The 118,443-nt window shown below is 40.5% G+C and overlaps 5 protein-coding genes across 9 annotated transcripts; 3 read left to right on the top strand and 2 right to left on the bottom strand.

Moving 5' to 3' along the window:
* Positions 1–9,408: 9,408 nt before the first annotated feature.
* Positions 9,409–13,646, bottom strand: LOC115052409 (ADP-ribosylation factor-like protein 3). 2 transcript variants are annotated; one of them, XM_029516490.1, is made up of 6 exons: positions 12,390–13,581; positions 10,879–11,022; positions 10,600–10,716; positions 10,432–10,482; positions 10,068–10,253; positions 9,409–9,640 (listed from the first exon to the last, which is right to left on the bottom strand). In XM_029516490.1, exons 1-6 carry the CDS (start codon positions 12,390–12,392, stop codon positions 9,593–9,595), a joined length of 549 nt encoding a protein of 182 aa, XP_029372350.1. In that variant the 5' UTR covers positions 12,393–13,581; the 3' UTR covers positions 9,409–9,592. The 2 variants fall into 2 exon arrangements, with proteins under 2 accessions (XP_029372350.1, XP_029372349.1); XM_029516489.1 differs by lacking the exon at positions 9,409–9,640 and having other exon boundaries at positions 9,702–10,253; positions 12,390–13,405; positions 13,565–13,646.
* Positions 13,041–22,706, top strand: wbp1 (WW domain binding protein 1). Its single transcript, XM_029516488.1, has 4 exons — positions 13,041–13,307; positions 14,104–14,206; positions 14,553–14,720; positions 16,843–22,706. Exons 1-4 carry the CDS (start codon positions 13,245–13,247, stop codon positions 17,364–17,366), a joined length of 858 nt encoding a protein of 285 aa, XP_029372348.1. The 5' UTR covers positions 13,041–13,244; the 3' UTR covers positions 17,367–22,706.
* lman2la (lectin, mannose-binding 2-like a) lies at positions 22,707–28,157 on the bottom strand. Of its 3 annotated transcripts, none has more exons than XM_029516486.1 (9): positions 27,967–28,157; positions 27,521–27,639; positions 26,900–27,017; positions 26,729–26,811; positions 26,574–26,606; positions 25,980–26,141; positions 25,309–25,423; positions 24,811–24,953; positions 22,707–24,651 (listed from the first exon to the last, which is right to left on the bottom strand). In XM_029516486.1, the coding sequence occupies exons 1-9, from the start codon at positions 28,091–28,093 to the stop codon at positions 24,526–24,528; spliced, it is 1,026 nt and encodes a 341-aa protein (XP_029372346.1). In that variant the 5' UTR covers positions 28,094–28,157; the 3' UTR covers positions 22,707–24,525. The 3 variants fall into 3 exon arrangements, with proteins under 3 accessions (XP_029372346.1, XP_029372345.1, XP_029372347.1); XM_029516485.1 differs by having other exon boundaries at positions 22,707–24,668; positions 24,828–24,953; XM_029516487.1 differs by lacking the exon at positions 26,574–26,606.
* A 525-nt stretch (positions 28,158–28,682) lies between these two features.
* mtfp1 (mitochondrial fission process 1) lies at positions 28,683–33,750 on the top strand. Its single transcript, XM_029516109.1, has 4 exons — positions 28,683–28,812; positions 31,140–31,267; positions 31,890–32,122; positions 32,515–33,750. Exons 1-4 carry the CDS (start codon positions 28,743–28,745, stop codon positions 32,576–32,578), a joined length of 495 nt encoding a protein of 164 aa, XP_029371969.1. The 5' UTR covers positions 28,683–28,742; the 3' UTR covers positions 32,579–33,750.
* A 13,457-nt stretch (positions 33,751–47,207) lies between these two features.
* LOC115051809 (mediator of RNA polymerase II transcription subunit 13-like) lies at positions 47,208–114,504 on the top strand. 2 transcript variants are annotated; one of them, XM_029515481.1, is made up of 31 exons: positions 47,208–48,198; positions 62,001–62,238; positions 88,679–88,763; positions 90,970–91,053; positions 100,232–100,377; positions 101,145–101,351; positions 102,163–102,327; positions 102,733–102,889; positions 102,992–103,096; positions 103,435–104,082; positions 104,350–104,563; positions 104,991–105,069; positions 105,205–105,326; positions 105,581–105,677; positions 105,868–106,082; positions 107,035–107,213; positions 107,441–108,360; positions 108,627–108,806; positions 108,949–109,178; positions 109,292–109,490; positions 109,578–109,866; positions 109,956–110,208; positions 110,309–110,497; positions 110,598–110,821; positions 110,949–111,091; positions 111,411–111,569; positions 111,713–111,877; positions 112,172–112,341; positions 113,224–113,388; positions 113,502–113,611; positions 114,372–114,504. In XM_029515481.1, exons 1-31 carry the CDS (start codon positions 48,127–48,129, stop codon positions 114,502–114,504), a joined length of 6,342 nt encoding a protein of 2,113 aa, XP_029371341.1. In that variant the 5' UTR covers positions 47,208–48,126. The 2 variants fall into 2 exon arrangements, with proteins under 2 accessions (XP_029371341.1, XP_029371340.1); XM_029515480.1 differs by having other exon boundaries at positions 105,865–106,082.
* The last annotated feature ends 3,939 nt before the right edge of the window (positions 114,505–118,443 follow it).

The raw sequence follows: 118,443 nt of genomic DNA, 5'->3' as shown, positions 1-118,443 counted from the left end.
GTGTGTGTGTGGGCGAGTGTATGTGCTCATCTCTTGTGTGTCAGTTGCAGATCTGCTGGTGCGGAAGCAGATCTTTTCCCTCAGTGACTCTATTAATTTACCTCATTTATCTTAACCACCCCCCCCTCGCAATAAATACTGGAGACCTCAGTTCATGTGTGTGTGAGCGTGTGCATGTGTACAACCATACATCTGTATGTGTGTGTCTGTGCGTGTGTTTGTGTGTGTGTGTGTCTGTGTTGGTGTGTGTGAGGGAATAAAAACACAGCAGCTCCCCTTTCTATTCCCAGAGGACAAATCCGTGGCGGAAAAACTCATTTTCCTGCAAATAGTTTGTCAGCCAAGCTAGGAGGAGTGATAAATTATCACAGACGTTAGGTGAAGGAGGGTGACTGGGAGAAGAGGAAAGCCCTCTCTCTCTCTCTCTCTCTCTCTCTCTCTCTCTCTCTCTTGCTCTCTCTCGCTCTCTCTCTCTCTCTCTCTCTCACACACATGCATACACTTTCATCCTCACTCTTGAAACCACCGCCTTCCTTCCTCAATAATTTCGATTCACCTCTTATTTCTCTCATCCTGTGTCCTGATCACAACAGGATACATGCATTTCACAGCCATGACCTCTCACAGACACACACTTAGCTTCTGTATGTACACACACACACACACATACACACACACGCAGTACCTAGTGCGAGTTGGAATTGGGAAAATGTGGTCGCCCCTACAACTCAAGTGTGACTCCCCCGTTCCAAATGATAAATTGATGGCCAGAAAAATGGATTTGTTTTCAACTAGTAACACATCAAAGAAATAATAATTCTGTGTGGGGAAGAGTGGCGGGATGATGAATGGGGTGGACAGCTGGATCACAATGGAGTGAGTGAGTGGGAAAGAGAGAGAAAGATGAAGGAGTGGGGTGTGAGAGCGCAACTGCAAAATCAACACACAAACAAAACACTGTCAAACAGCTGAAATGGTGTTGTACTGCATGTTTCTTAACAGGACAGCTCTGGGTTGATTTGCCTGTAATCCCTGGCTGTGTTGGCCAAATCATCCATATGTGTTTTTGGACATCACTCTGCAAAAGCTTGGGCATTAATATGCTGCTATAACAAAACTATAAATAAGAGTATTTCGAGGTCAATACCTCCTGAGATATTGGACGGGCTTAGCTCACAACTCTGTCCATGCCACTCAAGTTCCTCCACCGCTGGTGGCGCATCATTTTATTGTAACCACGGTGATATCCACAAACTATTCATCACATTGAGCTTAAATTATTAAAGTTCTGTTACTTTCAAATGACATATTTTAGAACTGCATAATCTTTTGTTTGGTTTTGCTGAAATTTCTTATTTCATAGAAATATGTTTTAATATCTAATTCTGTATCTTGTGAATTTAAAATAAATAGAACAGAAAAGCCATGCAAAGTTAGGGAGACTGTCCAGAGTATAATTTGTGAGCGGCAGTCCAGCAGGTGTACCTAAAGGTAAAGATACTTTATGTAACAAAGAAAAAAGGATTTGCTTATCTTATCCTTATCCACACAGTTTTGGTGATTCTGCCATGATGAAAGACGACATAAAAACACATGACTGAAGTGACTCTTTGGCAGCCAAGTGATAGAAATATATACTAGATATGCACAAATATCAGAACATACATAGAGCCTTAAAAGGACTAATTGGCTTCACTTTGAGCTAAAATTATCAAAATGTTGCTTCTCCACAAGCCACTTTTCTTTATATTCATGAAAATGAATATCTATCTAATATACTTAATGCAGCACCACTGTGACATGCACTACAGATAAAATTGATTTTAAGAATGCCTGAGTATTATTTAGAGTATAGCTAACACCAAAGGATGACTAAATTATATTGCTTTTAGTTTGTAGAAAGTTTGGAAAATTAGTGAGTTTGTGAGTGGTTCAGTTACAAACTGTACACTCTTACCACTACAAGAGAAAGTATGTGAAGTGTTACATATGAAATAGAATGATTTTGTTGTAGATATTAGCCTACTTGTATCACAAAAAAGTATTTAAAAGTTAATAGCCTTAGTAATAGAATCCCTAAAGAACTATTGGAAACACAAACTGAAAATCGAGTTTTACTAGAATGAATTTGAACTCACATCGATTTAAAACAATGAAGGATGAACTACAAACCTAAATATTATCCTTATAGATGCAAATTAAAGTGGCTATATTTCCCTTTCCTGCTGGCTGAATTTGAACCACATGAAAACCATCTGCCTCTTGATGTTACAGGTGAACGTCCTGTTTTCCAGGTGTTTGTTTCAATAACAGCTTTAAATGTTACAGATTGGAACAGGATTATCACACACAAGATTTAACATCCACATTTATTGCAGATGTTCGTTTGCTAATCCTTGTTAACCAACTGCTGCTACTTATGAATCAAAAAGCTATTTCCAAGGTAGAAATATCAATATTGCAACATTTCTCATGCATGCATATCAGTGATATTAAACAATACACTGTAATGATTAGCAGAAGCTAAAGCACAGGTAAGAATCAACGTCTCTTTGTGGGTGGATTAAGGGACGTGTTTCCCTTCTAACCTAAAAATTATCTCTATTTCTTCATCTGTCACCACATCCACGGTTGCAATCCTCCCACTCAGCCCTTTTCCCACTCAAGTAGTCATCTCACTTTGGTAATAACCATTAAGATAAGCACTAAAATCACATCATCATAATCATTGTCATTATCATCACTGTCTCTGGCCTCAGCACAGTTGCAATCAGAGATACAGCCCAGAAATAACACAATTGCATCGATAGATTCACACAGTATTCAGGCAGTTATTTGGACTGGCACAGAGCAGAGCGGATCATTAAATGTAAGAGGTGTTCTTCCCACTCGTTTGCTCTCTTCCCTCTAGGTTTCTAAAACGGATCCTATGCAATGTCTCTGTCCCATGTGTATGTTTTCATCCCGCTCTTTTTTTCCCAGCCATATCTTACTTTTATTCTTTATGTCGCCACCCAGCCCTCCGCCTCCACACACTCACTTCTCTCCCTTCGTAGTGATTGATGGCGTTAGGCAGTGGAGCACAGAGCAACGTGTGGCCAACAGTCCAAGACAGCCTGCATCAGAGAGAAAAAAAAAAAGGAGAGGCTGGTGTGGAGAGGTGGAGGAGGGTGGGGATTAAACGAAGAGAGGTAAAAGGAAGGGAAGGAAAGAGGAAGGGAGCAGGGAGCTGGAGATGGAGATGGAGAGCGAGGGTGTGTGTGCGAAAGGGAGAAGGGGAGGGAGGAAGAGTGTATGAGAGAGAGGGAGAGAGTGAGAGAGGGGAGCTCAGCTGAAAGCCACAGACTTAATTCTATGCATCATTAAGCAGTCTCACTCAATGCAACATCCCCTATACATCATCCACGCTCAGTAAACACAACGATGACATTACATTAGCAACTGCAAATGAATTTTCTTTTTAGAAGGAAATTGAGAATACTCTCTTTCTCTCCCTCTCTTTTACACTCTCTGGCACTCACGAAGCTCAAGCACAGGCCATAAAAGGCAGGGAGATATCAACAAAATAAAAACACAAACAATATTTCCCTTTCCCTGTCTGGCATGCTCAGTTTTTCAACAGAACAGTGCAGATTTGTACAGACACACACTCTCGTATGCATTCGCCTGAAATTCATTTACAATGTGAAGCCAACATCATAACCATAAACATTTAGTTTACTGCTGCGGGAATCATAGGTCATTTTATTTAAAGATAAGGTATATCTGGTACTTGGAAAGCTGGTTTTATTGTTTACTGTGATAACACCAAATTTGTTCTCAGGTTGTTAAATTTCATGTAAATTGCACCAGCTGTTCACAAGTTAGCCTTGTTCTAATGTTGTTTACAAAGTGAATATCTACACATCATTATATTAAAAAAAAAAAAAAAAAAAGCCACCACACAAAGCTAGTTCTTAGAAGAGACTAGTAGTTATCAAATAGTGAGTCTTGGCCCATTAGCTGCTATGTGGAACTGTTGGATACCTGACTGCACTAACTGATAAGCCGATAAACTGTAGCCAGCGAATTATTATCTGCTCAGACTATTGAGTAAATTAAGTGATACCTTCGACCTGACGCCTGAGCTAAATGCTGTTTAATAATCTACACAACTTAAACGGTTTGATTAATTTTATAGTAACCATTAATACAGTATGATTCATTTACTGGCAACAACGTGGCAAAATGCTTGCAGCTTCCTACCTTCGAGATTTCGTGAGTTTGCGGCCCACAAATTGTAATCGTCCCTAAATTGTCCTGTTGAGTTTTCATCTAGAAGGGTCACATTGACTACACCGAGTCGAAAAATCAAATTCCATAAAATATTTGGCAAAAAATTGGAGACAGAAGACAATGATAAAAAGCAAAGCCAGTAATAATAGTTGCCTAATTATTACTGACAGATTATGTTTATGCATAAAAACACATGATACAATAAGACTAACACACAGTATTTCATCATTAATGAATTACATCTTTTTGTTGTTTGTTTGATTTGATACAGCTCATGGCAGCACAAACACTAACTAAATTATAGATTACCCCACTAGGAAATGATTCACACATTATTAAAGCCTTAACTTGCAATCGACGTTCGACAAACTCTGTCTAAATTATGTCCTGAGTCAGGTGCTAAAGCACTTTGTGAACTTTGTTTTGAAAGTTTTTGTATAAATTAAATTATCATTTTAATTTGGTAAATTCAGTGAATTACCCGTTTAGAACTAGCTAGTAGTTTCTATGGATGTAGAAAGGAAATAGTCATGGATTGGATTAATGTATCAAGGTTTTACAAAAAAGCTAGCCGTCATTACACACACACACACACAGTACCTATAATACCTAAGAACACGTAAGTAACATAAATTATCAAGCAAGTCAAATGAATAATTATGTTTTTATTGCACAAATTATGCCCTTTCCCCTAAACTAGCCAGGCTCTGAGGCCTGGGAAATCTATTAAGGCGATGCTATAGATCATCCCATCCACTGCGGCGTGTGTAGAGATCTGTCGGCTCATTTGAGGAATATTGAATCGGTTACAGTAAAGTAAGCCCCCGGATTGAGTCAAATGTAAAAATCCATGCATGTGTGAGGAGCTGTCAACGTGTGTTGTAATGACGGATGGTGCTGGGTCTCTCTTTCAGCAAGAGGTGATAAAAAGTCAAATTATGAGTGCTGGGGAGGGACAGGAGGATGTGGGGGGAGCAGAGACAGAGGAAAGAGAATTGGACCAGATCCGTCAAATGATAAGGGTAATCATTCAATCTGGGAACGTTTTGCACGATGGAAAGTGTTATTTCCTCTCAGTGCAGTTTGGAGTCAAGGGTCAGCGATGGGTCAAGAGTATAACCTCTGACCTCCTGCTGGTGAAGAGTGAGACAACAGTCAGTCAGTTATTGATTCATGGTCTTCACAGTTTACCCATGTTATTATCTATTGGACGTGATTGTTTTCCAATTGTAATGATCTTCAGTGAGCCTGGTTTAACCATATGGATTGATTCATTTGAGTCATTTGAATTAATCATCTTTTGTACTGACAAATGCCCAAGATGTTTTCTTTCCAGGACATGTTCCTGTCAAATTTTGTTTCTTACCAACAAGAAGCGATTGAGTAGTATTATATCTTTTTTCTTTCTTCAAACTGAAATTATTGCAAAAATGCAAAACAATAGCAGAAATGTGGAATAATGTGTTTTTTTTTTATACTTTTAGTACTTATAAGATACCTAAATGCCAAATGTGAAATTCTTGAGTATGCTTGTTTGTCAAGCGTCAATGTGCTCTTAATTCAAGTCAAGAGAAACTCTAATCTGTTTTGAAGAATTGAACATTCATATACAGGGATGGGCATGCAATATGTTGACTTTAAAGGTCATTTTAATGAGCTGCTGTTCAGAAGGTTCTGCAAATTCACACATACTGTAAGACCATTGTGGCAAAATTGGATCATATGGGGGTCATAGTCCCTCCTCACATAGCGTATTTTGACTTTCTTCAGAATTTGCTAAAATGCCAAATCCCCTTCTGTAAAGTCAGTCTAATAGTCTGTAGCATCCCACTATATTACCACACCGTCTCTTAGCTCATTCCGACACCACCTCTCCCTCTCTGCTTTCTGTCTCAGGAACATCAAACGGTGCCTCGGACCCCCTACCAGGCTGACCCTCATGTCGACCTCCTCCATGCTTTGAGACTGGCCCGCTCCAAGGTGCGAACTTCTTTCCCCCAGCTGATAGAGCCTCCTGATCATTTTTATAGTCCCTGTCCCTCCCTGTTTATGACTCTGTAGTTTGATTATAGCAAAGGGTGCTTGGAGAGGTAAGATCCCCAGAGAGGCAAACACACACACACGCACACACACACATGCATCAAAGGAGCTATGAGAGGAATGTGGACATTTGTTGTTTGTTTTATCATCGAGTACCAGCACTTATCTGCTTAATCATAAAGGATTGGCCTGGGAATGAGGCAGGAGGGACGCTGTGCTGGCCAAACAAACTAGGCCCAACACTGTAATAGAGGAAAGTGCCAGATTCAGTGTGCTCACAGCCCTTTACAAGGTACATGGGAGTTTTATGTGAAGAGATAGCAGAAGAACACAACAGAGACAAGCCAATGTTTACTTTTACATTAAGTCCTGGCAAAAGACGGACTGCTGCTGGTACTGTAAAGGCACATCTGACTGAGTACTATTTATGCTCCTCAGTATCACAGTATCACAGTTTAGGCTCCAATTTTGCTCTAATACTGGGAAACAGAGGGGTCTGTATAATCAATTTTATATGGGAAGACATTATTGAGACACAGTTAGCAGTATTATAACACATCATTGTTTCACTGGCACAAATTATCATTGTCTCCATTAAACTGGCTGAGATCAGGACTGCAACAACAGATGTTTTTTCATATTTCATCAATCAATAATTGTCTTGATTATTGATTCATTGTGTAGTTTTGGATTTTAAAAACTATGTAGAGATAAGGTTGTCACACTTTGAGACTGAGGTGATGTCCTCAAATTGCATGTGTGGTCTAAGAAATGGAATAAATAAGTAATTGTTCAATTTAAACGAATCAAACAAGTGTAAAAAGAAAAATCCTACATTTGATGAGCTGGGAGCTGATCTTTTCCCTCTTTTACCAGATTGTCATTTCTGATACTCTTTTGTTTCCTGGAAACTTTTTAACCCCCTCTCCCTCTTTTTTTTTTTTTTTTTGGGTTTTATATTGGAGTACTTGATATAATGGTTTCTTAACTCAAAGTTGTTGTTGTTGCAGTGATTTCAGCTTTTGAACCATTTAGTGGTAAATTTTTGTTTCTTCCTCAGTTACTCAGATATATTAATTCTTGTAGATTTTTGCCTTGCGATATGTCATGTCCCATAAATGTCTTTTTTCTTGAGGAATGTTTGAGGTTGTAATAATTCCTTTAAGTCAGTCACCGTCTGAGCTGAGACACTGATGCATCCTTCACCACTGCTCTAGCACTAAAGTGACTGGAGTGTAGTTACAGTGTGCAAGATACACAACACTTTAATTAAGTCAAAGGATCTCTCTCCACCCTTTTTTTTCTCTCTGACTGCGAGTCAATCAGACTCTGTCCTTCGTTTCCCCTGTGTAGGAGGCCAGTGTGCCGGCTTCAGTTGCTGGGAAAGTCCCATGATTTATGGCCTTTTGCAGGCCTGACTGCTTTTCACCTCACCGATGATAGAGCCAGAGGTAACGAGGAGTGGTTGCTCCAACCCTCTCTTCTATTTGGCAAATCCAATTTTATTCATTTGGGACTGAAAAGCACTTCACAGCCTCAGCCATCTGATTCACATGCTGTTGGTAGACACAATTGGAAAGATTTATCAGACTACTTCTATGTGTAATTGGATATATATATTTTTTTACGGGTTTGGTGATTATCACGTGGATTAGATGTTAATGATTAAGCAATCCAGAGGGAGAGAGGAGGCCTTTTATTGTCTGTCTCACATGGTAGACTTTCATTTCTTCATTCATTACGTTTTTTCTCTTTTGATGTATGCTCCACAGAGCCTTGTAAAAGCATTTGCATGAGCAAATTGAAAGTAGCTTTGATGGGGAAAATGTAAGTCTCCTTTTCCACTTAGTTTAAGGAGCTCTGTTGTGGCTTATTATTTACCTTGTGACTCTTTGCCCTGGTCAAGCGGCCCGTACTGCTGTATCAACAATATTCAAATGTGGTGTAGAGACCAAAACCCATACTGACAGTTAAATCATTATGAAGTCCATTTTGAAACTTTCTACAATGGTTTCAGCCTCTATCGGAAGATCAAGCAAGTCTGACATATTAAAATCAGCCAACCTTACATACGGAGAGGGACGCACACACCAGCAGGGCAGTAACTCAAGGCTAAAGCAGGAGGTTTATTTTTATCATGGGCAAAGGCTCCAAATCATGCTAGTATGAAGGGGGCTATATAAATGCAAATCGTATTGGAGAGCTATTAGTCCTGGAAAAGGTTTGTATGTAAATGCCCTGTAGGAGCACTGCGGAGCATTCGGCCAGTTCAGATTAGTGGGTTTTGTGGCAAATGTGCTGCAAAAGACAAAATAGAAAAACAGACAGAAAATGTAATTACCTTGTGGTAAATCATGGTGAACAAGGTGAGAAGTTGAGTAATTGAATGACCAAGATGTTTCTGTATGGTTTGTTGTGTATGTAGCCAAGGTGTGTTTTCTGCTTGCATGTGCATGCTCATGTTTTATGGTCACAGTGAATAATACCATTTTTCTCTGTGCCTGAGTTGAGCAGAGTGTGGCTAGAAGCCGCGCTGTCCTTTTCTTTTTTATTCTTTTGTTTCTTTAAATGTTTTTTTCGTCATTGTTTGGCACTTACAGATATTAAAATATCAAGATATCTATCAATAATAAATGTGCTGAATGTTGAGGCATCACAAAAATACTGTTAATTGATATCTGCTCTGCATGTAGTTTTGTGTCATGTTATCACTTAGATAATTGAAAATAGCTTTGATGGGGAAAATTTATGTCTCCTTTTCCACTTATCATGTTATCTGTTAGATAACATGACACAAAAAGGAGGTGGATATATTATGAGTGACCAAATCAAGTATGGCACAGGATGCCACATCACTGATGGAAAGCAGAGAATTAAAAATGCATTAGCCTGTAAGAGACAATACTAGTGCAAGGCTGCCCTCTAGCTCTGACTAAGGAGACCTACAGACATCTTATGCCTACCAGCCACAAGTCCTTCACACCAAATACAGAGTATTTATCTGAGTATACCTTGACATTAAAAGTGCTGTATTACAAAAAAAAATGTGTAGAAACAGCAGTTTGAATAAAACAGTCTTTATAAATTATTTACATCTCAAGATATGCATCAATAGTTTCTACTTTTTCACAGTGCAAAGTGAAGACGAAATGGTCAAGGTGAGATTAAACAAGCATTAAACATTAAACAAATCTGCCATCTTCCTGTCCTGGACATGAAATGACCAAATGGCTCAAAAGTGCAACTGCAATTTTTCAAGGATCTTTTGCTTCCTGAATTATTTCTTCCGAAAGGTTATGTTTCTGCAAACCCAGGTCATGCCATCCTGAAAACAAACAAAAGATAAATAAATAAATAAAAATCCCACAATGGGGTTTTGCTGGAATAATTCATAAGGTCTGTGTGATACTTCATTGCCGATTGAATGTCCTCTTCTGCATCATAAGCTGTCTGCACTCACTGTCAACACATTTTAATTTTGTGTGCATAACAAATTTCCCTCATACCCAAAGTCAGCAAACCACTACAATAAATATTTGTTAAGTGATAGTTAGTAAGTGAGCCTTAATGTAGCATGTACAGCTTATGACGATATTATCATTTGGTATTGATTTCATATTTATTTATAACTGATCATTTGCTCCATTAATCATGATTTATCAAACTGTCCGCAAAATTAGGGCCACCCTGTGACTGGAACTTTTTCTTTCTGCTTGTGAATGTGAGTTGTCTGTTTGCAGACTGTGAGCCACCTGAACGCCCTCAGCAGTGAGTGCTGAACAGGCCTGGACCTGCCACATGCGATCCCGGATAGTGTGCAGATGGAGACTTTCTGCCAGCTCAGAGGCCGGGGTGGCTGTCATCAGGTCCTGCTTGTTGGCAAAGATTAGCAGGGGCACAGCAGCAAGCTTCTCCTCCTCCAGCAACTCAGCCAGCTCCTGGAAGTACACACACACACACATCAGCAGCATAATCAATAGTCTGTGTCTGGAAATTGAATAATCCTTGTAACCTTTGGTTTTGTTAAAAGTAGAATTTGTGGGGTTTACATATCAGTGATTTCAAGAGAAATGACTAATATCACACCCTTTGAGGAAAATGGGAATCAAATCTCACCAGACTGGTCTCTTCAAATCTTTTCCTGTCTGAGCTGTCAATCACATATATCTGAAAACAATACAGTCACATATGTTAAACTGATAATTACATATTAGATAATGCAATATGAGACTAGTTAATCTATTTAATTCTGGTGATTGTAACAATCTAACAAACAGCTCCTACCAACACATCAGTGTTCTCAAAATAGTTCCTCCAGTAGGGGCGGATCTTGCGCTGACCTCCAATGTCCCAAACATTCAACTTGAAGCCCGAAGACTGAACACTCTTTATATTGAAACCCTGTTCAAAGGTTACATGGATGCTTAATGCTTTGTTTAATACTTACAGATGGATTAATCCATGGTTTGACCAAGAAACTAAAATGAAGAAAAATGTCTATCTAAAGATTTATTTCTATCCGAAGATCTGTATCTGTTTATATTAAAGACATTAAATGTGTACTTGAGTAGGGGTGATGTGGTTGATATCTTCAGCTGACATCTGCTTCAGCAGAGTGGTCTTGCCAGCATTGTCTAGCCCTAACAACAGTAAGCGCACTTCTTGTTCTGGAGCTTGCTTCAGCCTCCGAAGAATGGACAACAGGCCCTGCAGATGGATCAGAGGACAAGTTAAAAGGGTGATGAGCTCCAGCAACAGCTTTCAAGATGATATAGTATACACACACAACTTCACTGCTTGAGTAAAAGTACTATAAAAATACTCCTTGTGAAATATTACTCCAATACAAGTAAAAACTGCTTTGTCAAAATATTGCGTACGTATAAATTACAAAAGTGTTTGCTTAAAAAAATGTCTTCAGTTAAAGGCCCTAAAAGAACAGATCTCTGAAGGGGTCTAATCTAGTCTCCAGGGGGTTGGGGGGTGGTGGTTTACTGTGCTTTACTTCAAATCGTTCATGAAGTACACATCTCTAGCTAGCTCTACTTTACATCCCATGATGTAACGAGAGCATCAATAGAAATGTAGTGGAGTAAAAAGTAAAACTTAAAACTCAAAACTCAACTTAAGTATTAAGTTAAGTATTGTACTGAAGTAAATTTGCTATGTTACTGTCTACCCCTGAGTATACATGGGAACCTGTGAGCCTCGCCACAAAGGAATCATCTTAGCTGTATCAAGTAAAGGTTTAGATTTAAGCAGTTGGACAGGAGCCACTGGAATCCAGTCTTCAAACGCCAGCATGTATGTGCAGGAGGTTTAACAGTCAAGAATCTACTTGAGCATGAGGATTTAGCGGTTAGCTGCTTGTGGTGACCTACACAAGCAGCAGGCCAAAAGTGCTCATTGTCAAGCCAAGATTAGACATGGCCACAAAGACTGGCTTGTGTTCAGGAAGACTTTGGCTCAACAATATAGAAATGCTGTCACTGTGCTGTGCAAGCCATAACATACGTACTGAGCTCAAATGGGAATTAAAATTACACAATTCCTTATCAATGAGAAAATTTATACACATAATAATAGTTGAATCATATTTCAGTACCCACCTTTAAAAACAGTCTCATAACTGTGTTATTTTCCTTGGCTTTCTTTTGATATAATAACTTATATCACTTGTGGATCATGAACTTGTCACTTCTTGTCTTATTCATTCCTTTTCTTCTTTCGTGTCTCTCGTGTGATGCATGTTGCAACTTCTATTTTGAAATGGGCTACATGAATAAGATTTAATTGCTTGCCAACATGAGATCTAACTCCCAGTTTCTATTTTCTGATCACTACAACTTGCCTGATCTTTGACATTTTCAGTGATCTTATCAGCAATTCCTTCAGTGCCAACCTGTTGTTGACGTCATCTGACATAAAAAAAACAACAACCTTTTAAAGCCTAAAGCAGTACATAACCTACCTAACCCACCTAACTTTCCCTGACATCCACTGTTATCTGACAATGTCCACATTTACACACAGCTCTACAGAGTGAAGCTGCTACGATAAGTGTGATGACTCACCATGTCTCCTCAGGTGTTGGTATTGCGGCCCTTGGTCAGGCTGAGCGGATTAACATCCCCTGACCAAGTTTCCCGGCTGAACTGCTGTCAAGTTCCGTCTCCAAGGAGACCGTGACGTCATCGTAAACAACCTTGACACACGAGGGACCGGAAAAAAAAAACGGAGGTCCTTAAATGTACCACACAAATTACTTGTAGTCTTTCTACACAAATTCATGTACAGTAAATAAATAAATCACTCTAATGCTTGGTATTGTTATATGAGATAAAATAACTTTTACAATATTGCGTTTTACGAATTCATAAAATGGAGGCAACAAGTTATTAAAAAAAGTGCAATTAAGTTAATAGTTTGTAGTGCGTTACATTTCATAAATTTGATAGCTACTCCGCTGTTCCAAATTTAGCTGCCATAGAGTGTTAATCGCAACAAAGAACGATATTTATAACTTTTAAAGAACAATTAATTGAGATCGTGACTGTTTGAGTGTTAAAAGTCAATTAAAGCAATAACCAATGCTTCGCGCTATGTAAGAAACAAAACAAAAACAAAAAACACAAAAAAATCTAACAGGGGCTTTAAATCATAATTTTTCCTCTTTGAACTTGAACCCCTCTTATGTGAAATCGCGTGTCTTTCCCAGCAGCCCTGCAGCGCCTCCACCAGTCGGCTGCAGCCGCCGTTTGGAGCTGCTAACGCGGCCGTAGCTGAGTCCAGAGCTGCCAAAACCCCGACGAGTCGGACGGGGCCGGACTGATAACCCGCAATAACCACTTGTAGCCACCTCGACTAGTCGTCTGTTCGACCAACTGCTATATGATTCCCGCCGTGTTATCGGCAGTCAACCCAGAAAGATGCCGCAGAAAGCACTGGGATCCATTGTAGCACTTCTTTGTACCGGGACCTGTCTGGTGCAGGTAAGCCCACGCTCACGCTCCTCGGACCGGTGGTCCGCTGTAGCCGACGCCGCGGCTCCTGGGCAGGGTGAAGGCCTTCGGCCGATCCCTTTTGTCTCCTCCACAAAGGAAGCACAGAGGATGACGTCAGTTTGCCAAAGTTTTTATTCATATTTCGACGGCTAATTGGTTAAAAAACAGAAGGCTGCATGTTTAAAAACAACCAGAGTTAGTTTGTCTACCAACATTTCACAATTTCTCAAAGCTTTCGAGATTACCGTTAGCCGCTGCTAACTGATACCCGGCAAACTGTTTATCCACAGTTGTTGATATTAGCTAGCCAGGCTGGGCTGCCATCCGGAGCCTGCTCTTCAGATAAAGTCACAGGTTTCCCGTTAAAAACAGCAATATGGAAATATATAACAAACAAAACACTTTTTTTTCACATTTTCACTTTAACCTTAGGGGAGGAGGGAGCTGTAGTGACTTTATTTCAATATACGATGTCGCTTGAAGTAATTGAAATCTAAATAAATTTCCTCGATTAAAAGCCCAAGTTTGTGTTCTGATCACTTTCACCATCCTCTGCCTCGTTTGGTTTACATTTATCATTGTGAATGTGCCGCGTTTCGGTGTGTGTTTATCACATTAACGCATACACATCTTAACTAACCGAGTGAAGTGAAAGTATTAAGTTCATCACAGTGACACCGAGGGGACAATTAACAAAAGCTAAAGAGGTCAGTTTATCAAGAGCTCGCTATTTATTTCTTTATTTACTTGTTTTATTGACCATCGGCTCTTGTGTTTATTTAAGGCGAAGGAGTTCTGTTTTGGAGTAAACAATGAACAGTACCGCTGTGAGATGGGGTATTGCTGTGGAGAGACAGAGTGTTGCACCTACTACTATGAGCTGTGGTGTAAGTACAACTGTTTCTCTTTTATCCCTAAGCTCTTATTTAAGTCACATACTAAAATTTTATTTGTAATCTCCACTGAATTTTCACTTTTCAGTGCAGTTAACCACTGAGTAGTTGCACAATTAAAATAGATGGAGTGTTTTATTTACTTTAATTGAGCATTAAACTAAAGACATCCTTTTAAGTACAAATAGGTACTGCTTTTTATTGTAATGAAAATGAGATACGCTTGAAGACCAAGATCCTCCTCACCACCTTTTCTTGGTTTTAAGACAGGAAACGTGTTGGCCAGTTAATTTGGTCATGATGATAACATTATTATGTCAAATCTGTTTCCCCTTCATAGGGTTCTGGTTGGTATGGACCTTGATCATAATGCTGAGTTGCTGCTGTGCCTACCGACACCGGAGGGTTAAGATGCGCCTGCAGCAGGAGCAACGTCAACGTGAAATCAGCCTCATGGCTTACCAAGGAGCTTCTAGTTCCTTCATCTCCCCTCCACCTCTTAATCTGAGTGAGTCATCTTTTTGTTTACTGTGGGGACATTAAAGATGCTTTCCAGAATGACATTAGTGACATTAGTTTTAATTTCATTTTCCTGTTATTGTGTAGTCAGTGTTATGTCAACATAGAGCTTTATGTTTGGCCTATGAATGCCGTGATAGTTGCTTTTTATACAATCCATGAGATGAGGAGGGCATTCTCAGATGGATATCTGTAAAAAATGCAGATTGGGATCTACAAACAGGATTGTTGTGCTGTTAGCAAAGATAAGCTTTTTATCACAGAAACTTCATTTAGCTTTTCCTATGGGCTTCTCTTTTGACCTTTATTCAGCACAGGGCTTCGATTTCATAGCAAGGTCATCTTGGATCACTTTATTCCTCTATTGGGCAAATTGAGGCTAGCTGTCATTAATTTTGACTGCCCTTATGCACGTTATTACGTTTGAACCCTGCTTACACCCTATGTCCAGAGGTAAGGGCCTGGACTTTGAACTTTGATCCCTGCCAATGAGGGGTCTACATATCTGTACTCTGACCCACAAGCTCCGTCCCCATTATTGGGGAGAGACTCAGCTGCAAATTGCCTGAAAGCATATTAAGTATCACGACAATGATGTTTGTGGATGGACAGCAAATGGTCAAGATGCCACCCTAATGTCACTGGTCTCTGTGGAGCTTCTCTGAAACATGATATTACGCCCACTAATATCACAAACAGAAGTAAAACAAGATGCACACAGACTCTCAGGCCCACAGCAAACATGCTTGACATAATGTCAAGAATGTTAACACAACTCTGGCTGAGAGTATACACAGACAGTGACTCACACAGATACCCTGGCAACATATACTCTTGTAACTCTCCCTGCTTGATACCATGGGAAACATAGTGATAAGACCTTTCCACATATTACATTTTTGTGGGTATGCCCTCTAAAATTATAGCTTTAAACCTGCAACGCTAATGGGCACATGTCTCATAGATGGTATTCATTTCAGTGCAGAAACACCATATTTTCCTGCTTTCTTCTTGTTTCTGTTGCTACATTGGTATGAAGAACTCTTTTGTGAAATGGACAAACCCTAACCCATAGAAAAATACTCTATTGGGGAATTCGTCATAAACAAAGTGTAATTGTGTGAGACCTGCATTTACCCTAGGTTTTGCTTTGACTCCCAGTGAGTACTCTCCATGGTGGTTATATAGATTTTTGGCATATAAGAAAGGTGATCCTTTCATACTAACACAAAATATTATAGAGGCCATCAATGAAGTCAATGCACAACCTCCATTCCTCTCTATTGTAAATTATTAGAGGTCCCCAGCAAAGATAGCCATACCTTTTTTGTATCATAACTTTTAGATACTTGAATCTGAAATGTGTCTAAAACGATAGATCTTGAATGAAGATTATTAAATGAGGAGTATAAAGGAATTTTTTAAATGCAAATCAGCAACTGAACTCTGTATGGATGTAGGTAGTGTTGTGCGATATTACGGTATATATTGTAGTGTGACATAAAATGTCTACCGTACGATATAATCCTCTTTTGTTTATATCGTAATTTTGAACCTGTGGGCTACTGGGTTAGCTCAGCTAATGTAACTGCACCTGCAAGGATTCATTTACGGCACTGCTAGGGGAGCATGGATGTAGACAAGATGGCAGTGGTGGAGAGCACAGTGGAAACAGAACCAACAGAACACAAAGAGGAAGTGGTGCCGAAAAGGAGGAACTGAAACTCAATTATGTTATCAATACTGTAGTTATCTTATTTGTTTGCACTTTATTGCATTACATAAAACAGGTTGCACCAGATATTTTGAATTATTTGTCCATTTGATATTTGCATTTTATTTTTTTTTTTTATTATGCTTTAATTGTGTTCTCATTTTATTTATAAAATGTGTATTACAAATAAAGGACGAAAAGATAAGAGAAATTGGCATTAATTTCATGTATGTATGTATATATATATATATATATATATATATCTAAAAATGTAAGAAAAAATAATATATTGTGATGTATATCATTATTGAAATATACATTGTCCATATTGCACAGCACTAGACGTAGGTATGGAAGATAGTTGAAAGCTAAAGCTTGTATATTTGCTGACTCTTAGGGTTTTGGAATGACTGCAAGCTTCCTGACTATGAAGAGGTGGTAGGCCATCCACCAACGCCACCCCCCCCTTATTCTGAAAACCCTCCAGAACCTGCTCCAGCACTCCCTCCACAACCACGCCAGCCAGACATTGTCTCAGTGCCACAGCCCCTTGCTGAGGCAGACCACGGGGCAGACAGTCAGGCTTCAGGCTCACCATCACAACAGGAAGCAGTGTCAATGCAGGTCCAAGCACAGTGTCTGGAAGGGGAAATCGCAATACCACCAGAAGAGGATGAGGAGCTCATCACTCGGCGTCGGCATGTGACTGGCGACTCAGGGATTGAGGTGTGTGTTTGCCAGCTCGATGTAGACGAGGGCTCTGGGCTTGAGGAAGAAAGTGATGAGGACCACAGGATGTGCAAGGTCACTGATGGGGAGTGCTGCTCTGGGCATCAGCAGCAAACCTTCAGAGCAAAGGAGCGTACCTCCAAACCACCCAACCAGACTGCCAGCACCAGCACGGGAGACCACATGGTGTGATTTCCACGCGTTAAATAGGCATGACATTGAGACGGTTATGATAACTAATCTTTAATGGCCTCCGATTAAGAAAGATGAATAACACATTATGTGGGCAAACTCCTGGCTTCATTTTTGCTTTGTTTCTCCTTAACGGGAAACCAGCAAACACATGTTGATGCTCCATTTGGTATCTTTTTCCTTTGTGATGAGTCAAAGAATGTGAGCAGGTAGTGAGAAGGCAGCAATTGTTTGTGACTGAAATCAGAGTTGACTCTCACTCCAGGCCTGTCCTTGAGCACTGCCAGCATGTTTCTGTATCTGTCCCGGCACTCTCGCTGGTCAGAGCATTTCTGACCATCTTTCCATCTGACATTTTACCACTGGTGGGATGTTCAGCTTGGAGCATACCAATGTGGTCAACAGAATTTCTCCTCTGTCCCTGCAGTGATCACAAAAAGGAGTTAAAAACAAACCTCTTGAAAACTAAAGATGATACTGACTTAATAAGAGCACACATTTTGTCATCCCCAAAGCTGTATGTATATGAGAGTTTGTTTGTGTGCTATGACATCTAGGGCACAGCTGCATGGTGATGTCAGCTCTGAGGCCTACAGAGCTGACATCGTTCTACAGAGACCTCTGGTCTCTGTAGAACGTTTTGCATCTAGATGTGGGGAGCGAATAAAACCCCACAGCATGGACAGAGACAGGAAAGAGTCCAAGTTTTTTTTTGTATTGTCTCTTGATTATTTCCAACATACATCCTCCCTCCAGCACCTTTTCCTTTTTGATATCCATATAATGCTCTCTACGGCTCTCTGGTCACCAGTGGGCATGACTGTAAGAAAGGAGTGAATGGCTTTCTATGATTTATTGATTGTATGCACGTGATCTCACCACTCTGTTTTCTGACTGCATTTAATTGATCGAAAACTCCAAGAGGGCTATGCCACAATTTTTGTATTGAATCAAAAGCCTTGTGAACTGAGCATATTCCTCAGTATATAGTTTGGATGTGAATAATGAAGGATGTACTTTTTTTTTTCATTTCATAACCAGCTGTGCTTCAGTAAATGCCACAGGTGTCAGCATTAATTGCAACAAAGCTCCTGACAGGGGCTGCTAAAGTTTGTATTAATGAAAATGGTTCTTTTTGTGCAGTAGGGATGATTTTTGTGTGTATATCTTGCTGTAGTACTGTTCTGTAGTACCCCGTAGAAATATTTTCCCAGCACTGAGGTGGATTAACAATTAAAGCACTGTTTTTGCATGAGGCATGAATTTCTGTGTTTGTATTTGAGTTAATTAGCATTTTTTATTTTTTTTAGCAGTTGTGCTCCTTGCTTAGCTCAGCTGTTTGACAACATCACAGTGGGCTACAATGGCTACAGCTCCATACATAGATGTTAAAGATATAGAAATTGACTGAGGCTTAAGCTCAGATGTGCCTGATCTTGCCTCATTGTGTTATTATGACCATGCTAGCCATGCTGTTTTATGGTGCTGAAAGATAGTTAGCTGTCTTGGCTCTCTGTGACTCTTGTAGCTCTTGGCAGTGTGAGGGATTTGCAGTGGTATTTTCCATTGGCATTAGAGGGTGGGTGTAAGTTGAGGTGAATCCAGGCGTTGCTCTGCAAGCTAGTCAGTGATGGCACAGCTGCAGAATCTATTGTGATTAACTGCTCAGTGTACAGTATGAATTTAAGGCATAGCAGTCCAGCAGTGTGTTATCAGACAGGAAAACAACCATAAATGTTATTTCTCCCAAGATAAAAGTCTGTGCAAGGCAAGAAGTAAATGATAGGTCAGTGAATGTTTAGTTTTCAAAAACAGCTTTTTATTTGTCTGCTATGATGCTGTGTAAATACTCAGGTCTGTCCTTCTGCCTCATATAAGCACACATGCTCACACAGTACTGCTGCTGATTGGCCCTTTTCACTTTCACAATGTCAAACTTGATTGTTAGGGTGTCACTGTAAGAGCCCATTAAATGTCCAAATAACAGTTCAAACATCAAATTGTCACTTTACAAACTCCAACTAAGTACTGTGGCTTTTCAAAATATCCACATATATTAAACATGGATCTCCAGCTGCCAAATTAGGCGAGTAAATGCTAACAATTCATCTTTATTGGATGTATTTATTCAGATGGTAAAAATGCTTGGCTTGTCTTTATTTTCAGCACCAATGGAATACATTGGCTTAACAAGATTGGTGCTGGGCTCTGCACATAAATGGTCTGAGGCAGCTCAGAGGCCCATGAAAGTGTTTCCTCTTTCCTACGACTACCAGCTGACAGATATGTTCTAGTTGTGGTTGTGTTATTTTGTGTCTGTTCGAGCTAGAGTGCTTACTATGTTGGGAAACAAGTACAAGAGGCCTGGGGCAGCAAATGGGTACAGAGTGAAACAAAATAAATGCACAGTTGCAAAAGGCTTAAATGGACAAATGAGAGATCTTGTTTCATGTTCATTAAATAGGCCTAATCAATCATACCTGTTTTACTTAACTAGTGTACGGTTTGCAGTCTTTGTGTTGGCTTGTGTACATATGAAGCCATACTAACATGACAATGACCTTTTCAGAAGTGCTGTTACACTGTGAGTTTGACTGCACACCATTAGAGGAAATAATAGAAGACATTTATTTTGACCAACACACCTCAAGCTGCCTTGCTGTATCTCTAGGGAGCAAATGTCTTGATCATGTAATTGCACAGTAAAATATAGCCTCTGTGTATGGGAACAGATGTGCTATTGCCTTACTAGAGTAGTCGTAGTGAAGTGGGTTTCTTTTGAATGGTAATAATTCTCATGCTGTTGCCAGAACGATTGCTTCAGATCAGGGTAGTGACTGTAGCAACAGAAAACAGTATCTGAGCTTCTTCCGAGAAAGTGTGCACGCTTTGTGAGGAAAAGGATGTGGTTTCTAAACATTTTAAAGCCACAAGATTGAGACAGTCAGATGTTCTGTAGTTGAATTTAGATTCAGTATGTAAGAGGTGGTTGTGTTGAATTTCCAAAATAGTATGTACCTAGTTAGTTGTGGCACTGATAGAATTTGTGAAGATCAGATTGAATTTGAGCTCGCCCTGTTCTTGTTCTGTGGGTCTGGTTGCAATTAGTTAGTTAGATAAACTACTCAAAGGCATGATATAAAAATGGAAAAAAAAGTATCATTTTAGTTTTTGATGGTCTGGTTCTGTTTCATCCAATTTTGTTTTTGTGTAGGAGAACAAAAATAAAATCCCAACAAGAGATTGCTTCATAACCTTTTTGTTGAGGTGCTGTCTTGTTTTTTTTTTTTTTTGGTTTTTTTTTGCATATGTCTACTTATGTTGACAAAATAACAGTAGAGGGTGGTAAATGAATGACAGATTGAACTAAAGGTTCATACATTTTCCATTGCCAAACAACTATTATGCCTCCCTGGTTTTTCACATGTTTACTGAGATGAAGGGCTATATCAGTCATCAACTGTGGACAAACTGTCCATCCTTGCATTTCAATAACTTATTGGTCAGCTCTGCGCTGTTCATTGAAAGCTACAGTTGCCAAGATCCACCTTCTGAACAAGGTGAGTGCTTGGATGTGAATGTTCTTTCATTTTGAGGCAAAATATTAAAACAATAACTGATTGTAAATATTATATAGGCGCTAACTTTGCCTTTTTGTTTTGTCAACCTCAACAGAGGTGTGTGATGCGACTTCCCTCCATGCCCCCACTGCCCTCCCTATCCAGTGACAACTGTTCTTTCTTATGTGACACATTTGCATGTTAGGCTGACAGGGGTTTTTGCATTGCTCTGTTGGTTATATGTGGTCTATAATTCAACCTTCCACCCCAGGCTCTGTCATGGTAACTGAAATGGTAGCCAACGCTGTAGCTATTTGTTTTTGTTTTCTTCTTTGCTTTGCATGTGTGCCCTTGGAAACAGGAGGGCACATTCACCCATGCAAAGGTGTCAGCAGATTAACCTACCAAAGTTGCTGATATTTTCATGCTTCACAGATCATCTGTTCTCACCACTACGTCTGTGTGTGTGTGTGTGTGTGTGTGTGTGTGTGTGTGAGCGCGTGTGCTTGTGTGCGTGGCTGTTGGCATGATAATAGCCTATTTGGTTTCCCACTCTCAGGGTTTACTTATACAAGCAGCGCTTGAGTTTGAAATTAACACGTTTCAGATCCACCAATCTCATAAAGCCAAAGCAGTTGTGTCATGCTTTACTGTCTGTTGTAATTAACGCATCAAACATCTCTGTAGTGTCAAGTAGTGAACTAGTCAACTAGGCTATGCAACAACATAAACCTACTATTAGATGCTGCAGCCCCTCTCTAACCTTTTTCCATCACTCATCTGTGGGCACCAGTACAAGCAATATAACTCAGTAATTGTGCACTGCACTGTACTGTACTGTACTGTAATTTACATCAATTGGTTTGTACATGCTTGAAAAATGCTAAAAAACTAAAACAAACCATATATAGCTGTAATGCTCCTAAAGTGATGTGATGAATGTGTGCTTCAGTGTCAGCTGAGGGGCTTTGATTTGAAAAGCCATTCTACTTTGTATATCATTTTTTTCCCTTGTGCAGGCTTGTTCTTGTTTGCTCCTTCAACCACTTACACTTTTTACCATTGATGTATGAATAAACCGCATTATTAGGTTGTATAAGCTGATGGAAAAGCTGAATATATCTTTTTGTTGGATGAACTTTTACTTGATATGTTATGGTCTCTTTGAAAATTTTCCATCCCGCATATTTGTTGCAATAATTTGATGTGTTGGGTTTTGCAGTTTAAACAACAGCTTTCTTCTTCTTCCATCTTCCTGAGTTTTAACTGATTGAATATTAAACTGTCGCCTTTCCATCCATGGTTACTATACATTTTTTTTTTTTTTTTTTTAATATATATTACGCATATGAAAGACCTTAACATGGAACAGTCAGCTTGCATTAGACCAGCACACATTAGGTTAATACAGAAATGACTTGTGGACCCCTCAACTCTAAACTTGTTAAAAAAAAGATTGTTTTGTCCAGTAAACGAGAAACTACTTTCTCCTCAACCATAGATAATACGTTGGTTGAGCTGTGGTTTTGTATGCCACAACGAGAAACACCGAGAAGGAAGCGAGTATCCTGAAACACACCACTCTGTTTCTACGTTGTTTTCCTAGCAATTTCAAACAAGCCAACGTGAGTAAAGTCGAAAAAGAGAGAGAGGGGGGAAAAAAAAGTAAAGCACTGAATTACAAATAAGAATGCTTTGGTTTAAGTAAAAAGTCTGCTGTGTACTGTTTGGGTCATCATTTGTACTTTATTTTTTTAATAAAACAAAAATTGGCACTGAACTGACTGACTCTTTTATTTAAAATCCCCTGAATCCATCTATTGAACTACAAGTAACAATTTGCAGAACCTAGTTCTTTTGTACTAAACATAAGGAAAACGTGGTGAAGGAATAGCTTCCTTGTGAGCTAAAAGAATGATTGATCTTGAGCAATTTGGAATAAAAATGATGCCCCCAACTCAGCATGAGAACTGTCAGACAACTGTGTGAGAAGCACATCCTAGTCTAAATAACTTGTCCTGAAAGTTCAAAAAAGGCTAATCATGGAGGTTTCCGTTTTTATGAATATATTTGAAAAAAACAAACAAACAAAAAAAAAATACTTTTTTACTCCAGCTATGAAAGATTGCTAAACTACATGAAGAGCTATTATTGTGTTATCATCGCACCCAGAGGTCATAAACAATATCAGTGTAGGTCTTTAATGAGGCAATCCAAACAGGTCCGGAGAAATACACAAGATAAAAAGGTAATGAAATGTCACTGGTGAGCCACTAAATGATCAACGAGGCACAGTTTTCATACAAAACAACAAATTATAGAATAATAAATAAGGCAGCAGGATGGCTGTTAAAGTGGTTCCAGGAAACGAGGAAGTTCCTCACAAATTGCACAATCAAAAACAAAGCCCACATATGTTGTTGACATGAGGCGTGGAATCATTTCAAGGAGATGGGAGTGAGTCAATAACAGCTGGCCAGCAGCCTGAGGCCGAACCAGAATGCTCAAAAACACGAGCTGGATGATTCAAGAAAACATAAAAAAAAAAAACAAAAAAAAAAAAACAGTGATTAATGAGTAGTAGTCATAAAAATTCTATTCATCTATCCTTAATCCTCCCTCGAGTGCAAAGGTTCATATCTGAAATTTCAATGTACTCTACTTAAAATATCTTTCAAGGAATTTGTAAACTGATCAGGAAATTTGATCCACTTTCTCAAATGCACAATAAATCCTGGGACTCACTGCTAAAATATAAGCAACGGTTTTGCTTAAATAAAAACTCAAAAATTAAAATCCATTTGGTTTTAAATTAAATATCTCCCTGAATCACCCAAATCTATCAGCACATGCACCAATGAGGCAGAGGTCAGTTTTTCATATTCAGCACACAAACACATCAAACTTCAAGCATATTGTAAACTACAAAAGTGGGTAGCTTGGAGAATTCATAAAAAATGACCTTGATGAATGTCATGCATACTACATCAACTACAGGATAAGAATAGACAGCATATTATATTGTGTACACACTCAAAATGCAACACTTTTCTAATGCAAAGAAGAGCAGAGGTGCATCTTTGTTCACTCAAGATGTCATTAGTGGTTTTTAGTGTTATTTGGAGTTTTGAATAAGAAAATTAGATTTTTAAATATTTATATATATTTCTCTAGTTTCTCAAAGCCTTAAAATCAGCAACAGCGAAATAAATGTTTCCTTTTTTTTATATTTGTCAAATGAGGCGAAAGGTAACAAAATATAAAATGCAGCTGCTCACAACAAGTTATGTAATATATTGTACTGCAGGCTCACTGTGTAAGGGGTACCAAGGTGGAGATGGTAAGGCCGGGTTGGTTTATGTCAGGCGAGGGCCGAGGACAAAGTTTAAAATAAAGTCTTCCTACCACTTCATGACTACCAATGGCAAAGTTGGGAGAATGGCTTTGTGTAGTAGATGACACATCACCTCCACCTCCTGTCAGGATAAAAGAGGATGCTGCGCTCTGCTGGCCAACAGCAGTCTCACTTCTCTTTTGTGCAGCTGGGTCCACAGACCTCAGTAGTTTGCCACAGTCACCATTTCCCATCTTTCTCTTCCTCAGTAGAAGCGTTTGCGTCGGCTCTCATTCCAGTGGCTGTACACCACCAGGCCAATGACAATGAGGAAGATGCAACCCAGCATGGAAAAGAGCACAGTGAAGAAAATAGCTATTCCACTCATCCCCTCTTCGGTGTCACCCACTGGAAGAGAAACGGAGGGAGAAGGCAGAGTGAATTAAGTGAGATAATAAAAGATGGTGGATGGGGGTATGACAGTCGGGGTGAGAAAATATGGAGAAAAGTGATATGTAGCATTGAAACAGAGAATTCAATGTAGTATAACAATAACATATGCCTTACTCCTGAGCAGGTCCATGTTATCAACACTTGGTATGGTTATTTCATCTTCACTCTCCTCTTGCTCCTCCTTTGGGCTCCTCAACACAGTCAGTTGATAGAGTTTCAACGAAATTATATCATGGTTATCTGTAATACAGGAATCAGGAAAGGTACTTTGACTGAGAGAAGAAAAAACTGAAATGGTATTAATTATTAAATGGAATTAAAGTGTCTCACATTGTCGGTGCAAATTCACAGAAAAAATACTTTCAAGATGGAAAGATAATAGTCTAAAGGGGGAGAAAAAATGAGTTTCTACAGAAAAGCAGAATCATCGAATTCACACATCATACTAATCAAAACAGATGACAATGAAAACTCCACAGTTTAGTAAGTGTTAGTGCTGTGAGTAAATATATCGGATTGTGAGTTCAGGGAGACAGGGTTGAAATAGTCAGAGTGGTGTTTGAAGTGCAGCAGTCAGATGGCGACAACTGTTTACCTGAGAGATCTCCAGTGATGGCTGAAGCTCCAAAATAATAGCCCTGGGGCAGTCGCACCCCAGGTATGTCCAGGCAGTCCCTCCACTCATGCTGCCCGTCTATATCTATCATCACCTGAGGAACAGATGCAATCAGGAAGCTACAGTGACTTTTAGAAGGTTGCAGAATAAAAATGATCTATTCCCAAAAGCAGGTCTACTAGATAAGGAAAACCTTAAAGATGATTCAAGGATAAACAATTCTTACAATCGTTTTTGTTTTCATTCAAGGTTATATAGATAATTCAGTGATCCTTGAACAATAGAGATGCAGTTTAGAATATTAAGATGCTACTGTCCACACTCTTGAATCCTAAATTTACATTTTACTAAGATCATCTATTCACCAATAGGAAATACTACATAATTAATTGATGAATTTGATATAATAGCAATGACTTCTGGTATTTTCATATACAGATTTTATCTTTACTTCTCTGGAGAGACATAGGAGGGACTGTTTCATTGTTGAACCATCTTGTTAAACAATGTGTAAGGCCTATAAATCCAAACGTTCACAGCCCTTTGAGTAACTCCAAGACTATTCTCAATAAACACCCACTTTATAGCAATTGAGGATAAGAAGTAGTTTCAACAAGCACCATGTAGTGTTATTGTGTTATGTCTCTCACCGTAAGCCTGCGGCGGATGTATCGGATGAAGAGGAAGGTGTCATGTTTGAGGTTGCGCACCATGGCGTTACAGCCACCCAGCTCTGTGGGTCGGCCATCCCGCTCGTGGTCATAGCTGATGGTACCGTTTCCCACCATGGCCAGTACAAAGGGGAAGATCCTCTTGTGGTCACAGTGGGAAACAAAAAAGATAATAAAAGTGGAATAGTCTATCACATGCTGTTAAAGCACTGAGAGGCAAACCTGGAAATGTGCAGAAATAGTTTTAACAGGAATTGCATTTACATCTTTACAGTGCTAAGCAAACTGAGAGGTTTCTATTTAGAAGTATCCCAATAACTAATATTCTATTTTCAATTCACTGCTTGATTTGATGAAGAAAATCTGTGATTTGGGCAGAGATTTAATTAATTGGACCTGGCCCAACTATTTTTTGGAAAGTAGAGGACAATAATTCTTTGCAGTTAGTGACAGATATATACATGGCACAGACAAAGCACATTATAAATATAAACATAAGGTTAGTTTTAATTCAGAGAAGCATGTCTGGGCGAAGAAGTTAGACATGGATTGATATGATCTAAAGATGTTTACCTGTGTGCGAGGAGTATATCTCTTCTTCTGTGCCTATCCCCAAATGGACACAGAAAAGAACACAAATGAAGGCCCTTTACACCAACCTGCTAGAGCACATTAACCCTTTACTTCCACAGAACAGATGAGATCTTGGCAGTACCACAGTAGCATACCTCTATGTGTTTCTCCTCATTGGGATACGTGTCAACAAACACACCCAATCCAGTGAAATTGTCCATATTTCCAAATACAGGGCCTGTAAAATAAGATGATGGGAGGTTAACAATGTATAACATTAAATGTTCTCGTGAGATAAAAAGTATCTTTTAATCAATAAAACTTACCTTTCTGCATACGCTCCTTGGTGTACCAAATTGCCAGCCCGTCCCCATTTAGGTTCTTCTTTCCCTGCCCATGAATTTTAAAGTGTACCTGCATCTCCCAATCTTTTAAGTGGCAAGGCTAGAAACACAAGGAAGTTGAAAAAGCTGTGAAATTTACTGTGTACTCAGAGAAGACTTGTGGAATAAATGAGAAGAGAACCCTAAATTTTGGATTTAGCATGGTAGAGGTCTTCAGGCAATTCCATTCCTGCGAAGAAGCCGAAGAACTGACAAAACCTGAATGTGGTTCAATACAGCCACCAAATTAAACGTACGCATCTGATCCAGGATACTGAATATTAATTCGGCAAATGTTTGATATGTATTTTGGAGATTTCCAAAATGCCAAATAGTCCGTTTATAATAATAGAAGGATTTATTGTTTTCAAACTGACTATCTTTCGGTCCAAACTCTTCACTGCTGGCTGTGGGGAGTTATAGAAAGGCAGTTCTTTTTTTTTTTTTTTTACATTTTACATGTTTACATTTTATAGACACGTAACCGATGGATGGTGTAAATAAGAACAGGACCGTAAATGTTAGCTGCGGGGATCAACCTGCACGTGCACGGTGTGTACTCACCATGCGGCTCCATACCGCTCCCTGTCTGCTCTGCATGTCAGGTGTGAGCCTCACCTGCTCCGTGGTTACCATGGCATCCCCCATCAGCTCCCAGTGGGAGGAGCCTGAGGATCCCACACCTGAGCGCGCGCGCGCGCACACACACACACGCGCACACACACACACACAAAACCACCACCACCATCATCATCATGGCAACAGCTGACACAGCACAATACAACCCTTTGTTTGACGACAAAACGTCTGTTTGAATGAAAAGAGACTGAATAGAGATCTTCAATACTGCCAGTATTAAATGCACAACATACACCTGAGGCACGTAAACGCTGTAAACAAACAATACTTCAAAGAAACAGAGCTCGGGCACATTTCTGTAGGTATGGTTCCGGAAACATCCGTCCCCTCAGCCTGTCCCTGTGAACCGGCTGCCGTGACGGGAGAGATACCTTGATATGGCTTGGAGAGGGAATACTCCCGCTTCAGAAACTCCTCCATTTCGTGATCGCTGTCGGCAAAGCACCGGCACACGGCGAGGATAAGAAAAGCGAATGTCCAGTGTGGTTTGAACGGCATTATCTTCGGCCAGGGTGTTGGACTGAATGAAGACTTGGAGTCCCTGCAATGCTCGCTGCTGCTGGCGGCCGCCATCGTTAGAGCGATACACACCTCACTGGGCCGTCCGCTGCCTTCTCATTGGCCCGCTGTCTGACACGGCTCATCCCCATTGGTCACTTTGACTGTCAATCAGAATGTGAGCTTTCCATTGGTTGTTTTGCTGAAAGGCTTTAATAAAAATAATTCGTGTGGAGTGTAGAGGACTGTAGGCTGTATTTTTTTTTACCTTTTGATAATCCCCACAGTGTTTTTTAAAACATTGTGAGGGTTGTGATTTTTAGAATATTTAATCTTGCAGCAGGATTATTATCTTCTGCACGAACAGAAGCTGACTGACAACTTATAGAAAAAAAGAAGGGATGAATTGTATTTCCTGAAGTGTGAGTAGTGAATAAAAACACGTTATATGTGACTTGTTACTCCCGATTCATTGAAAAAAATTAGTTCAAAATGAACGAAGCGTCCACGAACTACACATCACGACCGGTTGGATGCTGCCGTGGAACTCACGCCCCCTTCACGGCTCCTCCTGTGTGTCGGCTTTTCTGAAATCGGCCAAGGTGCGTGCAGTAGTGTGGCACCGGAGCAAGTTGTAAAGGTGGGAAACATGGACACCACCGAAGAACAGCCGGGCAAAACGGTCGACATTTATCGCGATACGTGGGTCCGCTTCCTTGGTACGTATTGTTGCATTTTGCTCTTTGCGGTAGTTCATTCTGACCGGAGTGTAAACCGACCGGAGAAACACCGTGAAGCCATCACGACCCTGGAGCTGTGCGTTAGCTAGTAGCGGCTAATGCTAACTACTGTTTTTAAACATCTATTTATAGCAAACTTTGCTGCTGAAGGTCGTTTTGCCATCACGGTATATCGAAGCCCTAAAACTGGACTATAAAACCATCGTCCACGCTATTTCCAACGCGTTTGGTCAGTTAGGGTTTCCCCTGTAGCTCAGTTAGTCTTGTTTGAATAAAGATAGTTGTTAAACAAGTCGAGGCAGTGACTCACAAATCACTAAGAAACGCCCGAAGGCGAGATCAGACAGAAACACAATGACACAACAGGAAACATCTGAGTGTCGCCCTCCGCTCAGTCAAACAGCGGGGTCAGTGCTGATCTGAAGGGCACTCCGGTCCACACGTCCATTCAAAGTCAGTCTCATCATCATCATCATCTGTTTGCTCCTTTAATCCTGCTCCTTAAAAAATAATAATAATAATAATAATTCTGTGAATATGAACCCTTTTGATAATGACTGGCAGCTCAGAATAGATTATGAAGCATCGTAGAAGTGCTGTTCATAGATATAAACATTCAATAGGAATAATGTATGGGCTTATTTTGGATACAGTTGATTGTTTTGATAATTTTTTTTTAACGACTGTAGATAAACTACATTATTACAGATTTAACCAGAAACATAGCAGCTTTTGCTTTCTGTAAAAATTTTGCCATCATCCAGAGCAGTTTACAAAGTCATTCATTGGCATAGGTATTTTCAGCTATGTAAATTAATACATGGGAGGGATTACTAGCACAACGAGTCTCAACTTTTATAGATTCACATGTTTACACTTCATGGTTAACAATAGAAACTGATGTCCTTGTAGATGACTACACTTAAGACACCCGCTTATCTGATATGATATGATCATTTACACATTTCTTCTTTTCTAGCTGTCAGTCATTATTATTGGAGCGCTCCCAAATTGTCTTTTATTCCGAGGACAGTTTCTTAAGACACTTTGATGCCTTTCTGGGCACAGGGTAAATAGTGAATTGGCTCACAGTGCGTTATTAACTAAATCCCCTTCTAGAATATAATCTTTTCTAGACTCCCTTTGCTATCATACTTTATAATACAAATGGAGCTCTTATCACCTTATAAATTCTTCAGTAGCTCCAAAACCAATATTTAGCTCCGGTGTTTTGAATCCTTTGCCTTTGCTTTTCAGTAAATTTCAGCATTTAAGTATATGACTAATGGTAATAATATTTTCCTTTAAATTGTCTTTTCACTTAAAAGGTTTATTCTGTGATAATTTTTTTTTCATAAATCAAGGTGTATGACATATGTTCAAAAATGTCCATAGTATTGCATAGTTTATTCCTGAAATGTAAGTTGCCTGAATATTATGTCACTGGAATGGACTTCATGATCATCGGGCTGAGTTGGGCATGATGCTCTGCCATAAAAATTGATGTTTACTACATGTTTTTATTTTTGAAGTACTTAATATATTTGCACTGGGAAAGAATGGTTCACTCATTAATTTAAATTAAATTCTTGAAACAGTCAGACATTTGAATTTGTGCATCTCAGTGTGAATGGTTATTCCACAATAGTGCATTTATGTTTTTTCGACAGTGTTAAAACATATGTTCATATGAATTTTACATCATGTTGGGATGTACTGATCTAGCTTATTGTCTCTCAAAACAAAAATGAATGAACTACAATGACTTCTTATGATTGTGTCTTACCTATTTAATGGTAAATGGTAAATTATTATTCAAAGTTCTGTGTCATTGACCGCAACGTTTTCACCTTCATCACTTCCTACAAAGTGTCGTGTTTGCATAGTAGGCTCAGTTTTGCCAGCAGTGCTGGTAAGACAGGCGTACAGCAGCAGCAGAATTTAACTCCGCTACACTCGAATGGTTCCATTGTCATTGAACCAAAGATAATGCTCCCTGTGTGACTGGAGTTAATTTTACAAGTGATTTACATGCAGTGCAGCACAGGTAACTTCAAAAACATTTGAGCCATCCCACGAGGATGGTTATGAATATTGCGTTGTTATTAAAAATGGCTCCCTGCATTTTTTTCCAGGGCAATGCCAGTGAAGTGCTTTTAAGGTTTATGATATATGTGGTGGAAACCAGAGAATGTAAAGTTAAAATTACCAAAACTACAATTTTAGTGCAGTGAAAAAAATCAATATATGGCAAATGACCCAGACCTGCTCCACAGTTTGATAGGTCGTTCCTACTATCCCTATAGGCTATGCCAATGAAGTTGGGGAGGCCTTCCGCGCTCTGGTGCCAGTGAGTTTGGTTTGGGGCAGCTATGCAGTGGCCACTGCATATGTTACAGCTGATGCTGTGGACAAAGGGAAGAAGGCAGCTGTGGTAAGACATGGTTTATGTTTCATTTATTATGAATCACATGTTCAAATTTTAATTTGACTACACAGGAAATACGTCTTTTATTCCTTAATTATTCCTAAAAGGGAAGGAAGTTTATATTAATTTATTTATAGGATGCATTTTCAGACTTTGAGGCTTTAGAACAAGGAATTGTTAAAACAAGAAAATCCACTCTTTGGTTGGACTGGTCTCAATGTAGTTATAAGAAGGGACCACAAACTAAAAACAATGGGAACCTTAGCTGATCACAGAAACTCTGTATATCCCCAAATAATCAAAGCAGAACAAAGAAAGGTTTGAAATTATTCAATTGTGATATTATTAGATGGTATTGTTTGAATTGACATGTTTTTAATTTTGTAAGCATAGCTATGGTACCCATGAGTCTCTGTGATAGTTAGGATGAAGTGCTTTCTCATTGTCTAAAAGACCAATTTAACATTTGTAACAAATGCATGAAGTTTCAAATCTCAAACTTTCAGTAGTGCCACCTCTAGAGTCTAAGGTTGTTAGTTAATGATATCTTTTATTTGAGTATTATCACAAAAGACCTCATTGTGAAAGCTGTTATTGTTTCTTTCTGATCCTCCGTTTGTTCCTGAAGGCTCACGGGGACAACCCAGGGAAGAGGACACGGGTAGCTGTAGCTGTGGTAGACACATTTGTGTGGCAGGCTCTTGCTTCTGTCATCATCCCGGGCTTCACCATTAACCGTGTGTGTGCTGGTTCCCTCTATCTACTGAAGAGAACTACAAAGTGGCCTCTGCCCGTACGCAAATGGACCACGACTGCTATTGGCCTCTCCACCATCCCTTTCATCATTACTCCCATAGACAGGTTGGCACAAGTTGTTTTTGTCTCTTTACATGCATTATGTCAATTGCTCATTGTGTAAGCTCAAGCCTGGGTGGGTTGGGTTAGGGTTGCACTTGTCTAGTCTAGTTTATATCTGCCATATAAAATAATAATAATAATACAATTATTAATAATTATTATTAAGTCCAATTAATTCACACCTGTATGCAGCCAAAGCTGTTTTGGCCACCTCATCTAAAGAAATTAGATCTTTTAATACGCAACTTTTCTTTTAAACTGGTCTATGTCAGATGATGAATTTACTTTTAATTAACTGTATTTTGTTTTGATGAAAAAAAAAAAAAAATGAAGTTTCTGTGCTTCTGTGCCTACATCTTATGCGCAATCACGTGTCTGCTCTCTGTCCCGTATAGGTCAGTGGATTTTCTGCTGGACTCCAGCCTTCGAAAAGTCTACAATGAGGGAGAGGACAAATAAGGGACCATGCTGGACAGGCTCTCCCCCTCCTGAGCAGAAGTCAGTCTGGTCCACTTTGAGCAGTCAAATCGGCTGTGAAGCACTAAAGATGTGAACAGAAGGATTTCATGCAGTAAGATAACACAGTTAGTCGAAGACACATTTAGTCTTTGTTCTTTTTCTTCTGAATTGTAAAATACATAAAACCAGGTTAAGATGTTGAAAGTGAAATCCTGCTTTGTGAAATATCCCCCTTGGTATCTGTAATTTTAATCCCTCAGGGGAATCTGGGAGGCAACACCAACAACATTTTTTAAATAGGAATGTAATAGTACCAAAGCTGTATTTCTCTTCAGGGATACAGTGTACTGTTAGATTCTTGTGAGTGTGAGTACAGACATGATATCCTGCACTTCCCTCATGGGCTACAGTTTTGTGCTATTTCTCTGCCCTGCAAGCCGTCATCTCATGTCCAGATCGTAAGATATTAAATTCACTTCAGTGGTACTGTGATAACCAGTTTACCTTAACGTAGTCCAAATTACTTTAAGTACATTTTAGCTTTTTGCTTCTTTTTTAAAACAAAGAGTCTGTTAATTCAAAAAGCTGTTTTAAGAGCATCTTCTAATGCACTTTACCGTTGTTTTATTCTACCTTACAGTACACGGTTTAAACAAACTAAGAATACTTGAACGTTTTTGAACATTTTCTCACCATTACCTAATGCTGTTGGTCACCAATTTTGTAGTCAGACATCTTTGTAGAGTAGAACTGTAACATCTTTTCATCGGGAAAATTTTTACATTTAAAACATCTTGGCAGCAAAGATGATGCTTTGTGGCCCACCTGATTATTGATTATTTTGAAACGGTGTGTTATGGACATTATAACTGTCGATAAAATTTTACCCACCATACTTGATGCAGACATACATTACATGTAGTGTTGCACTTCTCAAATACCTGTGAAGATCAGTGTAGTTACATTTAGAAATGCATTTATTACCTGCATATTGTTGCTGAGGCATTTCTAATTATTATACAGAATTCATGCCAAACTATGCAAGGGAAATAAGGCACTGTGTGCATATATGAGCTTTGCAAATTAAGGTGTATGTGGTTACATAATGTTTTTAATATTCTGGAAAAAAAAAAAAAAAAGTGAAACCTGAGACAAAATGTAGCTTGGGCTATGCATGAGCTGTTACTTTAAGACAAAAGGGAACATACTATATCAGAATTAGTTGTTGTTGCATTTGTTTGTCACATGTCCATCACTTTAACAATAAGTGTAGTTCAATGGGTCACACCATGTTCTCTCTCGCTGTGAAGGACATGGTCCACTTTGTCACGGAGAGACATATGCTGAAAGGGAGGTTGTGAAAACTTTGGCTGCATCAGTGACCATTTTTTTATTACATGCTGGCACCGAAAACTGATGGGATCTTTTCAGTAGATCTGATAATCAAGTTTCCTTGATCACCACATGTGCTCAGGGCTCAAGTGTGTGTAGTTTTGGATATTTTTTTATCCACTTAAGCACAGATTTTTAGGTGAAGTCAGAGTAGGCTACAGTATTGAAGCCTGAATAGATTACTAATTACACTCTTACTTTTGCCACAATAAAACCAACAAACCTTGCTACACCTACGTTGCATATAGGATATGTATGTGTGCGCACGTCTGACATTTAATATTTCACTTACACAAAACTTCACTGTGTTTTAATGATCCCATGTTGAAAAGGAATGATTGTTGAACGTTTTTTTTTTTTTTTTTCTTATGTGTTCGAAAATGAGTTCTGTGAGTCACATTTTCAGCCTTACCTTTGGGGGGGGGGGGGTCCTCGAGCTCAGTTCTTTCTGAAGTTCAAGTTGGAGAATATTTTTCATGTGACAGTAACTGTTCAGTTCATTACAATGCAATAACTTCTGAAACACTGGAGAATGAGGAAAAATGGCAAATCTTCAGTGAAATAAATTATAGAATAATAGAAACGTACTTTTGTCTGTTTCATTAAGTACCATCATATAATTGTCAAATCCTTGTCAAGTTTCTTTTTTTCCCTGCTGTTTTCATCTTAAACTGTAAAAACACTGACACCATCGATTAAGTCAGAAAGGCACTTTTGGAAACGATGACGGACGGCTCCGCTTCACCATACACGGGGATTTCAAACACCAGCATAAGGACTTGCTCTTTATGCAGGTTTCCACCTCCTTAGCAACCTCCTGCTGCTTTAAAACGAAAGGGGTGTAATTCAAGAGATGGTTTAGCCAATGAAGTGGAACCACTCAAAAGCACAGCAGACCAGGTGATCTGAGAGCCTGCTTGTGGTCATTTATTTTGATTGATTGTAGAGCTACACACAGCTGATGCCAATTCCACAGATAAGGTGCCCACATAAGAGGCAAAGGCTAGCCAACCATTAGTAGGTACAGCCATGTTTGTGTTTAAGCTTGTGCTTTTGGCTGTTTTAGCTGCATCAACTGGTCAAGCTGGTAAGATAAGATGAGTGTTGTTTCTGAGCTGAAGAATACTCCACCTGTTCCCCTACACCGTCCTGTGTGTCATCCTCTTGAAAATTTACAGGCATTCCTCGATACATCCAGGGCAAATGGATCATCCCTGATGACGAGCTACTGTATGAAGAGATTGATAGACAGTCTCAGGGAGTAGAGGAGAGCCTGTGGCCAAGCACTCCCTCAAAAGTGCTAATGGCAGAGGAGCAGAATGTGCCGACTACTCCAGATCCACATGTTTTTAAGGAACAAGGTGGGTAACAGTAATGTGTTTATGTTCATGACATCAATAGTGCTCGTTTGCTTTTCTTTGTTAGAGCTAGATTCCTTATTCCAGACTCCAGGCATTAGTTGAGCTCTACTTTTTGTTTCAGACAAAGAGCTAGAAGAATCAGTGGTGTGGAAAATTGTCTTGGTGGCAGCTGTCCTGCTTGTGTCTGTGGTGGGCTGTCTGAGCATGGCCTATTACCTGTGTGTCTGGAGAGGAGGCAGGATTCACTATCAGCCTCAGAAGCAGGAGTATTCTTAATTACAAATAAACTGAAATCTGGAGAAGCTGAATTCATGTATGGGTTTTTTTTTTTTTTTTTTTTTTTTCCTTTTCCCCCCTCTTCCTCCAGAGTGTCTCATTGCAATAGGTTTGTTAGCCTCATGCAACAAATGCAAGTCTTTTTCTGTCGTCTCTGCACTTAAATTGCACGACCCAGCCTGCAGTAACATGTCCTAAAATTATATTACTACAAAAAAAAACAACAATGTGGAGTTACTGACTGTTTGACAGACCTGGGAACAGTCTTTAATCAGTTTTTAAACTATTCAATATAAATGAGTGGGGTTTTTTTTTTTTTTTTTTTTTTTTTTTTTTTTTTTTAAACAAATTTTGAAGTCTATGCCTTTTGGCTGCATGTAGCTTCCTTCCACTGCTTTGCATCCTAGCTCATTTTCACAGATCAAGCTGCTCTGAATTTTTATTTATTTTTTTTTCCCAGAATGAGAAACTCTAGGGAAGATTTACTTTAAATGTGATCATAGCTTTTCTTTAAGATAGGAAAAAGCTGTTACTGTAATGGCCACTAGAGGTCATAACTAGCATTTTGTTTGTGGAATGTGCTGTCCAGTTTAACAGGACAACAAATATGGATCACTGTGGGACTTGAACTCTACTGGGTACCAGCATAGACATTTGTCATCAGCAGACTGAGCTTCTGACTTTGTTCACTTCATGTGGCAACCATCATGTGCAATGACTTGCATGTCAAGCTCCAGGTCCCTCATATTTTTATCTTTGCTGTCCAGATCATAACTTTGAAATGAGATTGGTATAATCAGTGGATATCTTACCAACTACCACGGCAGAGATATCACTCCTACATATGTGGAGATGTTTTTATTTTTAATTTTTTTCTCTTCTCCTTCTTCCATGCCATGGGTTGCGATGGGTTGTCCTAACTTGTTCAATGTAGCAAACTGCTCTTGTGTAAATACTGACAATATCATGCTGACATGGCTGAAGATGATCTTACATGCCTTGATAGAGAAACAGTACTTTTAGTGATGCTTTAACTTTTTCGATGTAAGATTTACAGAACCCCCCCCCCCCCCCCCACACACACACACACACACACCCCGAAACCACCAGCGGACCCTCCCAAAAAAGCTCTCCTCACTTCATGCGTTCGTGTGTATTCTTGTTTGCAGCCTTCGGCAAAAATTTTCCTTTTCATAAGATTTCATCTTGATCAGAATTATGGCAGAATATACTGTCAGGCTGTTGACAAAACCAGTGTACTGTTAAGAGTAGAGTAATGTTTTAATTCAGAGTCAAGCGAGCAGGCTCAGATCAAATCCACAAACACTTATAAGTCCCCTTTGAGCAATATCAGGTGGCATTAGGGGGCCCAAGGAGACAAAAAGCTGATGAATTGAATTAATCTCCCCTTCTGTGATGGATGGGCCTGTTCACAGGGGGTTGGAAAATAGGAGCATTGTTCATCTGTCACTCCGATTGCCATGTCCCTCTATGATTTGTGCCTGGGTTGTGAAGGCCACAAGTGGCCAAAAGACCTCCCTCTCTCCTTCTCACTGCTTTTTCTTAAGAATTCCTAGCCTTTCAATTGCATCCACCCCCACAACCCACACTGATATTCATACAGCTCGATGCAGGAAAAACAAGTCTTCAGCCAGGGCAAGAATACATACTCATATTTCTCAATGTTTCCTTGTTTCTATTTAGTTCTTGTGCTGCATTTTAACTTACAATGTTTGGATTTCAAAGAGAATTTAGACACAAAATACTGCATTAAGTCTGTGATTGCAAGCAAACTTGCAAGCATTTCCCTAAATTAATGTGCACGCAGAGCAACGCTATTTGCAAAGGGCGTGTGATTATATTTCAAAACATAATGTAATTAAAATAATTAAAGATGTGGGATATATTTTTCATAGTATAGTTATTTCTTTCCATAATGCAACAAAAAATATTGTCTTACTGATTCTAAATGTAATACAGTGAGTCCAATAGAAACCTCTGAAAAGTTCATATTTCCTGTTAGCTGTGATGTCATTGAATTTATTTGAGCTTCTAAGTGCTACTCTATTACTATATATATAAATAACCAAATGACTCAGAAGACAAAGAAAGTGCCATCCTTTAATATACTTTCATAATACTGCCTTTTGTCTCACTTCAGCTGTGAAGCCATATAAGTACAAAGTGGAGGAGCTTTTTAATAAACCTCTCATTTGAGCTGCCTTGTTTGGGCTTCATTTGGACAAATATATCACCTTCATCTGTGTGTTAATCCATAAATTCACTCATAAAACAAAACAATATTGGCAATGAGGGCTTTTCCACTTCACACCTTTTCTGTGTCCTGGGTAAATGTTGAAAGTGGAAGGATGGAGCAGTTCTTTGTTTAGTCTTTGGTCTCACTAGTTTTTCTCAAGCACCTGCCCCTTCAAAGAGCCCCAAACCACTAAAAATGCTGTTCAATGAAGAAGTTTGATTTCAAATTTCTTCACTGCTTTTGTGCTGTGTGTCGATGATAAAATGAAGTATACTTTGGAGCTAAATAGTACCTGCCAGCTGAGAGCATACAAGACTGGAGATGACTTTATGAAAAGTTAAGTAGGTTTACATGAGAAAAAAGGAGTTGGCCTGCAGAATGAATACTATGGGCAAGATGTGCGTGCTGGACTGAGGTCCTTGGCCTTTGGTGTACCACAGGGTTCGATTTAAGGCCCAAATAATTTTTTATATCTGCGTGTTTCAACACAGCCAAATATGAAAACTATAATCTCTCTTTACATTACTACACAGATGACAAATAAATATACCCCGGTCACCTTTAAAGCCTAGAACGATTGTTTTAGATTGCCTGAAAGACAATTATATTAACTCTTGGATGGCAGAAAACATTTTACAACCCAAGAAGTCACAAAATCCCATCTTTCTCATTCAGCATGATGTCTATTCCGTCTTTACAAATGTGAAGTCTGAGTATTGTTGGATTCAAAACTAGGTTTTGAACAACATACCACAGCAGTTGTCCAACTTTGCTTCTTCCAAATAATAACCATCCCCAGAATCAAACTAATAAGATCACACCCAGATCTGGAAAAAGTTATTTACTCATTTTCTCAATACTTGACTGCTATGACTACGCTGTTTATATACCCAAAGTCACGGTCCTGAATTCAACTAGATTATGGACAATGGAGCAGCTAGATCGTCTAACTGGTTTGAACTGATGGCAGCACATCACCCTGATCCTCAATGGCTCCTTGTCCCTCCCTCTGTGCATGTCTAATCCTGAGCTATAACAGAAATGTTGAACCCCCCCCCCCCCCCCCAAATGGTTGCAGAATTTACCAAGTGCTGTCTCTTTTCTTTTACTTTTCTTAATTCAGTCCTACTTATGATTAATTTCTGATTATAATGATCATTGTTTTTATTTTTATTACCCACCAACCACAAATATCAAAGGGTTAAGCCTAACCCTCAGTAACACAATGTCAATTGACTTGAGAAAAAACAGAGGTTGCATGTGGGAACTCCGGCTAAAAATCTGGATTTGACTTATGAGTAAAAAATGCAAACTGAGTATGAGCCCTCCCCTATGAATTGTATAATTTGAAGTGATCAGACACAATCAATTGTAATAGGGTTTGATATTGTTACACTACAATAGGGGTTACTATGCTTCTCTCTTTCTGTCTCTCTCAGAGCTCTCATTCCCTCCTCTTTAGTGAAGGACTATGTTTTTTGGAAAGGCCACTTTAAGGGCACTAACTGAAATGTTTAATGCTCAGCGGTCGATTTATTGAGGTCAGCAGAAGGCTACGTTTTGAGAAACAGACGAGTGGGCTGTGTTTGGATTGATTTTCATGAATGATTTTATGCTGTGAGCAGAGGAGAAACAAAAAACAATGATGGCACATCAAATCACGGCACAAAAGAAATAAAGGAAGGAGAAAAAAAAAGAAAGAAGGGCAAGACCAGAGCTGTGCCACTGAGCAATAAACAAATATCAGTTTCTGTCTCTGAAATGTGTGCACCAAGAGTGTGGAGAATTCTGATGGATCACGCAATGTGTTGATGTTGATTTAATCTAGATCCATACTCTTGAAGGGGGTCAAATTATAGGTACATTGCACATTACTACCATTGTCCATTCAGTGATTTATTCTAAAAATGTGCACACAGTTATTCTAAAATTAAATCATTAGAAAATTAAGGCAGATATTCTAATTTTACAATATATTAAAACTGATCAAAACAAAAGCAGGACAAATACATCATTTGTGGCAAAAACTGACGTGACCAAATCAGAGAATACATACAGTTCAATTGAATCATTTTATATAATAAAGCTAATATACAAGTTACAAAACCAATACTTGCCACCAAAGTTATATATTGGAAAATAACATCCTTTACATAGAAAAAATAATGGAAGGACTATGATCGATAAATATGTATTGGTGAAATATTCCTCCCCAAAAGCAAACAAAAATGAACAACAAATAAAGTGTCAATGGTGAAATGGTGAGTCTTGATTTGATAGTGTACACTCATACACGCTGTGCGCTCTGAATTCTGCCAGAGCTCTCTCTCTCTCGCTTCGTGAAATGAATTAGGAGAACATGAAAACTGAGCAGACCATCAGAAATACATTATGCATGAGGAGCTTGAAGGCTCCTACTGAATTCTGTTCAGGTAGCATCAGAGGGTGCAGCCAAGTGGAAATGCTGGCTGGTCACTTAAAGCACACTATCTGTGGTAATCTTTCTACATGAAGGCGCTGCACACGGCTTGGGCTATATTCTCCTACTTGCAGGGTTGAAATATGCGATACTACCAGGTTTCCATAGTGTCTGCAGAGGAGGGTTACTGGGGCAACATGGGATTAAAGGCCTTGCTCTAACCTTCAGGCTGTCTCCTGCATAACTTGAATCTACTATTTGCAATTTAAATTAAAATCTATATTTTGTTTACCGTCTTGCACTTCATGCACTTGTCTCAGTATATCTGCGGTGATCATCCCTGTCTGCAGCATTAGAGGATGCTTGCAGGACACGTCATTTGCGTATCAGTGAGTTTGACATCTTGACATAATTCCAAATCAGATAACAAACCAAATTATTCCTCATCTTCTGTTGTTAAGAGATAACATCTAATTTCCCATGTCTCAAGCCATCTTACAAAGACATCGTCTGCTCATCGTGAAATCAATATTCTGTGGAAACACCATTACTACAGTCCTCACAGTGCTTGATTGAATCACTCCAAATCACAGACATAGTGCATGCACACATATGCAAAGAGGTATGCAAAGTCTAAAATAAAAAATCCACATGAACACTTGAAAAATTTTAATTATGCTTCTGTGCCTAGAGACAAACCTTTGGCAAACAAGAGATGTGCATAAAGTCACAAAAGAACTAAACCAGCATCAAGATAAATTATACTGGATGTAATAGGCTCCCAGGGGGAGAGAAGATCATGAGCAGCACAGAAAGCGTCATTACAGAATGTATGAAACTTCACTAAACCATCCAGTAACTGCAGAGATGTCATGAGGGCACTAGAGGAAAGGCAAGGGCTCACCAAAGACAGTAGGATTCATCCTCTGGGGATCATGACAGACTAATATTTGCTTTGATAAAAAAAGATGTGGTCCAACCGAATGATGATATGGACATTGTTAAAAACAATCTAAATCATCTGGTCCCAAATTTTTAAGCATCAGGATTTGTTCTTTGGTCATGCGTAAATTGAGTACCTTTAGGTGTCTGGTGATAACAGCAGCTTAAAGATGTCAGCTTAGGCTCTGAAAGGGAGGACTTTTTCCACAATCTCCAGCCATTAAACAGACTGACTGACTAACTGTAAACATAATCAACAGATTATTCAATAATGTAAATAACTGTAAGTCACGGTGTCAACTTCAGGGAAACAAAAGGAGACAGTCTGGCTGACAAGTAGGCAGGCACAAAAAGACCATGTGATTTGAGACCAATAAAGGCATATTCAAGGTGACTTATACAAAGAGAGTTACAGCACAGATACAGTAAACTGGCAGGTAGACAAACACTCAGACGCTGGCTCTCTGAGAGCAAAACCAGAAGTGGACTGGGCAGATAAAAAAAAATAACAATGAGCTGACGACAGTCTAAGAGGAGTTAGACCTGTAGACTTTCTATGATTTAAAGTCTCTCTTTCTCGCCCTCTCTCTTTGGCACTGCTATAATTTTCCCGGGTGGAATGATGGATGAGGCAGTGTCAGCCCATGTTCATTACAATGCACACCATCTATTCTTCTCAGCCAGAATCTGTGCGCTCCAGGAAATGCCAGAGAGGTATTGGAGCCGCAAAGAAAGGAGAAACTCTCATCTGATTTTATGGAGAGAATTCGCTGCTAGGTGTGTGTTAACTTAGTGGACGGTGATCCATCAATCACTAATGAAGATATTGTGAGGCCACTGTTTGTTCTCAAAACATATTCTTCTCATGAAGAATCAACGCCCTTTGTTATCTGTGCAAGCATAATACCTAGCGATATGCTCTTGCTAAATTAATAATGAGCACTCTAACATTTGGCTGAATGCAAAACATTTAGAAAAACAATGCACGCCATCATGGCCATTTGTAATGCTTTAAAGGCTCTGAAATCAAATTCCAACTATGAGCAATGGGACCTAATAAACCCAATTTCCTGCAAAATGTGTAACAATTTAGCTTGTTTTAAATGTTATAGTTTTTTTCCTCTACTCTTTCCTTTTGTCACGCTCCTTTAGATGCTCATTCTGAAAAAAAGGTTCCTTCACATACGCTTTCAAATGTTTTGCAGCATCTGAGACAAAACAATGACTGAGGTGCGGTTTATTGTTAGTATTGGCAGACCCTATATACCCCTAAATAGTTCCAGCTGATCCAGGTGATTATTTTTACTATTTGTATCTATCAGTCCTTCCTAAAGTAGCGACCAGCAAGTTGATTATTACTAAAAATAATTTCCAGAAGAGGGGTAAAACATCGAATGATGCAATAGTTATTGGCGTAATGTTTCTATCTTATGTATATTGTGTGACTTGTATTGCTGCCTTAGTCATATATATTTAATTCAAGAGGAAATATTTAAGCTTGTGATTAAGTTTTAGGAAGCTTAAATAAACCTGGAGGAAAAAACCAAGCGACATTTTAACAGGATGAAAAATTTTCCATTGAAACTATAAAAACTGCAAATAACTCATTAAACAGACAAATGCTGATCCACTCGACTCTGAACAAGTCTAAATACGTTGTCTAGACAAACATATTATCTTCAATCAGAGCAGTAATGCATCTTTTCTTCTCACACACAGATCAAGTCAGTGGGGGCCTGATGAGAGGAAATGTGTGGCATATTGAAATAGATTTGTTCAAACTGATAGCATCTCATCCCATCGCCTCTACACCAAGTGGGCCAAACTATGTGTGAGAGTCTTTTCAAAGCAGTTAAGGATGTATTGAACAAAAAAGAGGGTGGGGGTCTTCGAATGAGGCCTGGATCACTCTTGGAGCAAAGGGATCAATAACTGCCAGGCTAAGCTTTCGCTCAGCCATTTGATTCATATCCTCCCCTCCTGCTTTTCAGATGTAAGAGGAATCACCGGACTCATAGCTCCCTCTCTGTGGCAATGTGTACCAGCTGTAAACTGTTTCCTCACGTACATAAAGCTGTATGGAGTGATTAATGTGAGAGCCGGGCTTATTTCATAATGGACTGGATCTGTCAGTGTTTGATGATCTTTTCTTGGGATATATAGCTGCTGAAGAAAAATACAATTGTCTGTAAATAGCTCACTTTTAGATTTACAATTCAAGGTAGCATGTCATATATGTAAGAATGATCTTGCATTCAACCTAGAACAACCTATAAATTATAAAATAGAAATCCAACAACTGCCACGGTGAATCTAGTTACATGGTTCATGCGGTGGTGGGGGAAACTCCCATATCTTGCAACATAAATTTTGCCATGTGTCATGTACTTCAATGATTATCTCAAAAAAATATCAATCAGACAAACAATAATAGGGTCATATAATATTTATCTGTATTGTCCATGATTATCAACTGTTTGTCGACAAATACTTTAAAATGGAACATTATTTCTTTCCTCCACCGCTAACAGACGCAGACATCTCACTTGAAGGGAGCGGTGTTATTATTTGTACAGGCTGACTCCACTCCATGGAAAACCCAGCAGGAAGAAGAAACTTCATTTGTCATTGTCTGTTAGCAATTAAGTTTTAAACAAAGTCTCGGCTGAATCTTCATGCCGATACACTGACTGGCAAAATAAATCTTTGAAAAGAGCCCGATAATACTTAGGTATTTTTCCACAATGTGTGGGAATTTCAAAGTCCTTGGGGCTTTATGACTTCAAATGAAAAGACTTATTCAATTCAATGTGACACGTAAAAAAATTTCTGTGAAGGACAATGTGATGGAGAGATTAAAAAAAAAAAAAGGCCTGTTGACTGATAAATATAAACTGAAAAGACTGAGTAAACTACCCATTGGATCTGTTTAAAGAACTCTTGGAAAATCTGTACACAAAAGCCTGGAGTTGTTGACTTTTTTTGTTAATGTTTATAAATGACTAAAATTATGATTACGTTTGAGCAAATTGAGCTATAGCATCATGCTTACTGTAGGATGGTTCATTCATTCATTCACTCATCTTCAACCATTTATCTGTTTCCAGGTCACGGGGGTTGCTGGAGCCAATCCTAGCTCACACTGGACAGGTCACCAGTCCATCTTGTAGGTTGGTTGGAAAAAAATCTCTCTTATTGACTGAAATATAATCAAGCTAACAAATTTAAGGGAATGTAGAGTAAACTTTGGCTCACGAAGAACGGAAAGAGCAAACTCTAAATGCTATATATCATTTAGAGTCTGATAAATGTTTAATAATACCACAAGAATTTGATGTGCCGATTCCTGCCTTGTCTGTTCTGTGGATGCTGCGGTTATATTATTAATCTCTTGCTTCTCAGAGTCAATTATTTTCCCCTGCAATCGAGGAGATCGGAGAAAACAACAGAAATTTAATTAGTGTAAGCGAACATACAACAGTGCATTCTGATTACAATTCAAATTCAAATATAACAAAGCAAAATGACTGGAAAGTAGCGATACAATATATCTCAGTGTGTGATTGCATATTGGAATCAAATACAGTTATAGTTTAACCAGGCTTGTGGCTGCTGAACAGTTCACTGAGGTCACACCTCCAGTATTTGTTTCTGACACGGCGTCGAACTCGTGGGAAGTTTTTACACTGTAGTTAAATCTCATGCATAATTCTTTTTAAAGGCTAATTCCAGTGCTTTTAAACTTCACTCACTACAGGCCAACAGCATAATTCATTATATCTTCCCCAGAATTTTAAAATGACATGAAATGGTGTGTTTTACAGCCTGTAATTTCCTAATAACATCCCGGAAAGAGCTCAGTCATCTGGTAATAATTACAGGGGAACTCAGAACAGGGTATGGGACAGGTGAATTAAACTTGTTGAGTTTGTGAGGAATTTCCTTGAAAGAACTGCCCCCATCCAAGCTTGCATTGTTTTATTTTTCTGGCCACTTGGGGGCAAAAATCTCACAACACAACTGACATAAAGTCATTTACAATGAATTGTAATGTAAATCCATCATTCACCCCCTTGCTTTGCTCACTATAGTGAGTCCTGGGGGGAAATGTCTGGCTCTTCAGCTGCTTTAATGCGACAACATGCTCAACAGGCCAGTCTCGAGCATTGTCTTTCTGTAGTTTGGTGCTGTGCGGGTATAGTGAGGACACAGTGGGTTAACAAAAACAGCTGAACCGATACAATGACGCTTTGGGGCCACAAAAAAACAAAAACAAAACGGAGCTGAAAATGATTATAAAATGTTGCACAGAGCTGCAGAATGGGTGATAATTCTTTGTCACGAACAAGCCCTTTCATCGAAAACATATTTTCTTTTTTAATGAGATTTATATATTAAAATATTGATTTCAATATTGATTTGCAGAAAATATAATTGGCCAGGAAACAGTGACTAAGGAAACATATTGAAAAAAAAAAAAAAGCTTGGAGTGGTGGGGATTCATCAGAGGGACTTCAGTATCTTTAATAACCCAACTAACAGCTCTGCGTAGACTCACTTTGTTTAACTGCAAACAATGCTTCTAAAAAAATATTCACAGTGATAATGTCACACAGTAAAGATCAGAGTCTTATAATGTCACACATCTGCTGAGAGCAAAAGCAAACTAGTTTACATAGACGTGTCTTCTGAAACAGTATGAACACAGTAAGTCACTCTGACCTCTAGTCTGTCACATCCTCTGTTGTGAGAACACAGTTACATTATGTAACCAATGCATCAGATTGAGACGCTGCAGTGACGAAAAAAAACAAAAACAACCCCCCCCCCCCCCCCACACACACACATCACATAAACATAATCTTTCTTTGAAACACTTTAACACACAGATGAGCAGAAAACAGCGAGGACAGGCTTGATGTAAGAATAACAAAGAAACTCTCCAGGACCGCTGGCTACCGGGGCGCACGACTGGCACGACGTCTCCGCCGTCGCATCCAGTCTCATATCAAAGACACTAAACAGTACTGTAATCCCAGACTTCGGTCACGTGAGAGCAAACTTGGCCAAATGGGAAGGCGAGTCTCGGTAGTACGCTTCCGACCGCCATTACATTACAATACGAGGTGGGCTGGACGATGGTGCGCGAAAAAAAAAAAAAAAAAAAAAAAAAAAAAAAGAGAGAGAGAGCTTCAGCGGCGTAAAAGCAAACAGACACAAGAGGGTGAGAATGACACCGGCAGCCAGCGACCCGCACACTTCTGCTCATCTAGCGACCATAAGAATAAGAAATAACGCGCTCCGAGGGATAAACTAACGATGAGGGAAGGAGCCGCCGCTCAGGACGTCGGGTACATATTGAGGATCTAATTCAATAATCAGAGCATTTCTCGAGAAAGAAGGAGGAGGAGGAGGAGGAGGAGGAGGACACGCGTTTTAAATGTCGAGCTGCTTTATAAAGAGCGATTCTGCGGCATGCAACACAGTCTTTCTGTCAAACATCGGCTCCAGATAAGGACTGCCACTTTTGCTTGAACTGTGCATTTACTAACACACACACACGCATATGTATATATGTGATATGTGTGTGTGTGTGTGTATATCTACACGTATATTCACATGAGAGCTGTTGTCTGTTTTTTGTGCAAGATTGAGGCTGTTGCGGCCGCGAGAGGACGTTTCGTAATGCTTTAAAACTGAAAGGAAGGAAGGATTTTTTCAGAGCTCCGTCTACAGAAGCCTGTTTGTCGCTTTCCTGCTGGTGGAGTGGAAGAATAGTTTTTTTTTTCCTGCTCTGGACGCTTTGACTCATGATCCAGGCTTTTTTACAGGGAACCCGCTCGACTTCGCCCGCCTTGCCACGGAGCAGGAGCACTTGAGGAGGAGGGTGGTGGTGGTGGTGGTGGTGGTGTCGGTGGTGGTGGGGTAGTTTCTTTTTCTGTTTTTTTTTCTTTCTCTCTTTCTTTTGGAAATAAGTGATCCCCCCCCCCCCTTTCTCCTCTGTGGTCCGTTTTAATTCAAGAGCAACAGAGGGATTAAGAGACATTCCTGCTCGCAGCGCCTGTTTGTGTGGAGGCAGCACCGGACTACATTGTGAGAGAAACGGTTGTGGTAAGAAAGAAAGGCTATAAATAGCTCATGCAATTCTCGAAAACTATCACAAGTGGTGCATCGGCTGGTGGAGCAGACGGAATCAGATATCCTGCGTGTAATGTCTCGGCTCTAACTTGATTGTTTTCACAGAACCGGCTATATATATATCTTCTTTCAGATATATATATATATATATATATATATATATATATATATATCTGAAAGAAGTTTTTTGACTCTGATTCCACATTTTCTTCTTTTCCTTCTCCCTTCGGGGCTGCGCGGAACACAGGAGTCATTTTTCTCATGGATTATGCTCATTTAGTGAGGAAAGTATCGGCGGAAAGACTGATATGGAAGCAGGCTGATCCTCCTCTGTGTGTGGATTGAAATGGATACAGTGGCTGCATTGCTGCGCTCTTCGCCTTTGACAATGCCCAGATTTGGAGCCGCCTGACCCGGATTGTAACAATGTTTTGATCCCCGCACACGCTTGGATTTACAACATCACAACATTAGCGATCTGCCAAGTGTGTGGGGGGGTTTATGGATGCATCCTGCACTTCTATTTGAAATACGCCCATTCCTCTGTCAACCCCCCCCCCCTTCCAAACCCTCACCCCTCTCCCCCCTCACCCCCCATCCCCCCACCCCCCCACACACACCTCCACCTTTCCAAATCTATTATCTGGAGCTGAGTGTTTTGGCAGACTATGAAGGGAACCGATTTGTCAGCCCCTGCTCGGTGTTGGATACCGATGTAGGATTTCGACATGCCCAGCACTGACGACCCCAACGGCGGACGATTATGACTACAACAGCGAATTGGGTGGCTAACGGGGCAAGCCTTGAGGACTGCCACTCCAACATCTTCTCTCTGGTACAGTATCCATAAATCACGCTCCGAAGTCATAAGGCTGTGGGAGGCACGCTTAAATGTGTCTGCTGTACAAAGGTGAACCCAATTGCTGGGCTTGTTATTATTGGGCAATCATTAACACGGGTTAGTGTGTGTGTATGGGGGGGGGGGTCATATTTCCACCACCGAGCCTGTTACAGTGAAAAATCTGAGCCTGGACGCTTTAATCCACAGGGTTTCAAATGAATAACAACACTTTCGATTTTCATTTTCATTTCACTGCAAAACATGATGATACCCATAGTGATCAAGATCCAATCTTTCTAAGCTGCAAGCTGACCGGTTATTTTGGCATGCTACATATTAGCTGGTATAGAGCAGTAAACAATTATTTTTTCACATTAAAACCAGTATGCAATGGCCATCGCGAAGCAACCCCCCCCCCCCCAACCATCCACTCCTCCTCCTCCTCCTCCTCCTTCCTTTCAAATAATCATTTCACTGGAAATCTAGCTGGAACTCTGTTGCATTGCCAAGCAACAAACTTGGAAAGAAGGCGTACTGCTGCCTCTGTCAAATATTTCTACAGCCAGAGAAAAGAAAAAGAGATTTTTGGATCTTCTGCAAACAGTAGTCTGATGTGTTGAGCTAATTGCCCAGGAGGTTAGAAATTGAATAAGTGCAGAAATTTTGTGCGAATGTGAAGGATTCTGTTTTTCCCCCCAGCAATAAAAATAATAATGTTGTCATGTCACACAGAGAAAAGCAGGTTAATAAGATTCTGCCAGACAGCAACATACATCACGCACACAGCGGAAATGGCACTTTCACACTCAGTTTGTCTGAAATTTTTTTTTTTTTTTTTTTGACTCCACAGGCAGTATCATTTTTGCAGAAGTCACTGATTTTAAGGGGGGGGGGGGGGGGGGGGGGGTGAGGGGAGGGCAGGGTTGAGCAGCACGTTTTCACAATTTTTATCCTGCAATCAGCTAGTTAACTGTCCTACTACAACAAGCAGTCAAGTGGAAAGGCATGTGGTAGACTCAAGTCAGGCATAGGCTGCTGAACCATAACAACGTAAGAATCCTTTAGGGCTTTTTAGGTGATCATGCAGGTTGTCCATAAGCAAGCAACAGTCAAGCCCTGTTGCACTGTGCAAACAACACCAAGGCTAAATAAGCTAATGTCGCATGGTTTGGATTTATAATATAAATGTACAGTTTCTTAAATGTCAAACAAAGCACTTGGAAGTTTTTCCTTCTCAAGAACCTCAGTCTTTTTCTGACTGAAAATAGTATTAGGAAATGAAATAAGTATCTTATATGGGGGGACCAAAATAAACAGTGCTCCACCGTCAGATGATTTAAATTCTTTGTGTGTCACCTTACCTCTAAAAACAGAGATTATGTCTCTGTTAGTGTCTCAGGTGAGGCTCTTCCCTCATGGGAAAAAAAAAAAAGAAGCTTTCATTCACTTGCCGTGGCGTTGTTGGCTGACGTGCCGGCCCTGTGAACATCCCTTTCAAACTGAGAGAGAAAGAGACCATCCATCAGCTGGCTTGTTGAGAATATTTATGACTGGCTGGTGCCACGGCAGTTACTCACTGGCAGGGGCTCCAACTGAGAAATCCAAGATCGAGCGAAACACTAATGACACGCCGAGTGTCCTGGTTAGAGGGTACGACTGAGACAAAGAGACAGAGGAGACAGACACCGGGATGGAAATTACATCATGATGTTTGGAGGCCGATGCACTTTTGTTGTTTCTGGGAATTAACAAATCAAGTCAAATGAATATTGATCTTGAAAAAAGTAGTGTCTTGCATTTTTACCAATTTGTACTTAATATTATTTCTTGAGCATCTAGTTGATTAGTTGATTGGATAATTTTAACAACGAAAAATGCATCTCTGTCATTCATTATAAATGAATTATCTTTTGTGGCTTTGATTGTTGTTACAAAAAGATCTTAACTTAATAGGAAATTGTGATAGGCATTTTATAGATTAAAACATATGCTGATGATAAGACCCATTACCCTTATTTTGTCTTTTAGAGCCCTGAAAATGAGGGGAAACGGCTTCTATGGTTGGATATTTCTTAACCTTTTCCTTCAGGTCATGTAAGCTTTGTGTTCACATAAAGGTCTTGTCGGTAAACTAGTGAACGCACTGGTGTGACAGACTGTTAAACAGCATTCCTACATGCACTAACCTTCTCCCTCACACTGATTTACTGGCTGTTATTGCAACCTGCATTAATAGAAAGTACCTTAGAAAGCATAGGGGCCCATAAGGTGGGTCTTTATGGGGGCGCACTAGAGTACTGTCACGCCTTCTGTGAGGCCTGGTGTACGATACTTGAGATCGCTGCCGTCATGCAACCCACAAAACAACTGTCTCGTGTGCTGATGATCATCCATCTGTGACAGACAGCAAACAAGACCCTTCTAAGTGGGAGACAAGACCCGAGCGGGGTGAGTGAAGTTGAAAAAGCGATGGAGGAGTTAGGGGTGGGGGATGAGGAGAAAGGCAGGAATGTTTTCAGCTGAAGGACTGCATTTGAGAGAGAGAGAGAGAGAGAGAGAGAGAGAGAGAGAGAGAGTGGCTGAAGGACTGCAGTGGAATCTGTTTTCATTTTAGGAAAGTATTATGACTGATGTGCATTTCCTGACTGCTAGCCTCAGCCTGTTCAAGAGACCAAGAGTGAAAAAGGGAGGCACAGCAAGAGAGAAAATTAAAGAGGGGGTAATACAATGAGAAAGAGAGAGAGAGAGAGAAAACTGTCATCTTTTTGTGGACTGGGCAGGTTCTTATAACAATGAGTCCCTGCCTGATTATGAAATGCAAGGAGGAGACAGTTAAGAGCCTCATGACACAGGACGCCTTGAGGTATGGGTGTGTGCGTTGTGTGTGGATGTGGATGTGCATGTGCGTGCATGTGTCCTGTGCACACTGTAGACCACACAGACTCAGGAGATAAACTTCAAACATCCATCACATTACACAGACAGACGCAGACATACAGGCAAACACACACAGGTGCATTCACAAACACAAGCATTGACGTGGAGACAGGAAAAAAAAAAACACCCACATGCCCACACAAACGAATGTATCGCAAATGCAATTCCCATGCACACTCTAAATCTTCCACCCACCCACACTCACTCACATGCATGTGCACTCATGCACATGCTTTATCGCCTTTACATGGGCTGCAAAGACATCCTATATCCCAAGGATGCAGACTTGTACAAACACAGGTACATTGCAGAGGCCTTAATTAAAGGACTTCTCCTGTCCCTCCACAGAGGCGTGTGGCGTGCAACACTGGTAATTAAGTGTCCTCAAGTGAAGGTCTAATGTGATCAACTAAGAGGTGCTCATTAGCCAAACTGTATTCCAATAGAGATCTTGCATGTATAATAATGATGCCACTGTCTGGCACAGAAATAAAGTGCTAAGAGACGTGGCTGAGGGAATACCATTAACAGCAGTGTCTTGATTTATGGCAGGTGAGTGGCCGAGGCTTGTACGAAGAAGCAGGTAATCAGGAATGGTGCCTTTTTAATATAGGCTGTTTGCATTTCCCCGTTATTAATGGTAGTGGATATTGCAAGGGTGCTTAGGGATGAAAAAGAGGCAGTGGTTGGATGAAGAGTGTGTCAGGAAGGGCTGTGCTGAGGAATTGGTTGAGCTGGAGTTTAATAGGACTATGTAACACTTGATACTTGATACAAAGCAAATGTTGATATGAGATCTGAGTGTTGATTGTGATGCTGATAACAGAGCAATTCTATTTTTCTCATCGGACTTTGAGAAATAAAAATTTCTTGTTCACAATGCCACTTCCCAAATCTATACTATAACTTAATGGTAATTTAATGTCTTTTATATATATATATATATATATATATATGTGTGTGTGTGTGTATATAATTGTAAAACTATCTATTAAAAAACGGGCTCAGTAATTTACAAGGAAGCAGGATGCCGTATGTTTTAGCAAATGCTATGCAAACACTGCTAAATAAAGAATTTATTGTGTGTGTGGATTTAGATGCCATAAATACCCAGAGTGGTGCACGCACATGGTGTCGACTGAAATTAATGATAGTGCCTGTATTCACTGTAGTGAAAGAACATGTCACCTGATGCAGTAGTTTACAGTGTTGCTCTAAGGCACAGAGCGATTTCAGGCTTTGGTTACAAATTTAATTCCTAGTAGTTGGATCAATTTAACTTGGGATTTTGTATTTTCATGTGACTTGTAAACAAAAATAGCAACGGACTGATCCTTTAAATCAGAAACTATCTAATGAAATTAAGACTAGGCAAGGTCATAAATGCAGGAATTCAATGTCAGCTATTTATATTTTCACAGTTTTTTTTTTATTTTTTTTTTACTCTTTGTAAAACTATGAAAGTGTACTATATATTGAAATGCGTAATGATGAAATTGAAGCCATGACAGTGTCCTTTTACACAAGGAGAGGCTCAGTCCAGGTTTCGTAGGCAGGAGCCTCAGTCTTCTGCTGCGTGCCCTATGCAGCAGCTCCATCTGGTTACTTCTCACTAAACAGTCCACCCCCTACGCCCAACCTGTGCTTTTGGCTCGGCTTGCTTGGAGTTTTGACAGCGAGCACTGGCTTCACCTTGAGTCTGTGTGCGGTGCCCCCCACTAATCTGCCCCTGTCACTGCTGTGGGAATCCCTTGTCATCGCAATATGACTCGACCAGGTATTGGCCCACCTGTGTGAACACGGCATCCTGCATGTAAGTGACAGACGTACGGATTTATCAGATTGTTTTTTGCTATAAGAAAACGAGCACAGGTTTGCTGCTGGTGGAAATACAGGGGGTGCAAATGGCTTGGGAACAGGAAGATGGGGTTCTTCTCAAGCATGCCTCTGTTTTTTATGACACGTCTCCTCTCTGGTAAACTCTCCTGAGTGTAGTCATGTGTCTTATCTGAGCAGTCGGCTTGTCAGGGTCCTGGCTCAGAGGTGAAGAACAGTTCAAAGACAGACAGGGAGGGAGAGAAGGAGGGAGGGATCCAGCGCTGGTCCCGATCCTGGAAATGGGGTGGGATGGGCAGGAGTATTTTGGAGCACGGTGACTTGAGTGTGAAATATGTAAGCCCTGTAGTGCCAGCTGTGTTCTATTCTTAGCGCCCGCTGGTGTTCCTGCATATGTGCAGAACAACAGAAGGCTGAGTGGAATCGGAGGATTGGCAGGAATGGGCCGAGGCTAGTACCATCAATTGCTTGTGATAGCTGGAATGTGAGCTAGTTAGCTGGCATATGGACCATCAGCTATAGATGAAACTATACATATAGATATGGATAGATAGGTACATAGGTACATTCATTTTGCAGAATGACTTCTTTAAATGTGTTTCAATGATATACATGCAATATTTGGGTGTGATAATGCCCCTAAACCTTTAATTTTATTATTATTATTTTTTTTGGATATTCTTGTTATCCTAACCCTAACCCTCCTCCTGGCTCATACACATCCCCCTCAAACTCCGGGGGTTTTCCTTAAAGATTAACACCCACTCCTACAAGCTGTTAGATTTTAGATGTTTGTTGCTCCAGATTTTGTAATTTAAACTGAATACACCAAGGCCTGTCGTCTGATTGGTAGATAAAGCTCAGGTAAACGTCATGCCCCGGGTCTCTGTGCCATCACACTGGAGTCCTGGACTTTGTCTGTTTGCGATCGCTTCACCTGACTGCATGTTCGTTGACAAAGAGAATTTCTTTAAAGGGAGATATTGCCCTGCTAGTAACTGGGCAAATATTTTCTGCAAGCCAGACAGCTTTGCCAATATCATGGTTGGCTGGGATTCAATTGCAGTTAGAGCACACTTAGGTTAAAGGGTGCCTTTTAGAGCTGGAAAACAAGAGGAGAGAAGGAAAACATTAATGTCGTCTGCTGTGCTGTTGCAAATTCTAATTATCATGTGTTCATGTTCCATTGAGAGATTATCTGTGACCAATCAGACGGGTACTTGATGAGAACAAACACATTATGCGCAGACTGTTGATTCACAGTCGGTAGCGGTGCATTGATTCTCCCAGCGCTGCCAAACGGGGCTCTCTCTCATCTTGAATTAGGCAGACACCCATGATTTTTTCAGATGCTGATGAAAATTTGTACAGCTCAATTTCAGTCCTGGCTTGCTTGGTGGAATAAAAGGCCATTGCAGTACTACAGTGGAATTCAAAAGATTCGATAGAAAACTGAGCAAGTGAGCAAGTGCTCAGAGCAAAGATATGAACATGCCATTGTATCTGCTGAAGTTGAATGGAAGGGAGAGGAAATTCCTGGCTTGGTTTGAGCTGGATTACGTAAAACTGTGTGTGTTCACATGCATAGAACGTGTTTGCTGAAGTGCAGAAGACTTTCAGTGTCTCCACTCCCGCTTAGTAAGGAAATAATAGATTAGAGACAGTAGCCAGGCGAGTTGCAGGTTGAAACCTGTCCAGGTGTGACCTAAGACAAATGATTGTCTAGCCCTGCCTGCCTCTTGGACTCTCAAACACATGCACACAAACACAAAGGCATTGCTGCTTTCCAGGTTTTCTCTTTTGTGTTTTTTTTTAATCTGCTGTGTAATGAAACAAGAAAAAAATCATGCTGACTTATGCGGGTCCTGTCATTTTATCTGAAACAGCATCCCTGTGGAAAAAAGAAAAAAAAATCAATGCCAGAAATTACAAGCCAAATGAGATATTTTTTATACTGCTTATGCTCCATTTGTCCAATTTCAGAAACAATCAGAATATTAACTACTTGTAGGCATTTCAGAAGCCTCCATGCAGTGCTAATTGTTCAATTACTGCACTGAATAATTTAAAAATAAAATTCAAATCGCTCTCTCACTAAAGAAACTCAGTGAGTAATCCTATACTGCAACGTTAATGTCTTGCTTCTGGTAATCCCCAGACTTTCTTGATGCATGTATGACACACTCAATAATATCTTAAGCCAAATTTGAGCTCATGGATTCCAGCTGTAAGGGGCCAGACGGAGACAGAGTTTGACTCCTTTGTGGTTTTTAGAGTAAAGTAAGGGACACAGAGGTGCTAAAAATGTTATATTCCCACTGTAACCCTGGAGACAGATATCTCAAAAATTGAATACCTCGTTGAATTCCTACAGATGTTGTATGTTGCCTAGCAACAGTTTTTACTTCTCTCTCTCTCTCTCTCTCTCTTTTTTCTGTTTTCCCATCTTTGCGAGTCTCAGTTTTTCTGTCTTTGTCTTCTCCCTTTTCCCTCCTTATGGCCTGTCACAGTTTAATTAAGTTACACCAGAGACACCAGCAAAGCCGCGACTGGTTTATTTATTTGCATATTAATAATTTAGCCTAAGCGAAGCCACTCCTTTAGCCTGTCCCTTAGCACATTAAAAGTGGTCTGACGCTGCAGCTTTGTGTTGTTTTATACGCCAGAAGGCTGGGGATCTTGTCAGCCCTTTTAGATGCGGCAGTGCAACTGTACGCAGTGTCTCAGTGTCCATATTGGTCCTCCACTGCTGTTCCCTCCTGCCTGCTGCCTCTCTTTGTGTCAGGTTAGAAGTCATTGCTTGATAGAGGCTTTCCGCAGCATGATTGGCAGGTCTATCCGTCACTCAGCCCTGGGGACTCTCGCTGCTCTAATTAGGTCGCTTGGCTTGCTCACCTCCCAGGGCTGGATGCTACAGCAGAACACAGATCAAATGACGGCCCCTTGTTTTTTAGAGACTCGTAAAGGTGATGGCACAAGGCAGAGGAAAAGCATCTGTTTAGTGTCTGCTGCCCCAGAGGCCCTCTTTCTACACCTGTTTGTTGCTTTTTGTGTTAGTCTCGCTTCCTCACAAGCGCAGTAATGTGCATTGCTCTTCATTTGTGGTGTAAAATGCCAGAGGGGAGCACAACTCCTTGTGGGTTAATTTGATTTCAGTGGGTTAATTGATGAAGGGGGAGTTGTTGCCTGTTCTGATTTCTGCCACTGGCTCGTCTAACTGGTGGCTTCTTGCTGCTGACTTATTCGCATAGCCACTTAATCAACATTGTCTTGGTCCATATTTATTTCTGATACTTCCAATGATTTGTAATCAGCCAGCTGCGATGCATTCATGGAAAATGCCACTGAAGTTGTAATCACTGCAATTTCAGCCCTGGTTGATTTGATAATACTCAGGTTACAGTTGTCATTTTGTGTGTTAGCTTTTTTTTTTTTTTTATAGACCAATAAACATTTGCAGAGCATCCACACTGTCAGAAATATAGGATAACAGTTGCTGCTCAAATTTAGGACGCAGTCATTATTTTGGCTTTATCCATCATCCCATAAAAAGTAGTATGCAGCATGATTTCAAGCTGCATACAGCGTGAGCACTTTTCTACGAGGTACGATGAAAATAGTTAATTGGTTATGAATAATAAAAAAATATATATAATAATGAATACTCAAAATGGCTATTTTCTTGGTGTGTAAATGCCTTTTTTGTGGAAGGACTGGGATCAGAGCTAACCGTGATGACAAATGCATTTAATTTTCTGTGACTGCTTCATGATCAAAGAGACCCTGTGCTTTGCCAGTTGAATGTGAACTAGCTCTGATACATTTGTGAAAGCCTGAACAGTAAACTGTGAGGTTCCCATCGATGAGCTCAAATTACAAAAAAAAAAAAAAAAAAAAGATTGATAATATACAAATATAGTTTCATGTGTGTAGTTAGGAAGTGGAATTCAAGGAAATAGTGAATGTATATCAATGAAATGCACATTAAATGGCCATTGACGATAAAAGATGATCACAATTGGAATAAAAATAGATTTTGATTTCATGAAAACACAAGAGATTATAACTCACATGGGGTGTTTCTGCTGAACCTTCAAATAAGTAGTACTTCACAGTGTCTGTTAGAAATAATTAGATTCCCTCCCGTTCTTTGACATTGAATCAAAGAGAGATAGCCTTGCATGTGTCTGATAAAGAGGAGTCTTATCTAAAAACTCACAGGCATCACACCCCAAATATTGGCAGCCTGTCAAGTGTCTAAATAGATTTGACATTGATGAGAAAGCCATGCCACTCTCACTGAATAAGTGTTTCGCTTGTGCCAGAGTAGGTAAAACTGCTGATACAAGCTGTCTTTCATTTTCCTAAAGTGCCTTCTTTGTCAGGCTATCAGACTGCAATGCTCTTGCATTGTTGTGAGATTCCTAAAGGAGTGGCATCTTTCTTAGGTGACGCTTGTCATATGCTCTCTGTCAGCTTTGATAGAGGACCAGCCACCTACCCATGTAGGTGGGAGCACAATCAACAAACAACAAAACACACATCTGCCACAATTCTGATAGAAAGATGTCCTCAAGCTTGAGTAAAGACAACCAGCATTTTTCCTTTTCTGTGAATGCAAATATATTTTTTTAATGTGTGCTCGTTTGTCAAGAAAATGAAAAGAAGTGTTCTGTTCATACACACGCTTCTCTTCACCAGACAGTAGCAAGGCCTCATCTGAGTTCACGTTCAGGAAAAGTATGTGAAAGAGTGTCTGTGTGTGTGTGTGGGTGTTTTCCAACATGGAAGTACAAAACAAACATACATTTAACCACATGTTGTGAAGTTCAGTAGGTCTGTTCAAAAAGTGTCACAAGTTCTTGAGAAGGAACAGCAAAGTAGATGTCGAGTGCATTTTTCTCTCAGTTCCGCTGAAGGTTTCCTTTGCATTGCTAATCCTGTTGACTTATAACAATATACGCCCAAACCTCTATGTATGCATCTGACTTTAAGACCTGCAATGTGGCAAACCTTTCCAAATCCTGGAAAGATGATCCTCTGTGGAAGCCACATGGTTTTCACTCAATCCACTACTTTCTGTTTTGTATGCCAAAGAGTTATGACCTCCATATTTTCTTTTGATTAGAAGCACATCTCGGATGCACTGAATTTGACCTTTGGTTGGGATATAGATAGAGTTTTCCAAGCCTGGGCTCAGTTCAATTTGTCAGGAAATGATTTTTAACTCTCTGCTTTTATGAAGTTTGCGTTCCTTAAAATCAATTTTCTCAAAAATACAAAAGCAATTAAAAACAAGCAAAAAAATCAATCCCAGTGGAAGAAACACAGATTTCCATGCCACCTGAGGAGAGGTATTTTAATAGAATACTAGAAATAGCGCACAATCTTCCTCCTCCTCTGTGCTGACACAGTACTATTCTGGAAACATATGGTAAGCTGTTATCTGTTCTCGGTTTACGAGACAAAAAGACATAAAGAGAGGAATTAAAAAAAAAAAGAAGTGAGAAGTAGTGCCTGAGATAGTTCTGGTTGTATTCAGAAGGTCTCCATGACAATGGGAGAATATGAGAGATGACAGGAGAGTGGAGACAGGAAAGATAATAGAGGTGAGGGTGAGGGCAAAGCTTTGGTCCATCTTACCAACGGAACGAAAAACTCTTGTTTTTGGTCCTGCACTTCATCACAAATTGAACCAGCCAACCTGGAGAACAAGGAGCCTGGTGGAGTGCAGGTTTTATTGACAATGAAACAAAATCTGCTGTCTTTTTGTTGACCCCTCCACCCTTTTACCCCTGCTGTAGTTTAAAAAAATATATACAGACTGCTGATTGGAGTAGTCATAGCTTTGTTCACTCACATATTCAAGGGTGGCGAAGACGTTGTGGCTTCAGATCCAACACTGATCTTATTTTTACCTGCCTTCTTTGCAAATACGCCTCCCATCATCTACACCAATGTGCCATTGCTGAAAGCATTAAATTACATTTTAAATAATAATAATAATAATAATAATAATAATAATAATAAACAACACAACACAAAAACCCATAAAAACAACAAAATTTCAGAGATCAATGAGAGTAGTTACAAATTTTCCTTTGTGAGTTGTTTGGATAAGAGTGCCCGTCTTTACATATAATATAATATAATATAATATAATATAATATAAGTCTAAAACCTCAATAGAGGAGACCATAATAGAGATAAAGTTATTGTATCAGGATTTTACTCACAGCACTGATTTGTCAGTGAGTTACAGTTTCTTGACACGCTTGACAGTTTTTCTCTGCTCTCTCCTTCCTGTTACAAGCGATAACATATTCATATAAAGATGAGAATTGGTTGTTGGTATTACTTTGACATCAGAGGGCTGATAGTGAGGATGAACTGCGCTGAGAAACTGAAGCCATCTAGTATGCAATTTGTAGGTGTAACTGGAATATATAGACCGGCACACATATACATGTAAGGATGCATTTGCACATACAATCACTAAAATACACACAAAGACAGGCAGATCTTAGCTGTCATCAGTGGAAAAATAACTGGATGTCAACTTGAAATTATGTGCCTCCTGATGCATGTCAGCATTTTGTCTGCACATCATCACAGCTGCCCTGCCTTATGTATGTGGGCAAGCACGTGTTTGGATCTGCCTGGCAGTGTTTGACTGCGGCCCTGTTCCTCATCCTACAACTGTGCCACAGCTAATCCTCCATGAGAGTCCAGTGGGATGTTAGGGCGAGTGCTTCTCACATGGTCAAAAAAACAAAACTCACAGCAACTGTGTTTGGGGCTAAAGCGCATCCTCTGGTCAAATATTATTATCATATCCCAAGACTCATTTCAACATTAAATAGTGTGGACATTTTACCTGCACGTTTGAGATTCCCTTGGCGAGTTTGACACCAGAGCACTGTTGAAAGCCATTTTTAACCACTTTATCATCATTGATCCATGCATGGCAATATCAATCAATCAGGATTTATATCTGATTGTTGGAACATGTTGTAAAATATAGTCTACTTAGCAGCACCACAGCATAAAAAAATCTTAGCAGCCTCACAGAGCCACTAACATATCTGCAGACTTGTTAACTTGTTATTTATTCATTTTGTGGAAAAAAACACACACACACACAAAAAAAAACAACCCACATTGTATCAGACAAGTTATTATTCTGAGCAGAGTATTTTTATGGTTGTAAGGGATCTTGTGTTTGCTGTATAAAACAAACAACTGGTGTGCCTCTGTTGTGAATATATTTTCTGACATTTCACTTCTCCTCATCTCCTCCTCTGAATGCCTGATTCAGTAGCAGCAGACAGCTGTGTCAAACAGTGAAGGAACTTTTGACATTGACTGGGAGTGACGAGGCAGTGCAAGCAGATGTCTTCCTCTTTGCTTTGGGAGAAACAGCATCCTTGACCTTGTCATGGCTAATTTTAGGCCTTGGCTTATCACAGCACCAATGTTTATATCTCCCATTACACACACTGTCATTACAGGAGGAACATGCTCATAATTATAGGCGCATTCAGAAGTCAGGCTGTTACTGGCGGTCATATTTATAATTTATTTATGCTACAGTGTATGTGTCGATCATATCACACTTTTAGTAACATGAATTCCTGGGAATCATGTGTTTGGCTTGATATTAATTCTGACACAGACACACACCTGCTGAAACCGCACACTGTTATCCTTGGCTTCTCTCTCTTTCTGCCATCATCAAAGCTGCGGAGCCTCCTTTTCTTCGTCCACTCAAAGACACTGCAGGCTTTAATTTTCTGGGAGCAGCTTCGCTCTACCTGACTCAGTTTTAAAATAGATCAGTATTTTTTTTTCTCCTCTCAGCTGGTCTTGGATGGCTTTGTGCCTGGGCCAGTGTGTCAAACATGATCCTCACAGCTGGGCGAACACCAGGTCGCAGGACTCACCTGGAGAATCTCCATCCTTAGATCCACTCATTCAAGCACTAAGACAAACACAAGGACATACATACAACCCCCCTCAACCCAAAATAAAACCAAAACATTTTTAAAAAGTTTCCAGAGCAGGTGGGAGCCTCTTTTTCTGGCTCATTGCGAAATGTGTCATGACACAAAGCCTCCACGCTCAAGTCTGCAATAGGCAACATGAACATGTATCATCCCATTAGATCAAATGGAGAAGATGTCAGTTGCTGGGCCAGGCTCCAACCACTGACCCCGGCACTATTTCCTCTTCTCATGTCTCTCGTGCTCTTTTCTAGCTCCCTCTGTATTTAAGTGTTACCTCATCACGTCATTCACCGCTCCTCTGTGCAGTAGTTAAACACACACTCTTTATCGAATCTTTACAGCAGCAGTGAGTAAAAGTATGAGTTAAATATGGTTACAATGACACAACAGGGAGGCATTAAAGGCAGTTGAACGTTTACACAAAGATCAAAGCAGTGTAAACAGGAAGCTGGTGGAAATACAACATAATTGGATACCGTCTGTGCAGTTATTGATCGAATCAGCATCGTCTGATGGCCTCTTTTATGTGAAATGGAATATCTGTGTATGCTGTAGATTGGTCAACGTGGCTCCAACGATGCAGTCAAATGAGGGATTTTATTTTGAGATAGTTGCTGACTTGTGATGTATTTATTTAAAAAGAGAGGCCCTTTGCATAAAATTATATCAGCTTGTTCTGTGAATTTTAATGCCCATCACCACAACCATCTCAGTTGCAGATGTTCTCTTCAGATCTTTTGGGTTTTTTTTTATAGAACACCAGCACAAAGATGTTCAATTTACAGTGATATAAAACAGACAAGCAGCAAATCACCACATTGGAGAAGTGTGGCCTTGAATTTGCTTGAATTGGTGCACAAATATTTTGGTAAAATTTAATCATGTTCAAGCTGAAGCCAGCATGAGATTACTTTGTTAGCCAGTAAAACATAACCACAATCCCGCGTTACTGATTTTTAAGATGTTTGATGCTACTTACAGCTTCAATCTTTTCATCAGTACTCTCTTCTCTCCCAGGCGGAGCTGATGGGCATTAAATGGCGTTGCTACAGCTTTCGCAGTGGTGGAGAGTATGGGCCAGTGATCTCGGCCCCAGCCCAGGACGACCCGGTCCTGCGCAGCTTCATGCGCTGCGTGCAGGCCAACCTGCTGTGCGTGTGGCGACGCAAGATCAAGCCCGATGCAAAGGAGCTGTGGATCTTCTGGTGGGGTGAAGAGCCCAACCTCTCCGATGTCATTCATCACGAGCTGGAAGGTGAGAGGGAGCGGGAAACATGAAGGATGAAAATGATTCATTTGCTTTATTGATCTCAGCCATTTTTTCCACTTCACTTTAGCTTCCGTTCATTTGCCGAAAGTCAGATATCTATGGACTTTATAACTTTTATGGCTGCCTTTTATGTAGCTCTGGATTATTTAGACACAAATTCCCAGGCGTCTTGTGATTTTAGCAGATGTTATGTAAAACTGACCGAGAAGTAGTGAATATGTGTGTTGCAACCAGATGTAGGACACGAGTTTGAGTAGTACAAGTGGCAGATAAATTTGGCTTGTACAGTGAAGCAGAACGCCAGAGTGTGTTGTACATGAGCTGTAATGTCTAACACAGAGCAGAGTTCAGTATTATGTAAATTCAAGCTGTTTAGTCTGCTGCAGATTCAAGTCGTGTGCTGTTTGTTTGAGCTGTTTAGGCTACATTGATTTATTTTGTGTCCTATATTTGAGTGTCTTATAGATGTAACTGAAATGTGTTTGTGTGGGCAACTCGTTTTTACAGTATATGCTGCTTCAAAGCCATCACTGATGAAGCACACAGCAAACGGGGAGATTTTTCTCGTTAGTATTTACTGTGTGTGTGTGTTCACGAAAATTACACTGAGAGACTGCTACTGTCAGCACTATTGTCCCTATTTATAGAAACATTTGCATTATCTCGCTGTGCACGTGTGGAGAAGTCTAATATATCGACTAAGCCTCAGGACGATGGGGAGAGGAGGAAACAGGAGAGGGATTATATCAGGTTTAGTTTAGCAGAGCAACAGCGAGAAGGAGAAGAAAAGCAGGATGGAGAGGTTGAAACGATAGAGGGAATTTTGGTCCTCAGTTACCTATTAAAGCTGACTTGATGTGAAAAGGCCTTTCAGGCACTGCGGTAGATATTTGACAGATGTTCCTCCTGCTGTTGGAGAGAGTCCTTTACTCAGACTGCTGAAGCAGTTGTAATGGAGAAAAATACACTATACAGTTCAATTGATTTAAGTCTGCATTACAAACATGGATTGATAACCTCTCTGGCTGCATTTATTTTTATTTGAGACATTTCTAAATTCCTCTGTACTCCGTGTTCTGCTGGTATTTATATTTATATCATCATTTGCATGATTTATTGCACAAGGTCTTTTTTTTTTTTATATAGTCTGCTTTTATTTTGTAGTTTTCAGTGTGTGTGTCTGTGTGTGTGTGTGTGCACACTGGCATTCAGAACAAAAATGTATCAGCTGAAACCATAAAACAAGTATGTAGCAGTTTGACTTATTAGCCTTACCTCACCAGTTTGCAAGCTGCTAATAATGACCTAAACCATCAATTATGACTCCCTTAGTGTAGGACATCGAGGTGTAATTAAGTTAATCATAATCTGAGCCTATTTAATTGTGTTTCATAGCTGGAGTATTGATTAGGCAGGATTGCTTTTAGTGTGAAAGACCATTTGTCTACGTTGTATGTCCATACATATCATGGAGATGTACTCTGGTAGTGAGTGTTATATGGACTATTTGTCCTCAAGTCTCAATTTAATAAAAGTACAATGGAAAATTGTTAGTTCATCAAAGTCAAGGCAGCATGTTTGGGGAATAAATATTGACAGAAAAACAAACACATGAGACGGCTTACACTAGACATATGACATTTAGACAATAACTGCTTATTTTCGTTAGAGAAATTTTGCAATTACCGTTATGATCAAGCTATGGATTGGTTTAAGAAAGATCAGAAAACTGTGAAGGAATAGCTGTCACAGTCATCAAAGGTATGTCTTAACCAGGCCAGAAATCAAGGGTCTGTTAGCAGGGAAAGACTCCTGAGGAAGATTATTTTACAGCCCACACACACGCACACATACATAAAACGCTGCAGAAAACTATGGTAATAAGACTTCTTCCACTGTTCTGTACTAAAGAAAATCCACTTCATAACCAATACTTAAAGTAATCATTAGTAACACTGGGAATGTCTGCATTTTGCCAAGTGTTGAAGAGCTGCTCACCTGAGTTTCTTTCTCTCATGCTTTGACCTTCTCTTGTCTCTGTCTCTTCCTTGTGAGATTTCTCCCTCACTGTCTCTCCCTTGCTCTGCCTTCTTCTTGCTTTTCCTTGCACTGCTGCTCTGGTCATTGCTTTCACCCAGACTATTGATGTGACGTAAGCAGGCATTCAATACTGGAGCTAAAACATTGTGCTAAGTTTTCCAGCTTTTGATCTGGTCGCACAAACCAGTGCAAACAGTTCACAGTTACTGACTATAATTCGCTTTGATTTTGAGTCTCCACAATACTTGACAATGTTGTACAACTACAGCAGAGGAACCTTTACTTATTGTCATAGTCTTGTTTTCATCACACATTATGGAAAGCAGTTGCTGTTTGTTGTTGTGTATTCATCATGCTCAAAGGTTTTTAGCTTTGCTGTAGTGAGAATACAGTACATGTCACAGCCACATAATAAAACTGCATGATTTCATTCCAAAAATGGAGACAGTCATCCGTTCAGAAATGCTGATTTACTCTCATTTGACTGAGCAACTGAAGCTCTCATATCGTCAGGCACATTTAGTGTGAATAATCAGCAGGTTAATTATGTTTTTACTCGTATTGAAAATATTAAGGCAGTGTGTAGATTGGCATGCGTTAAATGATCTGCCTAGATGGCTTTGAGTGTTGCCTGCCAGCTGAGCACCGAATGGATGAATTTTATGAAGGTGCATTTGCTATGCAGGACTTGAGAAGAGGATGTTACTCAGTATCCCTCACACAACAATTAGACTCACTTTCCCATTTTTCAGTCAAGCTCAGTAAAAAAACAATAAAAAAAAAATCACTACAGTTTCTGATCACAGGAACAAACATTAAAATGAAAGTACACAATGAAGTTGTCGATTTTCTTTCAACAAACACATGGACACAAACGCATGTTTGTTTGTTTTTTGGTTGTTTTTTTTTTTTCTAATCAAAGGATAAAACTGTTGTGACCTTTGAAATTGAAAGTAGCCTTGTATTTACCCACAGAGCGTTCAACAGATGGGACGCAGATCAGCGGATCAGTGATTTATTTATTTAAATTTTTTTTTTAAACCATAACATTAATTACATAACAATAATTTAATAACATAAATGTATACTCTGTGCATGACCAAATGCCAAACGACCCAAGTATGTGACATAATAAATCCAGGATTATTATCAACAGAAGACAAATTCAGTTGAGCTCACAGTCCCCGCATTAACCCTTTACTCCTACGTTCTCCTGCTCTGTAAAAGCAATAGGTTATAGCTTTATCGAGGGTAATGTGGAGGAGAGATATCTCATTTGACTTCAGGGAAATAAAAGTGTTTCCCAGAATGTTGAACTACCCTTTATAAACGCCATAAAAAGTTATCCAACGTTTCCCTTTTCTCTGTTGCATAGAAGTCTTAAATTGCCACTGCGGTATTTTTTAGAACAATGATGAAATGCAATTTTTCTTTTCCCAACATTACACAGAAATGCTCAGGAATTACCCACGACGTCAGACGAAGTGGTGGAAAACTGCCTTCAACAACTTCCCCATTAGTGCCCAATTGAAATTTTGACATCTGACTGAAATGATCTGCTCTTAGGTTACATGTGAACACTGTAGGCAGTGTGGTCGCACAGTGCTAGGAAAAGAAAACATCAGATGCAGTAACATATGTTGTTGATCATTATCCACGCAAACAGATTAACATGTTTATACAGTCAGGCAAGAGATGAAGACAAGTGTTTGACCAAACTGCATTTGCTGTGGCTTGGCCACAGACCTGTGCCGGCCACTACTAAGCACATCCTGTTAAAGAGAGGAACCCCTCTCCTGCTCCCACTGTCCTGCTAGCTGCTCATTTGATCAAGGTGATGTGGAAGATTAGGCTGGCTTTGTCAAGGGAAGTTTTGTGTTTTTCTATAATGATCACAAAAGCTTTTAAAAGTAACCCATCAAAGCGTGCTGTGATGAAGAAGCCATGAATCCTGCAGTGTGATTGGAGTGTGTAAGGGTTGAACGTGAACGCCGCGATATTGTTTGAAGGTGATGAATCTTTGCGGCAGAGCTTTAGTCTAAATAAATCATGCCTTTGAGATAGTGCCAGCAGCTTGAGCAGCCATGAGCTACTGTTACCTCTCTGCCACCCTCTCATTGTGCTCCAGCATGCCCTGATATTGTCTTTGGTTCAATGACAAGTGTTTAAACTTAAAATGAAAAGCCATTGGCCTGTAATGCACATAGCATATTAAATCTGAGTCTGGGTTGAGTTAATGTGTTGAATGGGCTGAATCATCAGCATGTCGTCATCACAGCTGGAAAGAAACATACATATTTTGGATAGGACTCATGAATAGGAACACATTCACACACACGCACACACGCGTATATAGGCTGTCATGTCGAGACAGATGTTTGTGCAAGTGCACATACACACACTGGTAAATATGTGAGTCGCACATCATTCAGCAGAAGTACACTGAGACACACAAAGGTGGTATAGTTGTTCATTGCACTATCGAACACACTAGTCCCAATTAATCGATTACATTCCAATTCAATTACTTTTAAACTACCGCGCTTGATTTGCACTTTTGTCCATACTGTCATGCTATCTTGCACATCACTTTTTTACCATTTGCACAATTGCATATGGTCACTCACTATTCGACTTATTTACTTCCTGTTTCCTAAGGTCAGCTTTGCACAGTTACAACAAAACATTTTCCCTGCAGTGAAGTTCATCTCAATATCTGACAGGTGCACTTTAGAATCATGCCTTCTTGTAACAGTATCGGCCATACTGGAACGACAACTTTTTAGCCAAAGTGCCATTCATCTCATCGCTATGACAGCAATGGTGTAAGACAGTTCAGTTATTTATTTGTGTGTTCAAGTAGACAGTGACAGTTTTGACCTGTCATAGCAGGAAAAGTACAAGTGTCAGCATAAAATTAATGATGGCTTTGTTCCATTGAAATGACACAGTCGGTGTTCAGCCGCAGCCCTGTCACTGCAGCCAGTATTAATGTTATTACATCTGCACATGTCAGTGTGGTGCGTGTGTCTTTTAGGGCAGTGCAGCAGGAACCTGTAAGGTTCTGGCTGCAGACGGCACCGTTGGCCAAAATGAAGGCGTTTCTGTTCTGGGAGACAAATGACTAAAATGTGTCTGAGTTGTGTTCGCTTAAAACATGGCTTTAGTCACAGCTGGCTGCATACAAACACAGTCAGCAACCACATCATACTGACCGGAGAGAGGCACAAAAATGCCAAATCATAGCCCACTGAGCCTTTAAAGTAAGGACCAGTTTGAAGACAAAAGTAGTGGAGACAAACTTTGTTGGGTTTCTTCATAAATTGTAGTTAACCTATTTCAACTGATGGAAATTTGTTTGACACAGTGGAAACATTTGTGCGAGCAGATCACATAACAGTCTAGAGAGTCTGAAACGAGGACGCTGACAACACGTTTTCGGAAAGTACCAAAAACTGCCACAATTTTAATTTTCTTGCATACAAGGCTTCACATGGAATGGGTGGAGGTGCTTTAGCATATGAAAATGTATAGAAATTGGCAAAATGCTACATAAAAAACCTGAAATTTACTGGCAGTTTATAAAATCTATTTCTGGCCCTTTTGACAAAAATAATATTTTTACAAACATGAAATAGTCACTGTAAGGAGTGATTATTGTCTGTGTTGTGTTCTGTTCTTTGGGTGTTTTTTTTTTCCCCAAATTATAGATAGAACCTTGATAGACTGCAGGGAGGTTCTCTATATTTGTTACACTGGGATCCCCCTGGGTTTACTACTAGGGCTCCCCCTATTCTCTTTATAGACTCCTGTCTGGCTGTTTTTTTTTTCTGTGCCTCTGAGACCAGCAACACTTTGCCTTTACACTCCACTCTCTGACAGCTGGGAATATGACACTTGTGCACTGATAAAGTTTCATTTCAGTCGAGCGGTTTTCATCTGTTCTTGCCTCCCTGACATCTCCAGTCGAATGCTTGTCCACTACCTCAAGCTCAACCTTGACAAGGCTGTGCTGCTGTTTTTCTTTTGGCAGAGCCCGTGCAAGACTTCCCCATCAATACTGACAACACTGCAGTGACTCAGATAACAAACTGCTGTGGGAGCCCCACCTCACAGCGATAATTTGAACCCACCACATCTCCCAAATCTGACTATAGCCACAAACTACAAACATCTGTGGCCAGAGCAGTTTTTAGTGTCCCAAAATTTCTCCTGTCACATTGCTCCTATGTGTGCATGGTTCAGAAACCAAAATTCATGCTTTCATGTCATGACAGAGATGCCTGGCCATGCTCCTTCTGTTCTGGTACAATTGTCCAATTATTTATCGCTTTTCCTGCAGTGGCTTTGCAGTCTCCTGCTTTCCCTGTGGACTTTGTGTGTGTCTTTCTTACCTGAGTCAGAAGCGCCATTATTCCTCCACAACTTCAGAACTTCTATGAGTCATATCTATCTATCTGTTTGCTTACAAAAGTCTTATCTATCTTTCCCTTTGTGCAGTCTTTATTTTAGATTTCAATTATGATTGATACCGGTTCAGTCTCAAACTAAGTGAAATATCCTGGTGTACATGGTTCAGTATTGTGAAATTTAGAATTTCTGGGAATTTTGTCATTGAACCATTATTCTAGCAGATTTAACGTGTTTATTCAATGCGCACTCTCTAGATGATTTCCATTTCAATAGTACAAACAGGTGTTACAATTTCAAACAATCATTAAACTTGCAGATTCCCTTTGTCACAAATGAGGAATCAGTAATAAGTGTTACACGCGCTGAGTGGCGAATGAATTTTGCTGCCTTTACTGTGGATTGGTGATTTATGAATTTCGAGTTATTATGGTTTAGCATTCATCATAAATTACTGCAAACAAAACCGCGGGATGATCACTAAAATGGGAATGTCAGTTTGTTTTGCCAGCTCACAAACATCAGTTGAGAATGACATGAGAATCGTAATACGGTTGATTTTGGATTCGCGGATGATTGTGTGGGTGCATGGAGCACTAGTTGGAAAGAGTACAGCAGATAACTAATGGCTGATGACTTTGATAACACCATAGGCGGTGCTCCTGTGAGCCACCAAGACAGCATGTGGTGAAGGTGAATGCAGAAGCAAGAGAGAGAGTGAGAGGGCCTTCCACTTCATCGACGCTGGAAGATCAGAATGATTTGCTCGAAGGCTGCTGAAATATTTATCTTGTGCGTGCCAGTTAGATCTGTGCCACATAAATACTTTTTAAAACATTCAAGATTTAGATTTTCCATCATATTAAAGCCTCAATTTGAAATGAATTTAGAGAATATATATGTTTTGTATCGTTTCTTTTTTTTTAACCAAGTGCAATCCTTCCACCACACTGAGCTTCCTTTCCCTTTCCTGAGACTGTAGTGACACTGAGAAGAATACAAAGTAGGGGAAATCCAGAAGAAAAAAATCTGACTGGAATCAATCCTAGCTGGGGGTGGATGTTGTTCCAGAGATGGGAGTCTTAACCACACTGTATTGGCGAAATTATGTACATATTTAATAAAACATGGTCTTAAGCACTGCAAACTAAATAGCACAGGGATATGAGGCAGTTGAAAGATGAGTAAACACCATATTGTTAATGCATTGTTTTACATTTCCCCGAGCAAATTCACCTGCAAAGCATTTTTGGCCATTATCTTACCTCGAAATGATGTTCGGCATCATCCAGAGTATTTGTGCTGTCATCGCAGTTACCAGTGGATGTGGGAGCAAAGTGAGATACGAGTGAATTAAAAACCTGGTTCGTGCATATCCATTATCAACTCAATGGTTGGCTGTTGCAACAAAGATATGTGACCAACAAGTGGATTAGAGCAGCAATGCTTATGAGAAAATAATCAGAGATAATGGAATTAACAGAACAGAGAGAGAGAGAGAGAGCAAGAGAGACTGAATTGGACATGACTTCAGGCACTGGGTTTAAACAAGGCGAAAATCTCTGCCAAATATGCACGGAGAGTCGCAGTTTGTCTGTCCTCTGTGTTAGAAAGCTGCAGCTGGGTGCTGTGCCCTTCAGAATCAGAGCTGGTTGCCATACTTTGTGGAACCAAGGGGGTTGTGGAGTGTGGTGTATGTACACACAGTGACAGGTTTGTGTGTGGCTCTGCTGTGACTGTTATCATTTCTTGTGCATGTTTGTAAATGGCCAAGAGTGTGTTTGGTCGCATGTGAGAGAGAGAGAGAGAGAGACAGAGAGAGAGCTGGCAGAGGTCGCAAGGTAATTGTCTTGTGAAAAAAATGGTTGCCAAGTGTGTTTGTGTGTGTGTGTGTGTAGCAGGGCGTAGGTGGGAGGGCTAACCTCTGCCTCCATCTGTCCACGTCTGGCTGTGAACTCATAATCTGGCCTGTGGAGACAAACCCTCTTCACCACTTGCCACCTGCTTCAGAAATACAGGTTAGATTGAGGTTATTGCTGTTATGGATCTGCTGGCGAGGATACACTGATATTAATGCGTTGTAGATAATTAGCTGTTTATTTTAGGGACCCACCTGACTCTTTACTATTTAAAACAGGATCATGGCCAGTTTTTGTGCATTTGCATCTCAACTTGGAGCTTTGTAGCTGCTGCTGTCATTAAATGCGAGAGCTGTACGAGCGGTATGAATTCCTCACATGGAGTGTTTCATGCACCTCACCGAGGGTGCTACGCCGGCGTCAGATAAGTTCTTGTGCTTGATTTGTTCAAATTGTATGTACCCAATGCTGCTTCCATGTTTCAGAGAGGATGCACCGATCACTGTCCCTGAGCCTGCATACAGACCAACAGGAATATTTGTGCTTATTACTTTCAAACTGAACAAAATTGTCTGCTGGGTCACTATTCTTAAAAATAATATTGATGGGTGTGTATTAATATTATCATGTATTCCTAAAAATATGATTAATCGATATATTGTCATAGAAATACTTTAAAACTCTCATATTAGATCAAAACAAAACTAATGATTTTATCCCCCTTTCCAGTCCTTCTGCTAAGCTAAGATAACCTGCTGTTAGCTGCAACCTTATTACCAACAAATAGAAACGAGCAGTATAAATCATCTAATTTAACGCCACATTAAAAGGCAAGTAGCTGTATTTCTAAAAATGTGACATCATGCTTTTAATGTAATTTTAAAACTTTCTTTTTTGAGAGCAGATTTTGTAGTGTAGGTGTACAGCTCATAGCAGCCAGCCCATACGACGACACGTATTTACACCTATCCAGCTAATAGTATTATTATCTCCTGTGCAGTGCAGCGACACTTTTTCTACTTATGGCCCTCCATGAATCAGTCACGGATTAAGTGTTTTTGCTGAAGTGCATCTCTGCAGCAGTTGTTAAGTGAATGGACACCGGTGTCCATTTCACCTTCATGATTATTGCGGCCTGGATTCAAACTGGTGATCCTAAAGTGCTGCCCGCTCATGATTTACTGTGAGCTGTGACCACCTGATCACTTTGACGATGAGACTGAGCAGCTGAATATACTGCAGTTGGTGAAATCGAACCTTTGAGGTTTTATTGGCGCTGACACATTGTCAGGTCCTTAACAATATGAAAAATTTTCAGATCTCAGGGTGTATTTTATAATCTGTCATTCCCTCCCTTTTACTTCTATAGCTTGTTATTTTTTCACCCTATTCTTCTTCTGTCTCTACCCACGTACGCAGCCGTTGTTACTGAATTCATCATAATAATACTGTACAGTGGCAAATTAACAAGTGAAGAGGAGAGGTTGTCATGGGCTATGTTACAAGAGCTTACAGTGTTGCTCCCCCTGCTCAGCTTCGTGTCAATACGATCCCTGCGTGAGCAGCAGAAGTGTTGAGTGGTGTGCACACACGTTGAACCGATCCTTGGAGGAAGCGTGTCGAATGCTGTCATCAAGAACAGGTACCAGTGTTCAGACAGGAAAAGTGTTTCTGACCTGATAATGTGGGTGAAAGCGGTGATTTCTTTCTTCACAGGTTTCATTAGAAAGCCTCTTAAGGTTATGAGATGTAGCCATAAATCGGAGAAAAGAAACTGGATGAAAGGCATTAAAGATTAAAAAGACAAGGGCCACACGGGTCAGTTAGGATAAAAATAAAATTGGAAGAAAGTGAGTAAAAGTGCCACCTGTCTATATGTGGAGAGGCATTTTTCATGGGGTCATTTCAAAGAGAAATATTCATCATTAAGAACAACAACCTGCTTGTAATTTATTTCGCCATCACTCACCGTCTCTGCAGATGTGCTGATATATCGTATTGTCCATTGAAATGAAATGTGTCCCTTTTTATTTTTTTAAAAGGGGAACAAACAGACAGACTGTGGTGAGGTGAGGTCACTTTTTAAAACAGAAACATGAGAAGTGGTTTTTCTATTAATCAGATTTTTAGCCAAAAAAAAAAACCAAAAAACGATGATCTAAAATGACTCTCAAGCCCTTTTTCTGTGTCAACAAGTTTTACTTGGCATTCATTCTTTCCCTGACGCTTGCCTCTTACAGCCCCTTCTCCGTCTTCTTCCTCTCCCTCCTCCTGCAATTCCTCCTCTTTTCAGGCTTTGTTGCGCTTTATTTTTTTTTTCTCTCTCCTCTCTTGTTTTTGGGGTTGCTCCCTGTGATGTTAGGGTGGCGAATGCCTGCGAGCATTCTCAGCTCTTTGGCAAATAAAAGATGGTGGTGGTGGTTGTGGCGGCGGTGGGGGGGGGACTCTGTGGTTGCCAATCAAGGCCTACTCCTTCTCTTCATTCCTTCAGGGTTTGTCTTAGGAACAGCTCTCTGAAGCAAAACTCAAACAGGGAGAATGAATAATTAGCCTCCCAATTTTTGCTTGAATTGGGAACTAGGTCGTCGGCTGACACGTCTCAGTAGGGAACAACCTTGCCGAAAGAGGGGGGACCTATGGAGGTTGTAAGAGCCCCCTAAAGGAATGCTGCTTCACCTACTGAGAGGGATAGTAACAGAAGCAGAGGGAGAAGATTCAAGTGTTTGACTTTTTTTTTTCTTGACTGGCTTTGGCTGGTGAAAAAGTGAGTCACATGTGGAAAGCGGCGATTCCATGATAGCAAAAAAAAAAAAAAAAACACACACGAAGGGGAGGAGGGGCGGGAAGTGAGTCTAGAAGAAGAGGGAGGGGAACGACAAGGGAGAGATACATGTAGTGAAAGAGAGGGAGAAAGGGAGGGAGTGTGTGTGTGACAGGAATTCATGTTTCAAAAAGACGTCGTTTATTTGGATGGTGATACAAACAACTGCAATTTCTCTTTTGGCACTTTGATATGCAGTTGGTGTGGTGTTCTGCACACGTTTGGTTTATTTCCTATGTGTCTTCCTGCCAGAAACATAAAAACCACACTTATTTGGAAAATCAGTTGCTTCACACCTACTGTTCAAATCTTTCTCATCTCATAACTGTGAGAAAGTAACAGTTTCTTTTTCAGTGATCACGGTTTGAATAGATGGACTCATTTAGAGTGCACTGTCATCATTCACTTTAAAACTCACAGTGCAAAAAAAAAACAAAAACAAAACAACAACAACAAAAATTTGTGGGGGAAAACCATTTCCTTCTCACGTTGCCTCAACAAACGGGGGGCAGAAACCCACTGAGAGGGGAGGAGAAGTGAGCTAGGAAACAAGGAATGAAGGAGGCAGACTGAGAAGTGAGGAAAAAATTGCCTCAGTCATGTTTACTTGTCTGTAAATTTGTGGGGAAGGACGGAGAATCTCTCATTACCTTCCCTCCTCCTTCTTCTCTCCACCCCTTATGGGTTGTCAGGGTGTGGCCTGTGACCTCCTGACCCTTTACCATGTTTGTGTGTGTGCGTTAAAGAGAGAGAGAGAGAAATGAGATGGTAGGGGTGAAGTTTCACAGCTGCACAGAGAAAGGGTGGGGGCGTACGTTTTCCTTTCGCAAGCTTTCAGTTTTGAAAGAAAAGCCACAAACTGAAAGAATGAGAGCTTTGTATGTGATTGTGTGTGTGGAGAGACAGACAGAGATGAAGAGACAAAATGAGGGAAAGAGAAGAAGCTAAAGAGAGCAGACGATGACTAAATCTGTACGAGTATGGGAGTGTGCAATGGTGAAAATGTGGGAAACATAGTTGAGGGGTGGGGCAAACTGTGAGATGGAGGTTGGAAGGAGGAATGAGGAAGGGAAGAGAAATGAAAGAAAAAGTATGACAGTTCGGTTTTGCCTTAAAATGTTAGCAAAAAAAGTGCCTATGCAGACTATAGGTTTATATATATAGGAAACCTCAAATACAAATACTTCATTTTATAGGCTCACATTTTTTCCCTCTTTTTTTTTTTTTTTTTATAGTTCTGCCTCTGCAGGTCTTTACAGAGGCGGCTTTGTTCTGCTGCTGTGTTTCATGTTTAAGTAAAAAAAAAAAAAAAAAGACATACGGTTGATTTTGGGCTGATACTACCGTCGGCAAAAGCTGCGCACTTACATTTACATTTTGCACATTTTAATTATTTAGCTTTATCTGACACACTTGCCCACAATAACCCATGTGCAATAAAAACTTAAAGACATCGGAGTAAGAAATATAGTTAAACGCACGCTCTCACTCTCTCTTTTTAAATATATATATATATATATATATACATACGCACACAAACACAGGCAAATATTAGTTTTATCTGGTCTTTTTTTTTTTTTCTTATTTGGTTTCTTGTCAGGCCTGAGGGCCAATACACAGGAGGTATCATGCTACATGTTGTACAGACTGTACAGTCCTTTTGGGCAATTTTGCATGAGCTACATGCGCAAAATTAGCTTGGCTCGATTCTATATGCCATGATGTGATACTATCCAGTATTAATATGCAGTTTTTGAATATCACTTTCAGCAGTTTCAAGTGTAAAAAAACAAAAAAACAACACATCAAAGACCAAACAATACTTTGAGCCTAAAAACAAGAACAAACAAAAAACATGTTGGCTCCAGATAAAAATAGCTCATTTCAGTCTGACTTTAAGATTGAGTTTATTTTGCTTCAGGACATGAGAATTATGATACACAGACTAAAGCCAAATTTATTTGCCGTCAAAACTGATGCTATATATACATATATTTTCAAATAAATGATGGAGGATTAAATTGAATAGAATAGAGTATTGCTGTTGTCGTCTTCTGTCCTAATTTTCAAAAATGAGTCAGTTGCCTCTGAGAGCTGCAGTTTGTGAGGCCTCTCAGTCTGAATCAAGTGACTACAACGGCCAAATTGATTTTTTCCCCTGGTGTTTTTATTACCAGCATAGAAATGCTGATTTTGTTGCAGCAACCGCACAATCAATGTCTCCACAATGGCCCACTATTCTCCTACAGGGGCTACAGCTGTTTGTAAAAAGAATTAGCAATTATGAAATTTGTATTTTTGGATACTGAAAGCCTCTACATCTTGACATGAAGCATCTTCTATTTAAATACAAAGTTAAAAACATTTGTAGTTGTTCAGTTCATTCTGCAGTTTTACAGTTTTGTTTTTTTTTTTTGTAAAAGATAAGAATCATTTTGGAACTTGTTTTCTTTTGCATTGCTGTCTACTGTTGCAACCAGTTGGGTTGAAAATCACTTGGTGACCTGAGTTCCTGCGTTCTTTTTACAATAGGCGGTACTTCAATCATCTGTATCGTTTCTGCTTTAATCTTCTGTAAACACAGATCTGGTTCTAATGGCAGCACTCTGAAGATTTTCGTCCTTAAAACTGGGATAATGAGAGCCTTTGTAGCCAAAAGCAGAAATAATCATTTTTGAGAGTTTTCCTGGCAACCGTGTAAAAACTGTACATCTACATTGTTTCTCCTCTTGTTTTGAACAAATTTGCATCCACATCCAAGCTGCAACGCCAAGTAGCAGCAGCTCAATTTAGAATGTACAAGCAAAATTTGATTATAAAGATACACATACAAATTATTTTAGTGGTGAAAAAAAAAAAAACAGGAAACAAATGTGGTGCTAATTTAGCTGATGATTTGATGTGCAACCACAAAATGCAGAATCACTGTTCTGCAAAGTTTTATCATCCAGCTACTGTGTTTACATTTGTGCAAGAATGTAGTACAAAGGGTTTTCATTATTAACATGTTATGTGTATTGTGCTGCATGTTATATATTTGTATATATACTATAATGGATGTGTTAGATAAAGGTACCCATATAAATAAATGGACAGAACATATTTGTCTATCAGTTTGAGGTTATTTGAATTTGGAGCCTGATGAAAGTCGAACTTAAACCTGGTTAGGTGGAGCAGGAAGTAGAGATGCTACCTTCACTGTCAGACTATCTGTGTGTTGTCCATGAGAAGTCCTCTGTGAGGTCCCAAGGTAGCTCCTCAACCTCTTTACTGGTAGTCCCCAGCCTCCACTCTGCCAAAGCCCACAACCAGCTCCTTTGTCTTTTCAATATGCATGGAGAGGCCAGGCCCTCCACCTCACACTGGACGGCCCCTCATTGTTATTGCTGATCAGACCTTGTTGTCAGCAACCTTCCCCAGCCTGTTGGAGCTGCTGGTGGCCACGCTGTTGCTGGTGTTGTCTTATTGTCTTCAAGCTAGTTTGAATCTAATTCAAGAGGAGTTCAGTCCCTGTTCCTTGAATTTTGTGGTGAGCAAATGTTAAAGGACAAACTAAAATTCATTAAAAGTGTGTGTACATAAGTTTTTTTTTTTAATTGGTTTCACCGAAGTGGTTGTCAGGCAGGTTGGGATGGTGGCATTTGTGTGGGAGAGATTAACTTGGCGGTGAAAAATGGAGCAAGCTGGTTGGCACATGATATTTGGACATGTCCTGGGATGCCTTCTGGGCCGCATGCCTTTTGTGGATTTACTCCTTGAAACGCTCCTCACGTCATGGTGGTAGTGAGCATGCTTGCCTCCCCAGCAGAAGCTGTTCGGGTGGGTAGTGGTAGCGAGATTAGCTTTAAAATTAAACATTAAATTAATTTAGTTTGCTCGACACAGAGCTGTCAAACTCTTTACTCTTTATTCTCTAAACCATAACAGTCTTCGTGTTTCACCACACATATCTAGTGTCACATTGCAGAAGCTTTTAACTTCCTTCTCTATCTTACATACTCTAGCTGGAAGCAGCTTTGTAATCCTCCATGTCTCTGGCTGTCAGCCCTCTGTTGTAGGAAGCAGTGCATCCATTAGCATCGCATTGGATGGGTCAGTTTATCCATAGCCTGTAGTTTGGGAAAGCTGACCATGGGGCTAGGTACAATCTCCACTATCAGGAACTGCGCCAAGCTCAGCACAGCCTCTGTCATTTTAGAAAATGGCAACATGATCTGACTTACTGTATGTAAGTGTTGTATAAGTCTATGTAGCAATTATCCAAAGTCCTCCCCCCTGCTGCTGTGAGCGGTGTGTTGGAAAAAGTATGTTAAAACTTTTGTAAGGTTTGCTTTGTTAAAGTCCCCAGTGATGAGCTGTGCAGCTGTTGGATTAGCTGCCTGAAATGAGCAGAACTCCTTGCACAGAATAGTGAGTGCTACATTGCTGCTGGCCTGTGGTGGAAGATAAACATTGACGGATATAGCGGAGGTGAATTCCCTTGGAAGATAAAAGGAGTGATCCTTCAGAGCCCGGTATTCAGTTGAAACACATGTAGCTGCTCTGAAGGATTAAATTCAACATGCACTTGTAAGTGATGCGACACATCTTTGTTGATTGGCTGGTTTTTCATTGCTTCTAACTATTGATCTCTGCAGCCCAGTGTAAAACTGTGTCCTCCTACTATGAGTGCTCAAAGAGTCAGATTAGGGACCAGCACAGGCACACCAGGTCCTGCAATGAATGAAATGCTGCTTGGTCTGCCTGGAGAGACCGGAGAGCTCTCCATCTCCCCCTCATCCTTGAGGGAGGGAGTTTTGCCGTCAATCTTGCTCTCTCTCACTCTCTCTCCCTCCTCTCCCCTCTAGTGGCAGTTAGGAAGCCCTATGGAGTCCCGCTAAGCCTCTCAATAGCTGCCCTGCCTCCCACCTCGAGGCCCATTCACTTCTAATGAGGTGCTCAAGTGTCTGTGGCTTAACATGAGGGTCAACACCACAGAAACGGGCCCTTTTACATCTCCAGCTCCAGCCACTCTGTAAAATGCTAAAGTGATTAATGATATCATGCTCTTATATTTTAATTTAATCTGTTAGTGTTTCATTTTAATGTACAACACTTAAAATGCTTGTCAGACAAAACCATCATGAATATTAATCATGTTTTTCTGTCGCTGCTATAGTTAAATGATTCAAAATATTTCCATATATTACATTTTTAAGGTGACACTTAAAAATGATATTTTTTTATACCGTAGCGCTTCAATTTGCTATGAACATGTCCCAGCAACACTAGCTGCCTTACACTTTATAAAATATTTTAACAGCTTTGGATACACACTGGGTGAAGGTGAGGCTCACTTCACTCCACCTGAACGACACTCAAAATATCAAGGTTTGATATTTGAGGCCTCGCACACACTTGAGACTGCATTGCAGCAAACAACACATGAAAGGAACTATAGTTGCCATCGCTCTGTCCTCTTATACTTCCTCTTCCAGAGTGATGAGGCAAAGGCATAATTATTTTGGATCGTCTGTCATCGAACTTCCCTGATGTGACACTTTGGTGTGAACTGAGTGAGTACTAGGTGTGGCTACACTGGTTGCACTGCCAGAGAAAACAACGACAACCTTCATTAAATAACATGGATGCATTATGAACAGGCGTGGGCAGAGTTCATTGTTGAGCTGATGATGAAAAAGTAAAGGTGAGAAGAAAAAAGGCAAAGGTTTAAGGCGTTTCTCCTCTTTAATTTTCTTCATATTTTAAATCTGCTCATCTTTGACAGTGTTTTATTTGTTCTGCATTGCAGTTACACAACCTTAATTGCCTGATAGGTTTTCTCTCATGAGCTAAATTAAGTCCCAGATTTTGTGTTTTGGCTATTTGAAATAGGTTTTTATGCAAAAATTTGAGATGTGCACTGCGTTTTCCGCTTTTATAAGTTCTTACAAATCTCCTCTCCTCTCCCATCCTCTCCAGTAATTGTATCGAAGTTGAAGCAGAAAACATAAAACCCAGCAACTAAAGGACTCGACATAGATAAATGATGCCACCATGCAGCCCACCACTGGAGTTAAAGAAACATCTGGCTACGTAAATAACAATCTATAAATACAAGCCCCACTCAGCACATCCTGCTACGCAAACAGAAACAAACAGCTGCTGTTAATTCCTGTGTATTTAGACAAACACTCATTCTGAGAGGGACGAGTGGACACAATGGACAGTGAATGTTGAAAAAAAAATTGGAAAGATTTTCAGGCTGAAAATATATACATAAATATTAATCCACTATTTAATGGTAGATTGGTGTTATATATCGTATAATAGATCTTGGATTCTATAAAACTACGAATGCAAGACCTCAAAGTTTGAGTCAACTACAATATGAAGGAAAATCTCAATGTTTTCTGAAGTAATCGTTTTTTTTGCTGTTTCATATCTGCTTAAGCTCGTTCAGCAGTGGAACGCTTGCAGTTTTTAGTTGCATACATTTTTTTTTTGGTCAAACTCTTAATTCTGTGCTGAAATCCAAGACACTAATTGTGATTATATGAGACCACAGAGACAAAGTGTGTTTTCATGACAGTGTGTGTAAAGCAGTTCAGACACCACGTCCCATTCATTTATTTATTTCCCAGTGACTTATGGGAAAACACTTGGCACTTAGCACTTAGCATCCATCCATCCGCAGCATGCCAAACATCAAAAGATTTGTGTGTGTGTTTGTGCGTGTGTGGAGTAGAATGAGCTAAGTGACTGTCAAATTATGTAAGGGTGTGGGATAATTCTGTTGGATTTTCTCTGCACAGTTGGCTCTTTTTTGATTGTCAGTGTTGGCAAGGAGCCAACACACAACACATGCAAACACACGCACTTTATCTCCATACCTTATCCGTCACAACTTTCCCTCTGTCTTTCTTCCTCTCTTTTCTCTCTTTTCCTTTTTCCCCACTAACTATTCCCTGGTGCTCCTCTCTTTATGGCCACCCTCTACACTAACACACAACCCAAACCTCTAAACACACATTCACACACATTACATCAGTTTATATTAGAAAATAATCTCATTTAGCTCTTGATGTTAGTATAATAGCTCCAGCTAGATCCTTTCCAGTCACTCTAATTACACCATTGACTCTTTATTGATACTGTAAACATCCTGTAAATTATAAATTACACTGTCAGCATGCTCTTACTAATGACTGGTCTCTGGAATCTGGATCACTCTAAATTAGCACTGGGCTGACTGGTGAGATGCTAAAGCAAAGCAGTTTACGCAAAGCAGTTTACGCGTAATTTCTGTTAGCTCAATATACAACATTTAAAAATTATTTTGTAGATATTTAGCAAAAAAAAAAAAGTCTAATAAGTTCTACATTTCAACACAAGCCTAGAGTGAAATGATCTGCCCATCTTGCTGACTTTAGAAAATCTGAGCTGTAAGCGACTGGTGTTTCCTTGTGGTAGTGTGGTGGTGCAACATTGCGTTTGTAATGATTCCACCTCTTTTGTTCAATCATTTTCCTCCACATTTCCTGCATGGCCCCCTCTCCCCTTGGGAGTGTGTGAAATGTGCAGCTTTGTCTGTGAAATAGATCCCTGTTTGCACATGGTGAGCCCTGACCCCTCTGAGAATTATACCTACTGGTCACTTTATTTCTCTATCTGTCTGCCTTTTCTTCTCTAGCTCCTCTTTATCTTGGTATTGGGTGGAAACAGACACAAATATCTACACAGTAACACTCACGCTTTGTGTTTTTCACTTCTAGTTTGCACCTCAATGTCCTTTCCTCTTCCTCCTCAGTATTCCTCATGCATGCCAGCAGAGGTGCTCCAGGCTCCAAATATTCACACCAGGTCATCGCTGGAGGCAGTGTGTTATGCTGTGTGGCAATAATAGCAGAGCCCATGTGAATAAGCCACAATCTGTTACTTAAATTTGCAACATGACATATTCTGTGCATATTTAGAACTGCAAAGTTAGCTGCGCACACAGCGAGATTTCAGCCAGCTTTCTAGAACATGTGCTCTCAGTTCCTGTTTGTGTTTTATTCACTTTTTTTTTTTTTTTTAAGTCGAATTCCCCATCTTAAGAGCCAGTGACAGAAAACAAAAGTATTGTGAATTCAGTGTGCAAAGCAGTAGGGAGGGGAAGTTGTGTAAGGGAATATTGAGAGCTGCTGTGTTGACATGGTCTGGGTCAGTGCCAGCCAGCCATTCTTACCCTCCACTTTGACCTCAGCTCAGGAGAGGAGGGGCTTTTTCTCTCTGCAACTTGACTCCACTGGGTCTGTGTGGTGCTGTCCGAGTATGGATGGATATGAGGGCGTGAGGAGGGAAGAAGAAAAACATGCAGATAGAAAGAATATGCATATGGACAAAAATTCTAAACTGGGTTATAGCTTAGTTGCTTTTGTGAGCTTGTGTGTGTATTAATACACTCGTGGCACAACACTCACACCCTTCTTTTGCTTTCCTGACTGACTCACTCCCACAACTATGCAAGCAACTCCATCTCAGTCACCTAATTGATTCCAGATTCCCCCTCATCCCTTTAGTCCCTCTGAACTTCCTCCTCCTTCTCCTCCTCCACCTCCTTCTCGCTGTCACTGCTGCCCCTTGTTCTGTCCATCTGTCTGGCCTTCTCACCTCTCAGCGTTTGCAATTTGTTTATTCAGCTTGTTTTTCATTATGTTTATATATATATATATATATATATACATAATCAGCCCTAAGTAAATGTAAACATGTGTTGACTTTTTGTTATTTCTTTAACCTAAAATCTCCGGTGCAGTCCATTATCATTGAAATATTCTTGATATGCGTGGGTGAGATGACTTTATAAAAGAGGCACTTAAAGTTCAAATTTAGGTGCCTGCAGTCTTCCCAGCTAAGAACTAGCAGGCTTCATAAGCCTGTTGCCAGCTTTCATGACTTTCACCAGAAGTTGTAAATCTAACCTGTTCTGGGCTGGAATAAAAGCAATAGATGGCACTGTGCCTCCAGTTTAAAGGTTATAAAAATTTGTAATCTGTTAAATTCAAAAGCCCACAGAGTTTCCTGTTTACTGAGCATCGCTGACGTGTTTAGAAGCATGGCAGACACAGTTGTGTTGAGTGGTGAGGTGTTGCTGAAAGATTTAGGAAATGGTGTCACTAGAGCATGAAAACATGTGGGCGACTCTCACATAGATGGGGCAGAGGGTGCAGGGTGTTTGCAGTTTAATGATCTGAGGAGCAGATAGAAAGGAGGTTAGAAAGTCTGTCCATCTCTGTCCATCCAAACCCGCAGCATTTCATTGTGTTCCAACAAATCTATTACCCTTGTGTGTTTAAAGCATACAGTCAGGCAGTAAAGACTTTGAATGCTGATGTGGATGGACTGAGTATTATGCATCAGTATTCACAATGTGAACTGCATGGCCAGTGGCCAAAGGTTGTATAAATGCACTGTATTTACATATGGCTGGATAAAGGCACAGTCAGATCCAGTGTCACTGTCGGTGTGTTTAATTGACCTTCCCTGCATCTCGAGCTTTCCTTGTGTAGAGACAATCTTTCACGTCAGCCAGTTTAATGCTTTTGTTACTAAAATCAACAAAAACACAGAAATAATAACATAACCTCCTGGCCCTTTACAGCAGTTCTTTTCCACAATGCACCATGGAGACAAAGTAGTGCGCAGTTTTTCTTTCTACTTAAACTGCACAGTATTCCTCTACAGCCATAAAGAGTGGGCTCAAGCAAAGAATTAAGTGCTGTTCCAGAGCACAAAACTCATACTGTTACATAAGACCTTCATGCTGTTTCAAATTGATGCCCAAGAGAAAGTGAACAAATGGGATAGCTATACCTAGACGAGGACTGTAATCGGCGTAATGGAAATGTATGTCTGATGACAAACAAGCAAATTTTTCGCCACAGATGTTGGAAGCATCGATATTCAGACATGGTAGCAATTACTGAGTAATGAAGCCTTGCTTCACCCCAGAAGATAATAATCTGAGTGCAGTTTGGATTTAATCAAGACTCGAAGTTGAGACAGTGTCCAACATGGGAAAAGTATGCAACTTGTTCGTAACCACTCAGCTGCAGCGGGCGCAGGTCAGGGGGCTCAACCTTTCTTGCCCTCTAACCTGGATTAGGCATTTTTTTTTACTAACAAGGTTTGGGAAAGGTGATGCTCTTTTAGCGTGTAAGCCTCTCTGTAACACTGCAGGTGTGTGGTTTCAGCTTAATTAGCGCTTGATGCTCCTTCAATAGCGATGAGAGGAGTTAAAATGGAAGAGTATAATAATAGCGTAGCAGCAGAGACGATTCTCGACCAACATGGAGCATCTTTACAGAAGAATCCGCAGAGAGAGACGGAGGAGAAGTACTGTTGGAGTGTATTTGGTGCTATAGCAGGAATGTTTGAAGACAGACTGATGCATTAACAGTAAATTATACTGCGTCCAGAGCTGATTCCCACGTCACACGGGGGCAAATTAGGCCTTATTGACTAAAAGTAAGATGAAAAAAACATTAATGATCCATAACGTTCAGGAACTACACTTTGCGTGCTCATGTTTACTTACCACACCTTAAATTAGAGCTACAGCCAATTTTGAAGAAGGAATGGAAGTAAAGCTCCTAACATCCTGATTTCACACACTTCCTCAAAGCTTCTTAAATGGTTTAGTGGTTTTTGTTCCCTTTCTTACCATGAATGAACTTGGGATAAGCCCTACCTGTTCTATAGCTGAGCTGCATTAACTTTGGCTGAGTGCCAGTGTAATACAGCATATTATTGCCGTATTATCGCAGACACTGAGGTGCTGTTCATACGGCTATCAGTAGCCTCTTCTGGGCTCCTAGTGTCCACCACCACTCTGGTTTTTCTTTTTTTTTTTTTTTTTTGTGTTTGTTATTCTGATGTACATTTGAATAATGAATGAGAAATTAGCCCTTTTAGATGTTTGCTCATTACAGCATACCTGAGTTGTTTAGGAGTCACGTGATAGAAAAGTCACGATCTTCCAGTAATGACCATGGAAGGAGCGACCCTCTGCTTTAAATGTCTCCCAATCAACAAAACTAAACTTTTGAACATTTACAGGTTTGATTAGTAATATTTATCCTGAACTGTATCATAAAATCTGAACAATATAAATGCAGGTGTTTGATAAAATTGTTGATCGATCCCAGAGTCTAAACAGCTGCTGCTTTTTTTTTTTTTTTTTTTTTTTGGCTTATCTAACAGTCATTGCCCATCCTAGCCTCTGCTGGTTGTACAGCCAGCTTTTATTGCCTTTTCATTTTCTTCTGCAGCATCTTTAGAGCTCATTCTGCATCTCAGGGTATTCATAAACCACTAACACACTCAGTTGGTTTCACATAAAATTAACACGGGCTTCGCATGACACATACATATTTACAGATGTGTGCACACTTAGTAATTTTATTTTTGTCACTGTTAAGTGCGCAAGCACATGATTGGTCAAGTGCCCTCGGCCCTGTATTTATTTCATTGTATAGTATTTATTATAAAATTTCTCATGTGGAGCTGTTCTTTACAGGGATCATATTTTTTTTTAAACGGTGGCTATGAAATGTATTGTAGGTATGTTGAAGTGAAGAAGATGTTCTAATAATTTTCACAGTATAAATTTTGCCAAAACCCTCGCTCCTCAGACACACAAGCACACAGAGAAATTTCATCACTATCAGCATCATCTTGCATCCCCATTTCTTTTTCTTTCTTTTTTCTATCCATCTGTGCAGCCTTGAAATCATTCTCTCACTATTTCTTATTAGTTAGAGCGCATAATTCTGCTAAGGCCTGTTTCCATATGTGCGCGCACATGCAGACACACACACAAACACACAGCGAACAGAGACCAACCTCTGTTCAGACATGCAGCAGGGCAGCTAATTAGTAAAGTGGCACTGGGGTTTTGTGTGAAATCACACACACATACACACAATGTTACATTAACGCACAATGCCCAGTGAGAGCTCATAGCCTGCACATTGCAGAGACACCACAGGACACCGAGTCTGCTGGTGCTATTGATCCCGGACAAATGAACAAACGAGCCAGAGAGACAGAGAAAAAGATAGAGGGAGAAAGGGAGAGAGGAAATGTGTGGAGAGGTGTCATCGTGTGTGAGACAGAGTGTTGTCACACCTCAGCTCCCGCCTTCTCTGCCTCTCAGATCAATACCATCTTTGTGCTTGTTAGCACAGCAATGTAGTGGTGAGTGGTCACTCCCCCTAGTGGTGTTAGCGGCACCAGCAAAGCAGGGTAAAGACTATGGAAGAGGAGTTGAGAGAGGGATGAAAAACTGAACAAGAAAGAGCAAGACACAAGAGAAAGGAACAGCTAGAGATGCAAGGACAGAGTAGGACAAAGTGGATGGGAGAGAGAGGTGGAAATCCAGGGAGTGGTAATGGCGACCCAGTTCCATCACTGCTTGTTTGTGCTTGGGGTGGTGCAGCAGTTAAGAGCATTGTGGCAGGGGGGGTTGTTGCAGGGACAGAGGGGTGTGTGTGTGTGTGTGTTTGAAATAAACATGCATTTGTAAGGCCATTACCTCTGTGCACACACACACACACGCAGCCAGGCACAAGGTTTGCATTCGTGCTGAGCCACTTTGGGGAAAGCTCCTTATAGACGTTGCCGATATGATCCTGAACGTACATGCACATGGGATGTCATTATTCTGAGTATTGATGTCTGCCGATATGTTCATAACATCCACAAACACAGAATATGCTCTTATCCACATACATCTGCACATGAATGTTTCATGAACGGACACAATAAAAAAAATAAATTAAATCAATTACATTTAAATGTCAGGATTGGCTGCTCTTGACAATAAATTAAATATTGTTTGTTTTTAGCTGCTGGTTTGATAAAACCCGCTAACTGAAAAGATCAGGCTTAAAGGTGAAAAATTATAATGCTTAATATAAAATTTTTAATTATATTTAATTTTATTTACTTGACAGTCTGTCCATTTAGATTTTTGGGTCTATGTGCGATAGAAAATAGATTTTAAATGGCTCTCTTCTTCTGAATTTGTTAGTAAAAACCAAAAATGATGAGCTTTCAGTTTTAATCTAATTGAGACCAAGGTTGATTACATCCAGTTCCTTTAAAATCTTTCAGGCATGATGCAGTTCCCTGTAGCTCAGGCTGTGATGAATGATGGATCATGATGCTTTAAAGCCCTATTGCACTTAGCTGTGCATTTAGTGTCTTCAGCACGCTTCTCCCTTGGGCCATCTGTGTTCTTCCTCTGATTAACTGGCAGTAAAAACTCAAAACACAGTGGTTACTGACTGACTGTTGGTAAAATGACAGTTTCATGGTGTTTCCTCCAAGTATATGCCTCACATCCCCACAGGGTATGACTGTTTTAATATATCAGATCATTGTTTTATTTCACGCTTCTTTTTGCCTTATGTATAATGTTTGTGTGTGACTGTGTGTGTAAGTATGCTGGTTATGGATGCCTGACCTTGTTTGCTTGCAAGAGTGATTTGTCACACCTTGTGTTGATATGGTGCAGTGAGCTGGCTCTTTGACAGCTGCAATATAAACAGGAGCATCTAATGTGGGGTGCATGTTTCCAGGCGCCCAAGTATGTGCTGTTCCCTCTGTCGGGGTTTGTAAAAATACACTGTGCCTGCTTCTTTAGGGGCTGCAAAATCATTAGGGGAGCAAATGTGGGATAGTTTCCTTAACGTCTGCTCGGGGATGTGTGCTTCGGTTTTGTAAACTTTTGAGAGGATGTGAGGTGGAGGTGTCAGTTTTGGTGTAGTAAGGGTCAGGAGCTGACGGTGGAGGCGGTCATGAGGAGAGTAAATGAAGATGGGTTGCTGACGATTGGCTCAGAAGAAGAAGAAGGAAGAAGCAAAGTTATTTTTTAGTTTTTTAACAGGGGAGGGATGGCGATATAGAGACACTGAGAGCTAATGAGCTGGATTTTCTGGAGACTTGGCATGCTGCTCATGGTGCTTGCTCTATCTCTCTCCTCTGTAGAAGAGCTGGCTAGAGTGAGCTTCCTGTCTGAGCCCTGAAGCAGGAGTAAATGAGGAGGGGGGGGGGGTGAGGGAGGAGGAAGGGGTGGTGGTGGAGGTGGAGGGGTGTTGGAAGCAATAGAACAGAGGAAGGAGGAGAAGGAGGAGGGTGAGGGGCGGGAGGGACCAGTGTTGAAATTGAATGCCAGGGCGCCATGCTCTCACCGCCAGCGTTTCCATGGTTACAGGGTAATTCTGGCGAGTAAGGAAATTTCATTCACTGTGGTATGAAGAAGAAGAAGAAGGGAAAAAAACACACACAGGAGGGAAATATCAACAAAGCAACCATGGAGGAGAAAGAAATACGTAGCCAAAAAGAAAAAAGAAAAAATCAGGGAAGAAAAATAAGAGAAGGAGAAACCTCTTCTGGGGTTTATGCCACCCATCCCCCAGGCAATCTGCCTCTGTCTCATTCTTTTTTTTTTTTTTTTCTTGTGTATTTCTGTGATGCTTGGTTTGTTTGCCACCACCCTATAAGCAAACACAACACCCACCCACAATCCTCCAGTTCTTCCAGCAGCCCTGCAGGTATATGGCAAAGAACAAAGAGAAACACTGTTAACTGGTCGGTGCATGTATGCACGTATGTTTGTTTTTTTTGTTTTGTTTTTGTTTTGGGTTTTTTTTTTTTTTTTTGGGGGGGGGGGTAGAAGAGAAGTGGGGGGTTGGTGACTGGGTGTGGGGTCAGAGGGTTAAAAAAATCAGGAGGGTGCAGAATTGTTTCACAACATGTTTGACTCACACATGAGCTGGCTGCTGACATGTCAGAGGTTTGGGTAAAGTGCGGCCCATTCCTGAGAAGAGCTGTGTTTCGGTACAACTCAGTGTGCATGTAAAACCTGAGCGCATAAGTGTGTGTGTCACACTTTCACTCTCCAGCTAACTGGGCTTGACAAATGCATGAAGTTTGACTGGGCTGTCACTGCAGCCAACCTCACAGCTGTGCTGCCAAGCGTCCTCTGTGTACATGCACATTTACTCGCACAAATGCATACCAGCACGCATGACTTCAAGCGTAATTTTTAGATATGATGTGCAGGTTTTCTCATCAACACATGCAGCATGTTTTGACAGAGTGAACTACAAACACAATGACACTGAATCATGTGCTGCTCATTATCCCCAAGCTGGCTTTAGCAGATGCTTTACTGTCACAGAAAATATTCAAATTTTCATTATTTAGAAAATGAAACATTTTAGATTCATAATTTGATCTTTTTTTTTTTTCTCCTTTCTTTCAGTGGCTGAGGAAGGACTCTGGCAGTGTGGACTGTCCTATGAGTGCAGGACTCTTCTGTTCAAGGCCATACACAATCTCCTGGAGAGGTAAAACCAGCATTATTTTTGCAGAAGCACTTCAGTAGCTGCAGAGTGAGGACTGCAGTCAGGATGTGAATGACATACATACAATATGCAAACGTGTTATATAACAGGCATGGTTACATAGAGATGTAGTATACAATTCAATACACGGTGAAAATAGTTCAGTGGACTGACAATTTTGTCATTTTTGGACTAAGGCAGAGGTGAAACTGAACAAAATTCATTTATTTAAAAACAGAGTTGAAGTTCTCTTAATTTTATGCTACTTTATGATTATTATACTAGACTTCACGTATTAGGATTTTTCATGCAAAACTTTATCATTTTCTAAAATATAAGGAACCTATATGCTAAATTACCCAGCAGTATATGAATGATGTATGAAACATTTAGATTCATGTACCAATAAAGTACCAGCAGATACACTGCAAATACTATTTATTCTGCATTTACAGCATATTTTGCATAAAATAAAGTAGTAATTTAATGTACATCTGAGTGCAGGGCTGTGCTGTGTCTGTGCTGGAGTTGTTTTATAGTGTAGTAACTTCACACATACTAATGTCTACAAAAAAAGTTCAAAAAATAATGCAATTGTAGTTTTAACTTTAAACTATGGCATAATAAGATTAAAAACATTTACCATTTATAAAGTGATATTCAATGAAATGTGTTTTCTCTAGATGAACAATGATACTTTGGATTGTACATTAAAAAAAGTCAGCAGACAAAAGGTCTTAGCTTCTAATTGATGAACAACTTTAGTTTTCTTCCAGAAGCTTCACCTTAATGAAATTATAACCTGAATGCAGAATCACTTGATCAAGTACCCAAAGCTCTACTATCTGAGTCAGAGCCATCTGTTAAATGAAGCAGCACATATTTGCTCTCTATTAAGCTAAGCATCAGTGATCATCATAGGGGGCAAGCTGAATTAACCTTCCTATTACCTTGAAGTAAACTCCATTTATAGCTCACTGTTTCAGCAAAGAAGGGATCACTCACACTTAAACTTCTCTTTCATATCGTACAGGTGAAATTGACTTCTGTCAAAGGATTGTTTTTATAATTGTTGTCATTATTTAGAAAAACCTTGGATTTTTAATTATGGCTGTACTCGACCAGTATATAATGAATAGTTTGGCAAGAAAAATTGGTTGGTTGTAAAGACGCTGAATCTGCAGCATTAGCTTGAGCATTTCACTTACTGTGGTTGCTCCACTGATGTAATGGACTGCTAACGCTCTTATAGTGTGATCTGATATAGCGGATTGGTACGGGGGTCAATACAGACCTCATAATGTGGTTTTGTATTAGCCACGACATGACTGAACCCCATAATACAACTTGTTTGCTAATGTCATTACAACAAAGGGAAGTGGGATCATGTGTGCAGTGACCACACATGGCTAGAAAAGAAAACACTGGCAATAATGCTCCAAAGATGGAAAAGCTGGAGGCTGAACGCTTTAGATAGCTGGCTGTAGTTGAAGAAGAGTCCATGAAATCATTTTGTAATTCCTTGACCCGGTTCAGAGGATCTAGCAGTGAATTCTCTGGCACCTGCACACAGAGAAAAGTCAAACTTCTGGGGTTTGTGAAAGGAAGCTGAAATGGGGTGAAGAAATTCCCAGCTGGTGAAATAACCAAATAGGGAGTGTGATGTCTGAACTGCTTGATGTGATCAGAGTTTGATCTGATGAAAGAACACGTTTTGGAAAGCTATGTCTAACACAGCATGTGACTTTGGGGACAGGCAGATTACAAGATGATTACCTTTACTGCTCGTTTCACAATTTTCTCAAATGCAGCTAAGGGACAGTCCCTGCTGCAGTTTATGTGGAATAAGTAAAATCACTGACAGCCAGAAGTGCCAAAGTTAGAGTAAATATTATTCTGTTTGCATAGCCTGGTGCTCAATTTAGCTGTTGATAGAAACAACACAAAAAAAGTGATTCCATTTTCACAAGGTCAACTAAATATAAAGCACATCAAACTGTCATAGAAGCTTTGAAATTGATATTATATAATGCAAGCTCTGTTGAGAGAGTCTGTAGTGTGATGAAATACAAAGCTGCTACAATTTGAATCAAAAACTCCACAACAATACTGCTTGTTGCATGATTTTTGTTCAGGTTTTTTATTTTTCTTTATCTCATGAATGATTTTTGTTTTCTTTTTCCTTCTTTACTTTACTTTCCTGCTGCAGATGTTTGATGGATAAAGGGTTTGTGCGGATTGGGAAGTGGTTCTTCAAGCCACATGAACTCGAGGAAAAGTCTTTGGGCAACAGGTAAGCCATTCAGCTGTAGATGCACACAAACACACACACACACACACGCCGACATGTTTACTGTCTCAGTGTGTGTGGGGTTTCATGTCTGGTACACAGTGAAGAAACACATTCATCAAACATAGAAAACTAGTTACATGTTTTAACACGTGGCTGATTGGTGTTTACACTACGGTATGACCATGTGTGCGCGTATGTCCAAGTGTGACACAGTTACACAGTGTGAATGGCTTTTGTATGATTCAGTATTTGCAGTGTCGCCTCTCCTTGATGTTCCAGCCGGGTTATGGTGTAAGGCTATTAAAAAATCAGGACGGCGGGTGATGGTGAGAGCTCAGTTCCGTCGAGCTCTCTCTTCCTCTCCGTTTTTTGTGCATGTGTTTGTGTGTGACAGTGCCACACTGTGTAACCATGTAGGCAATGTAAGAGACGGCGAGAGAGAGAGACTGAAACAGAAGAAAAAGAGGGGTGGGGGTGTTGACAGTCGCTCAACTTGTTGCTTCAGCCGTTATAGTTCTCTCTCACAGCTCAGTGTGCCCACTTCAGCTTCTCCTGCTGCTGAGGATGCAGCATTCCTCACATCTCTAACATAGCAAGGCTCAAATGCTAAACACTCTAGTAAATGGTTTAAAGGAAACCACTTAGCTGTCAAATGTCTCCTTTTAGAAATCAGTCTAAATGTTGCGGAGAGGCAACAAACAAAAGTCATCCATGTATTTACATTTGCTTTGTCGTTTGTTTTTGTTTTTTTTTAATTGGAAAGCTGTAAATTGCGTTGTCATTCAAATGTGGTGTAAATTGAATGACACACAGGAAACCCGCACTTTAGAAAGTTGCTGACGCAAGCGCAGTCTACTGTGATGTGCTGCAGGAAATGATTCAGAGCAGGTGGTTCAGAGAAGTCCCTCACTGAGGCACACTACGTGACATCTCTTTCTCTCTCTCTTCCTCTCTCCCTGCTCTGAGAAGCACTGTAAGGAAGACTGAATACTTTTTAGCACCTGAAAGCATTTTAATGTGAAATGCACAATGCATACAAGTAACAGATGAAAGAAAAAGAAAAAAAGGAGAGGGGCAGGCGGGAAGTTTATACCTTCATCGGGATCAGTGTCAAACAACTAAAACCCCAGACTTAAATTTAAATTCATAGCCAATGGTCTGGATCTGCCCTAAAATGTACCGATGCCATCCCTGGCCAGTGACTCATCCCTTTACCAGTTCAATGCTTTGCATAATCCTGTTGACAAACAATTCAACAACCAGAGACAGGTGAAAACATAATGGCTGAAGAAACATAATGCCTGCGGATGCTTTCTTATAGTGTGTGCTGAATGTTTCAGTGCACATCAATGGAAGGATGGGAATAATATGCAATGGCCATAACAGTCTTTAGAGATTGTTGACTGCAGCGTTAGACAGCACCATCATAAAAACATCAAATGAGTGAGAGAAAATAACAAGGAGCACTGAAGCATGTTCCACTTGAGGCGCAAAACCTTCATCAACCACACGGAAAATAAGGTGATAATAGCCTATACATTTTTTTTACAGTAACTAAATATGACTGTATGCATGATTAGAGAGTGTGTGTCCTATAAGTGCCCCCCCCCCCATTCTTTCTCTTTTATTCGAGTGATTGTGGCATCTTTTACATCCTCTTGGTTTCTCTGTGTGCATTTGTTGGTCACACAATCTTGTTTGATGAGGGGAAGTTGCTCATTAATAGTCCATTGAAAAGCCTAGGACTTTTTTTCCATGGCAATAAGGGGGGAAAAAAAACATTTGCAAATATGACAAAATACAGCCAAGATTGCTAAACAGGGGAAGCCAAGGAGAATGATTCAACTATTAAACTGAATAATGTTTGTTTATAGCTGGAATGTGTGAAGACGCTCAGTGTTCCTCAGTGTGTGTGTCTGTGTGTGTGTACATACTGATTGCATATACAAACATGTGTTGAGAACACAGCTCCTGCATCTGTAATTGCACCCAATGTTTAAGCATGTGCAGTAATTTGCATGTGTGTGCCTGTTTCGTACATCGTGTAGTTCCCTATCTCTTCGACTGCGCTGTATGAATATGTTACCAGCTGGTACGCCCCCTGCTGAGCCAATCTTGACTTGTACTATCTGTGAATTATTGAACATCCTGGAAGGAAAGCCAAGAGAAGGAGAAAGAAAAAAGAGGGAGAGAGAGAGAGAAATATTCTTTTACATGCAGATAATAACAAACACAAATCTTGTGTAGATGGCTTCACTGTGTGGAATTTTATTGTGTAACTCTGCAACTGTTGCGTGTGTCACAGCATGTAATGTACTGATGCAAGCTTTTCCTTTCATTTATCTCCACTGCTTGCTTCCAACACACAAGCAAAGACGTACAATCCTAAATACCCACTCACACACACACACACACACACACACCGCCCCTCTTTCCCAGAATAGCAGTGTTGCCCTACAATTGACAGTGTGAGACCTGAGAGCCCCTGTAGATCCATGGACATCAGTGCTTTCATGCCATGAGGGAACATTGCTCAGTTAGGCATACACTGACCTCCTGCCTCCGCTGCAACCAGTTCCTTTGTCTCTTCTTCACTCTCACACTGCGTCTTTCATCTCCAACAGGGGGCGCTTCAGTGCTAATATCAATACCGTGCCCCCTTACTCGTGCCAATTCCTACTCTTTGGCGCTGCTGCCTTTGTCAGGCTTATCTGGTGTTTATCTTGTACGTGCCCCTGGGCATGGCGAGGATTGGCACATTCAGGAGAAGATTCCCAAGCCAATCCAATCAACCCGCCCCCGCCACGCTCCAGCCCCCACACCCCCTGCATCTTCTACCCCCAACACTCCTGCTCTTTGTGTCTGAATGGGAGGAAAGCACTCTGAGTTGGTAACGGATTGCATCAGACGCTGAGGGGAGCATGCGAGGGAGAGAGTAACAGGGATATGGAGAGAGAGTGTGAGAGAAGAGGTATGAGCGAGAGGATGAGCAGGGAGGAGGCTCAGTGTGTGTGGTAGGGAGGTGGGGGGTCATAAATTAATCATTAAGATAGACGGATGAATGGAGGTATTAGAGCTTGTCTATCTCATTAGTTCAGTCAGTTCTATGCATGCCAAGTACAATACACAGTATATTTGTTAATGTAGATGCTCTCATTCACATTCATGGGCATATGCATAAATAATGTTCATATTTCACAGCGTAACAGAGATGTCCTCTGGTGCCTGACTATGAAACAAAAACAAGTTGAACTGGCTTTTTAAACTTCTTCAAAATGACAGAAATCCTTATTCAACCTGACCGAAAAGCTTTTTTTTTTTTTTTTAAAGCTCTCCTCTCCTCATCTCCTCCTCTCCCCCTCTCCTCATCTCTTCTCTTCTCCTCTCCTCTCCTCCTCTCTCCCCCTCTCCTCCTCTCTTCTCCTCTCTCCTCCTCTCTTCTCCTCCTCTCTTCTCCTCTCTCCTCATCTCTTCTCTTCTCCTTTCCTCCTCTCTTCCCCTCTCTCCTCCTTTCTTCTCCTCTCTCCCCCTCTCCTCCTCTCTTCTCGTCTCTCCTTTCCTCCTCTCTTCTCCTCTCTCCCCCTCTCCTCCTCTCTCCTCCTCTCTCCCCCTCTCCTCCTCTCTTCCCCTCTCTCCTCCTTTCTTCTCCTCTCTCCCCCTCTCCTCCTCATTTCTCCTCTTCTCCTCTCTCCTTTCCTCCTCTCTCCTCCTCTCTTCTCCTCTCTCCCCCTCTCCTCCTCTCTTCTCGTCTCTCCTCTCCTCTTCTCCTCTCTCCCCCTCTCCTCCGCTCTTCTCGTCTCTCCTCTCATCTCCTCTCCCCTCCTCTCCTCAGGGACCAGTGACATTGAGATATTAGCCATCTCCTAGGCAACAGACATTTGGTGTTAGGCCACATGAACAAGGTCACAGACTCTCCAGAAAAAAAAAAAAAAAAAACATTCCTGTTTCTATCACCCCTGTTCCTCTTTCCTTGGTATCAGACCTTTATGACATATTTACTGATGCTGAGATTGTTCCTTTTCTCAAAATTAGTTTTGACAACTAAAATATTAAGTGGAATGGATATGTGCACGTGACCTAGAGGGATTTAAGTCTTAAACTGAACCACGTTTTATCTTAAACATTTGATCCAAGATCATTAAAAACTAGAATAAAAAGCAAATACAAAAAAAAAAAAAAAAAAAAAAAAGAATCAAGAAATTGCCCACATATCTGATTCTTCCTTTAGTGTCTTCTTTGGTTGAAGATTTTCCCCATGCTGTTCACAGGGCCTTAAGAAAAAATTCACTCCCAATTGAAATATGTGGAAGAAAATTGATTGTGTTCCTGTGTGTGTGTGTGTGTGTGTGCATGCACATGTGTAAATGGCGGGACTAGAGCGAAGAGTTACTGACTGAATGATCGATGGCCTGGAGCATGACTGAAGTATTTTGTGACTGCTTTTTGATTTTTGAATTATGAAACACACTGTAAAGGCTTTTGATTTATAAAGTTTGTTGTTGTTGTTGTTGTTTTTTTTTTTTATGAGTTTAATGAATTATTTTTAAATGTTTTCTTTTCTTTATTTTTTTTCAGTAGTATTTCTTCAGCTGGTAAGAATTCACTACCATTGAGGTTAAGACATCCCATTGCTTGTTCATCTCACTCTTTATTATTTTGGGAGTCAGTTACTTCTGGATACTTTTCACCTCTGGGATCCAACATCGAAAAATCAAAACTCATCATCAACCACGTACTATCAATGATAAACGTAACATAAAACTTCATCCATTTTATGTCACCCCTCACTAGTCAAGGGTTGTTGAGTCATTGAATAGGGTTTTTGGATTTGTTCCCATTTACTGGCTTTTACTGCTTAATTTCAGATTTCAGTAGTGAAACAGCCTGTATTAATAGGATGCAATAGTTCTGTACACACACTGTGGGCTAGAGAAATATTGAGGTACAGCAAGTGAATGAAATAGAATTCAGGTTTACTGGTTCATTTACATTTTCTCCTTTTAAATGTGTTGTATATGCATTGAGCCTCTCTAGAGACAAGAGGCCCTCCACTTTCTAATATCAGCTGGTAAAATCAGAGAGCGGGAACAGAAAAAATAACACCCAGATCAATAGAGAGGACAATGATACATCACAGCAACAGCCTACCAACAGATCCTTTTCCTTGTTTGCAATTAGGACCACAGATATGAAGGTAAAAGCCTGTGGCAGCAAGCATTGATGCTCTTACTCAGCTTAGTGACTTCTCGGCATGTATGTGGCAACGTTTTCATGGCAAACAATGAATCTAATTTCATCTGTGCTTAATGGAAAGGACCGCGAGTATGCACTTGCACATTTCTTGGAATATCGAACCTTTCCATTGTGAATCCATATAAATAGTTGGAAGATTGTTTGAGCACAAACATTGTGATAGCAACACTGGCTAAACCCAGCCGCTGGGGGCCAATGAATAATACATCAAGATGACTCAATCCGCCTTATGCTCGTGTTAATAGTGGAGTGTGGCTGCTTGCACACAGAAGCATATGCACACACCTGCATAGGCCTGGGTGTTAAACGTGTACGTCAGGATTTCTTTGTACAGAATAAAGTGTTTCTGTACCATTGCAATGGAAAGACTTTTGCAGCATGTGTACACATCCTGCTCACAAGAGCTTACAAGAGAATAAACATCCCCTTGCGTCGGTCCATGTACAGCAGAGCAGTGTCTACATTCTTGTGTTTCCAAGAGACGTGTTCAGATTGTGTAGGAAGAGTTAGGCAGTGAGAAGGATGAAGATAACTCACAATCTCGCTGCTCTAACCGCAGACAAAGAAGTTAAGCAGAAATTAAGCAGATTAATCTCTCAGATCTGACAAGATCTAAGAAAACGCTATCATGCCTGCATATGAAAACGGTTAGTGATTTGTAAACAGTTATCAGGTCATGGGCTGTAAATTTCTATGACAGAGGAAGCAGATCTGTGTGTACTGCACATTTTTTTTAACCGGTTATTCCTCCCCTTCTCCTATAATCTGTCTTTATCTTTTCTCCTCACTCAGTTAGAGATGAGAACGGCCCATCACCTGAGATAACCATTGTTTTTTTTAGTGTGTGTCAAGTCCATGGTGCATGTCAGACATTACCCAGCTTCCCTACTGGCCTGCTGGCAGCATGGTGATGGGCTGAAAAGAGAGCTGCTGTCACAAGGACTCAAAACTCAGTCCCATGTTTCCTTTCTTAAAGCATTCCTAACATGTATACATACATTGCAGTCATACACGTGTGGTGTGTGTGTGTGTGTGTGTGTGTGTGTGTTCTCTTGCTCTACGGTCCCTGATTGATTTCGCCATAAAATAGTGCTCAGTAACCACCCATTAAAACTCTGATCTCATCGATATGTGTGCAGCAATTGCAGTGCGTGGCACTGAATTATTCACTTCCTCCTCTTTCTTCACACTCGTTTGCTCTCACTCCTTTTTTCATACTGTATCTCTCTTTCTTTGTCCTCCTCATTTCCTCTCTATCTTTTCACTTTTCCTTTTCGTCTCACTTGTATCCCAACATTTCCTTCATTTTTCCACCTTAAGTGCTCACTCTGTCTACATTGCTGTCTTTTTTTTCTGGTCTGCTCTTCCTCTTTTTTTTTTTTTTTTTTGCTCCTCTCACTTACTTTTTCTCAACCCCCCCCACTCACCTGTTCTTTCTCTCCCCTCCTCTCCTGTCTCTCAACAGGACTGTCAGCCCTGAGGCGAGTCTCAGCCATCACTCCTCTTCATTTATTAATACCTGTACTCATACAGCCCAGCACACACAGCTGCCTCACATCTCTGTCCGCTCTTCTTACTCGCACACACACACATATAAATACACATAAATACACACACACTTGCCCACCACCAAATGTCCCGGAGGATGGGAGAAGCTCAGTGTATCCACACACTCACACCCGCTTACAGTGCAGGAAAATGCCCTTTGTAAAAGGACAGGGAGCATCAATCTCCCAGCTGCGTCAGCCTACAGTTTGATGCTCCTTTTGTAGTTCTGCTTTTTCCTGACTCACATTTAATTGCACTTTATTGCAGTCATAATAGATATTAGGTCATAATTGTAGCACATTAGTTATTGCTTACGCTGTCTGCTTGTATGGTTTATCAAATGTAATTGTTTACCCAACTAAACCTTCCCTCTTGACACAATGTTTGATGACTTCAATCATTTCCAGCCATCCTTGGGCTCTGCTTTGTACCAAAATGTATCTGTAAGCTGAAATTAATAAGACATACCAACATGAACAATATTTAATCAGCACGCAGTAATTTCATAGAGAAAGAAAAATAAAAATACAAAGAGAGGAGAATGGATGTCTAAATGCCTTTTGGCTAGGGCTGTGGTTTTTATGAGCGGTCTTGAGGGGGTAGTGCCTTTGTCAGACACATCAGTCCCAATCAGTACGCACACATCTCATAAAAAATATATAATAACAATATAAACATGAATTATTGACATGAGAGGGAAATAAATTCTAATGGATGCTTCATTTCATAGCACCATGTAATCTGCATGGGGCTGTTAGGCCTGTAAGTGCAAGCAGAAAACAGTCAAGTCAAAACACAAATAATAATGCTAATAATTCTAATAATAATAATAATAGTGATAATAATAATATAGCTTGTTGAGAGTTGTATCTATAAATGCAGGTTCAAGACTTTAGGGGGGATTTTGCAGTTGAGATTGTAAAGATGTAAATTGTGGTTGAGTGGTCATAATGTGCTCGGCAGTTAGTTGGACTGGTTCTCTTGACTTGCAGCTGTTCCTCTGAGATTCCCTATGCAGCTATATATAGCTCTTCTGATGGTGTAATGAAGCACTGAGGACGAGGATGCAGGGCAGCGACATTGAAAGCATTTTGACTCATGTTGTGTAGAGATACGAATTGGTGAGATGATGGACTATTGCGGCGTGTGAGCGTTCAAATGTTCCTGCCTGTGGGTGTGAAGGCGACATGTGCTCTTGTCCCTGTTTTTGTGCAGGCTTGCGCATGCATATGTATGTGCTTTAGCTCCGCTCTTCCTCCTCTGATTGTGCAGACCCATGTTCAAACCACCTGCTGTTATGAGGGTATGTTTTTCTCTGGGAGCATCAGGAATGTTTATGAAGCAGAGAAATTGGCCTCTTTCGGGTGCATTAAGCGCCACCTGGAGGCGGTCACGGTTAATGCCATGTGATATTAGACTCCCTCATGACTGCATTCAGTTCTGCCCATGAGTGACTGTGGAACTGGCCATTTTATTGAATTTGATGATCCATTACGGCTCAAATGGAGGTCCAGCTCCCTTAGGGCAAAGGGGATATTGCATAGACAGCAGGGTAATCACAAGGCGATTACAGTACCTGCTGATTTTATTGTCAGACTGATGTATATAAACCAAGGTGGTAAGGAGCTTTATAGATTAAAAATATACATCAGTGAAGCCAATGATAGTTAACGATGTCCAGCCCGCCCACCGGTATATAGATTGCAATAAGGCCTAGACTATTACTCCCCCGCCATTAAAAAAAAGAAATGCAAGATGAACTGTGCTGGGCCTTTGTAATAAAGAGAGCACTGCATATGTAAACATGTAGTCACCACAATCAGTCACAAGCAAATGAGGATTTATACCTGCAATAAGGAGCCTATGCGGGAAATGAAGAAGATGATCACTGTCGGTAGAACTCTGCAAGGCTTAAAAAAAAAAAAACAAAAAAAAAAAACACATTCTGCGCGTGCTCGGTAAAATGCTATTTGGAGAAAAGCTTTCTTTATTTGTTACGCTTTTGCCTGAAAGACTGGCATATCTTTCTCATGCATTTGTGTTTCAATACATTTGATTCATGGGTTTATTTGATCTGAAGTTGAACATAATTAAATGTAATCTCACTTCAATTTAAATCTCAGTTTAATTACGTCTGTAGTTGTGTAGGTTAATTCACATGCAATTACAATGGACAAAACGGGTTTGTCTGTTTGACAGTGAAAACTCATAGTCCCATTTAATTTGTTTTTGCCACGCACAAGCTGGAGCTCAGAGAGATCCTCTCACTTCTTTCTCTGCCCAGCTCTGTAAACACAACAGGAGATGAACACCACCACTGCGTCTGTCTTTCTGTGGTCTCATGATTTGAACCTTTGCTTCTGTCTTCTGCCCCCAGCGAACACCTATCATGTTCCTTCTCCTTCTTCCTCCACGGGGACAACAACGTGTGCACGAGCGTGGAGATTGCCCAGCACCAGCCTGCGTACCACATCACAGAAAACCACATCCGTCTCGCACAGACCTCCATCACACCAGTGCAAGGTTTATACCGCAAAACCATTGTTTTGTACACAGAACAAAACAACAATTATGTTCAGTAACAATGCACTGCAGTGAAGTACAACCAGAACTGTATTGCTTTACTGATTAACATGTATAATACAAATGTGTTATACTGAGCAAAACACAGCATACAGGCAGCAGGGGATCATTTACTTACAGCTATTAGTTACAATATAATATAAATATTCTATTTCCTAGAGAGGATTGGAAGTATTATTTATTATTAGTGGTATAACTTCTGTAGAAATAAACTGCTGTGGGTGCTACATTTAATTCCTAAGGAAACTTTTAAGTTGTTTATTCAGTATAGAATGCACCATATTTTATAAATCCGTGCTGTCTGTGCATATATGTTTCTGAAAACGATCTTTGATTTCATTTACATCTGTTAGATAAATATAATAAAGTAAAATGGACATTATTTCCTTACTGTAGAAGTAGTAGAAATAGAAGTGAATGCACTGGTTATATCCCAATAATAAAGGTCAGAACAAAGAATGTATGAGCTTATCTCATATTTGCGTTGGCTGAAACAGAAATACTGCCAGTCAAAAGATGAACCAAAATGACTTTATGATATAATAAAGTTAAGGGAACGTTCTCCAAAATCACTTTATTTACCTCTCAGCTCCTTAGTGTCTATCTTTGCTGGATAATACAATCACACAAAGCAAATTCAATTCAATGATTTGAGGTTACACAATGTTTTACACTTTGTCTCCCTCCAATATTTGAATTGTCTGCAGTGATCCTGAGTCCATATGGTCTGAGCGGTACTCTGACGGGTCAGGCCTACAAAATGAGTGACCCAGCAGTACGGAAGCTGATGGAGGACTGGAGCTACTTCTACCCTATGGTGCTTCAGCAAAAAGAGGGAAGTGGTCAGAAGGAAAAAGAGGAAGCAAGCCAGGCCTATGATCGCAACTGTCATGTAGCAGTGGAGGTCATCGTAGGTAAGGACAAAGTGAACACGCTCGCGGGACAATTTAGAAAGTAAAAAGTTTACTGCTTTTTGGACATTTTCTAGTTTTTAAATATTATATAATCAGACATTAGTACACAATAAAAAAAAAAAACTGCAGATATTTTCATCAAGAGATGAGGAACAAAAACTCACAACGGTGATTCTGTTCTGCTAAAACAAACAGGGATTTTATTCACTACTTGGATCTGCATGCAGACTCAGGCTTTTTAAGCTCAGGACTGATCCTCATGGCCTTTCAGCATGTCTCAAAGTGGAAAAACTGGATGAGAGGAGAGAGTCAGAAAGGAAAGAAGGGAGATCCTGGTAAAAGCAGCAGAGAGCTTTGTCTAATCAGTCTGATCCCACAGCATTAATTTGACCTGATTATGATCAAAACTCTCATGGATACCAGTGGCTTTAACATCTAAAGAGAAAAGCCTGTCTAGTTTCTGTTGCCTGAAATTAAAGTTAAGGCGTGAATGTTAAGGGATTTAAGTTTTATGTAAGCAGTGAGTAAAGGTATATGATTGCATCTGTGCATTGCATATTATACATAGCCACTTTCTCACCACAAATTATTGAGAAGGTCTGGAACGTATATAATTTTAATCAGGAAACTATTAGTTGGTGATGTTTTGTGAGGTTTTAAGCACAATAATTCTTATGTGGGTGTTGAATAAATGACCCCTATACACGACACTCATTTCTGAGAGTTTCGATACACCTCATAGTTAAAAGTGAGCACCAGACACCATGTTGTTTCGTAACCATAAATAATGTCGGTCTTTCTATCTTCCTAGGTGGAGTGAGGATGACCTACCCAGCTGCTTTTGTGCTGATCGCCCAGGGGGACCTCCCAGTGGAGCAGCCTCCACCTGTTCCTCAAGCTCAGGGCCTCAACAGGGAGTCGAACCACTGCAGCGTGCCGCTCACACCGCCAACGTCGCCGGAGCAGCCCTGCTCAGGTAACAAAAAGTGCACGCACAGGAAATCGGATACCACATTATACTGTACATGCATGATATGTCTATGTTTTTGTTCTTTGAATGTTATATTGGCTTCCTCAGGTATCTTGGGCGCTATTTAACATATTTAGTATCATAACATATTTATTGTGTTCACAAGCTAAAGCATTCCAGAAGAAAAAAGCTGAAATGTTTTGATTTGAATTTATCAAGGTTTTACTCAAGGATAATCTCTTTTTGAAATATTAATGACAAATAATTACTATTAAAGCGTCTCTAGTCTTGCGGATATGCTATTTGCTGAATAATGAAAATACATAAAGACGGTCTCAAAAGTAAACTTGAGTGAATGTCCCTTTGCTCAGTTCTGGACAATGAAATCTGCACCGTCTTCCATATTTTCAGCAGACAGTGGCTTTGTGGCGTCTGTCTCCAGTGTTCCCACGCTGGACAACAACATGGGAGTCAGTAGCATCAGCCCAAAGCACTCTGGGAAGAAGCTTACTTGTCAGGTGGTCCATCAAGCCTGGAGGGAGTGCTATCTCAACCAGCCGCAGCGTGTGTAAGTTTAAGCGAGTTTGTTTCCTCTGTTTGCCGACATTATTATTGAAGCGCAGTGATGCAGTTGAGTTGGTGCCCTTGTGGACCCATTTATTCCCCCCAGATTGAATCCACCATCTGATGTGACGCCTAAGAAGGAAGTGCCAAATGGAGTCACCACATGGGACTTCAACGATCTGGGAGCGAGAGCGCCCTGCAGCTGCTCCAGGTACCACAGAGCTCCAGCCAAGCTGTTCAACAACAGAATTACACTCATGTGCTCACGATCTGAGCCTTCTGTCATGCTGAAAGGCTTTTTGCTCACTGGGTACTCCAGTTGAGACTTTGTTCAGGAAAAGTTGTCTCAGCATACTGCACTGTCCAGATTCATAACGTTTGTGACAGCAATATGACTGCAAATGTTTTAATATCCTAATGCTTTTAGGAGCATTTCATTCACATTCCAGAGCAAAAGGTATTCCTAGCTGACTTTGGATAATAAAGATTAACTCAACTCAGTTGTTTGTTTTTTTTTTTACTTTCTTTCTTTACTTGACTATGCTACAGATTGAGGCAGCAGAAGCTGAATCTGACCACCACATCCACTGCCAACTCCCAGTCAAGTGCCAACCCTGCTCAGTCCTCTGGCCCTTCATTTTACCCTCCCTCCCTGCCCAAACACAAGACCAGTGACAAAACAGAAAAGGCTGACAAACAGTCCAAGAGGCCCGCCATGATTCCCTTCCACCACCGTCTATCTGTCACACAGGAAACCCCCCTGGAACAGGACTCACCAGGGCCCCAGCTCGCGGGACTTGTGGCACTGGAGTCACCCTTGGAGCCTCTGTCCACTATGCCAAGTTGCAAATATCCCAAACCTCTCTCGAGAAAAGCTCCAGAGTCCCTATTACATTCACCAATGTCTCCACTTCCACCCACGCTCAGCCCACATCCCCGGGTGCAGGACCCAGAGGTTCTGGAGGGACCTGTGGATATGCCTGTCTGTTCAGATGGAGCTTCAGGGCTGGGGGTGGTTAGCAGCGAGACGGCTGTATATGCAGCTCTGCTGAAGCAGAGGGAGAGTGGGGCTGGATGGTGGCAAGGCTTCAGGACCCCCAGAACTGATAAGACTGACTTCAGACCTCCTGAGCTCCTCATTGATATGGGAGAGGAAGTGAAGACAGAGACAACCAGTGAAGGAGCTCCACTAAAGAGGTAGGAGAGAGACAGAGTTTTTGATACAGGTGGGAGGATATAAAATAATATAAAATAATAGAATAGAATGGAATAAGAAGAATATAGACTGATTCTATGTTTCTGGAAATGCTGGTGGCAGTTTTACTTAAATTAAACTGAATATGTGAAACATTCAAAAACATTCAATAATCTCACATATGAGATTATTGTGAGATATGAGGCCACAAAAGAAAACATCACAGTAAGAATAAACTTTGATTGTATGTGTCTCCTTGTCCTCTCCAGACTTTACACACAGCCTTACAAGAGATTTAAAATCTCCGAAGAGAGGGTGAGGGACCACATCCACACTTTGGGTCTGCTCCAGCAACCAGGTGTGGAGGCACTGCGGGAGCCTGGAGATGATCCTTACGACTTTAGGGAAGGAGACATAGAGTACACTTTCTCCCCTTCCAAGAGATTAAAGGGCCAAGGACGAGAGCCCAGCAAGAAGGCCAAGGTAGGATATTAATGTAATAATATAGTATAAATAGATAACTTTTTGCTATCACATTAGCTATTTCAGCTCTGAAGGAGTCAGTAAGTCAGGGTTGTGTTCACAGCTGCTTCCTGCTGCCCCCATGTGGCCCAAAATATAATATCACATCCCTTTAAATCTATAAAATTTGCAAAATGCATTCATATACAAATTAGTTGTAAATATAGTTGGCAGATGACAATAGCTGCCTAGACACAAAACAATAACCCTTTCTTGCTTGATATTTCAAACTGATATTCACAATTTGGTAATGCGAAATCTACTTATTTGCACAAAAAACTTTCTAAGTAACTTTTTTGTGTTATGTGGTACAAAAAGGGGGATGTGGATGTCTTATTTTGAAAATAAGACTGACACTGAGGAAGTTTTCTCCAAATTTATCCACCAGGGAGAAGAAATCACCAGCAATGCAGCACTGCCTGATGGGAAAGATGCGATGTCCATTTTTAACTCTGCTCCAAAATCCAGTGAGACACTCTTATTGCCTAACTTATTAGCATTGCATACTTATTCAGCAATACAATGAATGAAATCCATATTTTAGCGTCCATGTTTCATTAATATTATTGAGCATATTCAACAAAAGGCTTGTGTTGCTTTAGATGAATCATGTCAGGATGATGGAGCTGCCAAAGCTAATCCTTCCCTGACCAGGGAAAAAGATCTGGTGGTCAACATCTCTGATCTAGACAACATATTTGATGAAGATGAAGATGAGTTGGGGGTGAGACATTGTGTTTTGTTTTTGTGTTTTTCTGATGTATTCTTGTGTGTGTCTCTCATATTCGGTAACTCGTGCATTTTTAGCAAACTAACTGTATTTAGCACACAAGGAAAGATTTTGTAGTGAGACAGCCACTCATAGTAGGTCATGATTTGCTATTTATACTGTGTATTTTTTATGTTTCAGTCTTCTTAAACACAAAATATCATGTTAAACAAACCTGATTATCTAATCTTATGTGTAATAATTTGCAGACTGTTTACCCCAACCAGCAGTCAGCAAAGCTGCCAGTGTCAACAGAAGATCGCCCACTTGGGAAGGAAGGGAGAGTTGCAGTACCCTATCCATCAAGTGAGACACATTGATGCATATTAAATTGTAAAATCATGATGAAACACACTTCGGTGGCATGTGACCGCAGTTTTGGTATAAAGACACTGTATTTGCACTTTGTGTGGAAATATTTTTGGTGGAATCGCAATGATATTTTTTGTCCGCCCGTCTCTTCATCTCTTTCTCCATTTCTGTGTGCTTTCAGCAGTAGCAGACCTCCAGCGGATGTTTCCCACTCCACCGTCTCTAGAGCAGCACCCGGCCTTCTCTCCCATCATGACGTATCGTGACACCCCGAGCCAAGAGCCACCTGCACCCAGCGGAGCGGCTGACCACCTGCCGCCTGTGGCCTCGACGCAGCTTACTGAATACAGGATGGAGATGGATGAGAGCATGGCCAGCCCCAGACAGGAAGATATTAAGGTGAGGCATCAATGCCCATCTCACAACACATCTTTCAGCATAATATTAAGCAAGCGTCAATTGATTTGATTGAACTAGCATTCAATCAAGTGAAAGATGACTTGGCAAATTAATTTGTTCTGAAATTGCTTAGCTCCATATGAAAACTGGTTGTGAAGGGAAAGTCACTGAAAGCACTTGCTGGTTGATGTGCAGCTAGTTACTGAACATCTGGTCATGCTTACACATCACGTTGAAGTCATCTACCTGTAGCTCACTAATTAACTATATCCACGCTGTGAGTCAGACATCTGTACTGACTGCAGGCTCTGTGAGCTGGGAAATGATAATTATACTAGAATGCACTTAGTGGCCACTATTAGGTGCATCTGCTTGTTAACACAACAAAACAACAAGCATTTGGAGTGCAGCCCAATATGTGAAACATATCGAACAAATATGTTTAATCCTCTTGATAATGTATAAAACACATTAGGCTTCTTTGTTTCATCAGTATATCATTTGAACACATTAAAGCACCAAGGCAATTAGCATGAACTGCTTATTGCTCTGTGCCTTGCATCGCCATTGCACTGAGTCAAACTGCTGCACTGGGTGATATGATCCTTCATTACAATGAAGATGGGTATTTATTTTAGCCTATTATAGTACAATTCCACATACAATGCCCTGATGCTGTGAATAATCGCTAGAGCAATGAATGTGCAATAATCTGGTGCTGAAAGTAGTCAAAAAATAAGTTCAAGTCATAAATCTATATTCATTTGTGACTCCTTAGTGGTCTTTTAATGGGATTTGTTGCCAGTTCAAATGGCCTGATTTGGGATGTCCATTTACAGTTTAAGCATTGAAAGGGGCTTGCACGTTGTAGAGGGAGGAGGGGACTGATTATGTGGCTGGTGTACCTTTACTTACTTAACTAAATGCCAACCTTTATTTCCTCCTATTTCAGCCACACATAGGCTCCTCCATGTTTGCTCCACTGTCCTGCCTACCCAGCCAGAGTCTGCCGCCACTCAAGATACCTGAACAATGTTACTACCGCCCATCCTGGGCCCTAATGCCCAAGATGGAGCATTTCCCTGCAGTAATGCATCCCCAGAATGCCACTTTCCTCAAGGATGGATACACGTGAGTAATCATCTATGGCAAGCATGAAAGAAATGTATGAATGTGTTGTTCAAGATGTAAAAAATACTGTGAAAGTTTGTTGTTTCAGAGGGAGGAAGATGTGAAGTTTACTTTTAGCCGCACCACAAACACAACGCTCAGATTTTCTCTTTTTCCGTGTACAGAGCAAAGTCTGGGAGTGATTTTGTTTCTCTGACTATTTGTCTTTGAATGTGTGTTATTTCCAGAAACATCCCCAGTGTCACAGACCAGGACTATGGACAGATGAGTGCCACCACTGCTTCTGTGAGCACGACTGTTGGTATTCTCCCATCTCCTGCCACTCCACGCTTCTCTGTGCCAACTCCACGGACCCCTCGTACACCAAGGGGCATTAACGCTGCCAGCTCTGGGCAGGGTTCAGTGAAGCAGGATGGCACTGAGCTCAGCTCACCAGTTTCTACGCCGTCCACCAGCCTGCCTCTCAGCTCTGTGGAACCCCTGGCTCGGCCAGGACCCTCCCTGCCTGAGGTCCACAGTCTGTATGCTATCCTCCTGCTCTCAGACTCTGTCCTCAACGTATTCAAGGATCGCAACTTTGACAGCTGCTGTATCTGTGCCTGCAATATGAATGTTAAAGGAGCAGATGTGGGTGTGTATATTCCTGATTCCACATGTGAAGATCAGTACCGCTGTATGTGTGGCTTCAGTGCCATTGTGAACAGACGGCTGGCCCATGGCACAGGCCTCTTCCTGGAGGACGAGCTGGATATTTATGGTCGGACTTCCGAGGTAGGCCGGGCAGCTGAGAGGAGGCTGGCTCTATGCCGGCGGGACCCAACTATGGGAGACCCTCGGGCCAAGCGGCCACAGGATGCGGCTCCTGCCTCACCATCGGTCATGATCCTTCTGCAGGAACAATGCGCCCAGCCCATCTCCTCCCTGACATCACTCCACCTCCCCCTCAGCTGTTCCTGCCATGGTCGCAAGGGGGCATTGCTGCAAAGCTGGATATCTGAAAAGCAGTGGGCAGATGGGAGTGATGCTTGTGTGGAGTGTTACAATGCCTTGGAACAGGGGCTGCAGTACGTGGATAACCCCACAGGAGGGAAAGTGGATCCAGCTGTTGTCAGAAGTACAGCTCTTCACTCCTGGCCTCACACTAATGGTAAGAAACAAAATTTAGTTGCAAGAGAAGGGGTTTGAATGATACATGGCGAAGCTCCCATTTATCAGCCCCTACTTTATAAACTGAGAAGACTTTGACGTCATTATTATTATTATTTATTCGTGTATGCCTTGGCTGCCTTTGCTGTCTAAACTGCGTGTTAATGTGTTTTATGTGTTTGTTTCTTCTTGTGCATAGAAACTTTTTAACATTTGCATTCTTTTGTGTGTGTGTGTGTGTGTGTGTGTGTGCGCCAATTTCTGAAGTGGTGGACATGAGCATGCTGTCGTCCCAGGACATGGTTCGTATGCTGCTGTCTCTGCAACCATTCCTGCAGGATGCCATCCAGAAGAAGAGAACAGGACGGACTTGGGAAAATATCCAACATGTTCAGGGTCCACTCACCTGGCAGCAGTTTCATAAGATGTCTGGGAGAGGCTCCTATGGTGAGTCACCAGAATCTTTGCTTTTATGCTGAAAAGAGATACTGAATGTGTTACCTATAATACTTTAAATCTCTACAATACTCGGGGATGCCATCATTAGACTGTAGTGAACAAAAAATGTCACTTTTTATATTTGTTTAAGGTTCGGAGGAATCACCAGAGCCCTTGCCCATACCTACGGTGCTGTTGGGCTATGACCGGGAGAGGGATTTCTTAGCGTTGTCTCCTTTGGCTTTACCTTTCTGGGAGAAGTTGTTACTTGAGCCTTACGGGGGGCAACGGGATGTGGCCTATGTGGTGCTGTGCCCCAACAGCCCTTCTCTGCTGGCTGCAGCCCGAACCTTCTTCCAGGAGCTTAGTGCTGTTTATGAGGTAGGAAATTTGACTAATGGTTGAATTTCACCACACATTTGAGTTAAGATGGTAAATGTGTAATAATAAGTGTTTAGAATAAGAGGCTGAACATTGACTCTGTCTTTTACCAGACGTGTCGCCTCGGGAAGCATCGTCCTTTGGCCAAGGTGTCCAGGGATGGCCTTGTGCATGTGGGTGAAGATGTAGAGGCAGAGAAACTGGAAGAGATGGCTGTGGATCAGTGGATGACGGGGCCCTGGGCTGGACAGCAGCATGCTGACAACCTCAGCAAACTTAAACTTTATGCTTATACCTGCAAGCAGCAGCTAGGTAAGAAAAACTAACATACTCCAATCTAATGTAATCCATTCTAATCTAATGTATATGCCCATTAACAAAAATTCACAACTCTTACAGGTCCCCAGTTGTCTGCCCTGCCTCTAGACAGCAGTCTCTTGCTGCCTCCCAAAGTCCAGGTTCCTGTAAACAACACATCCTCTGCTCAGCCTTCCTCCTCTGGGCAGAGTCAAGCTTGGGCTCCTGATGGAGAACAAGCCCAAGGTACTGGCAGTTCAGCAAACGCCACAACGCCAACTGGAGCAACGTCAGGCCAGACAGGGGAGCCGACTCAAGGAGGAACCAGCGAATCTAAGGCGACTTCCGGTGCCACGCCACCAGCAAATACACCAGCAGAAAACCCTGAACTGTAAGACCTGATTTATTGGTAGAAATGGCGTAATTCCAAGTGTTTTTCCACACATTTCACAGCTTCTTTCTTCTCTTGCTCTCTTTCAGGACTTCTGAGCAGTCTAGAATTGGCATCCCCACTGTTGCTGACTCGACGGACAGCCACGCCAACCCACCAGCTATTGTCATTTACATAGTGGATGCTTTCCTTAGCTCAAACGGAATGAGAAGTGAAGGGGGAGAGGAAGAGGAGGGTGATGAAGTAGAAGCAGGAAGCATTTGGCTCCTTGGACTTCTTCGCTGCTACACTGAGATGCTGCAGACTTTGCCTGAGATGATGAGACCCGCGCTGGTGCTACAGGTACAGATACCTAGAGTCAGACTAGGTAGAATTAGACAGAATTCAATCCTGCTCTCCTGACTTTTTCATTATTCTTTATTTTTGATGTCATCTTCCATAGGTGGTGTCATGCCAGTATCTTCTCCAGCCAGCCAGTGGTGAGAGCCATTTGTACCTTCAGCACCTGCGCTCCATGGCCTTTTCCTGCTACTCCAAGTGCAGACGTCTGCTGCCCCAGCAAACACACATCAAGTCCCTGACTGGCTTTGGACCAGTGTCCACTGTCAATTCTGTCCTAAAGGGTCCAGAGGTGAACATTATAATTCACTAAAATATAACTTTAACTTTTAAATCACTGAAAAATACTTGTGGCATTTACTTAATCTTACTCCTTAATTGTTTTGCTCCAGCATCCAAGCCCGCTGCAGATGTATTGCCCACCATTCATACTTGGTCCAACCCGTCCAAAGCAGCCAGAACCAGGAGAGATATGGGCAGAGCTCCCTCCCAAATACAATGTGCTCTTTGTAGGATACTGCCTATCACATGACCAGCGCTGGATCCTGGTGTCTTGCACCGACCAGCAGGGAGAGCTCCAGGAGACCTGCATTATTAACATTGATGTACCCAACCGGTGAGAAATGGTTGAGAATGACCTGAATTCTGTCCAGAGTAAATTTTCCGCCTCTATTATTTTCTTGACAAAATATATACTGTAAATCGCAGATTTGTTCACATACTTAATTGTGTTTCCTCTTCAGGGCAAGACGTCCCAAGGTTTCAGCGAGGAAGATGGGACTGCAGAAGCTGTGGGAGTGGTGCATTGGCATCATCCAGATGACCTCACTGCCATGGAGGATTGTGATTGGTCGGTTAGGCAGACTCGGGCACGGGGAGCTAAAGGGTGAGTGATTTACTCATTTATTCTGGAGAAACCAGAATTTTCTCGTCTCTTTCAATCTAATGCAGAGAGAGTATTAGGAAACGTTGCTCCTTCAATTTTCATCGAGAAAGCGCTGTAGATACAATATGTAACTATATTCCCATCTCTCTCTCACTGCATTATAAAGTTGTTTAATTATCTATTGACTTGAAATACATAAAGTCCTTTTTTGTCAACAGATAAAATTAACCGAGGAATGACTCACTAAAACACTTTCCATCACTCTTCCCCTCTTCCTCTACATTCTTCTGCTTTCATCTCCCACCCGTGTCTCAACCAGACTGGAGCTCGCTCCTTGGGGAGCATTCCCTCCATTCAATAGGGCGCCAGCTGAGGGAGGCTTGTCGTATGTGCGGTATCTCAGCTGCCGACTCTCCCACGATCCTCAGTGCCTGCCTGGTAGCCATGGAACCACAGGGCTCCTTTGTGATAATGCCTGGTAAGTAGTCTGTCATTTACGATGTCAATGTTTAGCTGTTAATATCATTGCGTTACACATTAAACTACAGCACACCAGCGAGTAACAGTAGTATATAATGGATTCTTCACCTACGCTGTTTGCTTCTGTGCCTGTGTCTCCAGATGCAGTGACCATGGGCTCAGTGTTCGGACGCAGCACTGCTCTGAACCTGCAGACTTCTCAGCTGAACACGCCTCAGGACGCCTCCTGTACACACATTTTAGTCTTCCCCACATCTGCCACCACACAGCTGGCACCCAGCTCCTACCCTACAGAGGACAACAATGGTAATGAATAACACAACAAGAGTCACATTGTAGTTTCTAACTTATTTGAGATGTATTACTTACTACTGGAATGTATTATTTTGTGCCAACAGGGGGCATCTTTGTGCCAAAATATCTCTCCTTACATCATGGTCACAAAGAGGCTCATGCAAAAAAATATGCTCCAGAACTAGGAATGTTAATTGTGGGAATCATCATGTTAATGATTAATATTACACTCAAAAAGTCTCAGTCTTGATAACCAGAGTTTTAACTCTGTGTGACAAAGTGTTCTTTCTGGGTTTTGTCTCTCAGATGACATGTTTGATCTGCCCTTTCCTGATGAACTGGAGAATGACATCGGCCATGATATGATGCTGATCACAGGGACCCTTCACCCTTCCCCTAATACCTCTCCCGTACCCTCACCTGGCTCTCCTTCTGGAATGGGAATGGGAATGGGCTCACATTTCCAGCACACCAGGGTGAGTCAGGATCAGTGAGGAGAAACCGTCCTGTTTCAAAGGAGCATACGTGGGGAAGAAGCATTCTTCCATATTTATACATTACAATTTAATCTTTACTTTCAAAGAAAGAGCGAGGACCGTTCTGCTGCTCTGTTTTAAAAGAAATACATTTTATTCACTGTCCTTTTTTAGATTCATATCCTCACTGAAACTTCACTTCTAACACCTAAATAACGCTGAATAAAAATATATATAGTTTCAGGAAATCATATTAACTATAGACATGTTGCATTTAAATTTGCCTGGTACAGACACATTTTGGTTAGGGTGAAATGCATAACTCTTCAGGTTTAGATTTGAATTTGCACTTTGAAGCTTGTTTGGTTTTAAATTACACACCTGGCACATACCTCACGTTATTAAATACAAACCAGAATTTGTTATTTGACAAGTAAAATAGATTCCAAGGAATTATGCTCGAGGGCAAAGGAGAAACGATATGTTGACAACCTACATTACACCACACTTGGAACGGTCCTGAAAAAGTGTGGGAACAGCAAAGAAAAAGTACATTCACCTGCAGGGAGATGAGATGAAATGTTGCAAGATGATTGCCTAACAATCGCATGGTAATGAATAATCAATAATGTGTTTTTCTCTTTCGAGTCAGATTTTTTTTTGTATATTTTACTATACTGTGATATGTAATGACAATGTACTGTTGATCTCCCAGGATCACATACTGGAATCTATACATGTATGAGTTGATATAAAATAATTCTAGCTTCAAGCTAAACGACAGTGTGCATAAATGAATAAATGATAAAGGCCGTGCTCAAAGATTTTTGAGGGCAGCAACAGTGGTTGTAATTAATTGCTGGCTCTCTTCTCTGCGTATAGAGCCAGGGAGAGCGCTTGCTCTCCAGGGACAATCCACCAGAGGAGTTGAAGCAGCAGCCGCTGGCTCTGGGTTACTATGTCTCCACTGCACAAGCAAACGGACTTCCGCACTGGTTCTGGGCCTCCTGCCCACAGGCTGAGAGCCAGTGTCCACTATTCCTCAAGGTATTCAAATCTGTGTGTGTGCCTGTGTCAATGTGTAGGGGAAGAAAGAGATATTATCAAGATTATTTAATTTGACAGCAAAATGAAAAAAGACCTTTGTTTCTTCACTTCAGGCATCGCTTCACCACCATATTTCCATAGCCCAGTCAGATGAGCTGGTGTCAGACAAGGCGAAAAGGACCCCTCACCCTTTAGATTCAAAGACCACCTCTGATGTGCTCAGGTAAATACTTCACACACACTGTCCTTACAGAGCTCATCTTCTGCATTGCAAGTGAGCACAGATACTGGATTGTTTCTACAAAACTTTAAAAGGTATAAAGATTCAGCATCTTATTCAAGTAGCTTAGATATATTTGTCAAAATGTAAGACATTAGTTCTTAATAAGCATATATTTCACGTCATCTTTATCTGTATATTTTTATGTTTAGCATTCGTCTTGCCTTTGAAATCATTGTGGGTGTATAGAATGTGACAGCAAAATATGACGTGTTCCAAAAGGACAAAAACCACACTGACAGTGATGCCAGTCCCCTCCCTTGGTATGGGCGCGGCCCCAACAGCCACATCTAAGGATAGCCAAGGGAAAAAATAAATAAAACGACGCCCGTTTACCTTCCACTGCTCACCTGCCCTGTTGTTGGATACCTTGACTAGGAGGGGCCTATCATGATGGCTATTGTGCCACTATTATAATTATTATCATTACCATTATTAAAAAAAAAAAAAAAAAAAATTCAATTTGAAGAAATAAAAATATAAATCGAGCGACTGGCAACCTCTGCAAAAAAGAGACTAAAACATATTTTCAAATGCTAATATTTGCTTCAAAATTGTGAGCAATTGCTGAATAATCTTGAAAAAAATTAATTATTCTTCTAAAAAAATGTTATGAATTAAGAATTAATTTAATTCATGAACCTTGTGAATCAAATCTAAATATTCTTCAGAGTTAACACATTGCGCTCATTTTCAAACACAGGTTTGTATTGGAGCAGTATAACACCTTATCCTGGCTGACATGTACCCCCGCCACTCAAGACCGTCAATCCTGCCTGCCTGTCCACCTGGCTGTACTAATCCAAATGTACAATGCCATTTTGAACATGCTTTAGCCATGTGAAACTTCAAGGACAACCCTAGGGGACTGCCGATCACCTCCGTTTCCTCTGTGCCTATGCTTCCTCCTTCTGGGCACCAGAGAGCACCAGAACTCTTCCTTTGTTTTGGGTACACATGGATTTAATGGCCAGACGAAGGACAGGGCAAGTCGAACTCTCCTGGGCCTGGAATGTAATGAGAAGAGAAAAATGCGCTGAACTCTGAATAACCACAATTAACTACAAACACCATGCAAATCCAGTTTGTACCTTCAAAACTGTTATGGTGATTTCCAGAGGAGAAACAGATGGATCTATCCAACTATGCCCATTTTACTGACATATCACAACTATGTCCTGATCAATGCAGCATTATTTCCCACATGGGCCACATCTCTCAGTGGCATTTGAAGCATCAGTGGATGACAGAAGCTCTGTACGAGTCACATCACGGTGACATCCTCACCTGCGAAAAGGGACATTTGTGTCGGGCCACATAACTCCATACTGTACAACCAGCAAAATGGCATGACAAGACACCCATTGCTTTGTTACATCAATTAATGTGTTATTGGTGTTTTTACATTTTTGTACAGAACTGCACTGTTCTTCTTGGGACTTTCAGTCTGTTGATAAAACTTTTACCTTTACTCTGAAAGGGGCAAACGTCCTCATTTACTCCAAAGAGGGAGCATTTGATAATGGCACTTTTTCCTCACCTTCCAAAGTGTTGTAGATAATGACACAATGGGAAATATTTGACCAATTAAGACAGAAGTGTTGTTTATAATGTAAGACATACATTTGCAAAGAATTGAGACTTATTTTTAATATTTAAAACGAAAAAAATGAGAAACTTAAACAAGGCCTTTTTTTCCCAATTGACTGTTAATTGTCTTGGGATCTGAAATAAAATTTGTCATTTTAATGCAATTGTAAAGATGCCATATTTATACAAATTATATCATGTCATAGAATTTGATATATATGTATATACATAAATATATATTACCTCTTCCAAGCAGGCACTTAATGATAAGGGTGATGGATTCAACCATCTCTTGAGAAATGGACACAGTATGAACATTTATCAAAGAAAATGCATTTCAGTTGTTCTTTTTTATTTTATACAGATACTGAACATTTTAGCTTTTTATTTAAATGTTTAAATTAAAACTAATTGTTGCAGGAGATACAGTATACTGTATATTTATAAAGTGTTCCTCTTCTGCTTAAAAACTTGAAATACGCAATAGAAGACCGTGAACATTGCAAGGTAATTGAATATTTAAGAATGATGCTTTATTTCATTGGTTCTCCTAAATGATGTCAAGCAAAGCATTAGAAAGGCCTGTCTCTTAAGCTTCATTCAATCTACTCTTTGTTAGATTCCTAGCATGTTTGTATATACACTTTTCAGCTGTGTTTTTTGACATTTTTCTTAAAGCTGTACATTTCATGCTGGTTGGTTTACTTTCAAGTGATTCATATCAAAATATTTTTTTGCTGTGAGCTTTTTTTGATATATAGTATATGACGCAAAACTCATTTAATTACAGCCAAGAGGTGAAATTGCCTGGTAAGTGTACACAAATGTACAGACAAAGGCAAGTTTGCAAAAACAATTGTTACATCTCTCATCACTTTGAATATCAAGCAGATCCACTTTAGTGGCAGAGATCTGTTACTTTTACACTCTTTTTTAGTAAATTATTAAAACTCTTGGAAAATTATGTTGCATTTTGTCTCCTTGATCCAGAAAACTGTGTATGTATGTCAGCGCTGGGGTTCATTCATTCATTCATTCATCTTCTACAGTACTGCTTATCTGTTTCCGGGTCATTGGGGGTTGCTGGAGCTAATCCCAGCTCACACTGGGTGAAGGCGGGGTCACCCTGGACAGGTCGCCAGTCCGTCACATGGCCAACACACAGAGACAGACAGAGACCAACAACCACTCACACTCACACTCAGACCTACAGACAATTTAGGGTCACCAATTAACCCAAACATGTCGTCTTTGGATGGTGGGAGGAAATCAGAGTACCTGGAGGAAACCCACGCAGACACGGGGAGAACATGCGAACTCCGCACAGAAAGCCACAGGCCCAGGAACACAACCTGCAACCTTGTTGTGGAGCAACATCGCTAACCACTATGCCCAGTGTTGGGTTGTAACAAGTCTAACAAATGACATATCATTTTGAAATTCCTGTACTTAAAGCGACTTCACTGTCTATGTTTCAGACACAAATATAGCTTTTACTACACTACACTGAATAACATTTCATCCAAAGCACATAATAAGCTTAAAAAATACGGAATTTGCCCCGTTGTTGACAGCCCTATTCTCTTTACCATTTGAATCGAAATCGGCCATATCAGATTGTGGTGTTCATACTTTTACTTTGGGACATGAGTACATGAATACAGCCACTGCTAAGAATCAACATATATGACGCATATTTTGGCTATAAAATGTGTTAGTGTGAATTAAGCTCTGAACCAGGGTTACATATTCTACATCGTAACACAAAAGCATATCAGATGACAAATATTCATTTGATTATGTGTAAGTTGAGTAATGGATCCTTTGTCCTTTGATGCAATATATCCACTTTTTTTTTGTTTGTTTGTTTGTTTGTTTAGAGAGAGATTCAACACTTGGTGTTATACATACGCAAGCATGAAACGGGAAGAGTGTTGGATGTAATAAACTCAAAGATAATTGATCAGTTCCATATATGCAAAGAGGAAGACAAAACTTTAATTACGCTGCATTATCAAAGTGTGTGAAGAACATCTGCCTTCCAGATTCCACTATTAACAGGCATTACATCTAAAGGCTCACCCTTGTGAACAAGCCTGAATGTGACCATATCCTGAGAGCAACATTTACTGGCTGGTTCACTGAAGCAAACGAAAATAATCATCAACACTCTGAAGTGAATATCGCCCAGCTGTTGTCCTTCGTTGAGATTGTCTAGCTGTGTAACATTTGTTCAGTTCACCAGTGCAAACACATGAGCTGATTCAATCAGTTTGGAAAGATTGGAAACAAAAGCGGGAAAAAAAAAAAAAAGTTTCTTTGCACTAAAATTGTGTCAGCTGGCATGAGTCAGTGGTAAAAAATACAGGCCGGTAAAGGAAATGGCCATAAGCCATGAAAGGAGTGCCACACCAACTGTGATCTTATCAACTCTGTTTCTGTCTTATGTTGGCCTTACACCTAACAAATTTCACAGTCAGACTATAAACTCATAGACAGAATGAAATCATGGGAGTTTTACTGCAGTCGGGGCACGCTCCCACCAGCACATTGTTTAGTGTAAACCGCTAATCTGAGCTGTCTTGGCCTTAAGACTTTCAGGGCCACAAGTCTTTCAATCTTGGCAGTCACGTTATACAACCAACAACCAATAGATGGGCTTCAACAAAACCGAAAGCAGGAAAACTTTGCAGATAAGATAGACGATAGACGAAAGGGAAACACCGGCGGAAATGCCGAGGTTACGAACAGTATGGACCGGACAAGAGGAGGAGCAGCTGGTGAGCTGCCATTTCAGTTGTAGTGACCCTGAGAGATTCCCTGAGACTTTGTAAAGTCATAGTCTGTCTACGAACTATATCCCTGGGCTTTAGGTGTCAGCGGTAGTTGTCTCTAGTCTTTTCCAAATGTTTTCTAAGAAAGACCTTTTGGGGTAATTCATCTAAAGTAAGAGAATGTGGTAAAATTAGGTAATACATTAACGTAAACTTTTCTTTAGCTAGCTCCATCAACACTGATTTGTCGGTTACTAAAGTCAATAGCTCACTAACTAGAACTTGTCAATGTCTTGTCTTGAAGATGTCTCAAAAAACCTGTTGAATGAATGCCATGGACTTGAGTTGACATGAGTTTACTGGGTCCCAAGCTGCTTGGAATTAGGTTTAAAATAAGAAATAGTATCTAAT

This window comes from Echeneis naucrates, chromosome 12 (assembly GCF_900963305.1).
Source record: "Echeneis naucrates chromosome 12, fEcheNa1.1, whole genome shotgun sequence".
Taxonomy (NCBI): domain Eukaryota; kingdom Metazoa; phylum Chordata; class Actinopteri; order Carangiformes; family Echeneidae; genus Echeneis; species Echeneis naucrates.
Note: the sequence above shows the minus strand (reverse complement) of the source record. Positions and strands in the feature narration are given on the sequence as shown.

What these genes read in the sequence shown, in the direction of transcription:
- mtfp1 (XM_029516109.1), top strand. Translation starts at nt 28,743, where the DNA reads ATGGACACCACCGAAGAACAGCCGGGCAAAACGGTCGACATTTATCGC. An exon ending in AAGGGAAGAAGGCAGCTGTG is followed by an intron (nt 31,268 to 31,889) that starts GTAAGACATGGT and finishes TTGTTCCTGAAG; the next exon opens with GCTCACGGGGACAACCCAGG. An exon ending in ATCATTACTCCCATAGACAG is followed by an intron (nt 32,123 to 32,514) that starts GTTGGCACAAGT and finishes TGTCCCGTATAG; the next exon opens with GTCAGTGGATTTTCTGCTGG.
- lman2la (XM_029516486.1), bottom strand. Translation starts at nt 28,093, where the DNA reads ATGCCGTTCAAACCACACTGGACATTCGCTTTTCTTATCCTCGCCGTG. An exon ending in ACATCCGCCGCAGGCTTACG is followed by an intron (nt 25,424 to 25,979) that starts GTGAGAGACATA and finishes TCTGTTCCTCAG; the next exon opens with GTGATGATAGATATAGACGG. An exon ending in CATCACTGGAGATCTCTCAG is followed by an intron (nt 24,954 to 25,308) that starts GTAAACAGTTGT and finishes CCTGTATTACAG; the next exon opens with ATAACCATGATATAATTTCG.
- LOC115051809 (XM_029515480.1), top strand. Translation starts at nt 48,127, where the DNA reads ATGACTACAACAGCGAATTGGGTGGCTAACGGGGCAAGCCTTGAGGAC. An exon ending in CGGGCACGGGGAGCTAAAGG is followed by an intron (nt 111,092 to 111,410) that starts GTGAGTGATTTA and finishes TGTCTCAACCAG; the next exon opens with ACTGGAGCTCGCTCCTTGGG. An exon ending in ACCACCTCTGATGTGCTCAG is followed by an intron (nt 113,612 to 114,371) that starts GTAAATACTTCA and finishes TTTCAAACACAG; the next exon opens with GTTTGTATTGGAGCAGTATA.
- LOC115052409 (XM_029516489.1), bottom strand. An exon ending in ACCACATCACCCCTACTCAA is followed by an intron (nt 10,717 to 10,878) that starts GTACACATTTAA and finishes ACCTTTGAACAG; the next exon opens with GGTTTCAATATAAAGAGTGT. An exon ending in GATTTGAAGAGACCAGTCTG is followed by an intron (nt 10,254 to 10,431) that starts GTGAGATTTGAT and finishes GTGTACTTCCAG; the next exon opens with GAGCTGGCTGAGTTGCTGGA.
- wbp1 (XM_029516488.1), top strand. Translation starts at nt 13,245, where the DNA reads ATGCCGCAGAAAGCACTGGGATCCATTGTAGCACTTCTTTGTACCGGG. An exon ending in CTACTACTATGAGCTGTGGT is followed by an intron (nt 14,207 to 14,552) that starts GTAAGTACAACT and finishes TCCCCTTCATAG; the next exon opens with GGTTCTGGTTGGTATGGACC. An exon ending in CCCTCCACCTCTTAATCTGA is followed by an intron (nt 14,721 to 16,842) that starts GTGAGTCATCTT and finishes GCTGACTCTTAG; the next exon opens with GGTTTTGGAATGACTGCAAG.